This window comes from Xenopus tropicalis, chromosome 3 (assembly GCF_000004195.4).
Source record: "Xenopus tropicalis strain Nigerian chromosome 3, UCB_Xtro_10.0, whole genome shotgun sequence".
In the NCBI taxonomy this organism is placed as follows: Eukaryota; Metazoa; Chordata; class Amphibia; order Anura; family Pipidae; genus Xenopus; species Xenopus tropicalis.
The window spans coordinates 49,737,973-49,854,919 of NC_030679.2; the positions used below are offsets into that span (position 1 = coordinate 49,737,973).

General features: G+C 37.8%; 6 protein-coding genes across 9 annotated transcripts; 3 read left to right on the forward strand and 3 right to left on the reverse strand.

Annotated features, from left to right (window-relative positions):
* Positions 1–1,017: 1,017 nt before the first annotated feature.
* Positions 1,018–30,100, forward strand: pah (phenylalanine hydroxylase). The gene is given in 13 exon segments (NM_001032313.1): positions 1,018–1,087; positions 3,694–3,798; positions 12,000–12,183; positions 21,098–21,186; positions 23,275–23,342; positions 23,612–23,808; positions 24,550–24,685; positions 24,769–24,838; positions 25,420–25,476; positions 25,797–25,892; positions 26,750–26,883; positions 28,097–28,212; positions 28,818–30,100. Coding segments are annotated over 13 exon segments (1,338 nt in total). The 5' UTR covers positions 1,018–1,045; the 3' UTR covers positions 28,862–30,100.
* Positions 30,101–34,143: 4,043 nt separating this feature from the next.
* On the forward strand, positions 34,144–52,799 carry th2 (tyrosine hydroxylase 2). The gene is made up of 12 exons (XM_031898869.1): positions 34,144–35,036; positions 39,032–39,206; positions 39,660–39,748; positions 41,202–41,269; positions 42,954–43,004; positions 43,398–43,543; positions 45,238–45,373; positions 45,910–45,979; positions 47,850–47,906; positions 48,275–48,370; positions 50,847–50,980; positions 52,361–52,799. Exons 1-12 carry the CDS (start codon positions 34,812–34,814, stop codon positions 52,527–52,529), a joined length of 1,416 nt encoding a protein of 471 aa, XP_031754729.1. The 5' UTR covers positions 34,144–34,811; the 3' UTR covers positions 52,530–52,799.
* A 1,008-nt stretch (positions 52,800–53,807) lies between these two features.
* eral1 (Era-like 12S mitochondrial rRNA chaperone 1) lies at positions 53,808–69,456 on the reverse strand. The gene is made up of 11 exons (XM_002938076.5): positions 69,254–69,456; positions 68,594–68,758; positions 66,141–66,268; positions 64,807–64,884; positions 60,895–60,941; positions 58,282–58,343; positions 56,650–56,762; positions 55,971–56,291; positions 55,706–55,855; positions 54,578–54,658; positions 53,808–54,485 (listed from the first exon to the last, which is right to left on the reverse strand). The coding sequence occupies exons 1-11, from the start codon at positions 69,321–69,323 to the stop codon at positions 54,363–54,365; spliced, it is 1,338 nt and encodes a 445-aa protein (XP_002938122.2). The 5' UTR covers positions 69,324–69,456; the 3' UTR covers positions 53,808–54,362.
* Positions 69,457–74,552: 5,096 nt separating this feature from the next.
* Positions 74,553–87,478, forward strand: tdg (thymine DNA glycosylase). Its single transcript, NM_001004982.1, is given in 10 exon segments — positions 74,553–74,626; positions 76,614–76,873; positions 77,490–77,719; positions 77,797–77,866; positions 79,097–79,232; positions 79,323–79,405; positions 79,491–79,585; positions 81,985–82,156; positions 82,805–82,936; positions 84,260–87,478. Coding segments are annotated over 10 exon segments (1,326 nt in total). The 5' UTR covers positions 74,553–74,603; the 3' UTR covers positions 84,385–87,478.
* Positions 87,479–88,860: 1,382 nt separating this feature from the next.
* On the reverse strand, positions 88,861–106,371 carry glt8d2 (glycosyltransferase 8 domain containing 2). The gene is made up of 10 exons (XM_002938080.5): positions 105,898–106,371; positions 100,817–100,858; positions 99,768–99,860; positions 98,468–98,630; positions 97,751–97,868; positions 95,323–95,407; positions 92,231–92,343; positions 90,935–91,101; positions 90,001–90,113; positions 88,861–89,395 (listed from the first exon to the last, which is right to left on the reverse strand). The coding sequence occupies exons 2-10, from the start codon at positions 100,833–100,835 to the stop codon at positions 89,229–89,231; spliced, it is 1,038 nt and encodes a 345-aa protein (XP_002938126.2). The 5' UTR covers positions 100,836–100,858; positions 105,898–106,371; the 3' UTR covers positions 88,861–89,228.
* Positions 106,372–110,129: 3,758 nt separating this feature from the next.
* Positions 110,130–114,773, reverse strand: dguok (deoxyguanosine kinase). Of its 4 annotated transcripts, none has more exons than XM_002938075.5 (2): positions 114,236–114,773; positions 110,130–112,927 (listed from the first exon to the last, which is right to left on the reverse strand). In XM_002938075.5, the coding sequence occupies exon 2, from the start codon at positions 112,925–112,927 to the stop codon at positions 112,004–112,006; it is 924 nt and encodes a 307-aa protein (XP_002938121.2). In that variant the 5' UTR covers positions 114,236–114,773; the 3' UTR covers positions 110,130–112,003. The 4 variants fall into 4 exon arrangements, with proteins under 4 accessions (XP_002938121.2, XP_004912958.2, XP_031754730.1 ...); XM_004912901.4 differs by having other exon boundaries at positions 110,130–112,826; positions 114,236–114,771; XM_031898870.1 differs by lacking the exon at positions 114,236–114,773 and adding an exon at positions 113,862–114,031 and having other exon boundaries at positions 110,130–112,826.
* Between the last annotated feature and the right edge of the window lie 2,174 nt (positions 114,774–116,947).

Genomic DNA, 116,947 nt, shown 5'->3' on the forward strand with positions numbered 1-116,947 from the left:
AGGCAACCTCTACAGTTTCTCATATGTGACCTGTGATATAGGGAATTTGTTTGCCAGCCTGCACCTGTTTTACCCACACTGTAACTTACTTTTAACCAGACAGGGTGTTATTAGGCCCTGGCCTTAATAAAGAACAACTTGAAATAAAATACTTACTTGAGGGTGGATTGAGAAGTTGTTTGAGTAAGATATGCTTAAAGGAAAACTATACTTGAAAAAGGAATACTTAACCAGCAGATAGTTTATATTATATTGTGTGGCCTATTACAGAATCAAACTGGAATACATATATCAATATTTATCAGTAAATATTGCCCTTACATCCTTTCCCTTGAGCCACCATTTAGTGATGGGCTGTGTGCTCCCTCAGAGATCACCTGACAGGAAATAATGCAGCTCTAACTGTAACAGGAAGAAGTGTGGGAGTAAAAGGTGAAACTCTGTCCATTAATTGGCTGATGTGGCCTAGCATGTATGTGTGCCTTGGCTTGTTTGTGTGCACCGTGAATCAAATGATCCCCAAAATGTTCCTTGTTTTTGACCACTGATAGTTTGTTGCAGGGTTTGATTTACAGGCAATAATGTGAAATTAACGGCTGTACTATTACATTAGCCAGCCATAAACATTCTTCTTAGAGGAAAACGCTTTCATTTCATTCAGTAATTAGTAAGGCATGTTGCAATACTGATGCATAACACATGTTTGCACAAGCACATAAAAGAAAAGTGCCCCAGAGTCCTGAAAGACTGCTGCTTGCTGTATTTATTAGAAAAATGTGTATCTCTTCTTGACTGGGACAGATATGATTTAGGAGGAGTTGGCCAGAGAATGAGGCGGAACCAAGTCACATGATGGCAGCGCCCCCTCAGGAAAGGTAGTGATTGCAGGAGCTTTAAAAGGGGCTGGCTTTTTAACTGGACATCTGAGATGAACAAGACTTTAAATACATTCACTGGGGCTGGAACTTTCAACCTGAGCCAGCAGAGGTGCTGAACATTAGCTACTCACCTTGCAAAGAAGGAACATCTCATTCTACAAGCAAACATGAACGGGGAAGCCAGCAAAATAAAAGGAGGCCACACCTATGTAAGTTGGGGGTACCAATAGAATTGCTGGTGTGCCAGCTATAAGGAATGAAACTAGTATTAATAATGCAGTTGTTTTTTTAATGCTCACATTTTCATGTTCCCACCAACTTTTCCACAGAAGAACTTATTTTTGCATGGGATCGTATCAGCATATACACATTGAAGTGCAAGGAAAACTGCTTAATAAGCAAATACAGGCTACGTTTTATAATTAAGAAACTAATTTACCCATTTTTTCTTTCTTGCTAATGTCTTCAAAAACAGTGCATTTATGAGATTATTAATTGCACACACCAGCCATTTTATTGATAGCAGATGTGTTTATGGTTAGACAGAGGGATGGGAAAAAATACAATTACTGGGGTTTGGAGGGGTCATAGACAAACCTTGGATACCTGTGATATAATGTCATAAATCTAGACACCACAGGTCTTTTTTTGTAATCTAGGCAACTAGTTCTTGCTGTCTCTTTTTGTTTGCCTTGAATGGATTGGCTGATAAATGTATTTGTGCCAATCTGTTAGGCACATACATATACTGTGTATATATCATATGTAGATAGAGAGAAAAGGGAATGGAAGATAAGGAGGGAATGCAGATTTAGCTATTTTACAGTCTGGAAGCATATGGTCAAGCTATCTTATTGTCACTCTCTATATTACAGCACATAAACATAGCTACTCAGCACGTGAACAGCTTACAGTACTGTGTAAACTAAAGAAGCATAAATGACTGACAGTAAAAGTACATGTTTACATAACGCATATTTACCACTGAGCTGAACATATGATTCTTTTCTAATTAAAGGGCAGATTTATTGTAGAACAATCTGGCAAAGCTACAAGGATTCCCAGCAGTTCAATGTATTTAACTATTTCTCATAACTTCCTGACTGTTTTTACTTTGAGCAATCAACCATCATTCTGTCCTGTGGAGTGCTACTCAGCGCTGCCCAGCTTGCTGAAAGAAAGGATTATCCCATGCTGTAGTTATTCATTATTTCATTATGAAAATACAGGTATGGGACCTGTTATCCAGAATGCTACCAAGGGCATTGCGGATAAGGGGTCTTTCCGTAATTTGGCTCTCCATACCTTAAGTCTACTAAAAAATCAATAAAACATTAATTAAACCCAATGGGATTGTTTTGCATCCAATAAGTATTATTTATATATTTGTTGGGATCAATTACAAGGTACTGTTTTATTACTACAGAGAAAAAGGAAATCAGTTTTAAAATTCTGAATTATTTTATTAAAATGGAGTCTATGGGAGATGGCCTTTACGTAATTCGGAGCTTTCTGAACAACGTGTTTCCAGATAAGGGATCCAATACCTGTACATCTTTTCTGTTAAATCTTCAAGTGCTGATAAAGTTTTGCCAAGCAGTAACAATGGCAACCATAATATATGTATTCATTTTAATTAAAGGCCACATTTGTGTCAATATTTTTTATTTTATGTAAATGGTTTAGACATATTGCACTGATATTTACCACTGCTTTAAAGCTTCTGTATAAAAGATTCATTTGGAGTGGAACTTTTACTATTGAATTTGAACCCAGTAAAGTAGCTCTAACGGTATGCATTTAATGGTACTTGGCATTCACTATGTTTAATGTGATCCATTTCCCTGCGCATATTTTGGTTTTATCCACAAACCACAAATACTTTCCTAAATTGGCCTCTTTAGCAGTTTCATCTGTCAATTTTGCAGCAGAAATGCAAGTTAATTATTAAAACCAGCTGAACAATGAGCTTTTGGGTCAAGGTTGTGTAACCTCTGCATCCACTACCGTTTCAGTCCCTTTGATGTGTGTCTGCTAACAACAACCACTTTGATGTGTGTCTGCTAGCAACAACCAGTCTTGTTTGTGTGACCTATGAAAGAACTATGAAGAGACACCAGTGTGAAAATCACAGCCCTCTAGTAGTTCTGAGCTACAGCTATCAGTCTTAAGAGTTCTTTTTATACCAGAGATTTGTATTGGTTGTAACAAAAGAATTGTTTGCAAGGCAAAATGTGTATATTATCTGTAGCTAGGATTTGTCCTCAACAAACATTATATTACATTTGGAAGCAGCAGATTTTACTGGTAACAACATAAGATTGTTTTGCTACGGCTGCCACAGAAGAATATTCAACTGGAGTGAGTAACCTACACTTAGGTAGGTTGAAGGTTTTCTATTGTAGTGCACTAGCACTGAAAAAACCCAATTACTAGTCTTCTTAAGGGGTCTTTCAGTAACATGCAGTATACATTAAGTCTGCTAAAAAATAATTTGGACATCATATAAACCCAATAGGATTGTTTTGCCTTCAATAAGGATTAATCATATCTTAGTTGAGATCAAATACAAGGTGCTGTTTTTTTATTACAGAGAAACAGGAAATAATTCCTAAAAATTTTGATTAAAATGGAATTTATGGGAGATGGCCTTCCCGTAATTCAGAGTTTCTGGATAACAGGTCTCCAGATAACTGATCTCATACCTGTACTTTTCCTTTACCTTACAATCTTTCTTCTGGTTGGAAAATGTAATAACGCAAAAGCAAGTTCATAAATGATGGCATTTTTATTAAATAATTGTTATTATTTTCAGGAGGTAAACGGCATAGAAAACAACCAAGAAGACAACAGAATTTCTTTGATTTTTTCTCTTAAAGAAGAAGTTGGAGCTTTAGCCAAAGTCCTGCGCATATTTGAGGTATGAATGAATACATGCAACAAGTGATTTCAGTCTATTTAATTTACAGAAGCTGCAGTTTAACAGCTCTAGCTGCTTGCTGAAGTAAATGCTAACTAACTTGTATGCCGCTGTCTGGCCCATATTGTGATATTTGGTATGTGGTGTTCTTCTGCCACTGTAAGGTTCTATGTTTTAACTATACATAAGCATGTATCTATGGAATAGGCTGACCCTAACCACATACCCAGGCTAATTTCTACTCATCCTGAAAAATGAAGGTTACTATACACAGGCGTGGGGATCAGGGTCCTTTGAGAGTCCAAGCATTTCCTATTATAATGTTGAATCCCCAGGGTGGGTTCTTTTGTTGGGTTCTGGTATTCAAACATGAAAGTCATGTTTTCTGCAATACATTTTTCATTCTTCAATTCAAGGGATCATGAAAGCCAAAGGGAGAAAGAAATAATATAATCAAGTACTAGCCTGGCGAGGTCACACACATTTATAGTATCTGCCCTCACATTCAATCCCTATATATGTATTTGTTTCTAAAAAATGGTTTCTGGGCAAACTTTTCTATTTCTATTTGAGGTTCCAGGGATAATGATGTGGTCACCAGTTCTAATAAGATCTTGAATATGTGCAGGGCCGCCATCAGAAATCACGGGGCCCCTCACAACCCCCACACCCTCAATGGCCCCTCCCATCAATACAAAGGACATACAGACTTTGGTAGCCAGGGCCCCCCTAAAACATTGGTGGCCAGGGGTTATGTTTTGCATTGGTGCCAGGGCAGGTACCCCCTAAAACATTTCTAGCCAGCCCAGGGCCCCCTAAAACATTGGTGGTCGTCCCCCAAATTACTCATACTATGGCCCGCTCCCCGCTGCTTCCTTCCGCATCCTTCAGCTCCCCCCCCCCAGCATCCTTCTGTTTCTTTCCGGGCCACCCAAGCATCCTCTGGCTCCCCCCAGGCCCCTCCAAGCATCCTCCTGCTCCCCCCCAGCATCCTGCTGCTTCCTCCAGGGCCCCCCCCAGCATCCTCCTGCTTCCCCCAGGGAACCCCCATCATCCTCCGGCTCCCCCCAGCCCCCCCAAGCATCCTCTTGCCCCCCCAGCATCCTGCTGCTTCCTCTAGGGCCCTCCCCAAGCATCCTCCAGCTCCCCCCAGGCCCACCCCCAGCATCCTGCTGTTTCCTACAGGGCCCCCCCAAGCATCCTCCAGCTCTCCCCCAGCATCCCCCTGCTTTCCCCAAGGCCCCCCCAAGCATCCTCCTGCTTCCCCAGGGCCCCCCGCAAGCGTCCTTCAGGGCCCCAAAGCGTCCTCCAGCTCCCCCTTCCCTCCCCCCAGCGGCCTCCTACTTCCTTCCACTCCAGTGGTGTCCTCCGCTATGTGCCGCGGCTCCCCGCTACTTCTGCGCTTTTATAAGGTTGCGTCTCGTGCGTGTGACGTACGCACGGGCACAACCTTATAAAAGCACAGAAGTAGCGGGAAGCCGCAGGACATAGTGGAGTATGCCAGATAGATAGGGAGCAGGCCAGATAAGGGCCCGGACAAAGGGGGCCCAAGCTAAGGAAACTCTAGCACGGCCGGTTAAAGTTAAAAATGCCCGGGCCCGGGACGATTGTATGTGTATTTGTATGTAACAGAATGATCCTTTTGTAGTATACCTTATAAGATTTAGTAGACTGATATCTTGTAATATTGCATGGGATGCCAAAGGTATCACATACAGTGCCATGACAGTTAAAAGAATACCATACCGTGAATTATTGTAATTATTAATGAGGCACCAACATATTTTGCAGTGTTGTACATTAAATGGATATATACGTTGAACATACAGATTTACATACAAAGTAGCCAATAAACAATGCAAAAGGTTAAGAGGGGCCTGCTGAAAACAGTGAAATCTTGAGACTGAGAAAGAATATTAAATATTGCATATATTCTACAGAATGATTAACTATTACACTGGATAAAATGTGCAGCAAAGACCAGATGTGTAATTTGCTACCTGAAGTCACCATGTTTTTTGCATTTTGCACCCCTGCCTTGCATTAATGCCCACTTGCATGAATAGCATAGGGTAGGGTGGGGAAGACATGCTACATAATATATCAATTGTCCCCAAGTTTTGAGTATTTTTTAATGGGATTTGATAACACTACTATAAGGTGTAAAGGTGACCATACATTATTAGATCTGCAAGGTCACCAAAAAAGCAAATGTTTCCACCGATTTGCCCACCTAAGGTGAGCGATATTGGAGTAATCTGATTGTTTGGCCTTTGACCCAAACAATCAAATTACAGTGACGGGAATAGGACCCATTGGAGCAAGAACCGCATCTATGAGCCAATGTGGTCCCTGATCTGACTGAAAAATCAAACCTGCCCAATCGACATCTGGCCATTTTTAGGGCAGATTTCGGTCCAGTAGGCCCATCAGGAGTCCCCATACGCGGGCAGGTAAGCTTCCAAATCAGTATTAAGGATGCAGGCAGCTTAAATCTGCCAGTGTATGGTCACCTTAAACCTCTATATTAATAGATGTTTCACTGAGATAGGTAACATATCTGCTTGAAATGAATATTTGCCTTGATGGCACATGTCACAGCACTGTCTAAATGTTGTGGTTTGTAAATCCTGTATAGTATAGCCTGTAACAGAACCTCTTTTGTTCAGTTCATAGATGGGGATGACTGAACAAGCAGTTTAGGTAAGACTGAGACAAATTTCCAATTAAAAAGTGGCTTTTCACCTCCCCTGACAACTTGCAGGGGGCTGACTGAGGCAAGTTTCACAACTGGCCTCATGGCAGCAGCTCCCGGTTATTGTTGAACATTAAAGGTGGCCATACACGTAAAGATCCGCTCGCCTGGCGAGGTCGCCAAGTGAGCGGATCTTCTCCTGATATCCGGGGGAATTTAGGCTAATTCGGTTGTTTGGCCCAAATCAAATTATAACGACTGTAATGGGCACAGTCGGTTCAGGGACTGCATCAACGAGCTGATGCGGTCCCCGATCCAACTGAATTTTTTAACCTGCCTGATCGATATCTGGCCGATTTCAGGCCAGATATCGGTCGGGCAGGCCAGTCGTTGTTGCCCCTACAAGGGGCCGATATCGGCAGCTACAACCGGCCCATGTATGGCCACCTTTACTGTAAAGCGAAAACATCCTGAGATTGTCTCTTTGATAGAAACAAAGAGTACTGGAGTCTGAGTATGCATGGAAGGGTATGCAATTCTGGCATGTTGAAATCAGTTCAGCCCCTCTATTCCTCCCAGAAACAAAAAAAAGTTAAAGTTTTTTCCAGTCTTTTATTCTGTCCTTGTTTCTTTTTATAATTAGTGCAGTTAATGTCACATCAACAAGAGAAAGAAAGTTAATTATCAGAGTAATTAAGTTTAACAATGATGTTTACTGCAATGTACATGTATTTAACCCCCAATGTTGCCTTGGCGCTGATACCTGACTTGTAATCATTAGTGAGAGTGCACGCACAAACGTGTGCAAGCTAAAGATTAACAACTTTCCTCTAAGCCCATGGAAGGTAAATACAAACTCTGCAGCATGTGTGAGTATAGGATAATTAGAGCACCTTCCTTAAACCCCGCCACCCACATGCCATAATTCAGTGTATTATTCAAATACCAGTGTCATGTAATAATAGGGCTCATTTACTAAAGGAGTTCAAAGTGCTAAAAATAAGAACCTTTCTTCAACCCACCATGCAACATTTGTTACTGGAATTCCAGCACAATAGCACCAGCAACATTTTGAACCGGATAGCAAAATGTGCTAGGCACAATAAGAATAAGGTATCCATTTGAGCTGCCATACAGAAACTTCAGATGCCCTGCCTAGGAACTCCAAGAGATAGTAGCCAGCTGCCAGTTAGAGTACCATCTACAATATATGGCTGCAGTAAGAGTTAGTGATGTACTGAGATCCAAAGGGTGTCACTCTTGGACTTGTGAGTGTATAAAATATGTAAGACACAAAATATATAGTCTTTGAATTACAGGAGCACGCCGATTACTTTTCAAATCAGTACAGACTTCTAGCTATCAGGATAAAATGTAAACTTATGATGATGACATTCAAAGCCGTTCACAAGTCTCCAAGTATTCACTAAAGCAATTATTTTGCTCTTTGACTAATCTACTCACTCACTAGGGGTCATGACTTATCTACTCAATCATTAGGGGTCATTTGCTTAATGTATTGCAGTTGCACTTTGCCACGGTCAGTTGCAAGAGAAAATCCCTGTCATTAAAGGTGCTTTCATCAACATGTGCTCCTTGCACTTCTGAATAGTGTTTTTCTTTAGGGTGAAGACACACAGAGATACTATTAGCAGCTACTTATAGGGCTCTGGCACACGGGGGAGATTAGTCGCCCGCGATAAAACTCCCTGTTCGCGGGCGACTAATCTCCCCGAGTTGCCTACCCCTGCCATCCCACCGGCGAACATGTAAGTCGCCGGCGGGATGGCAGACGCGCCGGCGCGATTTTGCGCAAATCGCCGAAAAAGACTCGCGAATCTTTTTCGTCGATTTCCGGAAATCGCCCCGCCGCGTCTGCCATCCCACCGGCGACTTCCATGTTCGCCGGTGGGATGGCAGGGGTAGGCAACTCGGGGAGATTAGTCGCCCGCGAACAGGGAGTTTTATCGCGGGCGACTAATCTCCCCCGTGTGCCAGAGCCCATAGTGGCTACTAAAATAGACAATGCTGATCATTTACTGATAACAGTCTCAACATGTGTTTTAGCATAGACCATTCTCAATATTGTCTATGGCAGGGTATTTTTTGGCATTTAGTAGCCGTGAAAAAGTAGCTGCTACTAGTAGCTCCATGTGTCTTCACCCACACGTTACTCGCACTGCAGTAAGTAAATTACCCCTATTATGTCTTCACATACACATATTCAATCCATAGGCTCCATAACCTCCATAGCATCCATAGGCTGCACACCTTCTCTGCAATTCCCACATACATTGCATTCAACTTGTTAAAAATCTGCCTTTAAAGGATTTCTTAAAATGCATTAATTCAGAGAAGCTGTTTTCACCTAGCCCAGTATGCACTTAGTATACACTATATTTCACTAAATGCAATTAATATGCATGGCTGTATTTAGGGCCAGTGCTGCCCTAGGCACCAGACCTCAGCCCATTTCCTTTTTCCAGTGATCAGCCAGCACCCATGGGCTGCCACCGTAGGCATGGGCCCTCGGGGGCCTATATGGTAAATACAGCACTGGGAATATGTTTGTAATTTATAAATACATGTTAAATACTTTAATGTATACTTTGACTACCACATAGCTGAAGTTTAAATATTCACAGGAGACTTAGCTAAAGAATAGGGCAAAAATGTTGTACATTATTTAATGGGCTTCTGTACCAGCTCCAGAGCAACCACAGCCCTTTAGCAGGGAAGATATGTGCCTTCAAAGATGCCCCAGTAGCTCCCCATCTTCTTTCTACTGATTCACTGCACATGCTCTGTGCTGCTGTCACTGATGCACAAAATGCTCTATACCAGTGATCCCCAACCAGTGGGGTGACTTACGGGCAAGTTTTGGTTGAATAAAAACAAGATTGTCCTACCAAATAAAGCCCCCTGTAAGCTGATAGTGTGCATAGAGGCTGCCTAATAGCCAATCCCAGCCCTTATTTGGCACCTCCATGAACATTTATGGTGCTTGTGTTGCTCTCCAAGTCTTTTTACATTTGATTGTGGCTCATGAGTAAGAAAGGTTGGGGGCCCCTGCTCTATACTATATATATTGAATATAAATGTAACTGTAAAATGCTGATTAGTAATTCATTTGGATTCACATAACATGGTAGCTCTGAAACAAGTGCAATTAGCATCAGAATTTAATAATCAGCCCTGTAAAATCAGCTTATATGACAGGCCCTAAGCTTAACTTCTCAACAGCTGCTCAGAGCTCACTGAGCATGTGAGTGTCACTGACACTTCCAAACAAAATCCAAAATGGGGAGTTCCTGTGACAAGTTTGAAGGCCAGGATCGTTACTACTATAGAGGTGCTGAACCTCTAGGCTGGTGCACAAAGTTCAGTATATAGGATATGGCATTCTAGCCATTTTCATTTTAAGGGTTTAGTTCTCCTTTTAAATGATAATAGACACCAAAGAGGCAGAGCACAACTATTTAGGGTATTTGCCGTTGCCCATCCTTTCTCAAGTAAGTGTGCTAAGCAGACGACATGTATCAAAAGCTACACAGTCCTTGATCAGAATCCCCAGCGTTGTTCCATCATGCAATTAGACGATAGTTGGTACATCCATGAGTCTCCATACTGAGTTTACAGGCTAGGTATTTATAAATGTCTTCAGTACCTCTCATCCGAAAGAGCAGAATTTCTGGTTGAATATTTAAGGAAAAGGGTTATATAAGGGTATACATGAGAAGATGATATAGTTTTTTAGGGTATTTATAGGGCTATTAGTAGAGAAATGTAAAAAACTTCAATGCTGTCTTTCTGTTCATAACTTTTATATGAAATTCCCTGCCCTGAAGGCTTATTTACACCATGCAGTTAAAGACTAGGCTAATAAACATGTCATTGTTTATGTGCATAACGCTTTAATATTGTTTAGAATTGTCTGTGGGAAGCTTTAAACTTTGATTGTAAATTAACAAACACATTACCTAAAATAATCTGTTTTTACTTGTTTTGAGGGCATATTTGTGAATATTTTGTTGCACCTGTGGAACATTTCCAGATTGTTACACTTTGCTCAGATGGCACTTAGAGAGGGAGGATAGAGTCCCATCTTGATAATACATTTCAGATGGTCTTGAACTCCATCCAGGGCTTAAGCAACATATAAGGGGGTGGTGCTGCAAGTTCCTATGAATAACAGAGAGTTTAAGCCTGTCAGCCAGACGTGGGTTCCATCATGAACCTATAGGATTCTAGAATGAACATCCACCCCTTTTGTCTGTTTTACTTGTTTTCTTTAATTTTACTTCTTTGAAAAGAGTAAAAAAACAAAATTCTTTTGCACATTCCCCACCCCCAAAATCAACGGCTAACAAAACAATAATTCCTGAAAGTTTGTCGCAAACACACTGCAATAGCCAGTCGAGTAGCTGTCACACGGAGTATGAATATCAAGAGTATGATACAAGAATAATGATCACAGCATTTACTGAATGGAAAGATATCAGGAGTTATTTCCATCTGCAAAGTGCAATCTGTCATGTTTTTAATCCAGATTGCAGAAGTTTTCCCCATAACCCCCTGTAATTGCAGCAATAAGAGAGTTGTGTCTGATGCAATTGTGCCTGATTAGTCAAACTTTTGTGTTTTGATGCGAACTAAAAGCAGTTGCACTGACAATTGTTAGAATGGCATCGCTTCCCCTGGTCAGCATCAAAATTACATCTACACATGATTTTTTAAGTGCAAGTTTGATGCATGTATTGATGCAGCCCACAATAAGAACCCTGAAATTACCACCAGACTGAAGGTAGCAATAGGTGTAGAATGCAGCATAAGGGGGTGCAGGTCGGCCCCTGTTTTTAGCCGGCCCCATTGCAGCTTGGGACCTCTGTCACCCCTTTACTTGTGTGTCTAAATGATGCACAATTTAGGGGATGGGTAGGAGGTGGGTGGGGATACCTTTTTGCCTTCACCCCTCCAGCCTTACCAATGCAATGCTAACTAATGCAGTCAGTGGTGTACAGTGGTTTACAGACCTACAGTAAAGCACAAAGTGCACGGGCAGTGTGCAGAGTGAAAAAATATGCAGATTGCTCCCTTTTGGCACTTTTTTACTGCCTTTTGATTTGTAATTGACCCCTTATGTGTCTAAATTAATTTAACAGGAGACATTTTATGTGAAGGTTTGTCTGCACTTTCCTTCAATAATAATCAGTGATTAATGCCAATGATCTAACTCTCACCCAATGCAAAATAATATTAAATAATTAAGTAAAGGGTGATGCACTGACTATACAATAATCATTGTTTATACCTTTAATTCATGTTTTCAGCATTAGCTTCCTTGTGTGAAGATGTTCAACAGAATGTATTTCTGTGTTTCCTGCTGATCTGGAAAATGTGCTTGATAGCCCTATTGCCACTAGATGGAGCAGATGTATTTTAAATAAAAATTATATAAGTACAGGTGAGAAATACAATAAACACATTTATCTGTATCTAATTGCAGGAAAAAGATATCAGCTTGACTCACATAGAGTCCAGGCCTTCTCGTCTCAATAAGGATGAATACCAATTTTTTATTAATTTGGATGACAAGAGCACCCATGCTTTGGATGACATTATTAGTTGCCTAAGGAATGACATTGGAGCAACCGTGCATGAACTTTCCAGAAACAAAAGGAAGGATGCTGGTGAGATGGAGTTCATTTTGTTTCTGCGCCTTAACATATTATGTTAGAAATCAAAATATGATAGAAGGATCTAAGTTTTTAGCTAAATTATATTTTTTGGGTCACTATACTTTTGCCTAGCAGTAGCAAGACCTCTGGGGTGGACTGTGACTGAATGACCAGCTGAATGGGGACATAAATAGCACTGTTCATAGCATAGACATATTCTGTTTCTTTCCTTCCTGTAATGAGAGATATCATAAATCAGATAAATTCTGCTGCATATACTGAGGGTTTTGTGGCCCTTACTGTAATACCAAACAAACTTCCAAAGCCTTTGGAAACCTTTGGAGCCTTAAATTTTCTCTAATTACAATTACTAATTATTACAATTTTTACTCTTAGTAAGAAAAGACATTTGCATGGATTCTGGTTTTATTCATTGATGTTTAAAGATCCTCTTAATGATTAATGACGACACTGGTAGTGACTGGCATTGTTACAGTAAATCCAGACTAAAATTTTAACATTGCAGCAATCACTGCCGGGCTAAAGGTAAGGGGCACGCTAGGCAATGACGGGGGAACATGGCTGAGTCGTTCCACTGATCACTGATGAAATGTGTGGCAACCTGGGAAGCTATTAATCACCCTGCTTCCCCCAATAGAGATCAAGAAAGATATAAGTTCCAGCACCCAATCTGCTGAACCCTAGACATGTGTCTCTTCTACCTACCCATAATTTTGGCCCTGGCAGGAATAGTTATAATAATTAAAATAGCTTTTTAATGCTCCTATGTATCACATGCGATGTACAGTACACATGTAATCCTACATCATTATTAACAGCCAACGCCCCCCCCCCCCCCCCCAACCACTAAAGGGTCTGCTTCCTCTATAGTTACGCCACTGTCAGCACTGGCAACAGAACGTCTGAAAATGTATAGAAGTCAGTGTGAATATTTGGCACTAAAATATTTGAATTAAGCAATCACACGGAAATGCCCTCTACTGCAATTTCACACAATTACACAATTTAGAGTAGATGTGCATTTGTATTTTTCAATACTGCTTCCTCTGCCAAATGCACGATCAGATATATTAAAGGCCATGCAAATATTTTCCATGTTTGATGTGACAATTATTTTACAAGAATGTAAGTTTCCACAATATTGACTAAAGCATGTTTACCACCCCATGTTTGCTCTGGGGTGGCAAACACCATGTAAAATCTATATTGTAAGTTTGCCAAAATTCTTTTACCAGAAAATTATATAATGATAGAAGTGTGATTTAATAAGCAGTAATATCTTTGTATCTGCACTTGGGAGAACCCCAGTTTTGCTTAGCAGGAAAAGCCATACACAACTTAGATTATTTTTTAAAAATCCACAATTTGTCACTACATTTTATATCACTTCAATGTTACAGAGTTGTAAGACACATCTTTTCATGCATAGTGGGGAATTGGAAAAGAAATTGCAGGAATGTCCCAGTTAATATTCATCTCTTTATTGTATTCTTCACTGCACAGCATCAACAGGATTGGATTTCCAATATTAGTTCTCTAAATGTAAGGAGATGCTGTGCATTTCTGTGATTCCAACTGACCCCATATGGATAAGCCGCCTGTCAGGGAGCATTCCCTACCTACCTCCTGTGGAGAGCATCCTTAGTTGATAATAGAAATCACTGACAGGGCAGGTGGGCAGTACAGACAGATGTCTGCTCTTTGGAGAACCGTGACTAATACGCCTTTTCCAGGTTACAGAAAACTATGCTGTAATAACAGATCATTACAAGATATAGAGAGGCATGCATAGCAGCCCATTATTTTATATCAGTGTGAGTCAACCATATTCTTCAGTGAATTCAGGAAGTTTATTCTATTAACTTTGCTCTGTGTTTAATGTTATTTTACTATAAACATAGAGACTTAATAAACCAAATGAACCTGGAAAAAGGCTGGCATACACTTGAAGTCCACCCAGAGTTGTGTCACTGGTCAATTTGCCCAATTTGTTCTGCCAGTAAAGGCCAACTGCTGGTCCTTCACAGGTTACCAAAACAAACTGATCAATAGCCATATATCCATTCAGTGACTGATCACCAATGTGATCATTTGCTCAATAAATTTACTTGTTCAACCTGAATATGCTCAATGTCAAGCAAATATTCTAATCCACAGCAGATGTCAACCAGTTTGAGAAAAATGTCTCATTGTCCAACTACCTGTCTGTGCTTAGCTTAAAACAATATGATGCAAAATTATGAAACCATTATTATTATTATTATTAAAAAATTTTTATAAAGCGCCAACATATTCCGCAGCACTGTACAATAAGTGGGAACCATGCGTTTAATTGAAATTACATATTTCATGTTAGATTGTAGATGGTTATACCAAATAAATGGTTATAAAAAGTAGTTGAAGATTTGAAAATATAAATACAGTATATATATATATAATTGGTCTAGGCCTCTTAAAAAAGAATCTTCAGGTGGCCCCAGTGCACACCATCACCATGTACATATGGCAACCCTCCCAGCTTGTGCCCCACACCCTGCCAGGCACTCGTCCATTTACCCGCTGCTATCTTACTTGCAGTGGGGAGCAAATTTAACTTTTTTTTCATGGGGGACTACCATACAGCAGACTCCACTGCCCATATCCCCACCTCCCCCCTGCTGTATGGCAGTTACATCACTGTGTTTATTAACGTCTGATGTCTAGTTGTCATCCTTAAAGGAACAGTAACACAAAATTTTCATATCAATTCTAAATACTTTTATTAAGCTATGTAACATTAAAAAATTGCAATATTGTAAATAGTTTTTTAATAAATTACATTGCCACTGACTTACTGGGCCAAGCTCAAAAGGCGATACGGCGATGGGGTAGACTTCCGGTTTAATCTGGAAGTTGATTTAGTGCATTCTTCGGAGTCCTTTTTAAAGTGATTTATAGTGCTGTATTCATAGGGGGTTGATGGTGGGGCATTTATGTATCCCCCTCCCATCCTCTAACCCGTAATAGTAATAATAAAAATATAGTTTTTTTATAGCCATTTTTTTTCTTCCATTTTTCTTTTTTCCGTATTCTTTGTTAACTAACATACAAATAATGCTAACCAGTCAAATAAAACATGAATACATAAATAACAGAAGTGTTCCTGCATCCTATATTCCAATCTTTCTCGTTTTACCAATTTAAAGACATCACTTAATTAAACATGAAGTAGCAGCCTAATACTTCTGGCTTCCATTTGCCTAAATTTAACTTAAGTCCATAAGTGGTTTGGAAGTGACGCCAGATCTCAAAACCCTCTCAGAGCACATCACACAATATAGACATTCTGCCACACTGGAGGAAGAAGAGCTAATGTTAAGAGAACTGAAAATGTCTGCAATCAACAAATATCCTATTCAGCCTGAACTTCCTCCTGTCCTCTGTTAATTTGATTATATTTAGGAAGACACATTAGTGTGTTTGCTTCTAGTCAGACAATAGTAGAGCCATCCAATAGACTCTACTGGTCTATTTCCTGTGCTCCAGTGTTTATGTCATGGTAAGTAACCACTGACTACGGTCTAGAAAAACAGCCAATTTATCACATTAATTTGGCATAAAGTTAGAAACTGTCAAGACAAATCTTAAAACTACTTTTCTTATTAGAAAAGGCAGGTCTCTGGAGACACTGATCTCTATTCTTAATCTGGCCATTATATTTTAAAGAGATAGGATTCACTTTATTGAGCCAGCAGATGTCTCAGTCAAACCAATTTTCAAGACACGTGCACGGGAAGCTCTTCTAATGATAAAAGTGAAAAGTTTACAGCTTATCTGACTTTAAGTAGATCCTCTTATTTAAGGAGTTTAATATACATTTACAATATCTTCTTAGCAGCCTAAAATCCTTCCGAGGTGTCAAAGTCCACTCACATCATGGCTCAAACCCTTACAATCCTTTTTGGAGAAACCATAGTAATCTTTTCTGTCTAATTATAATCATAAAATGATGTCTCTGGGGTATTAGTTTCACCTTTTAACACACATACAAAAGCCATTCCAGATCAAAACAAAATAATCCATTGTAGAGATGCTCCAAGAATGTTGCACATATGGAGACGAACATGCTTGCTAGCTTTATTTATTGATCAAGCAGTTATTCATGCACACGGGTAGGTGCTTGCACTATGTCTTAAATATTAGAGATTAATGGGTAGTTATCATTATGCTGTTTATACCTTGCTTCTATAAAGCAGTTACTGGCTATGTTTGCATGTTTACACCATAGTGTACAGAGACATTTTGTACAATGCATTTTTCTGCCCTCCAAACATTCAAAACTACCCCCTAATGTTGCCTAAGGGAACCATATGAAAATGTCACCATAGGCAAGTTAATAACAATGAAGTTGTAAAAGTATTTCTGTAGCAGGGACACAAGTTTGCTCATAACCAGTACAGAGAATTAAAGTACAGGCATTGTTAATTGACTTAATGGTACAAAAGACATAACAAAGAAGGAAACAGGGGGCTGTTAGTCCTACTGACCCTTGCACAATCAATACATATCAGAGAAAATTTATTCTTAGGTGCTTGTGAATGTAAATACAGTATATCAAGTAAAACACCAAAATGGACATCATAGTCTTTAGGAAGCAGTGGTCCAAAATTACATTTTATCCAGTCCCTGTATGTAGTGTATATAGCTCATAAATACAGGTATGGGTCCTGTTAACAAGAATGCTTGGGACCTGGCATTTTTTTTTACAGATAGGGGATCTTTAATTTGGATCTCCATACCTTAAGGGGCTGATTTACTTACCCACGAACGGGCCGAATGGAGTCCGATTGCGTTTTTTTCGTAATGATCGGTACTTTGCGATTTTTTCGGATTCTTTACGAATTTTTCGGATCCAATACGATTTTTGCGTAAAAACGCGAGTTTTCCTATCCATTACGAAAGTTGCGTAAAAAGTTGCGCATTTTGCGTAGCGTTAAAACTTACGCGAAAAATGCGCAACTTTTCGCGTAAGTTTTAACGCTACGCAAAATGCGCAACTTTTTACGCAACTTTCGTAATGGATACGAAAAACTCGCGTTTTTACGCAAAAATCGTATTGGATCCGAAAAATTCGTACAGAATCCGAAAAAATCGCAAAACATACGAAAAAGTCGCAAAATATTCGTTTTCAAGTCGGAACTTTTCCAATTCGGGTCGGATTCGTGGGTTAGTAAATCAGCCCCTTAGTCTAGTAAAAAATCATGTACATTAATATTAATTATATTGCCTCGAATAAGGATTAATTATATCTTAGGATCAAGGACAAGGTGCTGTTTTATTATTACAGTGAAAAAGGAGATCATTTTTAAAAAAAATGAAATTATTAGAGTCTGTGGGAGATGGCCTTCCTATAATTTCAAGCTCTCTGGATAGCAGAGAACAGATCCCAAAAACCGTAAATATCTTTTATTCTTTTCTGGTCTTTATATGGATGTCTTTATTCTGTTATTAAAGTGAATCAGGTTTTGGATAGGTGAAATCCAAAACAAGTTAGGCAGGAACTTGCAGAGTACAGAAATAGGGAGGTTACTGGTAGCAAAAGAGAAGAGGGCTTTTGTGGAGCTATCAGCAGCAGGATGAACATGTTTAAGCATACAGAAGGGCAGGAAGCATAAAACATATAAGCTATACTTGCAGATGCATCAGTGTTACCCTAAAAATGTTTAAGGGCAACTAAAGCATGTTGTAAATCATTTAACAGGCCCATATTTGCACACGTCTCCTCAGGATGCTATATTTCTGGTTAGACACAGTTGTTAAACAAAGACCACATTTAAAAAAAAATCCAAGTTAAACTTTTCACTTCTGCCCTATTTTATAAACAGAGGACATTGTGATAATTATGTAACAACAGCTCCTTTGGAGACAGACACACAGCACTCAGACATAGCACACATATATTTCATTCTGTGACAGAAACACAGGCACTTCAGTGCACTTGATTTAGGAAGTTAAAGAAACACTCCACAGATGCTTCATTCATGGAATCCCTCAGGCCTCCAAATCATGGGGGAATTGTAGAAATGGCGAGACTTTTTACTATCCAAGCTATAAATTAATTAGACGTAAATGTAGCCATTATTATCTCCATCACTTACAATTTTACAAATAATTGTGTTTTTCTGCTTGACGTACAAATTGCTAAATAATAGGCTATTGCGTTTTTGACCCCACTGTAAATGTGGTTACAACTTGGGTGTTCAGCGATAACTTTTAAAACTCTTCTTTTATATATGGAAATCACATCAGTATTAGTCAACAGAGAACAGGCTGCCTTCAGTTGTCACTTAGGGTCAGTGTTAAACCAGCTTGCTCCTACTGTTTGCAATTTACCATCAAAATTGTCAGTCTGTCGGGCTTCATGTACTGGTAATAACTGGGGTGCTTAGAGAGTAATATAAAAATGATACTGGATTTGGTGGGTGTAATAAAAACACAAAAATAGAAACATTGTTTTTGAGATACAATTGAATAGCTTAATAAATATATACTGTTAAACAGAAATAGTGTTCTGTAACCTTTGTCGTGTGGGGAGCAAAGTTGGGGGTTTTAGTTTTATGGCCTAATACCTAGTTTAGAATAAATGTGGTCCTTCTCCCAAAAACAGTTTTTTGTAGAGTGAAAGATCATTTTAATTGTAAGCAACTTTAAAAATATATTGATTAAATATTTTTAATCAATAAATTATTATTGTAAATTTGTAAATTCAATTGCAATTTAAACCAGTTTGTCTGTTTATATTCCTTTCACTGCTAGTTCTCACCAGGACTGGACTAGGAGCCAGTAGACCCTGGCATTTCATATACACAGAGGCCCAAAAAGTCTCCCACAGGCTCTGCCATTTTACCTTTATTTTCCAGTCATATCTTGCGTAGACATGTATGCATGTATATCTTTATTTATAAAGCGCTACTTACGTACTCATCGCTGTACAGTAGAACAGATTAATAGAAACGGGGTTATTAAAATATTAATAGATAAATACAAAGTATAACAATAAATACAAATACATGTACAGTTGAAATAAGTTAAGAATAAAATTTTAGTATACTGGGAAGTAAAAGTAATATGGCTGTGTAAGATGGTGTAGCGCAGAGTACAAAATTACACTTCCACTTATCGATGCAAGTGCTGTACTCAAAGCTAATTGCACCAATACATGCAATTATGTCTGCCACTAAAGCACCCATTGTGTCCTCTTTGCACCAGAGGCCACCCCTTTAGATTAGAGGGATGTGGTTTTTCACGGTGAGGGCAGTGAGGTTGTGGAATGCCCTTCCTAGTGATGGGGTAATGGCAGATTCTGTTAATGTCTTTAAGAGGGGCCTGGATGAGTTCTTGAACAAGCATAGTATCCAAGGCTATTGTAATGCTAAAATCTACAGTTAGTATTGATGCTGGTATTTATGGTTTTAAAAATCTCACAGGAATAAATAGAACATGGGTGAGTTTTTATGTATTAAAGAGATACTGACACCAGAAATTAAACCTTTTTTACATCTATCATGCTATTTATAATTTTGTCATAATTTGTGATCATTCGTATTTGTCCGATGCTGTGACATTCCCTATCTGATCCCCCATGTTCCTCTATGAGGGGGCTGCCATATTTGTGCAGCAGTAGGCCGTTAGAATTAGAAGTTATAACTGACAAGTTGGGAAGGGACAGTCAGGTTGGCAAAATAGTCAGGTTTAGGAACTTCAAGTAACAATTACTTACAGAAGCAGCCTTATCAGCAAAGAATGGTCAACATGACCTATAGGTAACTTTTTATATAGATTCATATTTTAAAAAGTTGTTTTTTGGTGTCAGTATCACTTTAAGTTTCAAACTCACATTTTGACAAATCTGCCCCTAAAACTCTGTTAGAAAGGTGTAAAATGACAAAGCAAGCTCAAGTAATTGGGGGTGCCAATTTGTAAGACAACCCCCAGCAGTGTCAGACTAAGGTGTCCAGGGCTCACCGGGGCTGCCGTCCCAGTTTCAAGCTCCTCCAAGCTACCAGACGACACCCCCTTTCCCCCTTGGGTGCACATGTACCTGTAACTTTCTCCTTGTGGCCCCAATCCAGGGGAGTGCCTTCAACAGTAGGGGGCTTGGGGTGGCTTGGTTGACTCTTGACCCTCAGTGACTCTAATTGCGTATCTCTTACTCTGGGCTACATATTCTTTTTCGGTGAAAAGCACACTGGCCCTGGCTAGTTTTCACCATGGTGGGATGCTGCCGTTTCCCATTCCTTGCCTGGCATCCCCTGCAGCTCTTTAGACTTGACCCATGCATTTTTTTTGAGGTTGGGGCTGGGGATGTCTGGTAGGGGGAGATGGCAGCACCACTATGCCAGGACAGTGGGGATATAAGCAATTATCATCACTAGCGTTCCTTGACCTTTAATAAATAGGGAAAATATTGAACTGCTATTGAATCTCTGGATTCTACTTAAGCTTTGATAAATCTGCCTCCAAGTGTTTCTTTTAATATTTGTTCAACAATTTTTCAAACATCCTACACCACTAAAAATGATGGATCTCAACAGTTAGGGACCCTGGGAACTATAGTTCACAGCTGTCAGTGGGTTAAAGCTTTTTTTTATCTCTATCAGTAGTGTTAGATGACTTGCCTGGACTCTAGGAAAGCAAATTTCAGGGGGTCATAGAGACCTATGGTCACTCTATGCTCATGCTAATGGAGAAGCACAAGCTTAGTGGAAGAAGACACAGTTCCATACTGGGCTCCCTTATCCCATCAGACCCTTCTGCAGGTTTTGCTATATTATAGTTACACCACTAATCTCTATCTGATATTGCGATTCTGTGTCATCAAAGGCTACCAGCACAATTTAACATTACTTTTTTTTCCTTCTTGCAGTTCCTTGGTTCCCACGCACCATCCAAGATCTTGATAAATTTGCCAATCAGATTCTGAGCTATGGAGCAGAACTTGATGCTGATCATCCTGTAAGCACAATGTCTTTTATGGATCTCCTGTGCCCAGTGGTGCAAAAGTTCTGCATAACCACACTATTTTACAACCAGAGATCATTTGAGTCACTTTTGACTCAAATGCTTATTGTCTGGTGACCTATAGCAACCAATTAACAGGTAGTATTTACTAGTCAACTGTTTAAAAACAGGCATCTGATTGATTGCTTTGGGTCACTAGATACGGGCAAATTCCTAAATTTGAGTTGCAATTATCTGCTGAGTGATATAAAACATTAGCCTAAATATTAGATGTATGGTATAAATATGCAGGTAAGCTCTTTGTAACAAATTTTTTAAATTATTTTTTTCCATTCATAATGAATGCAAAAGAGCTTTATGAGTATTAATTTTATTTTTGCACATTTTCCTTTGTGTCAGATATTAAAAACATTTAAATGTGCCCCATATTATACAATCTATGAAAATATACACTTTTTTTTATAGTTACTCTAAGGAAAATGGCATATAAAGAAATGTGTCACCCATGGGAAATCTGTGCTACTGTGGACAACAAATGTCCTGAAAAAGCCTTTCCTTTGACTAAAATTTGGATTGCCACATGTAAAACACATTTTTAGTTCTCTGAACTTAAAAATGTCTGTGAAATGCTAAGTCCCATTATAAAAATGTATTCAACCGGTTACTGTATTCAATGGGGAAATCTGACTTCTTTTTAGATCAGGACTCAGCCTGTGATTCTGGCCTTTTTGCCTGCTACTAAATTATCATATAGATACATCAGTAAGCTGGGCAGTCACAGGTGTAAGTAGGAAAAACCTTAATAAACTAGTCTATGTCCAGGATCAGGAATCTGGGCAGTTGGCCTAACAAGGTTACCCCACATCAGTCATGACATCCACACCACACCATCCTACAGAATTCAGGAAAAAATAAACAGCTGGCTGTGTCTTGTTTTCTGGTCCACTGTGGACACCCAATTCTGTTTTATATAAACAGCAGAGCTCTACTTTGTTGTGAACTTCTCTAATCTGCCATCTATGCAAAATATTCTTTTGAAATCCAAGTGCCCTCATTTAATTTGTTATTGCAGAGATCTGATGAGTTGCTCAGGTGTGTTTTATACAATATTGTCATTGCCGAGGAAACAAAACCCCCCAACATGCAGTTCATTTATGACTAATGCACCGGGATAAATCAGGACCACAAAAATGGTGCTATTACTTTAATTGAGCTTGGGGCAATTATAGATAATTGGCTCCTGGAGTGCTGTGGCCTAATCTAATATGCATTAGGCATTGTATCTCCTGATTCATGATCTTCAGAGAAATATTTTCAAAAGGCCTATAAAAGGGATGCAGAAATAAATTCCACAATTAAATCCAGGTTTATCAATATTTTTACATCCCCTTTTTCTTCAAAAACGATTTTTAAAAAAACCTTTTTTATCTGTCAGGTCTATTGTCCTCTTATAATATATATTTTCCTTGTGCACTCCTATTGGCTCGTGTATTACACATTTGTCATTGGCTTCTAAGGTCTCCAAGCTATTTCAGATTTAGCAGTCTTACAGGAGAACTTTATGTTCTGAACAAAAACTTTTTCAAGAGGTAATTCATTTCCCAATTAAGAGTCCTGTCAACGAATCTTAATAAATAGGTTTATCAGTTAGTATTGCTCTTTTACATCTTTTCCCATGTTAGTCCATTTTGCAATGTTCTGGGTGCTCTCTTACTGATCAGCTGACAGAATAAAAGCAAGTTCTAAATGTAGCAGGGAAAGTGTGGCAGTAAATTTCTGTCCATATATTGGCTGATGTAACCCAGCACGTATGCCCTGGGTTTGTGTGGGACCCTGCATGTCTCATACAAGCCAATGGGCCTGACAATGTGTAAAATGATATTTGGTAAAATCCACTGGCACTAGAAAAGTATGTTTATATGAAACAGTGCTATAAATATGGGATGTTTTGTATGAACATTTTTTAGAGAGACCTGGAGAGCATTGATACCTCAAAACAGGGTAACTTTTTTCTTATGGAATGCTTTGACAGAAATGAAAAGATCATTTTATAAGGTAACATTTATTTATTTTCCAACCCAGGGCTTCACTGATCCAGTTTATCGTGCCCTCCGTAAAGAGTTTGCTGATATTGCTTATAACTATAAACAGTGAGTCTTTTATTATTTTGTTTGCTCAGTATGTGTTTTAATGTAAATTATTCTATTCCCTCTGTAAATAGTATATGCAGAAGGTACACACACAGCCACGCACATGTTTCTGTACAATTGTAAGCTTTTGACAGTAGGGGAATAGTTTTGCCTTGAGATGTTCCATCTTTTAGTGAGAATAGCTGTTATTCTTGCTGCCCCCGGGTAAAGCTGTATGTTACAGTGAAAAAATGTGCATTTTTTATGGACTAATTTATCTACAATTTCAGTGGCCAGCCAATCCCACATGTGACCTACACAGACCAAGAAAAGAAAACATGGGGCACAGTGTTCCGAGAACTGAAGACTCTGTATCCCACTCATGCTTGCTATGAACATAATCATGTGTTTCCACTGCTGGAAGAGTACTGTGGATACAATGAGAACAATATACCACAGCTTGAAGATGTCTCCAATTTCCTGCAAAGTAAGTATTACATTAGCTCTATAGGAGCGTTTGGTGTGTGGCCATAGTTGCTACATATTATACTACACTTTTTTTTGGCTTTGTTTTTTTTTTTAACTTTTCTTAAGGTTTGCTTTATGTATTAATGTGTTTATTCTATAAATACTTTTCTAATGGACAGTACAGATAATTGCAGGAAGTAGAAGAGCTGCAAAATGATAGGGGTTAAGTTACAGCAGTGTACAAAGTGCAACTTTGAACCCAAAGGACCTGTTTCTTGTTCTTTATTCACAATGCATTTTTTTTCCCATTCTCCCATAAGCCAAGGGTCATCGTAGCCATTGTGGTAATTTCTGACACAAATGTGGCCAATGCTTCAAAAAATCGCCATCGCTGAGCATACACTTTGATGCAAATCAAACACAGTTGCACTGAAATTTGGCAACACTTTCAGATCTTGCCATCAAAATGACTTAATTTTAAACAGGAGGCAGGCAGTGGTGTTGAGTGCAGCAATATGGAAGTGCAATTAACTGCATCCAATATAGCAACTCCATGGTTGTGTACAAAACAATATATCCTCAAACACCCAACCACCAGCACCAAATAGTTAATAAATAATAAATAGCAAAAAAAAAACATTCATAAATGAATTGTGGTCGATAAACATTTTTAAAACTACACTTTGTGCCCTAAATTTGTTTTTTTTTTCCTTTTTTTTTTTTTACAGTATCAATTACTTACTCATATGTTTGTTTATAGAATGTACTGGATTCCGCTTACGCCCTGTTGCTGGCTTACTGTCTTCGCGAGATTTCTTGGCTGGATTGGCTTTCCGTGTTTTCCACTCTACCCAGTATATTCGACACTGGTCAAAACCAATGTATACCCCTGAACCGTAAGTAACTGACAAAATCAAATGCAAAAACAAGTATCTTATATAATCTGCTCATTTACACTTATCTTTGCTTCTATTCACAGTGATGTTTGCCATGAGCTGCTTGGACACGCACCTCTGTTTGCTGACCCGGGTTTTGCTCAGTTTTCGCAAGTAACCACCATTTTTTGTTTGCTTGCTTTTTTCATGGGGTTGCAGTAAATCTATTTATTTAAATTTGGCCAAAACGCAAATTCTTCATAAAAGATTCAGTGGAATCTCAAGTGGAATCTGAACCCTAATTTGTATTTACAAATTTTGTAAATCACAGAAAAACAACACGTACCGCTATCTAGCGGTCTAATGTCACCTGATTTTAGGGTTCCTATTTAACCAGGCAGTCAAATTTGACCATATCTGAATCCTGCTATAGAAGGCTCAGATTCCCAAATCTGTAAATCAGTGCAACCTTGTTTTTTCACCATCATAACTGAATGTGATTGACATTTTCAGGCCACTAAAATACACAGAGCTTAATGCACCCAAAGTAGCAACATATATAATTCCCCTAAAAGTATCAAAAGCCTCCTTTTGCTTCTACAGTTAGTCTGTTTTATAGAAAATCATAAGGCTAGCACGGGAACTTAAGGGACATTTTTAACAACACTTGCTTTTTTAACACTTGCATGAATATTACTTATAAAATACAAATACAAAATATGAATTCTATCCTTAATATATTTGTGTATTTTTAGGAAATTGGATTGGCTTCACTGGGAGCTCCTGATGAGTACATTGAGATGCTTGCTACGGTAAACTTAAATTATTTCCACCACCTCTTGTAATCCAACATTATGCATTACTGTTACATTCATATTTATTTATAAAGCATGTACACATTTTTAAAAAACGCCAACATATTCCTCATTTCTGTACAATAAATGGGTGTATACATTTAATATACTGTATATTATACAGTCATGCTATATAAATATCTAATGCTATACTTTGCATTGGTCTTACTACAATGATTATGCTTCAAACAAAATATCCTATTCGGATATTTTTAAAATATTTATTTGTTTATTGATTTAGTTATCTAATCAGGCTTCATTGCATTTTATAATTCTAGGTGTACTGGTTCACTATAGAATTTGGGATATGTAAGCAGGATGGCAAGTTAAAAGCCTATGGTGCTGGCCTCCTCTCATCATTCGGCGAACTGCAGGTCTGAATTCTGTTTTGTGTTTCTCTTTGAATTCTTGTTTGGAATTAACTAGTTTTGAATATCAGATAAATTACAATTTGTGTATGAATACATATTCTCAAATTACTGTAGCGCATTGTGGTTTAACACATATATGTATTTAACATGCATTGTAATGTATACATATATCAGTATATATAGAGTACAGTTATATTTACCGATAAAGCCAGTTACAGTACAGCTGTACAGAGTACATAGTTTAGTCCAATTAAGATTTATAAGTTTATAACAGTACAGTAACAGGTACACATACAGAGTATAATTACACTACAGTAATATATGTGTGTGTGTGTGTGTGTATGTATAGATACATATAGACAAAAAGAAGTTTCAAGTGTGCACTGCTGTAGAACAATACAAAATAAAAAAAATGTATTTATAGTGACCAGTACTATAAATTGGTCACAGGTGCAGAGGTCTCAGTGTAGGAAAATAATGTAATCGGGCTACGAAATTTTCTGCAAGCCTAGAATCCCATAAGAACCAATTGTGCTTTTAAAGCTGCTAGTTGATATGGATTATTATAACTGGAAGAAACCTGCAACTGTTACTAAATTACACAAAAGCAACATGTTTTGGTGAGGTTAATAGTCCCTCACAAGTGCTCTATGTATGTTTTATTCTGCAAATTGTCTTCTCATACTGCGTTCCACCTGAATTTGGCACATGTTAGTACAGCCCCATATGGAAGAATGTGCTTCCCTGTGGTGGAACGCAGAAGAACGCTGCCACAGGGGAACAAAAAAACAATAGTTCACCATGTCAGCACTTGCTTTGGCTTTGCTTCCAAGAAACATGCCATATATTTGTTCTCACAGTACTGTCTCACAGACAAACCAGAGTTCAAACCTTTTGAGCCTGAAAAAACAGCCCTGCAGAAGTACCCAATTACTGAATTCCAGCCGATATATTTTATTGCTGAATCTTTTGAAGAAGCAAAGGAAAAAATAAGGTAAGGTTCATTTATTATCTATTCTTAAATTTACCAATTTTTTTAATATATGCACCATTGAAGTTCAACATTTTGGGCCCCATGTGCCATACATACATTAATAATAATGTTAATGCTAATAACTTTTTTTGGGTCCCAGTTATTTATTCTCATGATAACTGTCATGCTTTTCATCCATTTCATTCTATTCACTGTGACAGTTCTTCAGTATAGAAATCAGATCCAAATTTGAGACAATATAAGTGTTATTGAAATTTTAAAGGGCACATGAAGTCTATTACACTGGTGGGGTGCCAAAAGGTTAGGCCCCCCCCCCTTAAAATAGATCGCTAAGCTCCTGTTAGAAGAAAACTGCACCAGCCTGCGAAAAAAACTGTATCAGTGCTGGGCTGGCATTTTACTTTCCTTGGAGACAATACAAGCTATGATGCTTTGCTGTACCCCCAACTATGCCAATGTGCATGTAAATCACACACATCCATGAACATGGAAGCTATGGTTGGACACATGAGAAGTTTTCAAAAACTCACTTGGTCACACCTCTGCTTTTGCCATCAGGAATGGGGGACTGTGTCCATAATGTGAAGCTGCAGGGGGGGAAACAATTAGCAGTGGAGGAGTGAAAGGTGCTCTTAACATGAATATTCAGTTGTAGACTAAGGGCCGTGGTAGATGGGGAGATTAGTTGTCCGTGACCAATCTCCCCGATATGCCATCCCACCGGCTTGAATGTAAATTGGCGGTGGGATGGCATATGCGGCGCCGCGATTTCCCAAAAAAAATTAGTCGCCCGTGACAACGGAGATTTGACTAATCTCCCCATCTACCACAGCCCTAAAGCAATCGAAGCAATGCTGAAAGGTGTGTGTGCATGTGTATTTATTTGATATGTGACACTGCTAACTAAAGAACAGAATGATTGTAAGGCTAGATATTTATTCTTATTAAGGTGCTGACACACAGGGTGCTTTATTTCCCCATGGGAAATCCCCTTTCCTGCTAGCAATGAAGCACCCAACAATATCTGCCACTTCACATTACTTGGAATTGCCACATATAAAACACCCTTACATGGTTAACACAAATAGTGAAATGTCTATACTTCCAGTATTATTTTTGCACTAATTCACTTTCAATATTACACCATATTAAATGTAAACAGTTATAAGCATGCAATAAAAATAATATTTCATTGAATATGATTTTCTAACAGGAAATTTGCAACTACAATCCCTCGTCCTTTCTCTGTTCGCTATAACCCCTACACTCAAAGCATTGAGGTCCTGGACAACATCCAACAACTGAAGAATCTTGCAGAGAGCATTAACAGTAGGTCCCTGCTTTATCCCGGTGCTCCCATTTGGTTGTTTGGTTTTGAGAATTTTGATCCTTGTCATATTCCAGAGTGGTCTGCAATAACATGCTTAGTCTGGCATTTATTTTACAAAGAGATGAGTAGATTGATAGACAGCCTCATACAGTAATACATACGGAGCTCTGGATATTCCAGCATACTCACATGATGCCTCAGCACACCCCCTTGTTCAATATGAGTTAAATGAATAGGGCTTGTAATGAACATAGTTTTTTTCCTAGTATGTTTTTTTGGTATTTCTTAAGCTAAACAGGGCAAAATGGGAAACTGTCAGAAAGCTACTCTGTTTGGTAGATAATTAGATTACCAGTGCACAGATAATTCACCTGCATAATGGACTGCATTTGCCTACGTGTAAAATGAAGATAGAAGACTTTAACTGTGTTTCAATTGAATATGGAGCAAAATAGGAAAATTTGTATTTTATGCTCCAATTATTTACTTATTTTTTTCTTCCTTTCCCCCTTTTTTTCCAATGTTTATTGTTGATTCATTAGTTTTGCTAAGGATGTTAAAGATTATATAGGCCTAAATGATGCACTTCCTGTGTTTCCTGTAGGTGAAATTGGGATTCTCTGCAGTGCCCTTAAAAAGCTGGAATAGACCGTATGAAACCCTGTTCCCTCAGAATTGATGGAAGTGGAGCAATCAATGTAAAGAATAAATGTTGTGTGCATTATGTCTTAAAATGTGCAACTGAAAATGTTATATAAAGGGAAAATATATTTGTATATTTCCTAAAATTAATTCATGATCTTTAAACTTAAGCAGAATTTAGGTTATGACTAGCCTGTCTGTGAAGCAAAGGTGTTTAGAAAGCTAGCTTTCAAGCCATACTTCTAGTAATTTGCTTGTAAATTGCCGCGACTTTTTCGTAACCATTACGAATTGCGCGAATTGTTGTGACTTTTTCGTATTGAGCGCTCGTAAACGGCGGGCAAAACTTTCAGACTTTGCATGATTTTGGAAGCCTCCCATAGGACTCAATGGCACTCTGCAGCTCCAACCTGGCCCAAGGAAAGTCACGATACTGAGGCTTAAATGAATCCGAAACTTTCGCACTCGGCGCGAGGGCTACGAAAAAGTCGCGACAATTCGCACAAATCGTAATGGCTACGAAAAAGTTGCAACAATTTACGAAAAAATCGGAAAATACCAATCATTACGAAAAAAACGCATTCGGACGCCTTCGGAGTGTTCGTGGATTAGTAAATGTGCCCCTAGGTGTGCTAAAGAGATGGGGTGATATTGGGCTGGTACAGAGACCCAAAACAAAAGCTTTAACCTGTCTAAACTAAAGAGTTTTGACGGGGTCCTACACTTTATGATGCAAAAATACAAATAGGCTTACATGTATATAAATATGTTAATAATGTTAAATATTTTTACCCAGTAATGTAACACTGTCATAGTCACATCAATTACTGAAAGAGAAAAGGCACAATCATTTTATGTAAGATATCTGTGCTAAATGTTCTACGGCTAACACTATTATATAGCTTTGTTAACTTTGTATTTTTTTCTTTATTGCATACACAAGTAATAAATTGTAAAACAATTTTACTAACCCTCCATTTTGTTTTACACTGTTTTGCATTTGTACCCCACAGGGAAGTGCAGTTATATCTGACATAAGCACAAATAATGACCTGAGAGATAAATCTCCTTTAATATCATCAATTTTTATAATGCCTTTTGTTTAAGTCATTGCATAAACTAGCAGCATAGAAGACTGACTCGCCTCTAAGGTTAAAGTCTACAGTCATTTTCATATTTTTTGATACTTTGTAGTGTTTAAATCATATGTATCCTTACTATTTTAATAAACTTCTTTAATCAAAATGTGTAGAACTTCCATTACATTTGTTACTTAGCTGGTTTGATAATAAAAAGCTTTTACTGGCATTTAGGGACCAGTAAAAAACAAAAATGATACAATTTTTCTTCAGAACAAAAGTCTAGGTTTGTTTGGCATGTGTTTGCTTTCAGATGTGTTTAGCTACCTGTCATCTGATAACTGTGGAAATCAGGGCTGCAGGTATCAGTGCCGGCCTACACACATGGCAGTTATGTACTCATAGAACATCCCCACCCAGTCTATAGTGTTCAGCTGAGTTTTATCCTCATGCACAGACTGGCAATCTGTATATTCTGGCAAATGCCAAAGGAGATGCTAAAAGATGCCGTAGTCACTATTTATTGGGCTGGTGGGGGGCTGTTTGGGCCTCTGTGTACTTGGCCCAGGGTTGCCTAGGGCGCCCGGTCGGCTTGGCCCACCCCTGACTTGGCCTATTTTGAATCCCAGTTTGAACCTATATGAGGTGTAAGATTTGCCCCCAAAAAGTGGCATCTCTTCTCATACAGTAGATATAAGTGACAATCTTTTAACAGTGCCAGTTGCCGCCTAGAAACGCTCATTAGCTGACAAGCAATTGCCTTTTTACGCTAAAGAAGTCTGAAATATACCCGTGTGCCCTAGGCCTTGGACTAAACATAGTAATGACCTTCTATCTAATACATCTACAGGCATTTCTAAACAAAATATATTTTCCTAGATTTTTAGACTATGTCAGCATTATGTGTAAATGCATTAAGGGTATTTTCATTTCATTTCCTGGTATTATTGACCCTTTAAGATCTTCAGCGATTTTGCTGAAGGAATTCCTGGTATTTCCTGGGATTGGCTTGAGAAACCTTTGTAACTTGTGCCATTGATTAAAGTTTGTTTTTTTATTTTAAAAAGTTTTTGTTGTTTTACTTAGATCACCAAAATATTTCTGTCTTATTTAACATTAAATCCAGTGATTTAAAGTCTGCCAGTTACTTTAAAGGAAAAGCAATATTTTAAAGCCAATAGGTAAATAATAGATCTCTATCTTTTGTGGGGATATTGATTTAATTGTTTCATGCCATAAGATCTCTATCTTGGGTCCTCACAATGTTGTGCGGGGAAGAGAGTGGTGTTGTTGGACTATACCTCTCATGCTAATGGATGCCATGGGTTCTTGAACAAGAAAACAGAGGATTACTTGACATACAAGGAGTAGTACAGGTATGGCCCTGTATCCAGAAACCCATCATCCAGAAAGCTCTGAATTACAGGAAAGTCACCTCTCATATTCTCAGCAAATAATTCTAATTTTTAAAATGATTTCCTTTTTCTCTGCAATAATAAAACAGTACCTTGTACTTGATGGTAACTAAGCTCCATGAATCCATATTGGTGGCAAAATAATCCTATTGGGTTTAGTTAGTGTGTAAACGGCTTTTAGCAGACTCAAGGAAATTACGGAAAGATCCCTTATCCACTTGTATAGCAGTGGGATAAGTGATTCTGCTGTGTTGGTGCAGGTGAAGCAGTCAGAACAGCACAGTAAGTTCTGGTACATTTATTATAACATGGCAGGTAGGACTCGCCGGCTCTATACTTGCTCTCAGCATAGACAAGAATTGAGAAACTAGAACAGGATAATAAACAAATGACAAAATAGTAGGAATGCCCTTAACCAAAATGTTCACATAAGCAGAAGTTACTACACAGAGCATTTTGGAGAACAGATCCTATACCTGTACTTGTGTTGTACACTACAGGGTGAAGTGAAAGGGACATAGATTACACCCTGGGCTAATAGGTAAAGCTTTACACCCAAATGCATAGGGTACATGTTCAAGGACCATTAGGAAATTCCAGGACCAGTAGGGGGTTTCCCAAATCAATAAGGAAGCAGCAGGCAGAAGTCTTCATTAAAGGGGACATAACTCCAAAAATATTTTTATGCACACCTCATTGAAATCAGTTGGTGCAGTAGTAGCAATTTCAGGTGCTACAGCAGCATGCTGGGAAGTACTTCTTGTTCCACAGCCTGATAAAGGCACCTACCACGCTTGCATTTAAAAATCTGTTGTTAATATTCAATAACTGCTTTAACTTCTGCTTCAGGGAACAGACTTTTGCATAACATACCAATTATATTGGTAACTGGTATGTTAATCCAAATGAATATTTTTTTATGAGAATTGTGTGTATAGATATTTTACCATAATGGCACTAGGACCCAGATGGATGTTTTTACATTACATGTGTGCAGCTCATCTTGCACAAATCCTATAGCTCCTGTGAAATAGGGACAAACCTAATTTGAGTTTCAGACGGTTACACAGGTGACACAGGAGAGGATAAACTATGGGAGCTCTGATCTAATATCAAACTGTATTTTTTACAGCAATTTCTTACAAAAAAAATACACAATCATTCTTTCATTAAACTCCTTTTTTCATATGTTGTGTTTAGATAGCAAATGTTTTATATTTACACAAACCACTAGCCAGCTCACTCTCACACTCTCAATAAACAGGATTTGCCGTCATATTATTCCCATTATTGTATTTGATATGTCTCACATGGTAAAACTCAAACTGAACTGAATTTTAATTAATATGGAACAAGAGCCAAGTTGAACTATTATTTCTATCATTAAGCATTTCAGGAAAATGACGCAAATGCTCTACCTAAAATTATTTTTTTCACAGTGAAAGACAAAGTAATCAGTGGTGTAATCTAATTCCTGATGCAATGTTTTAATATTCAAACACATAGATTAGAGAGGACTAGGCATTTACATTTACTAAGACCTTTGAAACCATTGAAAATGTGCAATTAATGTACATAGGGCATATTACTATTACTTTTGTTTATTTCCCACACTGCAGTGTTTTTTTCCAGAATTCCAGCTGGATTGCAGCTGTGCCTTGAGTCTGCCCAGTTACACCCAAAGCCCAAAACCCAAAAAATTTCTGCAAATGTATGTGCACTTCTCCATTTGGGTGCACATTACAGCTGGTGTTTTCAAAGTTGGTCGTCACTTCCAGCACTTGGTATTAAAATTATGTTAGTATGTGACTCTTTTAGCACAGTCTGCTGCAACTATTGGCATACTGCTGTAGGAATTGCCCCATGTTGAAAATGGCTGTAGCTCTAGGGTTCCACAGTGTCAGTAGATAAACAGTTCAGCAGAACAGGCAGTGGAAATGCAATAGCAATCTGTGCAATTATACGGAAGCGCAAGAGCATAATTGAACACAAGTAGCTTTAATGAATAAGCACAACAATCGCATCCATTTTAGCTCTTCCACACTTGTAGCTGTGTTTGTAAATGTCCCCTTTTATCATATTATATTTAATTACAGTAAAAATTTTATGAACTCAATATTGAAAAAAAAAAAAAAAAAAAAAAGATTATTTTCATTGTGAATTTTTTTGATTCCTGTAATACATGTTTACATTTGGTTATGATACACAAGTCAGAAATTTCAAGTGAGTTTCTAAGGTTATAGAAGTCAAAAGCTTTGTACATAATATAGGGAAATTTCTTTATATTCAGGGAAAATAAGTATGGCATATGCACTTTTTTGGGGTGATGAGGCATAACAGCAGTGCTGGAACTGGGGGGGGGGGGGGGGGACTGAATGGATGCTATTAGTCCACTTCTTTATTTTTGTAAAATACCATGCAGAAGAGATTGCTAGGAGAGAAGTAGAGAAGAAAAGAAGTGTTACACAGATGAAGAAGGTGGGGGCATCAGAGAGGGTTACAGAGAACAGGAAAGAAGAAGAAAATAGGGGATTGTGCCGTGTTATGACACATAATACGCAGGCAGGGGGGCTTTGTTTGCAGAAGCTAAATTGTCAGCCAAGAAAAAATAATATGCACTATTTACATTTTGGGGTCCCAACACTCCACTTGCAAATCTATGCATATTGTGCATAACTGTTCAGCAAAATGGCTTTATTATAACAGTGGGTATGACTTATAGTTGTTGGAGGGGGTTATTTTGGCATGAATTTAGCGTAAAAATAATAAACAAGTGTTTAGTGTGCAAAATATATTATAAGGTGTTTATATAGAACTGAAAAGTTAGATGTAACAATATGTGTATGCATTTGATCATTAAGTGATTACTATGGAGTAATTAGTAAAATCAGCTTGGATCTGACATTTAAAATATATAGCTAACCCTGGCTCTCTATCCCAAAGAACTGGGCATGGAACTGAAGCCCCTAACAAGACAGAGGCCAAAATAAATATACTTGTATCATACAGAGAGAAACAATATTATTTCCCTTCATCATTACAAGGGACATATGTACTGTTACACTCCTAAAATATGATCAATAAGAAATTTGAAAAAATGAACTAATCCAGTTTGTAATTTAATTGCAAAGCAAACAAATACATATGCTTCAAAAATCCTCCTTGCACTGAAAGAAGCATGATGCTATGTAAGAATGAATATTCATGACAACACATCATCAAGTGTATATAGCCTGCTGGCAGTAATCTGGCTGCTGGCTGCTGGACTCATCATCATTAAGAGACTATAGTTTCATATGCAGTGTCTTACTCACATGCTTTAAGGAAACAAATTGCTTTAATTGTATTTTTGATGCTGAAAAGCATTTAACCCTCATTCAGCAGTATAATAGGTAGAAAGGCTCAGGTAGCCAACTTGGTAGCACACTGTGTGAGTGCATTGCCGAGATCATTGCTGAGCAAATGAAGGCTGAAGTAGGCAGTTCCCCGTGTGCCGAGTTCCCTGGCAAAAAGAAGAGTCTTATTGAGGATTCAAGGGAAGAGAATGGGCTATCAGAAGAATCATCTGGCCAGAAAACCTCTATCAAGGATGATGGTAGTAATGAAGGTATCTGTACTCTGAATCTCATATTTAGCATCAAGAATCCTGGTACAAGTGGACTTGCCACCTGCCTTGAGGTCCTAAAGGTACAGTTACCACATATGCCACGTCAGTGGTACTTTTTTTTAAAAACTGTATTGACGATGATTATTATTATTTCTTTTATTACATGTATTTAGATAGCGTTGTGTAATAGATGGGTCCATACAATGAACACACAGATTGCCTACAAAACACAATAAAAGAGATAAAGAGGGCCTTGTTCAACAGAGCTTACAATCTAAACAGCAGTTGTAAACTTAAAGCAAAAATACTTAGGTATGGGATCTACTATCTGGAATTGTTGAGGACCTGGGGTTTTCCAGATAAGAGATCTTTCTGTTTATATTGCCATACCTTTTTCCCTAAATAACATTTTTTTGTAACTTGAACTTTAATGAATGTATTAATGTTGTCTTACAATGAATAGACATAATATATGAGAATAAACAGTGCATAAGAAATAGTAAAATAATAGCAAGTACACAGGGTAGTGCAGGTATAAGGGGCTCACTAGTCCATCAGAAGCCATCAAGTAAAAGGACTTTCTAGGAAATGGCCTTTCTGTATTTCAGAGTGTTTCCAGGCAACAGTTCCCATACTTATATTTTGTGGCAGAATATTTAGAGTTGCAACACAAAAGAATACCAGTAGTGAACAACATAAGCGTTTTACACCTTTCTTTATTCAGTGCATGAGTGCTTTACTCCATGTCTAAATATATTTTACTGAGGGTTTCTGCTTCTAGTATTAAGGTCCCCATACACTATAAGATCCAAGTGGCTTTAAAAAAATAATCCGATCGTTTGGCCCTGGGGCCAAACGATCGGATTACATTTGCGGCCATGGGGCAATCAGTTCGGGGACCGCATCAACGAGCCGATGCGGTCCCCGATCCGACTGGATTTTCTAACCTGGCCGATTGATATCGGTCGGCCAGGCTGCTCGTTTCTGCCCATACACGGGCCGATTAGCTGCCGAATTGGTCCAAGGGACCGATATCGGCAGCTTCTATCGGCCCGTGTATGGGGGCCTTTAGCTGCACCTCCAGGGAAATAATTCCACCTGTATTTTGCTATACAGTACATCAGGTAAAAAACAATCTAGCAACATTTTATGCAGTACAGGTATGGGATCCCTTATCCAGAAACCTGTTATCCACAAAGCTCTGAAATATGGGAAGGCCGTCTCCCACAGAGTCAATTTTAAGCAAGTAGTTTTAATTGTTTTAAATTATTTTCTGTTATAAAACAGAACCTTGTACATGACTGTAACTAAATTGCATAAAACCATATTGGTGGCAAAACAATCCTGTAGGGTTTTTTAATGTTTGAATATTTTTAGTAGTCTCAAGGTATGGGCAGTTTACAGCAAGATCCCTTTATGGAAAGCCCCAGGTTCCAAGCACTCCTATACCTATACTGTAGGTATATATTGTGTATACTGCATATAAAAACTACAGTAGGTCTGGAGTGTCATTAATAATCTGGATCAATTGTCCTGGTGCTGCCATAGCAACATCACAGCAGGTATAGCACATACATGGATTTAAAACTTTATTGCAGTTTCAATCCTACCCAGGGGTCCCATCCTGAAGACAAGCCAATTTAAAACATAACCACATTATACAGTACTTTCATTTATTGAGGAGACATTATAAGGCATTTAATATAAAAAGCCAATGCCAAACTTGATGGAAGGCTCCCTTCTCACTTACAGGAATATAACACCAATATGACCTGTTATCCAGAATTCTCGGGACCTGGGGTTTCTGGATGAGGGCTCTTTCTGTAATTTGGATCTCTATACCTTAGGGCTATTAAAAATCATTTAACGATACATAAACCCAATAGAATTGTTTTGCTTCCAATGAGGATTGTGTATTTTTATAGGCTTTAATTGGGCTAGTGATTGGTATTTTGTAACTTGCAATAGCCCCATGTAAGGTAATGTTTCTTTTTTCATGACCTGGAGTAAATGAAGGAAAGTTACTGGTTCCTCAACCCACAGACCAGCTTTCTGCTTTGCTATTCAGGTTACCTCTTTGTTGTTAGGTTTGCCTTCTAACACACTCCTTTCCTGGGGTCCCAAAGGAGCTGCAATCCACAGAGTGAACCTTACTAAGTGAGAAAGTTGTTTGTTGTTGTACTGTATGTTTGTAGGTGCTGGAACGTTAGGTTTCAATCCCATGGTAGATTGGAAAAAAGTCTCCTGAAGTATTTATGACAGAAAGATGCAAGATTTTATTTCAATTGATTTTCTTTGGCTTAGTGAATGCTAGCCAGGGGGGGCCAGTTGAACCTTGTGAATTAAACTTGTAGCCCCCGGAGACTTTAATCCCGCCATTGTACTCACTACATACTTTCAGGTAATTTGGATGAAATATGGGAGAAAAACTCACTTTTTGCTATACAGGTATGGGATCCCTTATCCGGAAACCCGTTATCCAGAAAGCTCCGAATTACGGAAAGCCCGTCTCCCATAAAACTCTATTTTAATCAAATAATTCAGAATATTAAAACTGATTTCCTTTTCTCTGTAGTAATATAACAGTACAGGTATAGGATCCCTTATCCGGAAACCCGTTATCCAGAAAGCTCCGAATTACGGAAAGCCTGTCTCCCATAGACTCCATTTTAATCAAATAATACAGAATTTTAAAACTGATTTCCTTTTTCTCTGTAATAATAAAACAGTACCTTTTAATTGTTCCCAAATAAGATATAAATAATCCTTATTGGATGCAAAGCAATCCTATTGGGTTTATTTCATGTTTTATTGATCTTTTAGTAGACTTAAGGTATGGAGATCCAAATTACGGAAAGACCCCTTATCCGGAATACCCTTGGTCCCGAGCATTCTGGATAATGGGTCCTATACCTGTACCTTGTAATTGATCCCAACTAAGATATAATTAATCCTTATGGGAGGCAAAACAATCCTACTGGGTTTTAATAATGTTTTATTAATATATTAGTAGACTTAAGGTATGGAGATCCAAATTACGGAAAGACCCCTTATCCAGAATACCCTTGGCCCTGAGCATTCTGAATAACGGGTCCTACACCTGTATAATCAACATTATTGTTCATATAATGGTCAAGGGAAAAAGTCAGAACTGTCAGCCTTAGGGAAAGTAGATGTGAAGAATACTGTATCCGTGACTAAGGAACTGCAAACCTGCAGAGTATTGTTGTACAGATATGGGACCTATTATACAGAATGCTCGGGACCTGGTAGCTTTACAGATAAGGGGTCTTTCTGTAATTTGGATCTCCATACCTTGAGTCTACTAAAAAATAATTTAAAAATTAAATAAACTCAATAGGATTATTTTGCCTCCAATAAGGATAAATTATATATTAGATAGGATCAAGTACAAGGCACTGTTTTATTATTACAGAGATAAAGGAAATCATCTTTACATTTTTTAATTATTTGATTGAAATGGAATCTATGGAAGATGGCCTTTCTGTAATTCGGAGCTTTCTAGATTTTATTTCATTAACAGGTTTTAACTTATTACAACAGGAACGTTCAACGTGTGGCCCTCCAGCCCTTGTTGAATTCTACCTCTGACAATTCAGCAACAGCCTTTGACTATTGAAGGTATATGGAAGTTACAGTTCAGGAATGGGATGGACAGTACTAATACAAAAAAATCATTAGAAGTATCTATCATTCCAAATGCTTGGGTTATGGAGATTGCCAGAAAGGCCTTTTTTCCCCAGTAAAACACAATTAACCCAAACTGCCTTTAACTAACTACATTTCAGTACCATCAGTAGCATAATCCCAGTTCAACCAGGCTGTGCTGACAGTCAAAGGTTTAAGCAGTAGGAAAGACCCAACATTTGTTTGGCAGTCAGTACAGCTATATGCTAAGTAAGGCAACATCAGTTCCAAGGCTTTTTCATCTCATTACAGAGGAACAGAGAGTTGTTCTATACATTACACTGTGGGAGAATAAAGGATCCCATACCTCTATAGGCATTAGCACCCTGCCATACAGAGTCCCTGTATTCTGTCATTTCCCTTGCAGAAATTTGAAGCTCACATCAGTCACATTGAGACCCGACCTGCTGCAAAGTGGAAAAACAAAGGACATGATCTGGAATGTTTTGTCAAATGTGACCTTCACAGTTCCTATGCGACCATGTTGGTTGCTGATTTGGATAAAGTTGCAGATGATGTGCGGACAGCCACAGAGGAAAAAGGTGAGTATTTTTATAGAGTAAATGCTACAAATGATGTAAATATAAATAATGGAAACCCTGTGCCTTTAGCATATACAACCTCATTAATATTGACCTTGTGAGATTTTTGCTCAGCTTTAATGAATTTAGGGTTACTTTTTTATGCTAGGGAAATAAATCAAATCACATAAAGGACAGAAAAGAAACAATGGAAATAAAAAAGGAACCTGCTTTTTCAAAAGTTTGAATTTAGTTATGTAATATATATCTATATGTTTTAGAACAAACTGAGGCTTGATTAATACAAAGTCTTACATAAAAAACATCCTAGTTATTAATTCGTTATGATTATATAACATTTTATTAAAGGTTTTGTTGTGAGTTTTGGACCATGTTTTAACACCTTAAATAGTAAATGAAAGTACCAAATATGAAATAATGAATTAATATTGTTTGATTTATTGTCTGAAACAGTTCCTTCTTTTCCAAGAAAACTACAAGACCTGGATAAGTGCCATCAGCTAATTATTAAATATGACCCTCATTTGGATCAGGATCACCCTGTGAGTACTGACAAGTTGCAAACTAGTGTTTATGTCTTATATGAGGTATAGTGTCATGAACTCCTGGAAATACTAAAGTTTTATTTGGCACCAAAATATATACAACACAGAAGCGTAACTATATGTTACTGGGGCCCACAGCAAATGAAATTTAGGGCCCCAAAATATTGGTAAGTTGATCTGTTCTACCAAGATATGTTGAAAATACTCTTTAATTGGGGCCTTACTGGGCCCCCTACACTGCTGGGCCCCCAAGTAACTGCAGAGTCTGCTTACTCTGTACGTTACAACTTAAACATTTAGGAGAAGATTTACCAAAATGTGTGTTTATCTTAATAAAAACTTACCCACATTCTATTCATTCATATGGGATTTTTAAAAGCATATTGATCAAATGGTGAACTCTAACTTTCACCCATTGATAAATACGTTTTTAAAAATCCCCTAGGAATTAATAGAATGTAGGTAAGTTTTTATGTACTAAGCCTCCCATAGGAATCAACGGCACTGTGCAGCTCCAACCTGGCCCAAGGAAAGTCACCATACCAAAGCCTGAATGAATCTGAAACTTTCATACTCTGCGCGACAATATGATTTTTTCACACAAATTTTGTCGCAAAGTATGAAAAAATCGCGCAGGTTTGAAAATACGCCGAACGAACGCTTGAATCGTTCGTGGATTAATAAATCTCCCCCTTAATGTCTCAATCATGGAACAATTCATCTGTAATATTAAATGCAATTTCCTGTGCTTATGTTTATATTACTGATATGTACATTTTTCCAGGATCAGCACATGGTCTTTATAAAGACTTATGTATGCCCAAAACAACTTAGAACTATATTAGTAGCTGTAGCATGGTTCTGTTAATATAAAGTCACTTATCTTATAATCTTGTTTATTTTTCATGCACAGCACATCCCCGAATGGCAATGTAATTATCATAAGGTACCCTTATGGTTTAGAGTGCTCTATTCTAGTACTTCCGTTTCTTTGCACACAAGGGAATATACAAGTCAAAAGTAAGATTTAGTCCAGGATGGCCAACGTGGACTCCATGTAGAACCACCAATCTTTGCCCTGAGCCCAATGGTACCCTAAAGTGGCCCTGCATACAATTTACATGTAAAATAAACCTAAAACAAAGGTTGAGCAATTACTGTTGTGCCATTCAATTGCTCACATTTGTTGAGTTGCCCCCCACAGTGGTCCAAAGTATTCAGAAAAAATGTATGAATGTCAAGTGCCTAAATCCCATGCAGCAGTCCATTTAGGATTATCCCTACTAACTAGCCTAGGGATTCTCAGGGTGCTTCCATGAATTAAACCTTATTTAAGAATGAAACAAAGAGTAACAATACAGTTGAAATGAATGCAGTGCGTTGAGATTTAATGAATGACATCTTTGGTTGCTAACATTTGCCATATGCAATTATCCTCTGTCTGTATTAGGGATTTGGTGATCAGGAATATAAGAAACGTAGAACATTCTTTGCAGAGCTGGCATTTAATTACAAAAAGTAAGTTTATATACTGTGTGAAATTAGGATTTTATTTCCAGTATTGGGCCAAATTCAGTTCAGTAAGAAAAAGGTTAATCACATGAAAACTCATGGAGGAGATTCAATTTGAGGTGCAATTCAATTGAGAAAAACTTATCAGCTTATCAGTTTCTCACTGAACTGAATCTGGCCCATTATGGTGAATGTGGTTATTTCTCATTTGTTCTACAGCATGTTGAGATATGAACTTATACAAACATTGAACGCATTAAGTCCAGGCCCAGACGGGTAATCTCTGGATTCTGACAAATGCCAGAGGGGCTGCTGTAAGATGCTATAGACAGTCACTGTTTATTGAGCTGATGGGGGACTGTTTTGGGCTTCTGTGTATAATGGGCCAGATTCAATTCAGTGAGACGAGATTCAATTTGAGGAGAAAAAACATTTCTCCAAATTCAGTTTTTTCCCATAGACTAAAATAGAGTTTTCATTGATAAACTTTCAGATAAGCGATAAAACTTTTTTTCACTGAATTGAATGTGGCCTAATTTGTGTTTAATCTAGTACAGGTATAAGATCCCTTATCCGGAAACCTGATCCAGAAAGCTCCGAATTATGGAAAGCCTGTCTCCCATAGACTCCGTTTTAATCAAATAATTCAGATTTTTAAAATTGATTTCCTTTTTCTCTGTAAAAATAAAACTTGCAAATAAAAAGTGCTTTGTATTTGATCCCAAATAAAATATAATGAATCCTTACTGGATGCAAAATAATCCTATTGGGTTTAATTAATGTTGATTTTTTAGTAGACTTAAAGAATAAGTAAACCTTTTTTTATCTATCAGTAAAATTACTCTAAACAGCCTCCAGAATTACCTACCTTTGTACCAGCATTCTCTCTGACCTGGTTCCTCAGTCAGAAGGTGATTGTTTTTCTTTGCTTCCTTGTACAGAGTGAAGCCCCGCCCCCACATCCTGGTTTACTTATTCTTCAAGGTAAAGAAATTACGGAAAGACCACTTATGCGGAATACCCTTGGTCCTGAGCATTCTGGATAACGGGTCCTATACCTGTACTAATAACAGTTGCATCTGTGGCATTATCACTTGTGAAGCAATAAATGAAGACAGAGCAAACAAACATGACACAATTAATATATTCATTAACACATAAAAGGCCTGATTCAATTCAGTGAGAAAATGTTTTCTCATGTCTATCATGTGAAAACTCATGTACAAAATTCAATTCAAACAGAGTTTTCATGTGATAAACTTTCAGATAAGTTTTTCTAAAATGATTAGCAGCTCAAATTGAATGTTTTCCATGAGTTTTCATGTGATAAACCTTTTTTCTCAATGAATTGAATCTGGGCCAAAGTGGCATATTCTGCACCGCTGTTTAACAGAAAGGAGTTTACACTAAGGGGCATATTTATTATGCTGTGTAAAAAAACGTTGAGAAAATTTGCCACACATCGCCATGTAAAAACGGTGTAATTTTTTACGCATTTTTTCTTCCACTGGAACTTATGGAAAATAACAGCGTAATATCCATTTATTTTACACAGCTTTTTACTCCGTTTTTTTGGCGAATTAGTTTTACACAGCATAATAATTACGCCCCTATATACACAAATTACTATATACAAATACTGAACCACGCAGGAGGTAACTGTTTTTATTTGTTTTGATCTTTGAAATAGTGGAGACATCCTTCCAAGGGTGGAGTATACAGTGGAAGAAACTGCTACTTGGTAAGTTGCACTTGAGTAACTAATACCAACATCAATGATTCTACCGTACAGCCCCCATGTATTCTGTCCCTCTTTTCTGCAAAGTTCTCAGCCCTAGTACAAAGAAGACAGCACACTAATATAGCAAGTCTGGACTGGCATTCTGTGGATTTCTGCAAATGCCAGAGGGGCTGCTTGGGCATCTGTGGACATTGAATCCTTGGGCCTATTTTGAATTCCAGTCCAGATTTGACTAATGGTAATTGTTTGTCAGGAAGACACCCTGCTTTAGTTGCTTTCTTAGTTTTAATAAGAATATTAAACGTGCATATAACAAATTTTCATTTCTTAGCCTGAAACCTATAAATCAGCCTCATACATGATCACACTATTGTATAATAACTTTCCCTACAGGAAGCAAGTTTACAAAACCCTACGCAACCTCTATCCAGATTATGCATGCAAGCAGTACATAAATTCCCTGCAACTGTTGGAGAAATATGGCATTTTTAGAGAAGATTCTGTTCCTCAACTTCAGGATGTGTCAAACTTTTTGAAAGGTTGGATTTTACAAATATACTGTTTTACATTTTAGATAATATAGAATACAAAGCTGTAACATTCACAGCACATTGTCTCAGGAAACAATGGGTTACAGGGGTGGCATGAAGTAAACACCCCAGGATTCACAAGTACTAATAGAGGATGTCTTTAAATCATCATCTGCATACTTTAAAGGGGACCTGAGATCCTAAGAAAAAAAATTCCAAATCTTTTTCTATCATTTGAGCAAAATAAACTTTACTTACAGTATATTTTAATCTTTTTTCCTTCAGTTGAAATTCATAATTAGAGCACATGGGACACTACTATTAAGGAAAGTTTTGTATCACCCCAAATCATGTGTATATACAAGAAGGGGGACCTAATGCCAATTCACAGGCTACAGAACTGAGGAGGGAGGGAGAGTGAGGTGACATCTACTAAGGGCAGAATTTGAAAGTGAAAGTAACTGCTGTGCCTGAGACATAGAGGCACAACCAGCAATATATGATTGATGGCTCCAATTTTTAAATACAATTATAACAAGCATGGATGTTTTATTTTTCATTTGCAAAGGACTTTTATTCTACAGCTTTTAATGTGTGAGTGACAGGTCCCATTTAAGTGACTGTTGGGGACCTTCTACTCTCCATGTAAAACCACTGGGAGTAATTAGTAACTTCTCTGTATTTCTTTATTACATCACACAGAGATGTTGGGTTCCTGGACAACTCATTTCATTAACAGTTAAAGTAGAAATACAAGTCAGAGGACAAGGAAATGTAAAAACTGCCAGTAAGCAAAATCACTAACCATTTTGTTATATTTTGTATATTGGTGATAGATATCACTATCATAGGGAATATCAAACATTATTGTCTTTTGTTCAAAAAATGGTCTCATATAAGAGGCATTTTGTTTTTATTGGTGCTATAGCACAAGGGTTAATGTTGAGTGCTTTGAATGTCATGTTTTTAAGTAGCCCAAACACAAGAGACCGAAGTGCCTCACATAGTGTTCCCATTGACTTCTCTGTTGATCAACTGTATGTGCCATAAGATAGGTGCAGTCCATGTGTAAGGCGCCTTACTGAGAGCTGGCAGGGGCTCACAATGCAGGATCCATTGTGCGCATTCACCATATGGAGTGTTAATGTCATGTCCATTCCAATAATGTGATGACACAACTGGGTAACTGGTAACTTTTCTTAGTTATCAAGCTAAAACCTTGTACCTAGCAGTTTCTGCCAACTTGATCTTCCTATCTAACTATTCTATACCATTTATAACATCTGTCAGTAAAGCCTTGCCAATGCCCCCCATAATGTAACATCTGACTGTCAGTAAGGCCTTGCCCATGCCCCCCATAATGTAACATCTGAATGTCAGTGAGGCCTTGCCCATGCCCCCCATAATGTAACATCTGACTGTCAGTGAAGCCTTGACCATGCCCCCCATAGTGTAACATTAATGCTGCAATGCTTAACTCTTGTTATAAACACATTCTTCTATTTCAAAGTAACACGACTCCTGTGCTTACATACTTTGTGTATGTGAAGAATAAGTTAATACATTTCCCTAATTTTACATTTTCCCAGATTCTGCAGTATTTTTTCCTGGTCTCCTGAAAAACATTAAATGGTGGTTCTACTGTATATCTAAATTCATGCAAAGATGTTGTGCTCAATTGATTATTTTTGTTTCTCACTTAGAAAGAACAGGATTTACACTGAGACCAACTGCGGGATTATTAATTGCAAGGGATTTCCTGGCCTGTCTTGCATTTCGGGTGTTTCCAACTACTCAGTACCTCAGGCACCCCTCGGCTTTTATGCATTCCCCTGAGCCGTGAGTATCATGGTTCCATTACCTGCCTTACCACAACAGTTCCAGCATTGCTTCCCTCATGGAAATTCCTTCCAGATCAGCTTCGGCATACATCTTTCATACCTGAGTTCTTATTTAATAAAAAGCCCTGTCTCTGGAAAAATAAGTTATTGTTTCAGTTATATTATATCGTTAAAATTTTTTTTTATCTCAAGTTATATGTAACCATCATAAGATTGATCACATTTCCTACCTTGCAAGTGCTAAATGTAATAGTTCTGTTTAAGTAGCATTTAGTTACTATGATGTAATATGTTGCCATAAATAACATCCTGCCGATTAATTTAAAATTGTAAGAAATTGCTGTGTAAGATTGATGGTCCGCAGTGCAAATGGCTCACTGCAGAGCTATATTGTGTTACAGGCTTTAGCCTGACAGTTAGGGCCTATACACTATCAAGCCTGAAGATGCAGTTGTATTAATAGGAATTGGCTAACAAGTCAGCCATATATAAATAAAGGGTATAAATAAAGAATATTTTATTTTTTTCCTGCAGGGACTGCTGCCATGAAATGCTAGGACATATTCCCATGCTGTCTGACAAGGAGTTTGCACAGTTCTCCCAGGCATGTCTGCCCTTGTTTGGGTTGATGTTGGGGTTGGGTGCGATCAAAGGCAAGGCCCAAAATATGCCTTTTAAATGTATTAAAGTATTATTAAGACATAGCTATAAACATAAATCACAGCACTGTACTACTAAAAGGGCATATACTTTAAACATACAGATACAGACTGATACAGGAGGCAAGGAGGCGTCTGCTTATTAGCGCTTACTATCTAAAAGATGGTTTTAATTTACTGACTGTTTGAAACTGCCTCTGATTGGACACTGGGTTTAATACCTGTAGCATGAGAAAGAACTTTTCTAACTATATTACAAAATATATAATTCATTACAGGGAATACACTATGGATACATCAAGATACAAATGACAAACAGAATTGTATAACATCTTATGCTTCATATAAATAACACAAATAATATTCCTGTACACTAGATCTAACCACCACTGCCCACGACATAGGGCATAGGGATGATCAATACCACCCCCCAGTGAATTAGTATGTCCTTGTTCATTAATACTATTATCTTTGCGCTATATATATATATATATATATATATATATATATATATATATATCCAAAAAAGACCAACACTGAGTTATATTCCAAAAACAATCAATTGTGTATTAAAAACACATGAACAGCCAACGTTAGGTCCCGATGGGGACCGAAACCTTTCTCAAGGCCTTGAAAATGTACCCATGTTTTATTCATTCCTATGGGATTTTTAGAAGCATATTTATCAAATGGTGAGTTAAACCCCACAGGAATGAATAGAACATTGGTGAGTTTCTATGTATCAAGCTATAAATTCGTATTTTGATAAATCTGCCCCTAATTGTAATCATGCAATTACCAAATAAAACCCTTAATAATGAAAAACAATAATAAAAACCACTGAAATACTCAGGATGCATTTGCTGTTATTTACAATTACAGACTACAAGAATATAAGAAAGCATGTAATTTCCCACTGAGTGCACTTGTGCAACATATACAGCTTTGAGACTTACATATGCTTGCCTTATTATACTAGAGCTCTCTGAACCACCTTAAAGTGCAAGGGAAGTGAATACAATTTCCCTCTGAAAGTTGTGCTACCGTCTTGATTGATATTCATAGGGATTCTGCGGCTGGCCAGTGCTGGTGCATGCAGAGTCAGAAATTTACCTATATGGTAAGAGACATGTTATCCAGAATGCTTGGAACCTGGGGTTTTCTGGATAAGGGGTCCCTAATAAATTATAAATTTAACTAATAAATTATTTTGCCTCCAGTAAGGATTAATTATATCTTAGCTAGGATCTAGTACCAGCCACTATTTTGTTATTACAGAGGAAATGGAAATTTGTATTTGATTAAAATGGAGTCTAAGGGAGATGACCATCCCATAATTTGGATCTTTATGGATAATGGGTGTCCGGATAACAGATCATATACCTGTACTGGACAGCCACAAGGAATTTCTGGGAAGTCAAGATGGTGGTGCAGTGTTCAGAGAGAAGATAGGGCTAGTGCATGTTTTACAGAAGAGCAGCAATTACCTTGGGTAGATTGTACTTAACACATGCCCCTTAACTTGTCCTTTAGCACTGCCAACACACATTCATATATGCATGTGATAGGAGGCACATAAGAGCAGGATTCTGGATGCTCAAAAAGAAGGAAACAGCTCAAGCTCATTAACTAACAGAGGGCAAATGTGCCCTTGTGCAGTAACCCATAGTAACCAAAATTTTTCTTTTTGTTATTTTACCTGTGGCTGGCAGAACTACTCACCGATTGGTTACTACGGGTTACTACGGGTTGCTACCTATTTGCTAATCTGTCCAGTGTTAATAAATGAGCCAAGCCTCTGTCTTTTATTTGCAGGATATTGGACTTGCTTCACTTGGAGCTTCCGACGCTGATATAAAGAAACTTTCAACTGTAAGTTTGAAGAATTTGTTATGACTGACATGCATAGAAACTTCCCTCATTTCTAAACAGTGATGTAAGTAATGTCCCTTCCGTCCTGGTGCAACTCCTGGTTTCATCGATACCTCCTGATTGGCCCCTTTGGAGGTATTGGGTCCTGATGCAGTAAAAACCCCTATTTTTACTGTTTTTAATGAGAAAGTGGCACAAGGATTCTGTTGCTCTTTACATTTTGTTAGACTACAACTCCCAGCATCTGTTCGATGTGGACAAAACACTTGAAGTTGCAAATAAGTTACATGAAGGTTGCACATCACTGATTTTTAATGAAATCAACTTATTTACCCTAACAGACATCCATCTTTTTCTACTATTCCTAGCTCTACTGGTTCACCGTGGAGTTTGGGCTCTGCTGGCAGAATGGATCAATAAAAGCCTATGGAGCAGGGCTTCTTTCTTCTTATGGAGAGCTGCTGGTAAGAGGACTAGCCCTACTCTCCTTGGACAAATGGTGTTTATTTATTAATCATCAACTTTAAAATTATCATTGAATTTTCCCAATGACACACATCAGGTTTCAGTACCAACACATCTGTGAAACACTCCTACTTTGCCAGACTTATATATCAAAATTGTTACATATCATTTGCTCAAACTGTCAGACTCAAGAAGGGCCTGATGTTTTCCTATACATTGACAAATGTTGGTAAAAGAGTTAGCTAAAGGTCTAGTTATCTATAGCAACTTTGTTTTGCCCCATTTTCCAGCATTGTTGCAGTCGCCAGGGGAAGTTGAATTGTGCCTGATGCAATTGCTGAAGATGCATTAAAATTAAAGCAACTGCACTTGCACTTCAACATGGAACTTGAAGGTTTTCTAAGTTCTCTTGGCACAGCGCTGTGGGAACCCTGCAGCTAGTCAGGTTCAGAGGTGGCTGTAGTTTCCGAGTTCAGTCAGGAACAGGTGGCAAGCAGCAGCACCAAGGAGCACATATTGGCACAAGTATCTTTAATGCATGGGGGTTTACACATAACTGTATTTGTGGTAGTAAATAACCCCTATTATAACAGATACTTTTTACCTATGATTATTGATGTAAATGCATCGACATCCTTGTGCAAAACTTTTTTTGTTATATTCTTCTATCAAGTCAATATTCCCTTAATTTTATTACTTTAAAATACACCAGAAATTAAATTCACATATACTCAATGAAAACTTTTTTTTTTTGTCGCAGCAAATTGAAATGGCACAATGAATGCTCTACCTTAGTCTTCTGCTGCCACCTAGTGGTAAAGATTTTTATTGCCCACTTAAAGAAAAAAAGCTTTTTGAGGAAAATTGGCAAAAGAAGACATCAGTATGCTTCCTACCCATCATTGTCATTGAATGCTACTAAAGTAATAGTATTTAAGAACATCTTGGTACTTGAAAAGGAGTAGTTAACCTTTTCTGTACTGCTCACAATGTGACTGATGCTATGCAAATGGCCAAGAAAGTGACAGCAAGTCTAACATTGCCACAAAATGGGAAACAGTGTTGAAGTAGTGTAGTGTGTGAAGGTACTAACTGAACCCTTTATATACTGGGCCCTTACCACTGACCGATGTGAGCCACAGAATGACTTTAGTTCACATATGTACATTGCAACACTTGTACATGGGCACCAACATCCAACTGATGCCCTGATGCTCTGTTAAGTTTGTTCCCTTTAAATGCTTGGGAGACAAATAATGTGAAGTATTTTGGGTGAAGCATGAATTAAAATAACTAGTTATGAGCAAATCTGCCCTGTTACAATTCCCTGAAAAATTAGAGAATTGCAGCTACTGCACAACTTTTTTGACGCACACAGCTATTTTTTTATGAAACACAACTTTTTCCTCACCTGGTAAATTTTTGCAGCAAAAATTTGGCAACGGCAAAATGCAGAATTTCACAGAAAATCTGTGCCTGGCGAAAAGATTTGCTCATCACTATAAATAATGTTATTATTCATTCTAAAATCATATTACAGAGATGATACATCATTCACCCTGCCCCCATTGAGCTTACAGTCTACAGTCTTTGTCACATTTACATACACTGTAGTCAAATTTATCAAAAGGTGGAAACCAGAATTTCTACCCGGACAAGGACAACATGAAAGACAGTGCCCTGGCTAGAATCATAACTAGTACCCCAGAGCTGCAGCACAGCAACATTAAACACTGTGCCATGCACTTTATAAATAGGGTTACTGTGATAGTATTACCAAGGTATTAAGCCACAATAGAGACAGGTGTTACTTGTGAGAGTTGCATAAATGAATTTGTGAAATGTTCTGAAGCTGCCGGGTACAGATGTTAAGCACTCAGCATACAGATGCTGAGTAATCACTGTCTTCAGTGATTACTCAGCATTGTATGTAGCAGACAGGCAGCTTGGAGAGCATGAATAGCCTCTTGATGAATGAAAATCTTCACATTCATTTTGCATCGGATTAAAATATTACAAAACTATTTCAATCAAACATATTTTAGCAGCATTTCTAATTACATGCAGTGCTCTGCACCCTTTTTGATGAACAGTGAACATATGATCCATAGAGCTTGCAATATAAATTCATGACCTCAGTTGGAAAGAGACATTCCCAGGACTACTAGGGGGTTAAGACAGATGTTATTAGATCAACATAAAGAAAAATCTTCACTACACCACTTACATACATGTTCTCAAAGGGTGCTTGACTTCCACAGCCGCTCCCAAGCCTTTTTTCCATGTATCTTTGCAAAGGGGATGAAGCACACCAGTGTGTCGGCAATGCCTTTAAATCATTTATTTGCAGAAATGAACAAATGATTTAAAGGCATTGCCGACACACTGGTGTGCTTCTTCCCCTTTGCAAAAATGTTATTAGATAACATCACACTCTGCTGAGTCCAGTAATTTACATTATATATATATTTACAGTATGCTTTCACAAATAAGCCGGAGTACAGGCCCTTTGACCCAGAAATGACAGCAGATCAGCCTTACCAGGACACAACCTTTCAGTCTGTCTACTTTGTGTGTGAAAACTTTGAAGACTCCAAGGAAAAACTTAAGTAACAGTTTCATATCATTATTTATATGTATATATTTATGTTTTTTATTGGATGAGTAAACCTTTAATATAAGTGAATGAAAAGTTGACAAGTTGACAAGCACTTTTGCAATTTAAATGTATTATTTATTTATTTTTAATTACAAGATATTAAGGGATATATGTATTATTACGGAGTAAAGTTTGTTACAATGGCACCACCTGCTGGTCAGTTCCCATCCGTGATTCTGTCAGGAGACAGTAAGAGGGCTAATCCAATGATTTTCTGGTTGAGAAAAACATGAGAAAAGTTATCTGAGGTTTCAAATCCTTTTTCTAACCAGCCCTCTGGTCTGAAACTGACTAGCAGGTGGCGTTGCTGTAACGCAAATTCATTCACATTAAAAGTACATATTGCCCTTAATATCTTTAAATCTTGTAAAAAAAAAAAATAATAATGAATGTAAATTGCAAACATGCTTAAAATAGCATTTTTAGCAATTTTACACTCCCTTATTTTAAATGTTTACTTATCCTTTGAATATATTTCACATAATATATATTATATTACATTACATACTATCTACGCAGTACAGGATTTTGTAATGGCTTACGTTAAAGGAAAGGAATAGGAAAACATGTTTTTTTCAAAATGCATCAGTTACTAAAGCTTCTCCAGCAGAATCCTGCACTGAAATCTGTTTACGCAAACAGATTTATTTTTTTATATTTAATTTTGAAATTTCACATGGGGCTGGCCATATTTTTCATTTCCCAAGGTGCCACAACCATGTGACCTGTACTCTGATAAACTTCAGTCACACTTTACCGCTGAGGTGCAAGTTGGAGTGGTATCAACCCCCACTCCCCAGCAGCCAATAGCAGAACAATGGGAAGGGAGCAAGATGGCAACTCCCAGTAGATATCAGTATAGCACTCAATAGTAAGAAATCCAAGTCTGGCTTGGGACCCCTTCAGTTACTTGGGAGTAAGAGAAACAATAGGTTACCTGAAAGCAGTTCTAATGTGTAGCACTGGCTCCTTCTGAAAGATCAGACTCAGCCACAATGCAGTAAGATGGAGCCTACACACCAATATTACAACTAAAAAAATACATTTATTGGTTCAAGAATAAAATTTTAACTAGTCGAGTGAATTATTTGCTATTGAGTGTAATTCAGAAATCAAAAGTACACCATAAAAATCATGACAGTATAGATATAATTGTTTTAAGAGACATGTAAACATTACTCCCACACAGCCAAACCTTACAATTCTGCTCATTTATTAGACCCTGGATAAAATTACTTTTATACAAAATTCATGGGAAACAGTGTTATTTTTGTATGTCCTTACTAATATTTTTGCCCTCTGTAACTGGTTTCTATGTTCTGCTTTCTAGAGAATACGCTATGAAAATGAAGAGGCCCTTTTCTATTCGTTATGATTCCTTTACCGGAAGTATTGAAGTTCTGGATTCTCTTCAAAAAGTCAAGGACTCATTCAGCAATATAAAAGCCGAGCTGAGGAACTTGTCCTTTGCACTTGGCAAAATCTGCCAAAATGAATAGAGCATAGAAAGAAAAAACAGGAGTGCAGCTCCTACAGCTATAACTCACACGTTATGTGATCAGTTATCCAGAAAGCTCCAAATTAATGGATGGCCATCTCCCATAGACTCTATTCTAATCAAATAATTACATTTTTTTTTTTTTTTAAATGATTTCCTGTTTCTCTGTAATAAAACCATGCCTTGTAACCAATGACAACTTAGATACAGGTATCTCTTATCCGGAAACCCATTATCCAGAAAGCTCCGAATTACGGAAAGCCCGTCTTCCACAGACTCCATTTTAATCAAATAATACAGAATTCTAAAATTGATTTCCTTTTTCTCTGTAGTAATAAAACAGTACCTTGTAACTGATCCCAACTAAGGTATAAATAATCCTTATTGAATCCAAAATAATCATATTGGGTTTAATTAATGTTTTATTGATTTTTTAGTAGACTTAAGGTATGGAGATCCAAATTACAGAAATATCCCTTATCCGGAATACCCTTGGTCCCAAGCATTCTGGATAACAGGTCCTATACCTATATAATGAATTCTTATTAAAGGAAGAACAATGCTATTGGATTTATTAAATGTTTAAATTATTTTTTAGTAGCCTTAAGGTATGGAGATCCAAATTATGGAAAGACTCCTTATCTGTAAATATCCGATGTCTGGAGCATTCTGGATAACAGTTCCTATAGATATATAGATATACATACATATATATAATATGCACCAGTGAAGAAAAGCTTATCAGCTCCCTTCCGTCCCCTCCTTGTGTGTGTGCGGTGACATGTGATCAGTGCACACAGCTTGGATATTTTATCTCAGAAACACTTAAATCCACTGTGTGTGCCTTGACAGGTTGATTCCTTTCCTATCAGTGTACACGCAAAGAGGGGCAGAAGACAGTGGATTGGCTTTTCTCAACCCCTGTACCATTAGCACTAGCGGTACATTTATAAATAATAACAGGCATATGTCCTGGCCATACATGTTGAGGTCGCCAAGCGAGCAGATCTTCTCCCGATATCCCCACCTATGGGTGGGCGATATCAGGCAAATGTAGGCTAATTCGATCATTTTTTGAAAATAATTAGAGAGCATCCACTTCAGTCTGGGTACATTTCTATATCAGTCACAGTTCCCCTTTAAAAAGCCTTTAACAAGCGCACATGAAGTTGACTGATTGTGCTTGTGGGAGGGAGCTGCAATAGCTGGTTTGTGCGATAGATTCAATTAAATGTGGTACAACATACAGTTTTGTTTTTCCCAGAAACCAAGCCAGGCATACTGTAGAAAAAAATTGTATTTTGAACAAAAAAAATTTCATATTAAACAAACAGCGGAATTTCTTTTTGGACTTTAGCAAATAAAGTGACCTTTTACATAGAAACAAACTTCAAACAAATGCTTATTATCACCAGAATTCTTTGCACTCTGTAAACGACTGCCTAAACAATAGACAGTCCATTGTTACATAGGCTATTTACTTTCTTCCTTTTCCATCTGGTTAAAATTCTTTGCTATTTGAACAATGAGTTTGGTCTTGCTAACTGTTTACAGACAAAGTCCAAGCTTGCTCAATTTTACAGCGCCTTTGGCCACACTACAGCATTTTATAATATGAAAATGCTGTATCCCTCTTGGGTGTTTTTTGGGACAGATTTGGACTTTTTTTAATATGTGCACATTCAACATCACGGTATCAATCATTAAGCAAGAATTTCCTGAGATGTGTTGATGAATCTTCTCTGAAAGTGCAAAAATAAAAAAGCTGTGGCCTGTTCAGCTTGTCCTAATAGAGCCCTATTTTTATGCAGACCTGGAGGTCTTGCACAAGAAATCACTTCTTTACCTTGACAGATAATCGTACTCTAACCTCACATAGGAAAACATTCATGAGGTCTTGGCCTGCCTCAAGTGCAATTCTCTTGATCATCTGGCCACCAGCTCCAATGAGAAGTTTCTGCATATTAAAAGGAAATATGTATTGAGAACTCACACCATCAACATTACCCTGATAAAGAAAGATCTAATCAATGAAAAAAAGTTACATACCGCATGATTTTCTTTTTGTACTAACAAGGTCTGTAGAATTACAAGTTCTCCTCCAGGACCTTCCTCCCACAAATCTGTAACCTAATGACATTAAATATTCTGTCACAAAATATGTGGTTCCTTCAAAATTTTACATCCAGGCCTGTGCTTTTTACAGCACATAAGTGAATACAGTATATATGGTTATATATATCAGTGCTGTCCAACTGGCGGCCCGCGGGCCACATGCAGCCCGCGACCCCCCTCTGTGTGGCCCCCCCACCTGTCTGGCTGCTTTGATGGCTTTCCTTTGTGTAAGCTTTAAATGGTATCAGTACTGTGATTATCTGGCCCCCTACATTGCTCACACCTCAGATTCAGGCTGTAATCCCCCTGTATTTGTTTAAAAATGTAATCCCCTGTGTTGTTCACACCTTTTAATCCCTAAATTGGCACACACAGGCAGCATAGGGCAGGTAGAGTATGGCACACACAGGCAGGGTAGGGCAAGCTGAGTATCGCACACAAAGGCAGCATAGGGCAGGCAGAGTATGGCATACACACAAGCAGGGTAGGGCAGGCAGAGTATGGCACACAAAGGCAGGTTAGGGCAAGCTGTGTATGGCACACACAGGCAGAGTAGGGCAGGCAGAGTATGGCACACACAGGCAGCATAGGGCAGGTAGAGTATGGCACACACAGGTAGGGTAGGGAAGGCAGAGTATGGCAGGTTTTTGCTGTAATACCACCATTAATATGGGTATGATCATGTGATGACACGGGTGTGGTTTCAAGTGCGTGTTGTTTAAAAAAGGGGAGTGGTCAAAACTGGCTTCCAATATCGGCCCTCCACCACGTAGGACGGAAAAATTCCGGCTCTCTGCACCACAGAAGTTGGACAGCACTGATTTTATATTATATATATTATATATATATATATATATATTATATATAATGCCTGTACAGTACTGTACATCATATATAAAAGAGTAGCCACACAGCTTAAAAATACAGCACACTGTCACGTTGCTGCAATAATATTGTACCATAAAATCAGGCTCTCTCCTGTGCAGGTTATGGTGCCTATACCTGCACAGCAAAAAGAGAGCAAATTAAAAAGAGAAACATAGACTAACAACAGACCCTTACTTGAGTAACATTGTATGGAACTTCCTGTGGCAGATACTCCAGTAGCTTCTCCCTTATAATATTATTGCAGATTTCCTGAGGTGATTGGGAAGTAACAACATCACTATGATATTCCCACTCACCAGGCTTGGCAAGAGACAGAAGATATCTCTGCAATAAAAGGGCAAATTAATTATATTTGTGGGCAAGCAAATAAATAGATACATGTTAGGGATCACTGTCTTTTTAGGTACAATGCAGCATTTTTCTTCACCGTCATAATTACCTTCAGTGTCTGCACCTCATCGCCATTCACAGCGGAAAGCATAAACACATCCTGAAAATGAGGCCAGCCTTTCTTGCCCTTTAAATCTTGGATGTCCTGGTTGCTTTCAGCAATAGGAGCTGTAGTCACCTGATGAGATTCTGTAATACAAGTCTCATCTTGAATCTGACTTAAATGAGAAGATGCCATATTTGACTTAGCATGTTGGCCCTGGGAAGCTCTGGGCAGAGACTTGATCAAAGCTTTCTTGCTGTTCACAGTTCCCTCAGTCAGTTGGTTTGTCAGGTCAAGCAGAATCCCTTTCTGCTTTATTAGATCGACCTGCATGAGAAACACAAAAAGGCAACAATTATAACCATCTAAATACTGGCAAAATATTGTATAGGGTTAAAAAAATCTGCAGTCAGTCAGAAAGGATCACAGAGAATTAGGAGGTTCACAATTCAAAGTTAGCAGAGCCAGCTATAGGAACAGGAACAAAATGTGGAAAAACACACCACTGACATTCATGGATTCAACTTATTCATAATTATGAACTATGGTATTTGAAGGATTGTTAATTGTAGACAGGGATTTGTCTTCTAGTCATAATTGTGTCTAAACATGGTAGGGTGGGAATTTTCCAAGCACACAAAGAATGATATAACCCAAGGAAGCTTAAAGTTAGAGATGTACTCACCTTGTTCAACACCAGTATACTGGGGATATTCTGGAACTGAGACAAACACTTTAGAACTTCAAAGTTTAGTGAGCTTCTGGTCCAGTGATCAGAGACATCCAACAGAACAAGCACTAAAACAAAAGGAAAGACTGATTTAGGGGCAGACAGCACTTATGTTCTGTCCATACACGAGACATTTCATATTCTGTCAGAATGAAGGTTACATAACCACTAATATATATTACACTTATTCATGAGGCAGTGGGAATTACTCATATGTTGCAATCCTCACTTTACCAGGAGGCGCTAACAGAATATGATACAAGAGCTATATTGTATTACATCAGAGATCTTAAGGTTTACTGACTTTTTTGAGTTTACAACTCGCTTGAGAGCACGCAGTTGTCCTAAGTCCTCCTATCTTACGCCAAGGTTACAAATGGATAAAAACATTGCAGGTTTGCAGTTACCAGCCATACTTAAAAGAAAATCTAAGGCAGCAAATATGTATTCACACCAAATCTAACTTTAATGGACCCTCAATTTTGTCTTTCCAGGAGTGTCTAGGAGAACATAGAGGAATTGCCCATATTGTACCTTAACTGTGCTTCTGGCTCAGTATCCACAATGCCTGTTCTGGGCCCCATAGATGGCACAGCCCCAAACTGAAGTCATATTTCTCCCAGGGACAAACCATGAGATGAACAATTATTGAGGAAAACCAAGATGACCCAACAGCCATAAATACCATTGATCTTATGTCGGCTGTACATGGGCCAACAGTTATGTTATCCATTTGGTCAGCCTGTGGGCCAAAAGGTTCTGTGTGAAAAAGCAGTGGTCCATTCAATGAAGACTAATAGATCTGAGTGAAAACAAGATAGAGATGTGGCATCTCTCACTTCCATAACTGCTGATGCCCAGCTACCTACCATCAGGGCACATTGGTAGCTATGATATTCACACACCAGTTGCAACCCAATATGATATCAAAGGGGTGAGGAAAAAACTGACCCTTGTAGTGCCATGAATATGTTGGGCTGTGTAATTAAAATTGGCCAAACACTAGCAAGCAAAATGTTCAGATATACTTATTACATATATTTCTACTGATTGGATTTGTGCACAACAGCAAAGCATTTAACAATATCATATTGGATTGAGCAACCTGCCTTATTTCACAAATAAATACGAGATCATACAGCACTTCAACAAATATCCACAAGAACAACAAAATATTTTTTTTTTTATTTAACAAATCCTGCTTCCCAGAAATGATGCAGTTTACAAAGAGTACAAGTGCTAAGTGAACAACTTTTACAACAAATGTAGGGCATTATGAAATTGTAAAGTTACTGAAACTTGAGAATAAAATGAATGAATCTGAGGAATAAGAAAAGGAAACATCAACTGCACAAGTTTGTTATATCATTTAAGTTAAATGCCCATTGTTCTGTGGATATTCGTTGGAATGTATGGCCAGCTAAAGACTCAGTGCAGTTAGGCCTTCATTTGTGTGGCCCAAACTGCACTGGATTTGTTTAGCCCACAGGCCAGCTAATTAGGTCCAGAATTTTGGAGTCCATACATTTACATTCAAACCACCAGTTATAAGTCAAGAGATAATTGTTAATTGGAGAATTATCTTACCTAGGTCAGCTGATTTCATAGATTGCCATGGATCATGCAGTAGGGATTTCTCCAAGTTATGTCTGGAAAGGAAAGCACAAACATGTCAAAACACATTACATGAAACATCCAGAGCAAAGTTCTTTTGAAACATAAAATAAACCTTTTGCTTCATCAGCAATGCATAAATTCAGAGTTTTAGTAGCATAAAAACTTCCTTAAACACAGCAATGGTTTCTTATTATCAAGCTTCATGTTACTTACTTTAGTACTTAAAGGGATTCTGTCATGTTTTCATGGTAATTTTTATTGCATCCATCTCAGTGCATTGTGCCTGATTCTGAGCTTTTATGACCCAGCACTACACAATGGAATTGCTTTTAGATAACCTATTGTTTCTCCTACTCAATATACAGTCAATATGACCAAAGTCCCACAATAGCAAATCAAAGGGTTTTTCCTGCTTGAGTGCTGTTCTCATATCCACCACTAGGTAGGGCAAGTTACCGCGTTTAACAATGCAAACAATTTCTGACTTTGTTCTCTATAATGCTGGTGGGGTCTGGGGTGTCAGAAATCACAGCCTCTCACTGTAATGTATTTGAGGCTGAAGTTCTCACTGCTTATGACTATTTTATGTATTTGTGGTGCAACTACCCAGTGTCTTTCACTGTAGTTAATGTATTTTGGGTGCAACTACTTCTGCCCCTCACTGCATAATGTATTTAAGATCTGGAGTTATTGCTCACAGATGTCAATGCATCATTATTTCCAAGTGCATACTTTGTGTATATATATATATATATATATATATATATATATTTTACTGTACAAGCTAACTGAGGCTAATGGCACATGGGGCAGTTTATCAACAGTGTATTTTAGATTGCAGAGAAATGCGTGAAGCCACTTTATTATTATTGGGAGGCAGTATAAGCAAATTTAGTCTGTTTATCCACTCTCTAAAATCAGGACCATGTCAGCAGTGCTATTAAGCTGGCGATAAAAATTCAGACTTATACATTTTAACTCAATCTAAAACTAACATTCAAATAAATTTGTAGGATTAAAGTCCTAAAAATTACACATCTGACGTTGTTTTGGCCACTAATAATTGGCACACTACAATCGTATGAAAGATATGTCCCAGAAATATGGTCACCCATGGATATATTACCTAGGTCATCAGATAGGAAATACATGTACATATTTTGTTTTCAAACAGAAATTTTCTAACCTGTCCAATTGACTAAACAACCAACTGCCATGGTATGAAAATTGTTGTGACAATAATTCAGAGCCCACACATGGCTCGAAAATCATACAAAACTTTGTTTCATGTAATTATATCGGTGCGTGCATGCCAGCTTTAACCTAACAGATGAATCCTTCAGCAGAAGTATCATGGAGCTGCTGTCTTGCTACCTTCCTATTCTTCTGATGATCAGCTGCGGGGGGGGAAAGGGAGGGGGTGATATCACTCCAGCAGCAGCGCAACAGTAAAGAGTGATTGAAGTTTATCAGACCACAAATCACATAGCTGAGGCACATGGGAAAATAAAAAAAATGTCTAGCCCCATGCCAAATTTTAAAATTAAATATAAAAAAAAAATAGTATTTGTCTTTTTTAAAAAACAAATTTCAGTGAAGAATTCTGCTGGAGCAGCACTATTAACTGATACAAAAACATGTTTTCCTGTGACAGTATTCTTGTCAACAGAATGCACTATATCAGTGCTGTCCAACCGGTGGCCCGTTGCTGTGCTATCCACAGGGGAGGAGGAGGCATATGGACTTAAGGGTGTGCCTTAATGTGACATAATATAATTCTTTCACATATGAATGATGGTTGATATCCCCATAGTGAGCACCAAGCATTTGTGTTTTTGCTGCACTACCACCATTAATGTGAGCATGGTCTTAAAAGCTCTTGTGATAACATGGGTGTGGTCTGAAGTGGGTGCGGTTTTAAAAAGGGTGGTGGTCAAAAATGGCTTCCATTAGCGGCCCTCCACTAGATATGCTAGAGAAATTCCGGCCCTCGGCACCACAGAAGTTGGACAGCACTGCTCTATATAAAAAGTATTAAGTTCAGACATGACATTTGATTTTAGAATACTTTTCTAACAAGATTAGACAGATTAATTAATTAGGACAGAATTTTCAAAATTGTACCACCTCATAAGACACATGGTGACTCCTGTATTTTATTTTACTTGACAGTCTTTGGCAATATTTCATTATGAACACTACTTAAATGTCCGATAAAAACAGGATATAAAACACCCTAAAAGCATTCATAATATTCACAATGCATGTTCAGAAAATCTTTTTTAAAAAGCACAATGTTTCTATTTGAAAATATAGATTTCTGCCAAGGCTTCTGGGTGCAGTTAATGAATATGTACTATATGTACTAAATAGGGATACATTGAACATACTAGGTTGGGTGGGACTTTTTCAGACAAAAGGAAAAAATAAGACTGCACACAGATTTTACTGGAAAAAAACCTAAAGTTCTGCGTAAAAGATTTTTACAATACAGCATAGCAAAAAAAAATAGTCAAATGATTGATTTCCAGTGTTTAGTGTTGTAGGTCAATTAAAACAGAACAGATTGTCCAGATAACTCACCTTTTGACTTTTGAAGTAGTAACCATTCCAGGAGTGTCTAGAAGAACCTAGGTATATACAAATAAAATGATATATTAAAATGATTATTAACATTCATACAGTTTAAATTCACATTATATAAAGACCCTAAACTCCAGAATAAAATACCAAAGGTCTTTTATATTAATAATTCCATTAAATATGTGACAACCAAGAGCGTTTAGTATTGTGTTGCTGGGAGCTTGCCCAGTCAAAACAATTAGTAATGCAGACATAGCTGCAGTAGCAACAGCCCCTAAGTTAGCTAAAAAGGCTAACAATAGAAACATAGGTATTCTTATACTATATTTAACCCTTTAAAGGAGAAGGAAAGGCTAATAAAGCGTTAATCTCAAGCTGCAGGCATACCTTCAGTTGTCTCAATAGTGCCCTTAAGTCTCCCCATATTTCACCTGTTCAGATGATCAGAAGCCAAACAAGAAGAAAAATGCTGAGCTGTGTAAAGAAAGTTCTCATAATGCCTCGCTCCTGCACAGACACCCAGACCAAGTGAACATGCTTAGTTAGTTAGACTATGAGTCAGCTTCCTGCTGATTGGCTCAGATCCACATTCCTAAGGGGGGGAGCGAGTTCTTAGCATTCTTGAGGGAGGGGGGAGCAGGAGAGAGGAGACAGCAGAGAGCTGCCTGTCTCTGGCACAGGAATTCACAGGAAATCTTTTCACAGAGAAGTCAGTGCAGCATTTCTGTGAGTGCTTATGGCAGTATTTACATAGACCTTTCTGATAAAACTTACTTAGTTTTTACCTTTCTTTCTCCTTTAAATATCACAGAACATAGAATCTATATTCTGTGGATAAAAGGTCTGAAATTCCACACAAAGTAAATTCTACATTCTGCAGCATTTCCCACTGGGGGAGTGGAGGGGCAGCTTTTGAAGCCGCTCCTTCCCCAGTCAATGAGCAGAGCATGGAAACAAGTGGCACACACACACACACACACACACAACTCACCAAGTCTACACACACATATACACAAATATGTGGCTTTTTTTTTTTCTTTTTTTTTTTACTGCATTGTTGTTTGATGTGTGTTCAGTGTTTTATTTGTCTGAAAAATATTTTTATTGCCATTGTGAATAGCTTATTTTCTAACTGCACTGTGCAATACCTTTTGTATGTTATTGTGGTGATTATATTACAATTTTTGTGCATTTTTAGCCTTTTTAATACTTTTTTAGTTCTGCATTGGTGTTATTCACTTGTTTCTGTCTGTAAAACTTATTTTGATAAGCTAAAATATTCAAACTGTGATTCTGACTATGTGGGACAAAAAAAAATGATTTTAGCGGTTTTATTGAATTTTTGTGATTTTATTGTGTTCCGCATTGTTCTTTGATACTAGTTTGTCAATATGGAAATTTTATATCTATTTGGGTGCCTCTGCAACAGTTTGATAAATCTATGCATATTGGACTTTAAACTGTTCATTATACCCCTGGCATTCATATTTAGAATGTATTACAGTGAGGAACACAAGTATTTGAACACCTTGCGATTTTGCAAGTTCTCCCACTTAGAAATCATGGAGGGGTCTGAAATTCATATTGTAGGTGCATTCCCACTGTGAGAGACAGCATTTAAAAAAAAAATTCAGGAAATCACATTGTATGATTTTTAAAGAATGTATTTGTATTGCACTGCTGCACATAAGTATTTGAACACCTGGCAATCAGCAAGAATTCTGGCTCTGTTACTCTGCCTTTAAAAAGTCCACCTATACTCCACTCATTAATCTAAATTAGTAGCACCTGTCTGAGCTCTTTAAAGACACCTGTCCACCCCACAGTCAGTCAGACTCCAACTACTACCATGGGCAAGACCAAAGAGCTGTCAAAGAGAAAAAATTGTGGACCTCCAGAAGGCTGGAAAGGGCTACGAGGCAATTGCCAAGCAGCTTGGTGAAAACAGATCAACTGTTGGAGCAATTGTTAGAAAATGGAAGAGGCTAAAGACGACTGTCAGTCTCCCTAGGACTGCGGCTCCATGCAAGATCTCACCTCGTGGTGTATCACTGATGATAAGAAAGTTGAGGAATCAGCCCGGAACTACAAGGGAGGAGCTGGTCAATGACATGAAGAGAGCTGGGACCACAGTTTCAAAGGTCACTCTCGGTAGAACACTACGCCATCATGGTTTCAAATCATGCATTGCACAGAAGGTTCCCCTGCTCAAGTCATCACAATCCAGGCCCGTCTGAAGTTTGCCAATGACCATCTGGATGATCCAGAGGAGGGATGGGAGAAAGACATGTGGTCAGATGAGACCAAAGTAGAACTTTTTGGTCTAAACTTCACTCACCGTGTTTGGAGGAAAAATAAGAATGAGTTGCATCCAAGAACACCATCCCTACTGTGAAGCATGGGGGTGGTAACATCATGTGTTGGGGGTGCTTTTCTACGAAGGAGACAGGACGACTGCACTGTATTAAGGAGAGGATGAATGGGGCCATGTATTGTGAGATTTTGAGCAACAACCTCCTTCCCTCAGTCAAAGCATTGAAGATGGGTCATGGCTAGGTCTTCCGTAGTGGCTTCGTAAGAGGCATATCAAGATTCTGGAGTGGCCTAGCCAGTCTCCAGACCTAAATCCAATAGAAAATCTTTGGAGGGAGCTGAAACTTCGTGTTGCTCAGCAACAGCTCCGAAACCTGACAGATCTAGAGGAGATCTGTGTGGAGGAGTGGGCCAAAATCCCTGTTGCAGTGTGTGCAAACCTGGTCAAGAACTACAGGAAACGTTTGACCTCTGTAATTGCAAGCAAAGGCTTCTGTACCAAATATTAACACTGATATTCTCAGGTGTTCAAATACTTATGTGCAGCAGTGCAATACAAATACATTCTTTAAAAATCATACAATGTGATTTCCTGAATGGGAATGCACCTACAATGTGAATTTCAGACCCCTCCATGATTTCTAAGTGGGAGAACTTCAAATACTTATGTTCCTCACTGTATGTTGGTACTTTACCAAATGTTGGATACAGAATGAGGTAAACTGCAAGCTTTGAGACAATTTTCAGTAATTACCTAAAAAGTGCTACATTTAGAGCTGTTTGGTGCTTTCATACAAACATAGTTACCCATTTTAGATTTGGCAAGAAGGTGTATTTTCTGAAAAGTTTTTCTGGGGTCAACTTATTTGCCACTTTTACCACACATAACTCAGGTGGTGTATTTTTTGGTAGTATAAATATATGCCATCAAATATGCATGCACAAAAGGCATTACACTGTTCAGTGGACCCCCGGCATTCATGTTTAGGATGTTTTGTTCATGGTACCTAATGCAATGTAGGACATAAGATACTTGAAAGTGAAAGCTTTAAGGTGATTTTCAGGTATTTCATCAAAACCGCCAATTTCGGGAAAGCATTGAGTCAGTAGTTTGGAGTAGAAAGACAAGGGTACCCAATTTTGGATTCACCTGAATGTGTACTTTACAAAAACGTATGCTTTTGGGGGTCACATATTTTTTTTAGTTTTAGTTTAGTTTTTTAGTTTTAACCCCACAAACTGTGTTGAAATTTCAGTAGCTGAAGTGATCACTGGGGCAATTTGTATGCACTAATTTAATTTTGGGGTCTCTAAATACCAGATATTTTGGTGATCCTATGCACAATGGGAATCAGTGGACCCTTGGCTTTCATATTTAGGATGTTTTTTCTTTGTACCTAATGCTACGTGGGAAATAAGATGCTTGAAAGTGGAAGCTATGAGTCGATTTTTTTAGAATTTATATACATTTTATAGAAACTGCTAAGTTCAGAAAAGCCTTGATGTTTGGCACTTAGGAGACAGCATTTCATACAACTGAAATGTGAAATTATGCTGGCACTTAAAGGGTTAATTAACACAACCAATCTTAATACAAACCAGCTGTGTCTCCCCCTCAGTAATAACACCCTGGGCTTGACAGCGAGTTGTGTGTACTTTCTTTGATACTGGAAACACCTAAGAGACAGATAAATGAGAATGCACAATAAGTCACATATTTATATTTTATAATAGATCCCCATGTAAACATTGTTATTACTCCCCTGAATCTTTAAAGTAAAAGCAACGGTCCCGCCCCTAGTTGTTTTCCACAGCCAAGTGCTCCTCTTCAGGAAAAAAATGCAAAAGCCCATGAGGATCTTTCTACAAACTTGACTTGTCAAGTATGCTAATATTGGAAAATTTTACTCTACTGTGCAGGTGTTAGTCTACCTAGGGATGACTGGGCGAGGGAAGTAAGATGGCTTGAAAATGTAATACCCAATATATTGGGTATTACACGGTCATGACACTTACAATACCATCAGTTACTGTTTAAGAACCACCAGCACATAATGTAAAGTAAAGGGTAAAGTAAAGCACCACCTATTATTATATGGCATCTTCTTCCATTAAAGGACATGTAAAGCCTACATTTGCCTACAATGTATATCAGTTGGACACATCTCTCCTACCCAAATGGCATTATTTGTACTGCATATATCCCCTCCGCTTGCCAGCACCATCACATTTTCCTAAAGCAAAAAAAAAAGCAGCTTTCATCCGGTGGCCATTTTTCCTCTGATACGTAATCCGTTACATTTACATCTGCAAACAGCATACACGCACACAAAGACCCTTATTCAGCATACATTTCATCAATGATACAGGCTCACACAGGCAGAACTGTCTCTGATAAAAGTTCTGCTTTGTTTGATCACTGTAATGGTAAAGCTGAGCTCAGGAGAAAAAATAAAGCTAGCTAGAGCTGAGAACCAGCAATGCCCTCTCTTCACTGGCTGCTAGACTGGAGGGCGTGTTTAGTAACCTGAGCTTAGAACAACTGAGCACGTCTGGCAAGCCAGAAATCAAAGTAAATTCCCAAGGGGGGGCTGAGTGTGTTACAGGAGGAGAAAGAAATCTAAGTGATTAAGGAGATGTTGCAGCCTTACTATTAACCTTTCGACAACCAGTGTGGCAGGTATAGAAAGATTTCAAAGAGGCTGTTTACTGATTACATTTTGTGTGTGGGGTTTACATGTCCTTTAAATTGTAGGTAGTTGTAGGTAGTGTTTATTTATCTCTGTGACACAAATGACAATGTTTTACCATTTTGATAAAATGTTAATTTAGCATAACTTTTAACTTAAATATTAATAACTTAATATTTACTAAATAGTTTAATAGGAAACATGGATTTCGGACAGATAGTATGGTTTAAGAGGGTTTGATACCTTTCTGCCCAGAAGCTGGTTGGATAGTGTTGATTTCCCAGCATTTGGAGAACCTATAATAGCAATTCTAAGAATTTTAGCATTCGCTGGCTGGTCAGGTCTGTGTATTAACAAACTGTCATGTTCAGCTGTACAAAGAGAGAACATAGAAAAAAATCTTGTAAGATTAACATACTAGCAATTAGTAAGTCAATGTAACACCCACGCAGTAACCAACTTGACACTGTTAACAAGGAACTTCTAGGGTGAAGACACACGGAGCTACTTGTCAAGAATACAAAAATAGACAATGCTGATCATTTACTGACAATTGTCTCTATGTGTGTTTTAGCAGAAGCAATTCTCAGTATTATCTATGGCACAGTATTTCCTGGAATTTAGTAGAAATGACAAGTAGCTACTGGTCACCTTTAAGAAGCATATAGTGCTGTGTAAAAAATTTGGTGCCTAATAAAATATGTAAAGGTTGATGGAAAAATAATTGGTGTATTTGTAAAACGTTGATGTAGTACCTACATAAGTTAATCAGATCAACATAGTATGGATGTGCACTTCTCACACACCTTAAATGCAGTAAAATTTCAAGGTACTTTATTTCACATTAGAAATCCTATTTAGGATTAGGTTTTTAAATGTGAAATAAAGTAACTTTCATTTTACTGTAATCAAGGTGTCTAAGAAGTGGGTTGATCTGGTTGACTTTTTTCCCTGCTACCAGTTTGGGGCATGGCAAACAGAACACCATCTGAAAGCAGTGAGTGACCCAGAATTTATCTGAAATGCTGCAACTGATGAGTTTTGAGCTTGATATAGCATTGTAATCAGATAGCATTGCCTGTTTTAAATATACCTCGCAAAAGAGTATAAAAGTTAAAGGACAAGGAAAGTGCAATAAAGAGTTAATCACTACGAAGAGGAATACCTTTGTGGTGTCATCCTTTAATTTAAGCCAGCTCTTTCAGCCATGCTTGCATCTAGGGTGAGGCTGGAGCTTTGTGCATGCGCATTTAATGACTAGATGCCATCTTTATGACGTCTACATAGCTAAAATGGCTACAGAAGTGGACTGGGGGAGACAGGATTGCTCTTTTTTTTTTTTTTTTTTTTTAAAAGTTGATCAAGTACATGCAAGAAAGCTTTTTAATATATTGGGGTATAACACTGAACCCTTTCCTTATCCTTTAAAAGGAAACTGAGTTTGCAGTCAACGGCACCTAAATCTGTTTATAGTGATTTATGCCTACATGAGTTACTGACATTTTTGTAAATTACAGAAAAAAAGAAGTATTACAAGCACTAATAATCAGTGTATTTTAAAGGCTATACATGCTGATCGATTGTACCAACAAACTAAAAACTACATACAATAAAATAATTAACTAATTAAGAAATGTGAACATGAAAAGAGTGAATAAATTTTCATTTGAAATACTTTGAGTGAAGCAATTTGATAGGTCCGGGATTTGAACCATAGAATCCTGTGAAATAAACAGGTTAAAAACTTACCTTATACTCTCGCTACCAAGTGAGCTAAATGTTTTGATACAATTACCAGTCCTTTGCAACAAAGTTAAAGCTCCAGTCAAGAGCATCAGCAGAACTGCTTACACTGAATGGATTGTTACATCCGCTATAATATCTGAGGAAATTCTTTAGAAACCTCAAGAGAGCAGTTTTGTGACAAGTGTCACAGATATGTCAGTTTAATCTACTACTAAGGCATAGAGTAGTTATTTTAGAAATTCTTCTATCTTCTTGCTTTCCTATCCTTTTAAACCAATATGTTTTAAATATTTTTCTAATAAAGGTTAAATTTTATTACATAGTTACATAGTTACATAGTTACATAGTTACATAGGGTTGAAAAAAGACCAATGTCCATCAAGTTCAACCCATCCAAGTAAACCCAGCACACAACCTATACTAACCAATCTATACACTCACATACATAAACTATATATATATACAACCAGTAATACTAACTGTAGATATTAGTATCACAATAGCCTTGGATATTCTGCTTGTTCAAAAACTCATCCAGGCCCCTCTTAAAGGCATTAACAGAGTCTGCCATTACCACATCACTAGGAAGGGCATTCCACAGCCTCACTGCCCTCACCGTGAATTAGTTATAGGTGTGCCAGCGCTATATATGTGTTCTTTCAATCTATTTAAATTTGTATTTTAAAGGCTCACAACAACATTTAAGTTTAGCAAGCTACAGGCAGTTTATCTCTCCCCACACTGCAGTATTATGGCATGCAAGCGTGAAAAAAACTTCTGTCGGAGCCCATTGGAAACTCTTATAAATGTGTAGATTCACAAATAGGCTGCTCTGATGACAGTTACATTTTGTTTCTTCCCCACAGAAAGCTATTCATTTTATAATCTGCTCATAGTCACAAATGTAGTGAGAATAACAATTGCCAGCGATAAACAAGATATTTCTTTACCTTGATTATAGGAAACAGCTGGTGGGTGCTGGCACAGATGGTCACTGGAGGTTGTTTCTTCATTAACCCCCAATAAATGCTTTATAGCAGAGTCCTTTCCATGCACACAACAAGCCAACACCTTAACTGTTTGAGTCAACCTTCTCTTTAACAGACTGGAATGGACTGCAAATAAAATCATTATAATCATCATTGAAAGCAAAAATGGTCAAGGCAATAAAATACTGAAATATAAACAAAGCATTCTGCTTTCATGACTGGGATAACTGCTGGTAATTTGCACCATATGCTGTAAACACACAAAAGAAAGAGAGCTATTTATTGTATGAGATTAATTTTATAGAGTTTTAGAACTCCCTCTGCCACTCTCAGCCATAGCCATGCTTTCTCTTCTGGGGGATACTTGCGGCTGAAGATCAGCATCAGCTAGACTGCAATTTGTTGCACACTATATTAGATATAAGCACCTGTCTCATAATATTATGTGCTTCCTCATCCCTCATGTTTTATTACAATAGACAGATCAATTGCGGTAAAATGAATGACGAAAGATTGCTGTTCTAAAACAATTAGTGCAGCCGGTTGCCTTCAAATCAACAGGTTATCACAGTCATGTATCTATATATATACATTAACTACATCATATTCTCTCAGACTTACCGGAAGTGCGACTTGTACCAAAAATAATTTTTGAGCAAACCCGCAAAGAACATAACATACTGGGCCACATGATATACAAAAATTAAAGAAATCTTTCTATCTCATACGTTTCCCCATGGGCGCCGCCATCTTTTAGAAGGTGTTTAGTAACCACGTTCCTAGTGACAATTCGTCCTTCGGTGACGTCATTTCCACTCGCCGCGGCTTCAACGTCACGTGGTCTAAAGTAACAGTACGTGGAGTTCCGCCTTCAGTGCGATCATCTTTATAGTTGGATCGTACTTTAGGCGGTGCTGCTTTCAATGGGGTCTGCGGATATCCTATTGATTTGCAGGTCTCAACTCTCTGAGGTTTATTGCCCTCAGTGTTTGGGGTCGGTGGCTTGTCTGCTGAGTATTTTTGGGGTGTGCTTACTTTTTTGAGTAGGACCACTGTTTCACTCTTAGGGTTTTGGATGGCCAGCATTTTAAAGAGGAGCTATTACGAAAATTAAAATGAAATATAAGTTATGTTTCATAATGAAAATATTAAACTTTATTAATATAAACAAATGATGAACGGTTACAACTAAGGAATTTTGAAGGGAGATTGGGTAAATCCTAAAGCTGGCCATACACGTGGCGATCTGACGATGTTTCGTGCGACCATCGGTCGCACGAAATATCGTCAGATCCGCCATACACCGTCAGGGCTGAAACAGCAGATAAGGAGGTAGAAACAATAGGATTTCTACCTCCTTCTGCCGATTCAGCCCTGACGGCAGATTTTGGTCAGGCGCCTTCTATGGCGCCCGATCAAAATTTTCTAACCTGGCCGATCGGCGAGTCGTCCGATATCAGCAGCTTCCTGCGATATCGGTCGACTCGCAGACATGCCATACACGCACCGAATATCGTACGAAACGAGGTTTCGTACGATAGTATCGGTGCGTGTATGGCCAGCTTAAGGGGCTGGTGGGTATTTATATGGTCTTATGGGGGTTTTGACAGTGTGTGGTTATATTAAGGGGCAGATTTATCAAAACACGAGTTTGAATCCCGAATGGGAAAAATTCGGATAGGAAACGAAAATTTCTGAAGATCGCAAATATCCCAAAAATGCTTACGGAAAAATCGTATTAGTCACGATTATATCGCATTGGCGATCCGAAAGTCACTAAATTTTCGTACCGAACGATTGTAAACAAAACAATCCGATTTTTTCGCGGTAAAAATACGAGAAAGTTGCACGAGCGGCGAAAAAGTTGCAAAAGTGCTGAAAAATTCACGCAAGCGTCGAAAAAGTCGCGCAAGGTACGAAAAAGTTGCAGAAAATTGGATTGGACCGAATGAACACTCTGAGTGTTTGTGGATAAATAGATGTGCCACATTTACTAATCTACGAACGTCCGAATGCGTTTTTTCCGTAATGATTGGTATTTTTTTGTGATTTTTTCGTCGCCGCTGCGACTTTTTCGTGAATTGTCCCGACTTTTTTGTCACCGTCACGACTTTTTCGCGAATTGTCGCGACTTTTTCGTCGCCGTCGCGAAAGAATCGGATTGGTTTTTCCGCCAGTTACAATTGCTCAATATGAAAAAATCACAGCAGCGACGAAAAAGTCACGCAAAATACGATATAGTCGGGACGGCGATGAAAAAATCGCGCAAAATACAAAAAAAACGCAACAGCAGCGAAAAAGTCGCAACATTTTAGTTTCCAATCCGATTTTTTCCCATTCGGGATTCGGATTCGTGGATTAGTAAATGTGCCCCTAAGACTAAGTGATTGTTTACTATGGCACCTATAAAGATATATGGCTGTAGGGGGAATTGGGTTAGTGTGTAGGGCCCCTAGCTATGTCTGGCTCCTTGGGCCAGTTTTGACCCCAACAGTCTGGTTTTCAGAAGGGCTGACTAAGTCAAAACTGTCTGCGTGGTGTTCCTAATCTGAAAAAACAGGCAGGACTTTCAGGCCCTGAGTTGTATGTCTCTTAAAGATTCTGCTCATGAGACCCAGTAACTTTTAGTGAAACCACTGGTATAGCCAGAAAGGGAATAGTGAAATCAACTAAAGAAAAACAGTAGAACCCCACTTTCACAGAATTTCCATTGATTTTAAGTGGTTCCCAGGAAAACTTGAAAGGGGGGTCTACTGTAGTATACGTACCAAGAGATAACAATGTTTTTGAACTGGCCTGGTCTGGGATTCAAAATAAGCCCTGACATTTTAGGTACACAGAGGCCCAAATAGCTCCCTACTAGCCCACTAATTAGTCACTATCTATGGCAGCAGCCTATCTAGCATTTGCCAGAATCGACAGATTGGCTGTACCTGTTTTGTATGACAAGTTAAGCTCTCAACAATTATTATTATTATTATTAACATTTATTTATAAAGCGCCAACATATTCTGCAGCGCTGTACAATAAGTACAATGTTACATTTTATGTAAAGTATATATGATTATTGCTAATTGTGATGTAGCTGAAGCTTGATGAAAGCGGAGGGGCTGTGTTCCCATTAGGGAAGAGCTGCTGACTTGTTTTTTTGTCGGGGGCTTCGCACATGCTCATTATGCCTAATCATGCTTCACTTCCTTGCCCCAGCCATTAGGCGGGCGGGAGGTATTTTTCTTTTATTTCTTCCAGCTGCCAGCTTGAGCCTTACCAAGGCGATTAATAGCATTGCACCAGTACACTTCTGCACCCTTTTTGTGTTTGATTTGTGCACCCTGAATAGGTGTCATAGTCCTCTGGGCTTGACCCTAGGCCAAGACTTGGTGGTTTTCACCCTAGCTTCGGCAAAGGTGGATCTGCCCGCACATGCTGTTCATTGGCTAAAGCCTTGGACATCGGAGCCCATACCTTCGGGTAGGACTCACAGGGGATGACTCAACATCGTAAAGTATATATGTCTCCTATGCAGATTAGTAGACAGTGTATGCACTTTTAGAACCACATCATTGGGTCAGCTGGTAAATTGCTCACCTGCATTTGCTGGCAGCTGTCCCCTGTGTATAGTTAGCAAGAAAGGAACTGCAGATCTATGCAGATCTTCTTTCATCATGCAAAAAAAAGTTTGGATTCCCAATAATTTTTTTTTAAAGCAAGTGCTAAAAGATCAGAGCATGGCCAACAGCTAAGAGCACCCAAGGCAATTCCCTTTGCCATCAGCCGCCCAACCCTCCAGCCCGGTACTCTTATTACCTCACCACAGCTCTCACTTTTTAGCAACTGTGTGAGAAGCCCTTATTTGTATATTTAAAGGGGTTGTTTACCTTTGGGTTAACTTTTAGTATGATGTAGAGAGTGATGTTCTCAGATAATTTGCAATTGGTCTTTATTATTTGTAGTTTTTTCTTAGTTATTGCACTTTGCTCAGCTGCATTCCAGTTTTGATTTTCAGCAGCTATCTGGTTGCTAGAATCTATCATTCCTTAGCAACCAGGCAGTGGTTTGAATTAGAAACTGGGATATGAATAGGAGAGGACCTGAACAGAAAAATATGTTATTAAAAGCAACAATAACAATAAAATTGTAGCCTCATAGAGCAATAGTTTTTTGCTGCAGTGACCCTCTTTTGAAAGCTGCAAAGAGTTAAAAGAAGGCAAATAATTCACAAACAATAAAAAAATAAATTATGAAGATAAATTGAAAAGTGCCTAAGAATTGGCCATTCTATAACATACTAAAAGTTGCATTAAAGGACAAGGAAAGGCAAAGTCACTTGGGGGTGCCAACATTAGGCACCCCCCTAGTGACTTTAATCGCCTACCTTTTACTCGGGCTGGTGCCCCTTTTCTGAGAGAACAGCACCAGCTTTAACAGAGAAGTCGGCTTTTCACTCTAATGCGCATGCGCCGGTTCTGGGAATTTTCCGGCAAAATGAAGCAGGAAGCAATCTGAACCAACTGCTTCCTGATTTCTGTCCCTGTATATACATAACCAGTGTGCTCCTGCAGTATTGAGTGCGCTGCTAAGAAAAGTTAAATTATACTCATGGGCCACCTATATTCAAGCATCCTAGACAGCTGCCTTTTCTGTCTACCCCTACTTACAGCCTGCTAAGGATCAATAGCATAGCACATTTGGCCACACTGCTGTTTTTGGTAAGAATGAGGCTCACCGTAAACAAGATCAGGTTATTTTTTCTGATATTTCTGTCCCCAGGCCAACAATTGATCATAATAAGGGCCTGTGCAGGCCTGGTGTGCTGCCAACTTAGTATGAAGGGGCCAAATGTTAAATCTGCCGATTTATGGCCAGGTTAAGAGCACAGGAATCATGCCTAGATTCAAATCTGTAAGCAGACCTCTCAACTACAGAGGGCCCCAGTAAGGAACTGCATCTCCTGCGCCATGTAATCCATTCGCTTCCAGGCAGGGAGTGCTGTGAAAGTTGGGGGCATAGAATTCTACATGGAGATAGGGTTGCCCCAGTTTGAAAAAAAATACTAACCTTTTTATACCTACTCTATTAATAACACGGTCCTTTCTGCAAGGACCTGGGAGAGTTACATTACGCCACTGGCTGGACTGACAATTTGGAAATTCTGGTAAATACAAGATGGGTTTCTGTAAGCTGCTACTTTATGTTGTGGCTTTGTCTAAACTTTGACAATATGCCTTATTTGAGTGTCAAGCCAGACATGGTTGTAGTTCATAAAAGCTGGAGGACTGTACTGTGCTTTGTACTTCCCTGATTTAAAGTGTCACAGACACTCCTATTTTGAATAAGAACCCAATCTCACTTTACGTCCTGACAGAAACGCAGGCAGGCATGCAGTTAGTCGTCTTATAGCCCTTCCTTATCAGGGACGTGTGTTTAATCGTAAGTACTGGTGGTTTATTCTTCTTTATTGTTGTTTATACTCTGTAACAAACTAAATTAGCAATCGATGCCTGTGCCACGATAGGACCAGAGACACGCATGACTAAAAAAGGGTGACATGTTCTATTACCCACCTAAAGATTACCGTGTATTTTGTGTTTTATCCTTATAGCTATAATAATAATGACAGTACCAGGAATGCTTTTAAAACGGTATACAAGATTCAGTGATTTTAATAGTTTGAGAAAGCTAAGACTATACATTTTTTGGGAGTAGACCAGATGATAACCTACAGACCGAACATCCGATAACCCCTCTTAAAGTCGCAGGTTGTGCGCACAGACCCTATCAGAACATGATTAGAGGACCCCCTCGGGAAATGGGCACGTGATAGGGATGGCTCACTCTGGTTGGGTTACGGTGGGAAGTGACGTGGGTGCGCTTTGTGGCCAGCACAAGAGAGCTGGGTAGGCTTTGCAGTCGGCGCTTGCTGTAGTCTCGGTGTGGAATCTCGTAGCTGTTGCATTTATTTTACAGCAGCATGGAAGCCCAGGACCCAAGCAGGTCAGTTCGGAAAGTGTACTATTTTATATATCTCGTGTGTATAGAACAACAAGCTGGCTGATTATCGCGTATAGAATGCAGGCTGGTTGCGCATGCGCGGAAGATAGTGCGGCCCAAGTTCTTGTGTATAAATAAAAGGAGGGAAAAGGCAACCATTATTTACTAAATATTACATCGCTTTGTTTTCAGCACAGATCTTTTGTACAGTGACTACATCTACTGTGTATATATGTATGCGTGTGTATCCAGGACATTGTATATTTGCGAGCTGGTTCTGAAAATTCTCTGTTTGTATTCTGTAGCTGTTGTTTACTAAACATATTTTAATTTATTTAAATAGGTTTTTAAATAATAGTTTTATATTAGTTTAGATTTTTAAGGAAGAAACTTGTTTGGCATAGTAATTAAGTTCTTCAGTAGTCTGATTCTTGCTGAAAAAGCCTATGTGCAGTCCATACCCTTTGTTAAGTTCTATGATTGGGGGTGCCAAGTGTAGATTGTCAGCTTTGTGGTATAGAAAACCCTTGTGTCAAAAGCACACGTATTTATAAGGGTCACATTACAATTTAATGCTTAATTTTTTTGTGTATATTCTGCTTCTTAATAAGAAGATACTGCTAACAGAAATATTGCTATTAGCTAATACACTAAAGCACCAAGTAGTAACCAGGGCTTATTAACAATTCAATGTGGAATATATTTTAGGGTAACATAGAGATTTATCTACCAGTATGTATGCTGTGTGTGTGTGTGTGTGTGTATATATATATATATATAATATCTATATCTATATATATAAAATCAAACACAAACAGCACCAAGGGTCTTGTGGTTAAAACAAAAATTATTGTATTTTAATTGCATGTACAACCAACGTATCGGTCCTTTTTGGGACCTTTTTGAAGGTCCCAAAAGGGACTGAAACGTCAGTTGTACATGCAATTATAATACACTAATATTTGTTTGAACCACAAGACCCTTGGTGCTGTTTGTGTTTGATTCGGTATCTATATGGTATTCTGTGCACAGGGGCAGCTACATAGTAGCAATCTTTGGAGTGTGATGCTGTCGCGTGGACATTATATTGCAAGAAATAGCTGCAATCGCGTATTAGAGAGAGTGCCTGGGTGCACACAGCAAAGGCGTTAATATAGAATGTCATATAAAGCAGGGCACTCACAGGACTTAAAAGTATGTTATTCCAAATAAACTTTATTTCTTTTGCACCATACTTTTAAGTCCTGTGAGTGCCCTGCTTTATATGACATTCTATAATGTGTGTATATATATATATATATATATATATATATATATATATATTTATTTATTTTTATTTTTTTTTTTTTGAAGCAGCACAGCACCCTGCTAAAAAATGTGTGGTGCACGTCCCCAATAGGTTCCGGCTCCTGTTATAAAATATGCATTTACAATAACGGACAGCACACACATTTGAAGTGAAAAAAAGTATATTGTATGAAAAAAATTACATCATATGCTTACTGTACACATAAAAGCAACGCTTCAAGCACGGCCGGGCTCTTCCTCAGGGCATGTGAGCAGTAATTATATATGTATATATTAGCTGTAGCCACACATTTGAGTGTTTGAGACCCTCATTTGTTGCTTACAGAGCTATGCAGGCAGTTGGGCATATTCATGTTACTTCCAACCTAAAATCTTTATTGTAGTTGTCACAGGGATTTTTCTAATGGCAGGTTCATACCTAGTTCTGTGTATAGACTAGATACACTTCTAAATTAATAAGTGTCTGAATTTGACACAGGTAGTTACTTGGGTTGTGGGGGCAGAGAAGACATTTATTTTAATCATTCTAAGTAATTTGTGACACAAGTAAATTGTTATTTGGGTCCTAATTACAAAATATTTAATTATAGTAGTAATATCTTGAGTTTTGGGATGCATAAGGTTGTGAGTGTAGGGCTGAAAATATTCTAATACTTGGGATTTCTGTTTTCCTTCCTTTTAGTTACTACCTGCTTCAACCAACCCAAGCCTATTACCCATTTTCATACCATCAAATGATGAATGTGCCTTCGAATATGGATCTAGGAAATGAGCAGCAGACTCTGCATCCTCTAACTGGTGTTCCAGCCCATGAGCTGCAGGCTTTCTCTGGGATGGCTGCTAACGAACCTCAAGTGCTCCATACCCTCACTGGAGTGCAAGCCCAGGAACCTATAAATGGAGAGATGCAAGTCCCAGAGATGATTCCAAATCTTGCTGAAGGTATTTTGTAAAATGTTAAAACAATATCCTATGAGAGCAGTCTATGTTAAATGGGTAAAAATTATTGTTTTTATGATCAATTTAATGATTGAAAGTTTCATGCCTAGTACAGGTATAGGACCCATTATCCAGAATGCTCGGGACCAAGGGTATTCCGGATAAGGGGTTTTTCCGTAATTTAGAGCTCCATACCTTAAATCTAAAAAATCGATAAAACATTAATTAAACCCAATAGGATTGTTTTGCCTCCAATAAGGATTAGTCATATCTTAGTTGGGATCAATTACAAGGTACTGTTTTATTTCTACAAAGAAAAAGGAATTCAGTTTTAATATTCTGAATTATTTGGTTAAAATGGAGCCTATGGGAGATGGGCTTTCCGTAATTCAGAGCTTTCTGGATAACGGGTTTCCGGATCAGGGATCCCATACCTGTACTTCTATAATTTACTCACAGGGACTGGGACTTTTGTAGTTACATGGGGGCAATAACTGATAAAGTACAGATGAATTGCTTTATGAATAACATCTTCCTGTTGCAGGCCATTGATCACAGTGATTTTGCCTTTTTTATTCAATAGTATAACAAAAATGCCATATTATTGTCATTTATGCAGCAGAACCCACAACGGGCAAGCGAAAAAGAGGCAAGGCTCCATCAGAGCCAAAACCAAAAAAACAAGCTGCAAAGAGTGCGAAAGCTCCAAAATCGTCTGGGAAGCAAGAGAAGATCACAGATACTTTTAAAGTGAAAAGAAAAGTGGATCGTTTTAATGGGGTCTCTGAAGCTGAACTCATGACCAAGACTTTGCCAGACATTCTAACATTCAACCTGGATATTGTAATTGTAAGTATGATTTCCTAAAAGGCTTTTTGTGTTTGTGTATCAAATGCATATGTAAATGTCAATATTTTAATTTACAGATTGGGATCAATCCAGGTCTTATGGCAGCATACAAAGGCCACCATTACCCAGGACCAGGAAACCACTTCTGTAAGTTTTTGTGGCAATTAAATTAATCTTGGATTAAACAAGTTTATATACTGTAGTAATAATTGACAATGGAACGTCTATCCATTGACAAAATTACCTCATATATACTGTCCTGTTGAGCAGAACACTGAACAGTAACACCAAAAAATTAAAATGTGTATAAAAGTAACTAAAATATAATGTGCTGCTGCCCTGCACTGGTAAAAGTTGTGTGTTTACTTCAGAAAGTCTACTATAATTTATATAAATAAGCTGCTATGTAGCCATGGAGGCAGCCATTCAAAGGAGAAAAGGCACAGGCACATAGCAGATAACAGATAAAACACTATTGTATTCTACAGAACTTATCTGTTATCTGCTATGTAACCTGTGCCTTTTCTCCTTTTTTCCAGCTTGAATGGCTGCCCCCATGGCTACACAGCAGCTTATTATATAAATTATAGTAGTGTTACTGTAGCAAACACACCAGTTTTACCAGTGCAGGGCAACAGTGCATTATATTTTTATTACTTTAAAGCTCTTTCATTTTTTGGTGTTACTGTTCCTTTAACTAAAGTGCAGTTATGGAATTCTGTAAGTTATGAGGTGTTAACTTTTATGGACAATACAACACAATATATGTTGTTTAATATGCAAACTAGGGCATAGAAGGTGTAAAAACAACCACGCAGCAGTGTGCGCCGAAAAATTTTCAACTTCCACATTTATGTGGCAAAAAGTCACATGATTTTAAGGATTTGGTTTGAAAAAGGCCAAATCCGGAACGGAATCCTGGATTCGGTGCATCCCTATAAACTGTGTCCTAAAACTTAACACTTTTGAGTTCCTGCCACGGAATTGGTATCACATGTTGCCTTGCAACTCATGGGAGGTGCCAATTTTATAAGCCTGTTGGCCTGTTCTTTAAAAACCATGCAGGTCCTAGTAGCTTCTTCAGATGCATGGCGGCTTGTCTGCTGTTTCATGTGTTCCTTATGGTGGCAATATGTGATTTCTACTGGAGTAGTGTAGGACTGCTTCCTGCTCAGCTTATTGTAAAGCACATGTGCTGAGTTGAAGTCACCGTAAGAAACAAATGGGAGCAAGCAAGTTGGCACTTCTAGAACCAGCAAAATTGTTATAGGCATGGGCATGCTTTAAGGAAAAAATGAAAGTTAAAAATAAGCTAGGACCATTTTTTTTTCTTTAACTTGCTTTGAAGAACTGAAGTTTTTTTTCTTTTCCCCTAAGGGAAGTGTCTGTTCTTGTCTGGACTAAGTGATATGCAGCTTAATCATCTAGATGACCATTCACTTCCAGAAAAATATGGTATTGGGTTTACTAATATGGTGGAAAGGACGACACCAGGGAGCAAGGACCTTTCAAGGTAAGCAGAATTGGCTTTTCAATATATGTGTATGTTTATATAGTATTTCAGTATTTTAATACAGATTTTTTTTATTTTGACTTTCTTTAGCAAGGAATTTCGGGAAGGAGGGAGGATTCTTTTAGAAAAGCTGCAAAAATATAAACCTCGTGTAGCAGCATTCAATGGAAAATGTGAGTCCGTAATCCTTAAATTACAGTCCTGTTTTTCAGATATTCTGTATTCAGTTACCTAAAAAATATTTCCCCTTTTTTACAGGTATTTATGAAATTTTTAGTAAAGAAATATTTGGGGTAAAGATTAAAAAGTTCGAATTTGGAATCCAGCCACACAGAGTCCCTGAAACAGACACAGTGAGTAGACTAAAAATCTGAATAAAACAAAATAAAAGTTCTTGGAAATCTGTGTAACCGTAACAGTGTTACTGTTCTTGATAGCAACTGGTTAGGATATAAGTAGTAATCGAATAAAGGCATTTCATACATTACTTTTCATGTAACAGAGATATCATTACTAAGATCCTCTGTCACAGATGTGTTCCAAAGCATAACTGAACTGGGAAGGCATATGATACATTTTCTATCTAGAAACCCACAGCAATTCTTGCTTCTGTTGTTGATTAATTAATCGTAGTTTTACTGGACAGTAACGGCAAACTATCAAAAATTATTGTTTGTAAACTGTAGTGAGTGGCATTCTTGGGAAGTTTCTTGGAACTCCATGTTATGGGCTCATTGAGGGCTGTCCAAAGATATAGTGTGAACAATATCCAGTTACTGGTCACCCCCTAGATGGGCCTGCTTGGGCAAGTTAATAGATAATATCTGTTTACTTATCTTTGTAGTTTGTGGCTTGGAATGACTAGGCTACAGATTAATATACCTGTGTTTAAGCAGGGATCTCAATAAATCCTGGCCTGCTGGGTGTTACCATCTTGTATTGGAGGCCCCTTAAGGGCTAAGGCACGCTCTGCATCTTGATCGCCGCAGATAGCTTCCCAATGCCGGTAAAAGTTTTTAGTCAAAATGGCATCCTCTCATTTTTAATTAACCCCTACCACCTTCATCTCTGACTGGCTCTTTACTTAAAGGAGAAGGAAAAGTGAAATTATTCAAGGGGGGTGGTGCCAAAAGTTAGGCCCCCCCCATTGTATTATTACATGATACCCTGTGCCGGTGCTTCTTTCAGCAGAAAACTGCTCCTGGCCATGGTTCTTTTGAGCAACCACCACTGAGCAATCCTCTTCCACTTCATATTTCTTTGCTACCACAGGGCAGGCGCAGTAAAGTGAAAAAACTGACTTTTTTTGTTACAGTTTACCTTTTTTTTTTTTTTACTTTACTGCGCCTGCACACCCTCTTAAATAGAGGAGAAGAAAATATATGGAGGAACACTGTGATACACACTAAGAAGAATCCTGGGCCAGAGCAGTTTTGTATTAATAGGAACTTTTGGTACCCCCGGTGATTTCAATCTTTGATTTTTCTATAAGTAAATCAGCTCTTCCATGCACTTTATTAAGGTATTTGCTGAAGTAGGATGTTGTGTTTAGTTGGCTTTGGTATATTGAACTACACATGACTTGCTTTATTCCATTTCATTATGTAAAGTTGTTTTTGCTGTTTCAAATGGTGGTTATTTGTTGTAGGGGCTCCTTAACAGTGAGTGGGCACAGGAACGTCATAATATTTGCTAACTGGCTGTTACTTTTACATGGGAAATCATCGCTGTAATATCTGTTGGTTTGCTTTACTAAGCACACTGCACTTAATACTAGTCCTGGTTGGAATGTGACAGTCTTATCACAGCTACCAAAATGGTACAAGCATTTCCTGTTTCATTCACGTTCTCACTTAGCTTGGTCAGTTCAGAATCACCTAGTTGATTCCAAATGAAAGACTTTTCATAGCAGTATTATTCATCTATACTGATCTAACTAATTTAAATGGAAGTCTGTAGTGGGCGCGAGTCTTTATGAATGTAGGATAATGTGCTTTAAAGGAGACATATCCTATAAAAATTATGAATGTACCAGTGAATTATACTCCTCTAGATATAGAAGGATTGGGCTTAAAAAGTTGTGTTTCTGACTGATTTATTGAGAAATTCTACAAAAGCCCCACTAGTCCCGCCCATCTGTTCCACTTCCTGCTGGCTGAATTCTCTGGATGAGCTGGGGAGCCGGCGGCTCTCAGTACACTGCACTGTAGGATAGGAACCAATCAGCAGCTAGGCTGACCTGATAGGGAACTGAAGCCTGTCTGTGCCTGTGTGAGTGCAGGGCTGTGATTGGCTCTCCCCCTCCTACTGTGCTTCTGGCAGGGACTGTTAGGACATGCCCACTCTTCATTTCACACTGGACAGAGAAGTGATACGATCTATAGGGAGCTCCAATAAAGGGGCCATTGTTACAGAGAGAATTAATTTTTAGCACAAAGTGTAACCAGCACCTTATATTATTCATAATTGCCTACAAAATTAGCGTTGTTCCCCATTTATCCAATATGTCTCCTTTAACACTAAATAATGTGTAGCTGTATATTCCTAAATGCAAGAAGTCACGGAGAGAGTTTTTGGCTTGCTCATATAAAACACTGCATGTTCCATTGATCTGCAGATGTGTTTCTAAAGGTTTGCATGAAGAGTTGGTCCGTAGGGAACATGGTTTAACGCTTTAATGTAACTAACTTGAAAAAAGTATAAGGTTATATGATAAATGTGCACTTTTTTCTTCTGTTATTTCTACAATTAGGTTTGTTATGTCATGCCTTCATCGAGTGCTCGATGTGCACAGTTTCCAAGAGCTCAGGACAAAGTCCATCACTACATTAAGCTAAAGGAGCTACGAAACCAGCTCAAGGGAGTAGAAAGCAGTCGGGAAGTCCAGGAAGTGCAGTACTCATTTGACCTGCAGTTAGCACAAGGTAAGGTTCTACTAACCTAGTGATTCTATATTTTGCTATATGGATAGTTTCAACATAGATTTATATTGTTAAAATTGGAACACAGCATATAGCTCTTCCAAAACTGTAACTAAAGCTTGCATTCTTGCTTTGAAACCACCTTCTTGAACACACCAATTAAAGGCCTATTTTTTTAACCTATGAAAACAAAAACTGGACACATTGGGAAGATCATTGAAATTGAGTAAATGTAATGGGATTTTTTTCTTGTGTATTTAGTTTGACCACCATGTTTTATAAATAGTCAATTATTTGTCCAAAACATTAAAATTAATTGAAATAGAATATACTCCTGTTTCTTCAGTTTAGTAATAGGGCCCATGTTGTAGAATTCTCAACAGTTAACAAAGAAAGTGTTTTTTTTTTCTTGTTTTTTTTTTCTCCTTTACCATTGATAATTACGCTATCATAGGGCACACACAGATGACAGCTTTACTTTATAGCATTTTTATTACCATTTGTTATAAATCGATGCCCGTGTGTTGCCTTGTGTAATTGTTATGCTGTGCTTTGGACCAAATCTCAGTGCAAAGCTTCTGATAGTTATACAATACAATGAGAGTTTGGCACAGTAATATGAAATTGACTTTCCTTTGTTTTCCTTTCCAGCGGATGCAAAGAGACAAGCTATAAAGGAGGAAAAATATGACCCTGGTTACAATGAAGCCACTGGAGAACAATTCAATGAGCAGACAACAAGCGGGGAAAGTGGAATGTGCAACTTCTCAACAGATGCCACCGGTATTGTTCCTTCTTTCTTATTATAACACTGCTTTAGGAATTCAGCCATGACATTGCTAGACTACATCTCCCAGTGTGTTTTAAAACCTGATTTGTGAAAGTATGCTGGGATTTGGGTGGTGCAACACTGCTGTGGAAGGTAGTAATGGGTGAGCAAAGATAAACTGTAATAACTGAAAATTTCTTAAAGGAGAGCTAAAAGCATAGTTATTTTGCCAGCAGTATAAATCCTAATATATGTAATGGCATTTACAGCAAAATATATTATATTTACAGCAATGGTTTAAAGAACTCTTAGTTTTAAGCCACTGTTCTTGGTTGAACATATGTTCAGACCCCCTGTTAGCTTAAAATGTGGCCAAAGATACATGAAGAAATGACTACCTCTTTATAGCGCTACTATTGTCCAAGAATCCAATTTGTATTCACCTCCAAATTTCATCCTAGAGAGTTCCCACCATTTACTTCTTTGGGCCTCCTATTTGGGGGCCCTACAGTTTAAAAACTTCTACTGTACATTTTAGAAACTAACTTACTATCTATCTAGTTCAGGGGTAGGGAACCTATGGCTCGGGAGCCAGATGTGGCTCTTTTGATGGCTGCATCTGGCTCGCTGCCAAATCTTTAATTAAAAAAAAAACCGGGGGCGTGGCCTGCGATTGGCGGATAGAAGACGTGTTCGAAGACGTGTACGAGCGTAGGCCATGCCCTCCTATGCATCGCATCCGGCATCCTTGGGACCCACCCTTGCCCCTCAGCATCCGTGGCCAAACATACTGTATGGCTCTCACAGAATTACATTTTAAAATATGTGGTGTTTATGGCTCTCTCAGCCAAAAAGGTTCCCGACCCCTGATCTAGTTCATGACATGGCATTTTTTTTGTCTATTCAATCAATTTGCAAATCTTTATCACTTTGGATATCTGAATTGCTGCCTTATATTGAGAAGTAGGTTTAAGAAATTAAAGGGCTGCTGCCATCTGAAAATTGTCAGATTTAACAAATAAGTTAAAAAAGGTAAAATATATAAGGGGGGGGGGGGGGAGGATGAATCAGCCCAATCTGACCTCTCCATGTATCACCAGCTTTACTTTGTTCATAATTTAAGTGACATTGGATGTGAATCAGATTTGTTGTTACTACTCTCATATGCACTTAAAGTATTTTGCTCAGGGATATATAATAGGTGTTAACAGCATGTACCATATTTATGTACTTTATCACGTAGGTGTTAAGAAGTGACTGAAAGCATTTCATACATTTTTCAAGTAATATCTGTAAAAACACATTACATCATACGTTTTTGTTTGTGTTTGAATTAGTATCAAGCAATCCAGAGTTTAATGGGCAAGGTCAAAATGGACAATGGATTCCCCAGCCTGTTGCTGAACAGATGTCGACTTACAACCACAGTGGCGAGCAACAGCAAGGAGGGAGCAACGCTTGAGACTGGGCCGAGTTCCAAGCTATGCAAACGCTGCAGTTTTATTGCAGTCTCAAGGAACCGAACCTCAGTTACATAACTGAAGCCTTTATTTTAGTTTTTACATTTTACCTCTCAATTTTATTCTAGTGAAATATTAGTGTAGCTCTTACCTAAAATTAGGTAGTTTTAATGAATTATACTACATTTTTTAGGAGAAAAGCAAAAAAAAATTAGAGTAGCCTTTTTGATTTTGTTTTTGTACATTTGTTTTGTATTTAACTTCAACTGTGCAATGCAGTTATTCACAAACTGCATGTCCTGGACCTTTTGATAAAATGCTTGAGACAAGGCAGTTGCCACTTGTGATTCCACCAAGTGGAGCCTTTGTTTGGATATATATATTAAGGTCGGTGCTATAATGTAAGGACATCACTTGTACTGAATATTAGAGCCACACGTTATAACTGGTTCAGCTTAATGGGTCAAGATACTTAGAGCTATAGTGAATGACAGTAAAACAACATGATGCAGTTCAGTCATAGACTTGCAGCAGATTCTGCATATAGTAGCATTTGACTAAGGTGCTTGTGCTGTCAGTTGTTTAGTGGAAAAAATATGCAGAATTGTTTTTTTTTCTTTTTTTTTCTTTTTTTTTTTATGGATCCTCTCTGAGATATGGGCCAGCCTGTATCCTTTCCAGGGTAGCTGAATCTACTTTCAGAAGATCCTGAAAGTCACACTGTGCAGGAAGGGGCCAGGTCTTGTAGTTGTACTATGGTTTACAGGAGCACAGTTTAGGCATTCCTGGAGTAGGAGTAAAAGACATTCTGCATAGAGTGAAATGCCATGCTGAAGAAAGAGTGAAATGTCCTACATATTATTTTTCTCTTACTATTCCTACAAAGGTGTTCTGTGTACTTGAAATATATATATATATAACAAAATAATTTAAAACATCTGATTATTTTTTTTACTGTTATTTTAATCATTCAGTGTAGGTTCCTATTTATTGTCTTAAAGTTGCAGTGCATGCTCAGTCACTGCAGTGTATTAACTTCAGACTTGTGTCCTGAGCCGTTGATATAAGGACGAACTCTGAGAAGCAAAAGGTACTGCTGTTTCTTCACAGTCTGAGATAATTCCCAATAGAGCCTTCCCAGCTTGTGGCTAAGTGACTATTCCGTAGTGATGTATTTTATTTCACCTTATCAGGCAAAATATTGACCTGATATAAAAACTCAGTGAGGAAATCCATTTCTTTTTAAAGTAAACTTTACCCCTAAGTGTTGCAGGTCTTTATAAAAATATAGTCAATTGAACAGCCTATATTTATAGCAATGTTTCAAATTTCAACTTTTATGGTGCAGTGTAGAACTAAATAAATGGGGACAGAAATGAACTCAGAGCATTGTATTTGCTATTTTTCTTCAATATTTACCCCCTTTTTCCCCTTTAGCACATAATAAGATTACAGTATGTCACCCTGCACCTGGTTTCAAGGGTTGCCAGTGCAGAAAATAAGCATTACATTTAAGATTTACTTTAGCTCAGCCTAACACCACTTTGTCCCATTCCTCTCTTAAATGGCTACTTGCAGTGAGCAGTGTAAGAACCTTTACTGCACAAAAACTGGGTTCCTAGCATGACGGTTGTGTAAAGCTCACAAGCAGCACTCTTGGTCAGCAGCTAGTGATCTCACAAAACAGTAAAGCTGGTTCTATATGATAGAGTTCTGCATCTGTTTAGAATACATGCATGGATTTGAGGCAGAAAATCCCTGATTCCCTGACTGATGAGGTGCAGGTTCTAATCTGGAATTTGTCCCCCCACTTTTCTCCCAAGGAAAATGATGAGGTTTTTGAACCTGATTGATCCACCTCCCAAAGTGAAGTCCTCTGTATACCCCCTATATGATCAATTATCCCCCTGAGCCAATGAATGGACCAGCCCAATTTGTCCCAGCACATAAGTGTTCAAATAGGACAGATTAATGTATTGTGCCATCTTAACTTGTGATCTTAGATTAGAGTGAGATGCCTACATTCTTTTATGTAGTGCAGAGCTAGTTTATTTTGTGCATGTTTTGAGAACAATATGCATTAAACCCTGTCTAAGAGTCTGAGCAGAGGATGTAGCTTTTTCTGTACATATTCAGATTCTTACACTTTTTTTTTTTACACTTTTGTTAAAACTGGACCATCATTTGTTTCTATTAATCTAACTAGTGGGGGCAGATTATGAGTTCAGGTACAGAGGCTTGGCACCTCTGGTTGGGATATACAATGCATTTTTTTTTTTTTTGTTTTTTTTTTAAATGGGTGAAGAGCCCTTTTAAGCCTTGGGTATGTTTACTTCAAAATAAATATGTTCGGGTGCAGACTGTAGTATTCCAAGATGATATGTAACTACTCTTCTGTGGGTTTTAGTACTGACTTGCTATATGGTTTGTGTGACCACTGACTGAATAGGAAAGAGCCCAGAATAATCAGACAGATCTGGCCTCCCAATCACTGTGCTTTCCAGTAGCTATAATTTATTGTCCCTTGTAACATATCTCAAATGCCCATATATCTGTCTCTGAAGTCTGCATTGGAGAGGCTTTTTTCTGTAACAAGCTACTTATGCATGCAAAGGTCATTGTACCCACCTTTTTTTGGTGCCACTCATGTCTGTAAGTGGGTACATAGCTGGAGTCACCATGTACAGGTAACCAAAACAATAGGTCATAGCTATGGAAAGAGATGGTTTATGCTGAGTAGCAATACCTAATAACTAGATATGAGCTAACTGGACATAATGCACATTTATCAGATTCCTGTATCATGGTTAAATCTGTATCAATTAGTGAGAGACCAGTTCTTAAGCAAGCCCTATGATAAAGAACAGACACTGCTATCTGGATTGATAGTAATAAGGGAATTAAAGAGTTTAGCCCTTGATTATTTTGTGACTGTGTTTATACGTATGTGCAATAGAGACAAACCATGCCTATGATTATTTCCTACATGACACACATGTACTGTTGGCTTTCCATTGCTGAATTACCACTGTTATTGTTTGGGAACTATTGTAAATGTGGTCAGTCACTTTTTTACAGAATAAAAACATTCATGCATCTGTGGATTTCATTATTTTTTTTTTATAGTTATAGTAAGAGAACTGAATTGTGTCTTTGTGCTGTGGCTTCTACGGCTTTCAACAGTGTGAATCAGAAGCAGGCCATTAGGAACCTCTTGTCACATTTAGCATTAATAAATATTTGATTTTTAAAGCCGGTATGGAAAAAGCCTCCAGCAATTAAACCACCTGATGACATTGATTTTTGAGAGAAATGTGTGTGTGTGTGCGCAGCAGAGTGGCCAGAAGGCTGGTATTGGGAATAAATGAATGTAATTTAATATATTTCAAGTCCAAAATTTTCTATACTGATTAATGCGTGACTAGTAGAGGGGGAATGCAAATCCTACATCTACTTACATGTCCTTTTAAGTCACTGCAGTATGGCTGAATTGGAACATCACATTAGTCATGACATGTACAGGTATGGGACCTGTTATCCAGAATGTTAGGGATCTGGGGTTTTCCGTAATTTGGATCTCCATAACTTAAGTTTGTTAAAAATCATTTAAATATTGTATAAACCCAATAAGATTTTTGCTTACAATAAGGATTCATTATATCTTAGTTAGGATCAAGTACAAGGTACTGTTTTATAATTATAGAGAAAAAGGAAATCATTTTTAAAAATTAGAATTAGTTGCTTACAATGGAGTCTATGGGAGATGGCCTTTCTGTAATTCGGAACTTTCTGGATAAGGGATCCCATACCTATAATTTATTTACAAAGAAAAAAAAAAAGAATGGGACCTGTTCCTATTAGAAACATAAAGGTTTCCAATGTGGTAATGTAAGATACTGTTTGTCCATGTCATGATTATGTATTTTGGTTCTCTGAAAAATGACAATGGCTTTACAAACATGAGAGGGTTATGAAACCAAAAGGTTACTTCTCTAGAAGAGGAGAGCTTTTGCAGAACGCCATCTACTTTAACTGGGATACTTTTATTTTCACCAAACATACTAACAGATACAAATGCATAAACTTGGTTTTTGAGCTCCATTTAAATATGTGAGTGCAAGTAAAAAAAATGTTTTTGTATTTTGAGAACTGAATCTGGCTGCTACTTCCTTTTGCATGTATAATAAAGGACTTGGTGAAATTTTAATCTTTCCAGTGCAGAGCTGAAGGTGTGCAGGAATGACTGCATTATAAGGCATGAAGGTTGTATATATCTGTATGCTAAAAAAATATGAAACCTGTATTCCTTACAGTGCCCAAGACAGTCGCTCTTTCTGCTTGGATATTTATCTCTACCCTAAAACACATTATTTGACAGGAGAACCTGAGGTGACCAACACAAGGTATTCCAACTAAATGGATAGGTAGCATAAGATAAATGTGTATTGGTCAACCAACAAATTTTTCATCACGACTGATAACATTTAATTTGCCAGAATGGCAGTTTTATCACTATAAACAGACCTCCATACATGTCCAAATGGTCAGACAATATGGAAATTGGACAGATCTGGGCATGTATAGCAAGCTTTAAAGATGACTAAATGAGGACAAAGACATTTATGTGTTCTTTTAGTTGTGGTGCTTGGTACACATCAAACCACAGTAAAGGAAATGTAGGCTAGGCAGGCAGCAATATGCAGGGCATTTCAAATTCTAGGCGCTCCCAACAGCCTAGTTCAGGTATGCTGACAGATGACTATCTTGTTGGAAAATGTAATATAGACATCTTCAAATTCTAATTTATTACAGATGTTCTAGTGGAATTCATTTTTCTGGTTTGCTGTCAGAGTTTGCGTATCTGAAACTTGCTGGTGGGATCAGGGATAAACCATTTGTCCCACAGATTGGTATGGGAATGGGCATGTTGCCAAGGCTTGTATCTTCCATTCCAATGGAGCAGCTTTGCCTCGCGAAGAACACTCTCAGAGATAGGGCTATCAGGACTCCAACCTTTCACACAAACAGAACAGCGCACTGTTAGCAATAAAAAGGTACAGTTGGGGATTGAATTATGATAACGAGACAATAAGGCATTTCCGCTATGTTTGGGTTGCAAATGTTTGAACAGGAACTAACATTTAGCAGCTATATTTTCAGCCCCAGTGCAGAGGCCCCTCTCCAACCACACACACACACACACACACACACACACACCCCAATGTTTCGGGGACGTATCGCTTCGGCAGACATACATGACACCATGTTTGGATCTGTGTTTCTTATAAATAAGCCCTGTGTTTCACCACAAAGTATTCTCAAGCCTGCAATTTATTTTGACATTTGCTGATACAACTTTATTGTTTGGGATTTCTCTGTACCACCTAGAGGCCTTAGACCCCTATAACACACACATTTCTTCGCTGGCAGAGAACACGATGATTTGACCAGCTACTGTATGTGTGTTGTAGCTGATTTGAAAGGAAAATAGAGAGAGGAATCAAAAACACAAAACAAATACGGAAATGGCAAATGTTATCAGAGTATTACTGCTCTTAATAAACAGTTACTTTTAAAGCCAACTTATTACCATCAAAATCATTTGCTACTGTCCTTACCCAGATATCGAATGTGCCAATATGGAGTAATAGGTGAGTATTTTTCATGAAACACAATGAGCATGGGAGGAGTTGCCACACCACCTCCAATGTTACTACTATAGAGATTTTCTCTGTGAAAAGACACAAGGAAAATATTAGTATGGCATCACCTTCATTATTACAGCAAACTTTTATAGAAACATATATACACACACACACATTATATATATATATATAGAGAGAGAGAGAGAGACAAAAGGACCTCTTCACTCACCCATTATCAATATATATAGGACAAATAAGCTACCAAGAAATGCCCTCCCCTTTAAATAAAACAGGGATTGTTTGTCCATATACTTCAAGCTGGCCAACTACATCAAAGTCATCCCTGGTCTGGCCAGTCCTACTCACTTTCATCCGATTCATTAAAAATTCTACTGCAAAAGAGTACTGTGTTTAATGGGGTGGACATTTCTTGGTAGCTAAATGCACACATTGTCTTAATGTCCTATATATATATTGATAATTGGTAAGTGCAGAGGAACTCTTGTCTCTGTATATATGAATTTTGTGGTCACGGCCTCATCACAACCCGCCTAATTGTTAAAAATTTAGTGGTGAGCACTTTTTCCTTTTTGCTATAATACATATAATATATGGTTTCCAACCTGTTTTAACTAGTACAACCAGGTCCTAAAAATAATTATGTTAGTAACTTTTTCAAAACTATATACAGTATAACTATGCTTTGAGCATAATGGGCAAACACCTCAGTGGTTTATGGTCCTACCCTGGCTATCTTATCCCAATGTAAAATGTTTTTTTCAGACATTTAACATACATAAATGATATCTTATTCAATGTTAGTAAGGCTTTAACCAGACTATTAGAATATTTAAGTGTTAGTGAGTAAAGGAATCAAAAATGTACTTAATGTTCCCAATATACATACTCAACATTTTTCTTCATCCATTTCTCCAGCTGCTTGGTAATATGTTGCTCTCTCCACTCTGTCAAATTGGCTACAAACACACCAGGGTTAAATGAGCAGGTGCTTGGACTGATGTGAAGATTCTGAATGGCTTTTTTTCTGTAGTCGAGAAAACCCATATATGTGTTCTACAAAGGGGAAAAATGCAGCATCACTTGTACAACTGGACTTTATACCCACGCATTGTTAATGTAGCACAGCACCAGTATCTGCATTATAGGCAGCAACACAGACAATTTTGGCTCAGCCTTCACAAGTACTGACATTGTGCTAAGTCTACATGTCAGTATATGATTGGTATTGTGCTTATTATATATTCTTTAACTTGATTTCACACACAAAACCTTAGCAATTTTAGTCAGTAAAAAAAGTGTTTTCTCTATATAATGCAAAAAATGTTCTCTATATCATGTATACTATTTCAGATGTTTGCAGTAGCGAGTCATTGGGGCTGATTCACTAAAGTGCGTTAAAAATTTTATTGCTTCTTATTTTTTGCGACCTAACGCACCATTCACTAAAAGGACAGGCGTCATAACTTAGACACAATGTTCTTTGCGTTATTTAACTCACAATGAGCGTTTTTCTTGCGTTATTTTCTTGCTTGTGATATATTTCGTCACGTGCTATATTAGCACACGATTTAACGCACATAACCATTACTTTCGGAAAAATACTTTTCTGAAAAATACCATTTCCCTGAAAACTGGAGGCTGCATCACTCTAGGGCCAACACATACTTGAAAAAATCCCACTGCAAAGTCCATATTGTGTTGCCAAAAGCTCACAAACCGCCTGCCCCAAGTAGGTGTTAATTTTCGGACAGACTAATGCGATATTTAGCGCGTTTAACGGTTCATATGCGTTTGTGAATCATGCGTTAGTATTATATCTATGCGAGAATTAACGCAATGCGAGGTAAATAACGCATGCGAGAAATTACTTTGATGAATCGGTATTTCTTTATCGCGTGCTTTTTAACGCAAAAATGCATGCTTTAAAGGAACATTAAAGTTAACAATACACACTATAATGGTTATTATAGGACCTAAATACTCTTGCATGTATAGCAGGATAACCATTACACCAATGGTGGCTTTCCATAACTTTCATATACATAATGTATGAGGTTCCAGCAATGAAGGGCATGAGGGTGAGAGTATATACCATTCTAAAATGTTAGTAGCACATAACCAGAATCAATATAATAACAATTTACAGGACATGCAGTGTACCAAATCATTTATATTTAATCACCTGTATGCCTTCTTTGTGCACTATTTCCTGTGTTGTATGTAAATCACAGTCTTCGGAAAATGCAGCCACATGACCTCCAAATATTTTTGTGTTGTAAAGCTCTTGGATGTCCCCTGGTATGCCAAAATATAACAAAATGAGTCTTCTGTTATATTTAGACTTTTTGTCAAACTTAAAGGAAATCTATACCCCCAGAATGAATACTTAACCAACAGATAGTTAATATTATGTTAAGTGGCTTATTAAAGAATCTCACCAAACTGGAATATATATCAGTAAATACTGCCCTTTTACATCCTTTCCATTGATCCACCATTAAGTGATGGGTTGTGTGCTCCCTCAGAGATCAACTGACAGGAAATTATGCAGCTCTAACTGTAACAGGAATAAGTGTGGGAGTAAAAGGCAGAACTCTGTCCATTAATTGGCTGATGGGGCCTAGCATGTATGTGTGCCTTGGCTTGTTTGTGTGCACTGTGAATCGTACAATCCCAGGAGGTGGCCCTTGATTTTTAAAATGGCAATTTTCTATTTAGGAGTACCTAATACCACATACTACTAAAAAAAGTATATTTTTATGAAAATTATTTATTTAGATGAAGCAAGGTTTTACATATGAGCTGGTTTGTGCAATATATTTTTAAAAAGACCTACATTGTTTGGGGGTATAGTTTTTCTTTAACATAGCTCAGTTGTTAAAGAGCCAGTATACAGTATAAACTGTAAGGTAGTGAAGACCCTATTATCATAATTTTTTTACTTTTTATTTTCCTTATACAGTTAATATTATAATCATTTATATATCTTAAAATCAATCCATTAAAATGTAAAAAATTATATTTATTTATAGATTCTGCATTCTGCCACTTGGTGGAACATGCATTGAAAACTAACAGCAGAGAACATCTTCTTCTAAAATCTCGCCATTGACTTGAATAGCAATTGTCTGTTATTTAGTATTATTCTATATACAGTAGCTGAACAAAGCTCCAGAGTAATATCAAAGCAAAATTATAACATAATACGGAGTGACTGTAGTTATATGTTTATTCTTTTAAGTAATATTATTCTAGGATACTGATTCTTTTTAAATTGAACACCATTCTGAGGTATATGAATCTTGTTTCTTTAATGAACAAAATCCCCATGCCTCATTAACTGGTAATGGTGATCTGAAATCAACAGGGGAGTACCCAGAAAATAAAAACAATACATGCAATCATGTAGGCTTTCTCAGAGAGAAAGTATGTCAGCTTTGTTTTTTACTGAGCCTACTGTATGGCTGCTGTTTGCAAAACCCCCTGGAATCTTATGTTATTTGTACCCACATGAGATACTGATGTTTCTAGAACCAATACAATTACATCCATTTAGACGCAGAAGCAGTTGGTTGTTTCCAGTTCACAGGGAAGGTTACATTCCGCCAAGCAGATGGACCCAGGAAACTAGTGAGGAGGGAAAGTCTGCTGCAATCCATTACTACAATGCCTATTCATATTTCCTTGCAACACAATTGCTGTAACACTTTTTCTAGTTTTTCCTTATACCAGATTAGTATAATGTAGTTTGCTATATGTACACGTGGAGGCACATTTAACAACATTCTGATTTTAGTGGTTTTATAACTTTTTGAAACCACAAATAATATCTAGTCATTTATTAAAAGATCTGAATTGAAAAAGCACAAGTTAAATAAAATGTAAACCTCAAATTTTTTGTTTTCCTAAGAATTTTCATGTGCTTAACAACAAATAACAAAAACCTCTGAAACCACAAATGAAATAAAGATTGTTACAATTTGCTTAGGACAGCTCCCATTGGTTTCTCCATGAACTTGACGGCTTTTAGATGGCGTAGTTTTGGGGGGGGGGTTTTCACTTAATACATTTTTGGAGTTTTTAGTAAAATCCACAACTTTTTTTTTTTTTTTTAAATATGAATGTTAGTAAATGGGCCCCTAAGTGTTTAGCACTAAAAGTAGGAGCATTTACTTAATGAAAACTATAGGCTTTGATAGCATTGTTTATTCTAAAAATAATCTGAAAAGAAATCTGGCTTAGCACCACTTAAGGTGGCCATACACGAGGCAATTTCGCTCGTTGTGCGATGAACGATTATATCGACAAACGATCGTATGGCGATCGAGTTCCCATACGATATGCCATCCACGGGCAACGATAATTCGGGAAAGATTTCGTCGCATCATTATCATAAAATACGTACGATCGTACATCTACGTACGATCGAATGTCGTTGGCTTCCACTGCTGGCAATCGTGACATGCGCAGAGAACAATCGTTGAAAGACAAATGTCTGACACTCACACCAACTGGCAGATTTTATCATTAAACGACCAAAATTTTTAAACCTGGCCGATCGATTTTGGGGACGATAATGTCGGCTCGTTTAGTGGGCCGACGATCGTTCGTACACCACCAACTATACGATAACTTAACGATAGCATCGGATCGTTCGGGAATCGGTCGTTTGTAAGTAAAAAATCGGTCCGTGTATGGCCACCTTTAGTTTAAAAGTTGATCCATAGATCTCTGTAAAATAGCCACTGGAAAGTTCACCATCTGATATGCATACTGAATTATGGAATATCTGTACAGTGATATTTATCTCCCAGTGCGTTGCCTTCTTGCCCATTGGGTACCAATAGCACAAATAATTCATTGGCATGTTGAGATCATCCAAGGTGTCATGACTTGACTTGATGTGAATGACAGTGGTACTGTATGATTTTTCATGTAATCACATTTCATTTTAGAAGGAGCAATCTTTCCAGTACAATAGTGAATCTAATGAATTGCATAAAACAATGCTTTATATAATTTCCATGTGACACGATAGAGATGAATTGGCCTGCACTTTTGAGTTACTGTACCAATCAGGTCAAAGTTACTGCATGCTGATACTTATGTTGTATATAATATACATTTACTCATACAAGCCTGTTGCAATGAGAAAGCAGGCCAGAAAATGTCAAGGTTTACTGACTCATCGCTAAAGTATCAAAAGAGATAATAATGTGAAATAAAAAAGTTTTTGAAAATGTCCTTACATGCATTAATGGCAGAAGAACTTACCTAGTACAATGATATCGTCATCCAGATAAATCACCTTCTCATGTTCCTGGATGAGGAGTGGTAAATAAAAGCGAACGAAGTTCAACTTTTTACATATAAAAGGAAGGAAGAATAAAACACGTAAGCTTTGTAAACTTAGTTATTTAGTTTTTGGTTAGTTGGAAGACTTCCAATATCCCCTCTTATATTCCCCGCTACTGACTGAACTATAAGCATTAACTTGGTAGCTCCCTGGCAGTGTCAGACTGGGGCATCCAGGGCCCACAGGGGCTGCCACCCCAAGGGCCCCCAACTCAGTTGCCAATTCCTACTCCTGCTGCTGACCTATCCCCACCCTGTTCCTTACACTTCTGGGGTACACAATGTCACGTTGCCTTACTTTCACTCGCTTCCACACACTGCGGCCCACACACTTACACCACAATGTGTTACTTTTATTTGCTGCCGGGTGGAGAACAAATGTTCCAGACAGGGAGCGAACCTGAATCAAACAGGTCTGACCCAGTCCACCTGGCCCCTAGTACAGTACAGTATACACATGCTGCAGAGAAAAACAATTCATTTGTAATTAATAGGAAGTAAAAAAACAATGCCTTTTAAATTATTGTTAAATAAAACTCCCAGCCACTGCCACCAGCAACAAGTTGTTTTTCACTGTACTCAAATGACATTTTATGTACCGCAAGAATGGAACAAGGTTATGCCTTCAGACATTAATTAACACATTTAAATATTATTCAATTATATTATTAGTGATATCCATTGACTATTATGAATAGTGCCAATTATCAGCATTTTGTCATTGAAAATAATGTCTACGAAACACCACACATGCTTAAATGGAAAATCTGATCTCTTGGACTGGACTGCTAAAAACAGTAATAATAATTAGTAGTAGTACTAGTCCAAATGAGAAGAAATAATATATCCTGGCAAAAGGAATGGAGAAAAACAGCAACTGATAGAAGCAAAATCACAAAATGTTTAAGTGCAAGGTAACTCTATTAATGCAGAGAATTAGGAGAGAACTAAACCTAAAAAGAACATGACTTAAAAGTCTGTGTTTTAGATATCTATGCCAGAGTTTTATCAGCCCTATAAATATAATGATACATGCCTTCTAACCTGTCCACAACAGCTTCCCTCCTTGATCTTCTAAGTGTCAGTGAGCAGTGGCACAAATTTTCCAGCCTGGGCCCCCCCAGAAAAACAATTCTGGGCCCCCTGCCCAGCACACATAGTCCCAGGCCCCCTCAAAGTAAGATTACATCAGTCATTGAAGCTAAGGCCACCAATGCCAAATGCACTTTTTTCTTTGCTGTCATGTAATGGGAATCTGAATTAAATACTAATCAGCCTTGTAATGTGTGTTTTTTGAACATTTCAAATGTAGTGAGAGTAGGGCTGATACATTGCCAGAGTGGCAGAAACTACAAATGCATTAAAAGCATCCAGAAAAATTAGAGTAGTAGAAAATAACTGATCAAACGAGTACAAAGGAACTAGTGATTAGGGAAAGATAACTAAGCTGATGCTGTAGTTTACGGATTAGTGAGAGGTTTGGCTGAAGTAATGAGGTTGACAAACAAACAAGGTAGCATATACTAGTTAAACAGGTACGGGTTGGAGGACATGAAAGAAACAAAATAAGGCAGTTCCTGGACAAAGGTTACTTAATATCCACTAAGGAGATCAAAGAGAAAGCTGGAAAAACTTGGAATTTCAATAATTGTTTGATGCAGTAAAAAAATGTATTTTAGCTTAAAGCATATATTTTATGGATGAAGTACTAAAATCTTACGCGGTAGTACTTATAGCATTATAATCATAACAACTAAGAATTTATAAATATAATAGATTTGTTTTGGCTTGTCTGGACGATACTCACTTTATATAGAAATGCATATTTTTGATAAATAATACATTTGTAGAATATGCTAAAATATCAGCCTACTATGTCTCTTCTTAAAAAACATAGAACATCAGAACATCACAGCCACAAACCATTTCCTTTATGTGCGGTGACTATGCAGGTTTTTCAGTTAGAGTAAGATTATTGGCAGTATACAATGTGTTGCAAATTAGTGTGGATTTCTATGTTTTGCTATTTTGGGACACCAGGTCAGAAGCTGAAAGATACATTTTTAACCTGTCAGTTGCACCCTGGTAAACTAATTCTTGCTACTAGTAAGCTAAGTTTGGAGTGTTTGGGGGTTACCTGTAACCACCATAAACAGTTGGCTTTTAATGGGCTAGTACAGTTAGAATAATGTCAGAAGGCATCTTATTGGTTGCTGTAGGTTAATAGACTAATGAAAACTATGCATTATTTAATAGATGATTTATTCAGACAGTGTGTCACAATTCCCTGTAAACCAATTTACAAAACACCCAGTGCCAACTAAGCTTGACAAATATCTCTACTTACAGGCTGGAGAAGTTCAGGAAAAGCTGCATCAGGTCTTACTTTGCCCTTAAGTACCAATGGATTGAATTCCACTATTTTAAAATGTATTCTACTCAACTGAGTGCCCTCAATCCATTTCCTAAAAAGAGGAAAAATAAACTAATAAAAATGCATATAAGGAGAAAAGAAGGAAACAATGTAGAGTGAACAAGTAATGAAAAGCAGACAAAGAACAATTACCATTTTAATTACTATTGGTTTGTTGTTAATACTGAAATTATCTTTAGAATTTGCAAAGAAATCTATCAAATCCAGTGTTTCAATCGGGGTTCTCACCTAGCTGTATGAAAATTGAATGGTGATAAGTTAGCTAAACATATATGCAATGTTCATCCATCATGGACTTAGGTATGTAATCCCTTGCCTGCTGGGGATCTTGCCCTAAATTTAAGTATAAATCAGAAATATACATTTTATGGCACTGGCAATTGGTCAAGTGCTAAAAGCCCTACAGCTGCAAATTCTTCTTTTTCTTAAGGAATGATGAAAAGCATAACACCAGAACGATACATTTTTCAATACACATGTAAGAATGGATTGTAGAATATTACACAGGAAGCACTATAGATCAATTTTGTGTTTACACATTCATTCACATAGTAGGGAGACCATGCATCTGCATAGCTGTTAATGCAAAATGTACAAATTAATGGAAATGATAAAAAAAAACATCAAAACCTTATGTGCACTACTGAATTTTTCAAGCCAACTATATAGAACAGCACATTGGCATCAGTGTTACTGTAGATGCTGTTGATTGCAGCTATAGTTGCCCCCATGCGACTCCTGGCAGCACATATAACAACTGGAATGACACCTTCCTCCCTTTCTTCATCTGTATCTGGATTGAAGAAATATATTTATATATTAGTTTCTATGGAGGCTGGAGATGCCTTTTAGCAGTCCATTAGTACACCTGAATTAGAGGAAAACTATACCCCCAAACAATGTAGGTCTCTATAAAAATATATCACATAAACCAGCTCATATGTAAAACCCTGCTTCATCCAAATAGTAGCATGTGCTAATGAGTACTCCTAAATAGAAAATTGCCATTTTTAGGCCCGCCTCCTGGGATCATATGATTCACAGTGCATACAAACTAAGGGCACACATTCATGTTAGGTCACATCAGCCAATTAATGGACAGAGTTCTGTCTGTTGCTCCCAAACTTCTTCCTGTCACAAAATGGTGGTCAACGGGAAGGATGTAAAAGGGCAATATTTACTGATATATATATTCCAGTTTGGTGAGACTTTTAATAGGCCACTTAACATAATATAAACTTTCTGTTGGTGAAGTATTCATTCTGGGGGGTATAGTTTTCCTTTAATAATGTTATAACCCACACCTAGTATGTTTCTCTGGAACTTTAGTGTAATGGTACACAGAGCAAGGTCAATTATTTTCAAACATTTTGCAGATTTGTGTGTGGGGATACTAAGTTCAGGATCAGCCCCTCACCAATTTACTTTGAATAGAAATCACCAGTAAATGCCCAGTGCAGTCAAATGACAGGCACTTGGCAGGCAGCTCAAAATTGCTCAGTGCTGCATTTTTGAATTATAACATCACTTGGCTGCATTTGCAGGCAATTTAATGTGAATGGGGACAATTTTGAGCCCCACCCATGGAGATTTAACATACTCAGGTGAAAAAAGTTTCCTGGGTGTGGAAGAGGAATGTTTGCCAATATAAATTCTCAAGTTTTACAGTGTAAACAATTTTTTTCAGACTGTTGAAGATGGTACAATGACTGAGATGGTGTCTTGGAGGAAAGACAGGTGTAGGTGATTTCAAGTAAAGGGGGATATAGGTATAAGCAGTGGACCAGCCAAGAGAAATGATGCCCTAGGCTGAGACCCACCAACTACTGCTATAGACCTAAAATAAACACCATGTCAGCCAAACCCTTTTTGCGGTGTATTGCCACTGACCATGATCTTGCTGTAAAGTAGGAATTTATTTTCTGCTCACCTTCATCTTCCTTGTTTCTGGAAACCTTGTACACTGTGCTGTACCATATTGCAAAAAATGTCAATACAAGCAGAAACAGAAGAACCTGGTTAACTGAAATAAGAAAGGTAATTACTACAATAAAAAAAACACAAAGCTATTTCAACCAAATTCTACTGCAACTGCATAACAGCCAATTATTTTTTAATAATAAAAACAATAACGTTGCAATGTATTTTCCGATTTGGTCACCTGGTGGCATTATTACTTATCATCAATAATCAAACATTAGTGGGCACTAATGCTTTGAAAGCAGCATTACAAAGTCTCTTAAGGTTGTATAATTAGAGTTCAAGGATTAGTTTACTTTACAAAGTAAAGGAGACAGGAGTAGAAGTTATATATTATGTATTTCATTTTTCTAATCATTATTGTTGTTAACTTTATAAAAGAAACAAGGGTCAAACTCAGCTATCTTTTAATTTATTAATTCATTAACCCCAACAAAGCAGTGGTGATAACCTTATTCACTTCATTACTAGTTTTCATGGCATTTATAATATCATTATGCCCATGGAAAACAGGCCATCTATCTAACATATTTGGAGCAGCTTTGAAGGCATTAGGAGCTGCATTCAATAAAATATATAAGTACATGGAACATTGATAATGACTATTTATGGCTTGCAGTGTAAAGTATGGATACTGTTGCCAATAATTAGTAGATGAGCCCCAGCTACTGTACCTCACTGGTATGGTGGGTGTAGGGGATATTTGGAGTATGCTTAAACAACCAACTCTTCTAGCACACACAGCAAAGGAAGCAGGGCTGTGGAAATGATATGTGGTATATAACATCCTTCAAATACTGTCACAAAAATAATGGACGTGAATCAGGGAAAGGGAGGACTTATACCTGTTTAACACAGTTCTGGTTTTGGTTGAGCAGAGGAACAGCTGTCTCCCAAAAAACACACGACTGACCTTGCTCCCTGGCTAATAGACTCCCCATTCATCTATATATTGAATTAGTCTTGATTTTAAAATAAAGAAAAAACAACAACACTTACTTCTCTTGAGAAGAGCCATAAGGAGAGATTTAACTGGATTACCTGATAAACAGAATACAAAACATATAATGTATGTATGAATGGGGTAAATAACCAAATAGTTATCAGCACCAGTTATTAAATGTACGTAAAAAATGCTTACAGTTAAGTTTGTGTTACTCTCAAATGGCAAGAATAAAAAATACTTTGCATTATACAGATAAACTGCGGTCAGCTTTATTTGTATACTTAAACCAAAAGTCAAATTTCCTTACAGTGTACAAATTGTATTTTATTATTATATAGACAGGTTTTGGTACATTAGTGTTCATACATATTCCTGGTTTTATAAGAGATCTTAGCTTAAAGGAATACTGTCATGGGTAAATGTGTTTTATTCAGAATGCATCAGTTAATAGAGCTTCTCCAGCTAAATCCTACATTGAAATCCTAAATTGTTTTCAAAAACTAGTCATACTCTTCATTTCCCACAACCATGTGACCTGTGCTCTAATAAACTTCAGTCACACTTTACTGCTGAGCTGCAAGTTGGAGTGATATCACCTCCCATCCTAGCAGCTGATCAGCAGAACAATAGGAAGGGAGCAAAATAGCAGATTCCAGTAGATATCAGAATAGCACTTAGTAGTAAGAAATCCAAGTACGGTTTGAGACTCCTCCAGTTACATGGAAGTAGGAGAAACTGTAGGTTACCTGAAAGCAGTTCTAATGTGTAGGGCTGGCTCCTTCTGAAAGCTCAGACTCAGGCACAATGCACTAAGATGGCAACTAAAAAATATGCATTTGTTGGTTCAAGAATTGAGAAATAAAAATCATGACAGAATCTCTTTAGAATCTTGTTACCACCAGTCAGCATTTCCACTTGATGAATGCTTTCTTAGGCTGTGGAGGAAAGCCAGTGGAACGCTGCACTTTGCACTGTAGGATGCCAGCTATTCCTTAGCTTGTGGGCTAGCAGCCATCAGCTTGGTAAACTTGGTAATGAACTGTAGTTCACATTTCCCTGTGTCAAGCCAGAGACAATTTACCTTTTATTTCCAAATTTTGTGGATTACAAAATGCAAGCTTTCGAATCAGTTTGGGTCTTTAAGTAGGTTGAATACATAAAGTGTATAAAGGGATACTGATTTTTATAGTATACATTTTATTTCTAAATTACACTATTTACATAGCAAATAATTCACTCTTCCATTTAAAATGTTATTCTTGAACCAACAAATGTATATTTTTAGTTGTAATATCGGTGTGTAGGCACCATCTCAGTGCATTGTGCCTGAGTCTGAGCTTTCAGAAGGAGCCAGTGCTACACATTAGAACTACTTTCAGGTAACCTATTGTTTCTCCTACTCCCATGTAACTGCAGGAGTCCCAAGCCGGACTTGGATTTCTTACTATTGAGTGCTATTCTGATATCTACTGGGAACTGCTATCTTGCTACCTTCCCATTTTCTGCTGATCGGCTGCTGGGGGGGGGGGGGTGATATGACTCCAACTTGCAGCTCAGCAGTTAACTGTGACTGAAGTTTATCAGAGCACAGGTCACATGGCTGTGGCACCCTAGGAAATGAAGAATATGGCTAGCCCCATATGAAATTTCAAAATACAGGTATCGGACCTCATATCAGGAAACCCGTTATCCAGAAAGCTCCGAATTACGGAATGCCCGTCTCCCATAGACTCCATTTTAATCAAATAATTCAGAATTTTAAAACTGATTTCCTTTTTCTATGTAGAAATAAAACAGAACCTTGTAATTGATTCCAACTAAGATATAATTAATTCTTATTGGATGCAAAACAATCCTATTGGGTTTAATTAATGCTTTATTGATTTTTTAGTAGATTTAAGGTATTGAGATCCAAATTACGGAAAGACCCCTTATCCGGAATACCCTTGGTCCCGAGCATTCTGGATAATGGGTCCTATACCTGTAAATATAAAAAAATGTTTTTGTGTTTTTGAAAAATGGATTTCAATGCAGGATTCTGCTGGAGAAGCTCTATTAACTGATGCATTCTGAAAAAAACATGTTTTCCCATGACAGTATTCCTTTAAGGAAACATTGATTGATTATGAAAAATGTTAATGGCCTTTTACAGTGGATGGGATACGGGTTCAGTTTTAGGTTAACTTGTCCTTTAATGTGCAGAAATTTTTCACATTTTTGCTACAAATTTTCGAAAGTGCATTGTTTTACTGTGTTGTAAAACAAGTTTTCCTTAAACTCAGGAAACAAACATAATGTACATAGCAGAAATATAAAACAAGATAAGGTTAGAAATTCTTTATATTTATTTTGTATTTCCCTCAGCTTTATTCTGCTTCTGTGATCCTGACTTGGCTAGTCTCTCTGAATATATGAAACTGATTATATGCAGTTTCCGCTCCAGTTATGACTCAGCCAGCTAAAACTGCCATTCTGTTTATGCGTTCTTTAATAAATAATCATTTATTGCTCTAGAATTGACTCTTGATTCAGCTAGATTTTTATATAGATTCCCCTGATTCAACAACACGTTTGATAACTAACCAAAAAAATAATAATTATGCTTTAAAATATCATTTATCATAGCTATTACTCATGCAACATTTAGAACTACACTTCCTTGCTTCTTGATTTTGTGTTTTGTTCGCAAAAACCCCACTTATATACTATATTACTGTACTGTTATACTCCTGGTTTGCTTCAAGATGCCAATGATATTTGAATAAGGTGGTCTCAACAAAATATATACATTGAATTGTGGATAGTAGGCAGTTCTGCTTGTTGGTAATGCTCTACCTAATACTTGGCAATGAGAAGTAATATTGACATTTCTTTTCTCCTTAATCCTTATCAAGCACCTTTGAAGGCACCTGAGCACCACTGGTCACAGAAAAGATCATAATTGTAACATGTATGGGGACCATTAGAGCATTCAAAACACACATTAGATTTTTTTTTCTGCAGCAGAATATGCAATATTACAGAATAATGAACCTTTGGTCCCCATACAAACACTAGCTATAACTCTGTTTACCTGTTTTTGAGTGCAGCAGCAGTAGCAGTAACTGACCAAATCAATATGGGAGTGTATCACTGGTATTACCCTAGACTCAATGCTCATTCCCATCTTAGCCTACAGTGCTTGTTTTAGGAATGACACTATAGATCAGATGCATAGCCATACCCTGACCTACACAGTATTATAAAATATCTAAGGATATGTCAACTCCACTGGGCATGTCTGGACTGCAAAAACTGATTGGTCAGTGGTTTTCTCATTAGCCATTTATCAACTGTTGGGCAGACCACACTACTTCTACTGTGTATGCAGATGTCTTATATGTGTTTTGTTGCTCTGATACTTAGGAATCTTGCTTTCATTTTTGGGTACTATTTATTAAAAGTAGTACATCCACAAAAGATTAGTAGCCTGGTCAGTGTATTTTCTTTGCTTTGTGGTATATTTGCCAAAACCCTAAATAATCAGAGAAGCAGAGGCGCCAGACTGTATCCAATTCTGTAACTGTTTTTGCCTTCTGATACTTGAAACAATTCTAGGTGTGCTTCAGTTTGTGGTTTTACTGTGCTCATAAACACAAGACACACTGGAACTATGTGTTATGTTAAGTGAGAACTCAAAACATATTTCATTGCAGAATATTTCCTGTTCATGTTCTAGTCTTGAAGTTTCCAAACTTTTTGGGTTCAGTCACTCACTTTTAAAATCCAACAGGCATAACAATTACCAAAGTATAGCTAAAGATATTCACAACTGCATCTAATCTAACTGGCCTACAGATACACCTTATTCCACCTATTTGGGCCCCCTGACTGGCTTGTCCCACATATTGTGAACCTCTGTTCTATTCTGTGGTTCACTTCTGTAGAGGTATTAGAGCCAACTGGTCCTTAGCAATTACTTAACAGCTATTAATTTCAAACCAAAGTGCTGAAATATGAAAACAAAGATTAAACAAAACCCAAACCCAGGTCTGTTTGCAAATCCTCTATATCATGCTGAAAGGCATGGTCAACTTTTCACAACTGACAAACAGTAATTCATTCATATTGTAGAAATACTACTGAACATTGCTTTTTTTTAGGAGGCCATATAATAAACATTTGAATGCACTTGCTTATTGTTTGATTCAAATGAAAGGCTAATTAACAAATTTTTGCTCTGTAGGGTCATTGAATACAGATATGAAGGTCAGTATCTTCTACTGACTTCTTAGTCAGTAATGTCTGCCTAACCAATTTAATACTTTATTAGGATTAGCTAGATGGTCATTTCCATGCTGCAGTCTACAGGAAAAATCATTCAATAAGTAATTCTATCACTGCTTTGTGTTATCTTAAATTAATTGAGGTTAAACAGATTTATTCTACTATATAGTTAATTGCATTTCATTTAACTGTATAAACTGTACAACTGTATAAAAAGTGCTCTGCAAATTAAACATAAAAAGCAAGTTAATTTTTATTAAAATATCTGCGGGAGCTTGTTTGTTTGTTTGGAATTTAGAAGCTAAAAGGGGCTAGGAGAAGGAACTATCATTCAGTAGACCCTGTGGCCCAGGCCCCCTGTCCTCCAGGCCACTATGATTGGTTGCTATGGGCAACCATATCACATAAGTAACCTTCTATTTGCCAAATAGTAGTGTCCTCATAAAAATAAAGTGTTTACAAAATTATGATAAAGTGGTATCTAACCCCGGACAGACATATTTTAACATGCTATTGATGTTGATATATTAATATATATTATATATATATATATATATTGTGTGCCTGTTATATTTTGTATTTCTTTCATAAAATCATTACAAACCTGCTAAAAAGAAACAAAAATGTAATATGCCTTGATTAAGTGGACCATAGGGCCATGAAAGGCTCAAAGACACTAGTAATTAATTAAAATATACAGTATGTGCTTCAAGCTTAAGAGTAAATATGTATATTTTATATTTCCTGCACTCCATGAATGATGTAATTGAGCGCTATGCTTTTTAAAACAAATATTTCATATACTTATTTTAAGTGTCTCAGTAACTATATACATTTTACAGCTTCCTAAATATTGTGCTGTACATACCAATGAAGTTTCCTTTCAGGCCAGCCTTTCATATCAGACATTTTTTCAGTTATAAAGTTGATTTTCTTTCCAGTTCAACCTCCGTCACTGCATTTAAAAATAGTAAAACCTCTTTAATTTCGCACAGGCGGTGTCCTGTGTACTGCTGGAGAACAAGTCGTCTTACTCGGTCCTTTGTTCGCATGCAGGTTGATGTGCAGCTCCAAACAATAAAATGTTGCATTTGCTAATGGAGACAGTCAAGAGAAATCAGTTCCAGATGTGAACAATCCAGCATCCGCACAACTGTCTGGTGAACTGCATACAAATTTCTGCTTTCCTAATAGAAAAAAACTGCAGCGCTGCAGTAACAAACTACTATTCGGTTAAGAAGGACACAGAATGTGAAATAATCTGAACCCTGTCACTGCTGGAGTTGTGAAAAAACACTTAGCACACTTTTTTGTAAGTGTAAGGCTCATATTACAAGCGTTGTATCATGAGCCCACAGTACATTAGAGCTAAGCAACCCATGTGATTGCTCCATTGTCTGTTACAGCTACAATTTACAATATTGGATCCTATTAAAGTTATGATGCAATTTTAAAAAGAAAAGCCTGGAGTGCTAGGGCTGGCTGGGAGGTATCCTAAAATCCACAGAGGGCTGCCTTAGTTCCCCCAACACCCAGATGGACAGGAAAAGCAGAAAATGCCTGCCTCTTCATGAGTCTCTAATACCTTGTAATGATAAAGCTTTTTATGAGTAGGGATGTACCGAATCCAGGAATTGGTTTGGGATTTGGGCAAGATTCAACCTTTTTCAGCAGGATTCGGTCAAATACATGTGTCAGGCCAACCCGAATCTGAATCCTTAAACCCGAATCTGAATCCACAATTTTTCACTGCATGGTTCTCTTAAACCCTTTCTCAACCTTATTTGAAAATATTGAAAACAAAAAGTTCCCTACAAACTTGCCACCTTGAAGGGACTGCAGGGCTTTCATATTATATTGGATGGAGCAGAGGGCTAGAGCTACTTCAAAATGCACACTATTGGGCAAGTATTGTGCTCCTGGTAGTTAAGGCTGGGAACCAAATAAAGTAGGCATGATTCTGTGGAAAAAAAAACATATAGTATATACTCGAGTATAAGCCTAGTTTTTCAGCACCCAAAATGCGCTGAAAAAGTCACCCTCGGCTCATACTCGAGTTGGGTCCCCCCCAGACTAGCACCCTCTGCTGCATTTCCCACCCTAGGCTTATACTTGAGTCAATAAGTTTTTCCAGTTTTCTTAGGTAAAATTAGGAACCTCGGCTTATATTCGGATCGGCTTATACTCGAGTATATACGGTATATCGTAATTATATATTGTAGTCTTAATCTAGAGAAGACATATCCACTCTTGCCAGACAAAAGGATAGCTTGCTCCAATAGGAAGGGTAGTAGAAGTAAACTTCTGAGTATTATGGAAAAAATATTTCCTGCATATTATCCACTGTGCAACAAGACTTCTTTCTTACACTGCATTATAGATGATTGCCATACTAATGACTTGGGTTGGCAGCAGGCTACAATAGACACCACATGATAAGAAAGACTCAAGTGTGTGACCACATAGTTACTGTATAATGCCAAGAAGCCCATATTCACATTTATATTTCCCTTTTCTGTATTCAGACAAAATGGTGCACTTCTCATGGTACATCGTTCTTCGGGTAGCTTAGTTTTAAGGTATTGCAAAAGCAACAAGGGCTCCTATACACACTCTAGGGCAGTGTAATATTCTGTTGGAGTAATGTACTGCAGGTTTTTTAAGGTACAGTGTAGGGTCATTAAAGGCAATGTTCTGCAAGAGATATGAAAAAATTGGCATAACAATAGATTTTAGGAGCACTGGAAGATATCACAAACAGCCTTGAATCAAAAAGAACATTTTGTCTTCATATAAAGCAGGCTTGAATAAAGCACTTGAATAATAGCTTGTATTTTATACTATATAGAGTCACAAAATTCTATTATGCCTGTCAGAAACTCACTTTTTGATTCTAAGAAGGTCATCCCTGCAGAGCCAATGGAGAATAACAGCAACCATTAAAGAACTATTCATTAGGAACTTTCAATGTTTTTAGTTCTAACTAAACTTCTGACAGAAAAAAATGCATGATCTAGCTAACAGAAAGAATAGTGGGAATAAGACATGTCTGTACATTCATTGGCTAATTTAATTCTGCATGTAACTGTGCTGTTGGTTTGTGAGCACAAAGACTCCTACCGGACAGATGAACAGACAATAGTTCTTTATATTTGAATTGATATACCTTAAAGGAACAGTAACACCAAAAATGAGAGAGCTTTAAAGTATTAAAAATATAATGCACTGTTGCCCTGCACTGGTAAAACTGGTGTGTTTGCTACAGTAACTCTAATATAATTTATATAATAAGCTGCTGTGTAGCCACGGGGGCAGCCATTCAAGCTGGAAAAAAGGAGAAAAGGCACAGGTTACATAGCAGATAACAGATAAATTCTGTAGAATACAATCGTGTTTTATCTGTTATCTGCTAAGTGCCTGTGCCTTTTCTCCTTTGAATGGCTGCCTCCATGGCTACATAGCAGCTTATTTATATAAATTATAGTAGACTTTCTGAAGTAAACACACAACTTTTACCAGTGCAGGGCAGCAGCACATTATATTTTAGTTACTTTTATACACTTTCATTTTTTGGTGTTACTGTTCCTTTAAGCCTACTAAAATCAAGTACAAGGTACTGTTTTGTTATTATAGAAAGGATTATATTTTACAAATTAGAATTATTTGCTTAAAATGGACTCTGTGGCCTTCCTATAAATCAGAGCTTTCTGAATATTAGGTTTCCAGATAAAGAATTCCATACTTGAAACATATATAAGGGCTGTGGCACACGGGGAGATTAGTCGCCCACGACTAATCTCCCCAAAATGCCATCCCACCGGCAACAATGTAAATCGCCGGTGGGATGGCATACACGTTGCCGCGATTTCCCAGAAATCGTGTATGCCATCCCACCCGTGATTTACATTGTCGCAGGTGGGATGGCATTTCGGGGAGATTAGTCGCCCATGTGCCACAGCCCTAACAGTGTTTAATGAGAGAAGGAAAGATAAAATCACTAGAGATTGCCAAATGGTAGGCACCCCCCATGGATTATAATCACTTACCTGATACCTGATGGCCTGTCCTCCTTTTAGCAGACAACTGCATCGACCCAGGGTAGCGGTAATTCAATTCAAATTTTTGTGTATAATTATAAAAGTACAAAACACCATTAAAGCTAAAGGTTTACCTTAACAACAGCACTCTCTGGATCAACAGAGTACTGCTTTGGGGGGTACTCCAGTATACTTAAAAGATATACTGTTTGCAAAAGACAACTGGGTGCTAATCATTAGCCGGATATGGGCAAAAAAACCTGGAGTTTACATCTTGTAAAACAGGGGACTAAAAAGAGAAGAACGAATGGGATGCCATGGACATAAAACTGGAGGGGAGAACATACATCATTGTTGATTCCTATGCCAGTGTCCTGGTCTGTGGTGCAGAGCATTACCCACATGTTCTTGTGCCCCCTTTGTAAAAGGAATACTTTTATTAAAGTTCCAATTCAGTTCCAAGGCCTAAGCCTAAACAACTGCCTGTGATTAAGTACCCGTATGGTACAAAACACATAAGGTGGCATGCTTTGGGGTTTGTACGCTTTTAATATGGATTTTGTAATAAGAATAGGATTTTTCTTTTTTGAATTTTTTTAGTTAAATTTGGGATACATTTGGTAAATTTGCTTGATTTGCCCTTTAATCTGGGGGCTGTGTCCCAATCACTTTGGCCCTGTTTGACTGGCCATTGGGGATCCTTTTTTGATAAAGTGTAAACACCCAAACTATTGCCTAGCTTTAAACTAGCTCTAAACTTCAAAAACGAAAAGTAGATTAGTATGAATATTTGCTTTAATCTGCAAATACAGCAGATTAACAGCTTCCTTGGCAGAAAACATCACATGTACTCTCCAAGTTAAAATAGTTTCTCTAGTAAAAAGGTATTTTTGGTTTGAAAGTTTTAATACCCTGGGTTCATCCTGATGCTTTAATTTAGACAACACTTGTATACAAAATAAAAAATTTTGTATGTTGTGCTAAATAAAAGTATAGTTCCTATAGTTGTGTAGGACTGAATGAACGCAATTGTGTTTAATTGTGGTAAAAATAAAACAGAAATCACATTGTTCCAGTCATTTTAATTACGCTGTCAAATCTCAGCCTAACAGAAAGTAATACTTTAATAACTACAATCAGACCATTCAGTGCATCGCAATTACTATATAACTTTATTTTCTTTTTTTATAAATACATTACAAAAGCAAGCTTTTTACATTGGCATTTCCAAACATTGCATATTTTTGCTTATTTTTCTTGTAACCCTTTCTAATGTCTGCTAATATTTGCTTAAACAAATGGAACAAATTAGCCCTAATTTATTGATATGAAATATATTATTCACCACCTCTCCTATATTATTGTTTAGTATTATTTTCTGCAGGTTGGTAAAGGTTTAAAGGAAAAAGCTCACCTTTATTTTTTATTATTATTCTTTATTTTATATACTTTAACCTTTTTCATGCCAATGTACTGATGCTGTAGGAAGACAGCTAATGACAACAGGTACTTTCTGCCATTAGTACAAACATGAAGGCTTTAAAAATATACACAGACATTCTTTTAATTTTCATTTGAAACTGATATCTTCAATGCTAAATCAGATGAGTTAGTTAACAATGAGCTAAGAGGAGTTGGTTTTACATAGGTTTCTTGGTTTAAAAAGAGAAAAGTCTCAGGGACTATGGAGTAGTACATTACTGTGCTATTTTGATGCTGTATCTGAAAATAAAGCTACACCTCACTGACCAACCTGATGGACTAAAATAAATTTCAGTTTCCATTCCTAATCCATTATCTATGATATTATGTCTACACATGTTAATAAGGAACAATCTGATTAAATAGGATGTTTAAAACAAGCAAGTGCAAGAATGTCCTAACTACTAAACAATGAAGCTAGGCATACATGGTAAAATCCACTTTTTTGTCACCAAACGAGTAGATTTTTTTCTGGTGGGAAAGATTGCATTACAACAGAGCCCTATGAAGACCCACTGGGAGAGGACTGCATCAGTGCTCTGATGGTGTCCTTGTCTGGTGGCCCAAATGATATATGGCCAATTTTCAGCCATATATTACTCAGGCAAGATCTCCAGAAGGCCCCATACATAGGAAAAAAAACTGCCAACTCAGTCCAGTGGGGCCATGCCAAGATCTTTTATCAGCCTGTTTATGGCCAGTATAAAGGCCCTTTATTGAGCGAGATTGCTAATTTCCCTCAGACTGGTAACATCTAAAAAAAAATTAGGTGCATCTAATGCAGTTAAAATATTGAAATATTTGACTGGTTTCTGTGGGTCAGAGCAAACCTGAATCAGTGTTAATAAATGAGGGCCCCTGCCTTTGGTCCAGTATGATAAAAAGCATATTAATTTAGGTTACGCATATTATTTATGTTGCAGGTTTCTTACACCATCTTTGGACCTCACCAACAGTGCACATTCTTACACTATTGTAGAGGTGTATCATTAACTGGGTGTAAAATTCTGATAAAACTGCTGTGTAATTATTAATAAAACTAACTCATAAGGTCCTCAACCAGGTTTGAGAACTCAAATATGTTGAACAAGTTTTCAGTGCATAAAATAAGTGCAAATATAGATTACACAAGATATTGCCATTTAAGGTCAACGTCACCTCAGAAAGCCCAAGCACATCAAATGACCAATAAAAATATGCCATATTTGCAGCCGTTAGTAACTTGCATTTTAAGAACTATTACACATTGAGTGTTCTTTTAACATTAGAATAAAGAGACTTATACAACTAGGTAAATAATAATAAGAATACAAATGAAGAGCAGCAAAATAGTTAGGCACATACCTAGGATTTTTTTCAGTTTGTTTATATATTGTAATATAAATACATTTAGTTCAAAGCAACTGGTTACAGATGTAAAAGCAAACAATGCAATGAGTATCATATATATATATTTCACAGTCCAGCAACAAAGGCTTTAACTCTGCTGTTGAGATCATCACCTGCTGCAGAATTGTTTTCAAAGTCTTCTTCAACATCTAACAGCAAAACTGGAATATTTTTCATGTTTTCAAAATGGACCTCAGTTGTCTTCTTTGTCAGCCAACTTTCATGCTGATCATGCAACTTCTCAAGGTATTCACATTGCAGAGTCTTTTCCTCCTTTCTAGCTCTTTTTTGTAGTCTCTGAAAACATTTTTCTGGAGATGCCCGTAGGTAAATAATTCCATCCAATGCAACTCTTCTGGAAAATTCTTCAATAAGAAAAGTGTGCCATTCCTGATACAAAGTCCACTCAATTTCATTTAAGTGTTGGAGTTCATAAAGAGTTTTAGCAAATATATATCTGTCACTATAAACAGATCTCTCAAATATCTGAACAGGCTCCTGCTGATGTAATACTTGCTCTGAAAGTGGCTGAATTTGTATTTTAAATCGACTCATACAAGAAAATGTCTGGAACGTGTAAGACCATCGTGTAGGATCATCATACATCAGTTGTAGCAGGTTGTCCATAGGCGGCTTTGAGGAAGTCATTGTTTGGAATGAAGTAGATTGAACATTCTGCCATTTCTTCAGAGGCTCTGTAGCAAAACTCCATTCTTGAAATGTATTGGATAGCAATTTGAGAAAGGTGGATTTTCCTACCGCTATATTTCCTTCCACGGATAATTTTTTCACTTGCATTTCTTTCCTGGAATTAGGGTCTGGAGAAATGGACTGTTGAAGTAGCTTGGAGATTTGATTTTCCATGAAGCTTACATGCTGTTTTTCATCTCTATGAACAAATGTACAAAAGAGATTTAATTTTGTCTTCCGAGAATAACAGCAAAGAATTTCTGTTGCATCCAAAAGGCGCCAGACTTTAGATAAAAACATCTGTTGACACAAAATTGTAAATCTTTTTAACTTTTTAATTTTAATTGATCAAGCAAATGAAAAAAAAAATTATGAGTACCTCTAGACCTATGTAAATATACAAGTACAGTGTACTAAGGCAGGCACAGGCAACCTTAACTTTTAGTATGATGTAGACATTTATATGCAAGGATTTATTTCTTTCATTATCTGCTTTTTCAATCATTCTGTCCTGCTTTTTTGCTGTTACTTATTGCTCTTCATAAGTACCAAAGGTCATGTGCACAGGGCTGCATCTTTGGAATGATATAGACAGAAAAAACACTTAGGCCTAGGGACACGTGGCTTTGGCTCCGCTGCCAAGTAGATCTGCTCCCCATTCCGCAACTCTGTTTATCTGCACTGAAAAATGCAGCTTTTGCTAAGTGCAAGGGGAAATTGCCCCGAAAAACACAAAAGTTATTTTTGGCCTGAGCTTCTCTCTGCTCTGTGTACCTGCACTCAAGCAGAAGCTATACTTTTAAGTGCAAATAAACGGAGCTGCATCTGGAGTGAACGCTGTGTGTGCCCTTGGCCTTCAATTAAAAAATTTCAGCATTGGATACTTGTGGCTAAATCTGACAGCAAAGTTGAAGGGACTGTACTCTTGTGTGAAATGAAGAGGGGGTGTCATTTACAAAGAAAGTTATTTTTATTTCTAATCTTTCTTTTTAGGCCCTACTCTAGCCATGTGTCATTATGACTTTGAAACAGTTGTCTGGTTTCCAAAGAAAATAAACCTTAGCAAGCACTAGGCGGCTGAATTTCCATGTCTGTGAGTTGCAGATTAAATATATAAATAATTTTAAAAAAACACACAAAAAATACAAAATGATTACAAACTGCAAACTTTGCTAGCCGCATTGCATTACAGTGAAACTTAAATTTAATGTTGATCATCCCCAGTTATACTCACAAAGGAGATTACACTGTGGCATCATTAATTAAACCCTGTAAAAGGGCCCTGTAGTCTTTAGTTGTGTGTTTGCGGCCATCTCACTGTCACTGTAGTTGAAAGGAAACCTAAGCCCAAGGCAACTTTGTAGTGGGCCAGGAACCAGACAGTCAGTGCCAAAATAGCAGTTAGCAACTGCAGCAGAGCTTAACTCCTTAGTACATCCGGTTGAAAGGAACAAATATGGTTTTAGAGATTTCACTTACTTATATACATAAATGTGACATTCGTTATATTTCACCCCCTGCGCACCTGCGAACACACTTCATTTGCTCCCGTATCACTCACTCACCACAACTGTAGCTTATACCATAGCTTGTACTAACTATACAAACCTCGAATAATAAATAAGCCTCTGGACCACGGAATGGGATATAACAACCTCTTATGTCCAGCTACATCGAACATGCGTTTGCCGTACACAAGCAGGAAAAAGCATCTGACTGCGACGGGTTGCATTCTGGGATTTGTAGTTTTACACCTCAAGCAGTTTCCATAAGCGGTATGGCTGTACGTGACATCGCAGTTAAAATCGGGTTAAAACATTTTTTTTTGTAAAATATGGGTGTTTGAGCAGTACAGTGAGCCGTGCGAGGTGCTCAGGGTGCCGGCTTGTTACAGCCATTGTGAGCACAGACAACAGCTCCCACACTTCCCTGCTTTTTCACTCCTTCGGGACGTGTTCCGGTTTCCTCTAAACCAGTGCCAGAAACGTTCTAGGCTATTTGAGTGTGTATTCCAATTGTATAGGGAAGTAGGTCAGTCTCCGTAAACAGTTGCCTGGCAACCGGATTCAAGGGGTTCTTTTGCCCTTATACACAACCAAGGGCGCTTTACAAGACAGCGTCTATCAAACAGAGTTGATAGAAAGCGGCGCTGTCGTGCTAAACCTAGCTAGTCTATTAAGATGTATTTATTTGTAATGGGATGGGGGGAACACAGCTGCAGCGCATGCGCATTTACTGCCCTGAAGCCAATTATTGTTAGGCAAAAAAAAAATTTGGGAGACTGACTGAAGGTAGATAATTCTTGATAAAATAGGGGGCGTTGACAGCTCTACATATGTAACCCCTATTTGGCTTTAGTAGATATTGTCCAGCTGGTTAGGTTAGTAATCCAAACTATTTTAAGGCTTCTCATGGTTTGGTTGCCATAAATAAAAAAACAACTGCACCTAAACTTTAGGACCCAAATGTAAAATAACGAACTTTAGGGGCTGGTTCCAACTATCCATCCATAGTACCCAGACAAATTCCAGTCTCTAACTCCTGGGAATGAGTCCATGGAAGAGCAAATTCCCTTTTAATCTCTGTTTTCTGGGGATCCACATCCTAAATCCAAAAGAGAATAACAATGGACAAGTCACTTCTTCACCCCAAACTTTTTCAGGGTGTCCGTATATGAGAAGTAGAAGGAAGGATGAAGCTTGTCAATCCTCCCCCTATTTGGCAGACTCACACTAAGGCTGAAGTTTTTGTTCTCCAGATACTTCCCATAGCTCAGGGCTAAATGCCTTAGCATAGTTCTCCCAATCCACAATTCAGCCATAATTAAGAAAGTCCAGGCCTTTCTGATGTTTCTTGTGGTCAGAATGAAAAAGGTGCTTCTGCAGGGGGTCAAACATATGGCTGCATTGTTCCCCAAAAGTCCCCATCCAGACTTACCTGTCCTTTGAAGGTTTAGGAAAAGGGGCATGCATGGTGTAGCTGGGGACTTCCTTTGGGTCTGGCCAGCCGTCCCACCCGTTTTCATCCATCTTGGGTGCAGGCTCTAGTGGTGACTGGATTGGTTGAAGCTGATTTGTGTCCACAGGTATATCCCAGCGCAACTGCAACTGGGCAGCATACAACACATATGGCATCAGAGTTTATGGCCTTGCCACCCAAGTGGCAGTAAATTCCCTCTGCACCGATTCATCCTAACCGCAGCCACAGTTATGTAGAGTGCAGTGCTAATAAAGTCCCAGAATGCAGGTTTATCCCAGCTCAGCCGCGTCCAGGTAGTGCGTGCTACACAAAGCTTTAGACAGAGATGGGGAATAGTGTGCTCAAAAGCTTCTGAAGCAGCCGCTGGAATGATATGCACACATATTTTAAAGGAGCGGTGTAGAACACATCTGTTTCTGATGAAGGTTCCCAACCAAGCGGCTGCCATGACATTGTTCCGTGAACCACCTTACTAAGTCTTGCATCAAACGATATTCTTGCGGCAAGACTTGTAGAAAAAGTTTTCTTGTGACAAAATTTGGCTTGCAAGATTTCTAAATGGTTGACGGTGCAGGTAACAAACCTGGGAGATGGGAAAGAACTCCAAAACCTGAACCTGCTGCCAATTATTATGCAAAGTTCATGAAGTGGACAAGAGGCCCTTTTTCCTATTGGGTTCGCTTTTACTTGTCAGCAAAATTTAAAGCAACAGCACATTGCAGTGTAAACTTCGAACCCTATGCCCTTGGGTTTCAAAATGTAACCCCATTTTGACTATAGTAGACATGGGACAGCTAGTCAGGTTAGAGCATGGAGCATACAGTGGACTCTCTTTCAAAGGATGGGCCTTCGATATGTGGAAGAGTTTGTCTGGATGGTGCTACACTACATCTCCCACTGCCTGATGTAATAAAGTGATGGAAAAGAAAGACACCAGCAAACTAATAAATGAAACTAATAAATTTTATTGTCCACGACAATATATGACATGGTTATTATTCACAAAATCCACATGAAATGGCATGCAGATACACAAGAAAGCAGCAATTTCATAATGGTGCATGACTGCACGAGCTGGATTAAGTAGATTTATGTCCTAAGGTTTTCTACCTTATATGGCCCAGATCCCAACAGCAGACTTGATCAGGGAGAATACTCTAAGTTCTAACTACTGTGATCCCTTCACTAAGGAAAGAGAGCTTGTAAAGGAGACTACTCCCACCGTCTCTCCTGGTTGGGGCACAAGAATAGATAAAGGTCACTAAATCACTTTCCTAGAAAGTGCTATTATGAAGTTAACCTGCTCTTGCTCTTCCTCATTCAGAGGGTCCCTGCTCTCTA

Bases quoted from the DNA above. Each gene is read 5' to 3' on its own strand.
- th2 (XM_031898869.1), top strand. From the start codon at position 34,812: ATGAAGGCTGAAGTAGGCAGTTCCCCGTGTGCCGAGTTCCCTGGCAAA. The intron at 45,374-45,909 runs GTGAGTATCATG...TTTTTCCTGCAG, and splicing joins TTTATGCATTCCCCTGAGCC to GGACTGCTGCCATGAAATGC. The intron at 50,981-52,360 runs GTAACAGTTTCA...TCTGCTTTCTAG, and splicing joins GACTCCAAGGAAAAACTTAA to AGAATACGCTATGAAAATGA.
- eral1 (XM_002938076.5), bottom strand. From the start codon at position 69,323: ATGTGGCCCAGTATGTTATGTTCTTTGCGGGTTTGCTCAAAAATTATT. The intron at 64,885-66,140 runs GTATCAAACCCT...TCTGTCTCTTAG, and splicing joins ACCAGCTTCTGGGCAGAAAG to GTGTTTCCAGTATCAAAGAA. The intron at 54,659-55,705 runs GTAAGGGTCTGT...TAATGTCATTAG, and splicing joins TTCCATACAATGTTACTCAA to GTTACAGATTTGTGGGAGGA.
- glt8d2 (XM_002938080.5), bottom strand. The intron at 92,344-95,322 runs GTAAGTTCTTCT...TTGGCATACCAG, and splicing joins TGACGATATCATTGTACTAG to GGGACATCCAAGAGCTTTAC. The intron at 91,102-92,230 runs GTGATTAAATAT...TCCCCTTTGTAG, and splicing joins TGCACAAAGAAGGCATACAG to AACACATATATGGGTTTTCT.
- dguok (XM_002938075.5), bottom strand. From the start codon at position 112,927: ATGTTTTTATCTAAAGTCTGGCGCCTTTTGGATGCAACAGAAATTCTT.